This window comes from Scaptodrosophila lebanonensis, unplaced genomic scaffold, assembly GCF_003285725.1.
Source record: "Scaptodrosophila lebanonensis strain 11010-0011.00,11010-0021.00 unplaced genomic scaffold, SlebRS2 tig00000147-arrow-arrow-pilon, whole genome shotgun sequence".
Classification (NCBI taxonomy): Eukaryota; Metazoa; Arthropoda; class Insecta; order Diptera; family Drosophilidae; genus Scaptodrosophila; species Scaptodrosophila lebanonensis.
Window position 1 is genome coordinate 413,278 of NW_022060591.1, and position 144,179 is coordinate 557,456.

General features: G+C 40.9%; 1 protein-coding gene and 2 long non-coding RNA genes across 3 annotated transcripts; 2 read left to right on the forward strand and 1 right to left on the reverse strand.

Annotated features, from left to right (window-relative positions):
- Positions 1-5,237: 5,237 nt before the first annotated feature.
- On the forward strand, positions 5,238-5,724 carry LOC115629439. Its single transcript, XR_003995912.1, has 3 exons — positions 5,238-5,380; positions 5,439-5,516; positions 5,577-5,724. It is a non-coding gene; the product is annotated as an uncharacterized LOC115629439 (long non-coding RNA).
- Positions 5,725-7,105: 1,381 nt separating this feature from the next.
- LOC115629438 lies at positions 7,106-7,706 on the reverse strand. The gene is made up of 2 exons (XR_003995911.1): positions 7,575-7,706; positions 7,106-7,516 (listed from the first exon to the last, which is right to left on the reverse strand). It is a non-coding gene; the product is annotated as an uncharacterized LOC115629438 (long non-coding RNA).
- Positions 7,707-50,299: 42,593 nt separating this feature from the next.
- Positions 50,300-115,654, forward strand: LOC115629424 (cytochrome b5 reductase 4). Its single transcript, XM_030525879.1, has 3 exons — positions 50,300-51,263; positions 51,315-51,621; positions 115,195-115,654. The coding sequence occupies exons 1-3, from the start codon at positions 50,303-50,305 to the stop codon at positions 115,463-115,465; spliced, it is 1,539 nt and encodes a 512-aa protein (XP_030381739.1). The 5' UTR covers positions 50,300-50,302; the 3' UTR covers positions 115,466-115,654.
- Positions 115,655-144,179: the final 28,525 nt, after the last annotated feature.

Genomic DNA, 144,179 nt, shown 5'->3' on the forward strand with positions numbered 1-144,179 from the left:
CTTCGCGTTCACGTTGTCCTTAAAACGACTGAGGACAAAGTTTCGCCTGTAAATCTCTTGGCCAGGTACGTACGCTACCATCCTCGCACGCTTATCGTATTGCCGTTTCGCCTTTTCATACGCCAGATGGACGCTCTGCTGTACCTCATCCCGCACTGCCTTCTGCTGATCCGATCTGGGCAACATGCGCAATTCCGCATCCTCCAGCGCCCCCAACTTGCGTGCCAGCTTGTAATCCTTCCCGCTGGTGAACATGTGCTGCCCAAACAAAACGAAATACGGGGACGTGCCGATGCTGCCATGGATAGCACTGCGTGCTGCACACTGCACGTCAGAGAGCTTCTCGTCCCACTTCGTGTGGTCGCCCTGTACATATGTCCTGATGGCCGCTAACACTGTCTGGTTCACGCGTTCCGCCGCATTCGCCTGTGGGGCATAGTTCGCCGTGCGTATGTGGGTGATGCTCAGCCCCTGCAGGAACCCCGTAAATTGGTTGGCCACAAATTGCTTACCGTTGTCGGTATGGACGGTTTCTGGGACTCCAAATGCCGGAAACACCTCCTCCTGCAGAAACCGGACCACTGCCGCCGCGGTTGCTTTTGGCATCGCTCGCAACCACACGAATTTGGACAGATGGTCAAGAACAACCAGAATGGTGGTATTCCCTCTCCTGGACCTCGGATACGGCCCCAGAAAATCCAGATACAGCCTCTGCATTGGTCGGAGCGATACGGTTTCGGCGCCCATTACCGGCCTCGCTAATTGCGTGCTGTACTTTGTTGCTTTGCACGTTTCACAGCCGGCAACGTACCTCCTCACCTGTGCCACCATCCCGGGCCAGAAAAAAAACTGCCTGAGCCGTTCTATGGTCCTCTTCATGCCCCCATGCATAGCCGCGTCGCTCTCATGGGCCTGCTGTATAAGGGCTGCGGACACAGGACGCGGTACCCAAAGCTTCCAGGAAAATTCCTCTCGCTCGGGCCGCGTGAACTGCGCCCGCTTATACAACAGCCCATCCTCCACGCGTAAATCCGGAAATAGCTCCGCGTTCTCCCGCACTTGCTTCAGCCGCTCGGTATACTCCGCACCTTCGAACTCGGTTGTCTCGAAGTCAAAAAAATCAACTTCCTCCAGTTCGAAAGGCCGTGAGAGGGTATCGGCTACAATATTTTCCTTGCCTTTCCGATGCTCAATATTAAAGTCGAACCTCTGCAGGGCCAACGACCACCGCGCTAATCGACCGTCCAACTCCTTCAATGACATCAGCCACCGCAGGCTGGCGTGATCAGTCACCACCTTAAACGGCATCAACTCAACGTACGGCCGGAATCTTTCGACCGCTTTTACTGCAGCCAGGCATTCCTTCTCGGTGACACTGTAGTTCAGCTGAGCGCCCCGAAGCTTCGCTGAAAAAAACGCTATCGGCCTTTCGGCCCCGTCTGCATCGAGTTGGAACAAAACCGCTCCTATGCCCGCTTGGCTCACGAACGGCTTCCGAAAGTCTGGATGCACCAACACTGGCGCGCAGGTGAGTGCCCCTTTCAACTCCTGAAATGCCGCAACCGCTTCGCTCGATAATTGGAACTTTCCTTTCCCTTTCAGGCAGTCCGTTAACGGCGCGGAAATCGTGGAAAAATTCCGAATGAAACGCCTATACCAGCCAGCGGTCCCCAAGAATCGGCGGAGCTGCTTTGCGCTGGTCGGCAAGGAAATCGCCCGGATCGCCTCGACCTTCTCTGGATCCGTCCGCAACGCACCATCGCCAACCACAAACCCCAGATACTTCAAGTACTTGCAGCAGAACTTGGATTTTTTTAAGGAAATCGTCAAATTGGCTACTTTCAAAGCACTTGCCACGTTGAACAGCACCTTGCAATGATCCTCAAACGTTCTGGATATTATGAGAAGGTCGTCCAGGTAGACGAATACATGGCTTCTCAAACGCTGGGGAATCACCTTATCCATCACCCGGCAAAGGCGCTGCGCCGCATTGCACAACCCGAACGGCATGGCCTTAAATTGATACAGTGGCCTTCCTGGTATCGTAAACGCGGTGTACTGCCGGCTTTCCTGATCCAGTTCGATCTGCCAAAAAGCATGCTTTAGATCCAGGCTGCTGATGTAAATGGTATCCTCCACTCGGCTCAAGATCGACTCAATGCTCTGGAGTGGGTAAGCATCCTTCACCGTGAGCTGATTTAGCTTTCTCGCGTCTAAGCACAACCGGTTCTTTCCAGGCTTCCTCACCAAAGTCACTCGGTTGCTCCATGGACTCTCACTTGGCTCGATAACCCCTAGCCGAAGCATCTCGTCGACTTCCGCAAACAATAGCGCCTGCACTGCCGGCGACACGGGATAAAAACGCTCTTTCACTGGCAGTGCCCCCTCCGTCAACTGGATGTGGTGCTGCTCCACTGGCGTCCTACCCAGACCGTGCTCCTCGAAGGATCTGAATTGGGCCACGACTCGCTGTAACTTCTCCTGTTGCCACGCCTCTAAATCGTGTGGCTCCGTTGGTGTACCCTTTCCTAAGCGCTCCTCCTCCAACTCAGCCACGTGCTGTCCTTCGTCCACAGCCGGGATCCCATTCGGAGCCAAACCGAACCTGCGCCAAAAATCCACGCCCAGATAAAGCGGTTGGCACAACGACGGGCAAACGTGGAATACCATTTCCGACTCTGTTCCGTTATACCTAACGCGCGCCATCACGCTGCCAATAATGCAATGTGGCGCGCCGCCGGCTGTCCTTACCGCGGATTTGTTTTCGCGTACCACCAAACCTAGTTTTCGGACCGACTCTATGGCACCACTTCCCAGCAAGCTCACCGACGCCCCGGTATCCAACAGACCGGTAAATTCTCTGCCTTCAATCGCTACCGTAGCATATGGGCGGCTATCGGAACGACATGCAGAATTCACCGCGGCACACACCGCCTGGCGTTTCTGTCGGCGTTCGCGGTGTCTCCTACGCGCCCGCAAGGATGTCTTCGACGCCCCTCTCGCCTCCGGTTCGTGCTGGCTACCAAATATGCGGTTCCTGGCTACTTCATAGTCGCGCTGACGCTGCTCCAAGGGTTTCCGCTGCGACCATACTTTCTTCGGTGGGACTGCCTGGTTGACTTTATATATCTGTGAGTAGATATGACTAACGGTACTATCCTTATCGCTACTAATTCCTATCCTAACTACTGTATCATCGGAGGTACGCGTTTCACCGTCTATCGAGAGTGCGACTCCTCCGGCTGCGTCGGACTCCTCTCCGAGTTTCCCGGACGGCATTTCGGGCATCTTGGCAGCACCACGCCTGGTTGTCCGCATTTGAAGCAAAACATATTGCGCACCGCAGACTCGCAATCGAAATATGTATGCCCTGGTTGTGCACAATTCCAACACTTGAGATTCGAGCGGCTCCCACCAGTTTCATGTGGCCTATATACCGCCTCCAAATGCTCCAGTTGGCCGCCTTCTGTACCTTCTGCTACCACGTCCAGCTCGTGTACTCGATGCTGCTCTCGCTGCTGCCCGTAGTTGGTACTGGCTGAGGGCCGCGCCCAACGCGTTGCCAGCATCTTTTCGGCGTCTTGGCATCGGATAGATGACCCTAGACACGGTGTCTTTAATATTTGTCTTTATCACCTTAATAAGGTCATAATCCGAAAATGGACACACCAACCGAGAACGCAACACCAGCATCGCCTGAATATACTCTTCTATGCTCTCGCCATGCCGCTGCTTCCGCTCCCTCAGCTCCTGCTCTCGTTCAAACTCCGATCTTCGAGTCTGAAATTGCTGTTGCAGCCCATATCGGAGATTCGGCCAGTCCGGCACGCCCGAGGTACGTATGTACATCCAATACCAATCTTTCGCTCTTCCGTTCACCAGGCAGTGGAAGTCTCGCAACACGTCGGCCCAGGGCACCTGATACAAGGACTGCAAATGCTCCAATCGAAATATAAACTCTGCCACCGGCATTCCTTTGGTTTCGCCATCAAATACAAGGCCCCACTTTCTGATGTGGACGACGTCGGGCCGGGAGTCTCCCATCGTGGTTCGCCTTAATGGCCTGTGCACGTCAGGGCCCAAATCGCGCATCCACGGATCGGCTGAGAACTGCCGCTGCTCCACATGTGCCCGCTGTTCTGCCTCTAAAGTTCGGTTGTCGACGAACAGGTGAGTCGGTGCTGCAGCTGCTGGTCTACCACTTACAAAATCTCTTTCTTTCTCTGCCGGCTCGTACCCGCCTAAGGCTGGCCGCTGCATCTGCGCGTGAGCTCGCTCTGGCCTGCCCACCGGCGCCTGTGCTACAGACGGAGGCGCGCTATGCGTTTTCTCCTGCCTCAGCGCTGCCACTGCCTCATTAATCTCGCGCATGAACGACAGCATGCTGGCCTGCATCGTCTCTCGAATGGCCTCTACTTCTGACGACAACGATGCGCGATACGTCTCGTGGGCCTGTGCTAATGCCACGTTGATCGCTGACCGAATTTCGCTTGGCAGCGCAGACTCGGCTCTGCCACCCTGCTCTTCACCGCCATAGTCATGCGCGCGTGCGCCGGCTGTTGCTCCGGAACTGTTCGGAAATTCATCCCCGAATCCTCGGAACGCTGCCTCGTTTACACTCGGCGGCGATGCGTCATCATGGAGTGCTTCTGCTGGCTTGCCCGCCTCACTCAATTCTACGTGAGGAGGAGAGTCCAAGTGAACCAATGGCCTATTTCTACTAAACTCCTGACTCCGCCTGACCTTCCGGGTAACATTCGGGTCAAGATTCATTTCCCAGTACCTTGTTAATCCAAACCAAAAAAAAACCACTGCTAGTACTCGGATCCGTACCCGCCGATTATAATATCAAAAAAAACTATATCTATATTATAAACGAGCAAACTCCGAATAAATAAATAGATCGGTCCACTCGTATGTATGTGTTTTCTTAAATGATAAGCGGGGATAATATCCTTAGCTAAGTACCCGTTGGAATATTTAATCCAATCAAATGCTTATGTATATATATATAGGAATACCATCAAACACACAACCAAAAAAAGGAATAAATAAATAAATAATAAATAAATAAGAATAAATAAATAAGAATAAATAAATAAGAATAAATAAATGAGAATAAATAAATGTATACCAAAAGACTTAACAAAAAAAAATACTAAGTGAAAATACTACTCAAAAAAAAACAAACTAACGATAAGTTGAACTTCAAATTCCCGCCCTATGCACAGACCTGCTAAACTGTGCCAAAATACCCTGTCGATACTTATTAATATCGATGGTTCAGCCCAGGAACAGCTGTGCTTGACCGGGACCATTCACAATGGACTCCCTGTCTATTGATAATTTATTTGCTGCTACGCAAATAAATAAATAAAAGGTAATTAACACTAACAGACAATCGCATAAATCAAAACAATCTTTCTTTACTCTCACAGGCTCAACACTAGACATGTAAGGGTGAGATGAGGATCCTCAGTATGACGCTGCACCACGGCACGCAGTCACTGTAGAAGGTAAACAACCAAAACAAACACATATGTATCGCACGCTTTACACCACCCAATTTCTTCCAGGCGCCGACTAAAAACTCAAATCTTGCTCGGGCTATGGCGAATTGCTGCTCCTATGCTCTGCTACGTAGGGCAACGATGCTCCTTCCGCTTGGGACAGGACATGGACCTACTACGCAACCATACATAAGAACTACCAAACAACTACAAAAAAAACGGTAACTAACACAAAAAAAACATAAGGCAACTATACTATTCTTTACTTAACACCTAACAGACATTCCTCTCTATCTTCCCAGCCTCAGAACACCCTGTAGGGCAACAATGAGTGGGCACCAAGACCCCTCACGGACCTGCTACACTCGCTCCTTCGCTGCGCCTATTCTGCTGGTTACCAACCTACACCGCGCTGTAAGAAAGATGCAACTGCGGCAACGATGGGCTGAGCCCTAGTGAAGCTCACCCACGGACCTGGCAGTTGCACCGTTTCCCGCCGGCTCAGGGGCCGCCAGCAGCTATTGCTGTTGAAATTTACACGTAAACACTAAATAAAGAATACAAATCAACAAAAAAAACAAACAACAAGACTCTGGCTTTTAACTTCGCTTCGAACTGGGGCAACATTTGCTAAAATGTAGACCCAGGTGTATTTATGTTGGGCGCCATCTTGTTATGTCCGCCTTTGCCAGTGCATCCCCTGTCGTTACGCCGGCTAGCCATCGGCTCAGGGTCAGATTCGACCGCGACAGGGGTGCGGCAGACCAACAATGAATTTATATTTTTTTTCAAACACACCTACTCATATTGTCGGCTGAGGGACGCCTGTGGAATTTGGGTGGAGTTGTGGCTACTTTGGTGTCGTGTAGCCGCGTGGCCCTCCCTACCTTGAGCCGGTTTTGGCATTTCGTTGCCGGCTCCCTTCGACATGTTTGGTTTGGTTTTCCTTCTGCTCCGGGACTTTAGTCACCCCATCTCACCCCATAAATGGATTCTACTCCAGATTCATTTTCAAATTTTCAATTTTATTACAATAAAAATATATTCGTGTATTTAGGCCATTGAGTTTTGGGACGCTGCAGTTTGTTGGCTCTTTGTGCCTATTTATCTTATTCGATTTTCGAACCTCCTAACCTACCTATACTCGAGTATGTGGTTATGAGGGGTGTAATGATATGTAATGACAAGGAGATAAACAAAAAAAAAACTGCGCCGATCCAATACACATTCCAACCTCCTTTACTTATATTAGATTTTGTACATTTTTCTTTTACCCTTTTTTTTATGTTCTTTTTTCTTAAGTATACATTTGAATTTTTGTTTACAATATGGTTACTTGTTTGGTGTTGTGTTTCTGTTTAATGTTTTATATTATGTTGTGATTGTTTGGGCTATGTGTGTAACAGAAAATTGTTAATTGTTTTGTGTGTTGTATTGTTATGTGACTTGTATATGAATGGGTGTGTATTTTGAATTTTGTCTATGGCATACATGTGTATTTTCTTTTGGTGTTGTTTTTGTTTTGTATTTTATATTATGTGGCTATGGGCGTGTGTGTGTTACAATATGGTTAAATGTTTGGGTGTTGCTTTTGCTTTGTATTTTATATTATGTGGCTATGGGATGAATGTGAGTCTGAGTGCTATGGAAATTCGGTGTGTGTTTGAATACGGTGTATGTGAACATGTATGGAGTGTATATAAAGGAGTGTGTGGAGTATATAAAATTTTGTGTTCTATGTATGAGCGGAATATGTGTGTGGGCTGTATATAATTATTGTGTCTGTGCTTAAATTGTGCTTATATGTAGACGGTGCGTCAAAAAGGGGTACTTAGCCCGGATTCCACAGAAATGACAGATGGTCTGGCTCCCGCTATGGCCGAGGTCCTGCCCAAGATACAATATCGGCGGTTGGTGCCTTCCGCAGCAGGTATGAAAATTTGCACCGACGCTCGGCGCCGACCCGCGCACAGCACACTTTACAGGCCGCTCTTCTACTGCTACTCCTGTCACAAACGGTAAGAGATTAGCCATTGGCATACTGGCCTCTTCTAAAACTCTTACCTCAGCATACGAAATTCCGCTAGTGTACTCTCCAGTCCCCTTTTCGCCACTCTGTTATATGATTAGCGTTTTTAGTCACCTTCCTCTGCGTTCCCACTACCACGTGCACGTCTCTTTTTTCACTTGCCAAAACTGTCCTTTGGCCTTGCCGGAAACTACTTATTGCCATTCCCAAGGAACCGATAATTTCCCCACTTTGCAACCCTTCTAATTGGTAGCACTGGTCCTCACCCCTCACGCACGAGTACTTGTTATCGGCCCGCTCCAGCTGTCAATCGCGCGAGTTGCCACTCCTTTTGTCCGACGACATTTGTGGTTTTCCAATACTGCCGCGCCGCACATAACACCATTTGAATTAATAAAGTAATTTAGTTGTGTTAATATACACTTGGAGTGTTTCATTTGCAGCTAACTTACATATGTATGTACATTCGTCTTGCACTGACAGAGCAAGAAATGTTAATTAATTGAAAATTATATAACATTTTTAAAAGTAATTTTTTCTTTGTTTAGTGCATTTGGCATTAGGGTTTTCATTAATAACTTTATGTAGCAACAACAAATATCAAATAGTTGGGGACATCACATACACACACTCACACACAACAAGCAACAGTTCGTGTCTATGTGTGCGGTTCTCTACGTATGGTTGAAAAAGTAAAGAGAAACATACATATGTATGCCTGTGTATGAATATAGCATGTACATTCGTATTAATGTATACATTGGGCAATCGAACACAGTTGTTTGATTGTAAAAAAAATAATGCTCTAAAAACAACAACAACTGCAAGTCGCTCTTCGTCTTTCGTTGTGACCATTTAATGTTAATTGCAAAGGCAAAACGCCAAAAGTTTACAGTTACCGTCGCTAGGCAACGACTGCGTAAGCGATAGTAAAGCAGAAACCGAATAACGGAGCTACGCATATTCTGCTTCGCATTGCGGGCAGATGTATGTATGTATATGATTTATTCTTATTGATCTCAATAAATAATTAGATTTTATTATTTAAATATTCTGCTTATTGCATTCAAACTTCGATATTTTGATGGTATCGGTGGCTTCAACTATCGAAAGTTTACTCTAGCAAATTGAGATGAGAATTGTCAGTGCTTTTTGATCGTGGCTCATCGCTGCACGGCATTGACACGAGTGCCGTGTTTCATATTCCGAGTTTGTGCGTGACCGTATTGACTCAGTATGTCACGAAAAGACTCAAATGTGAATTTAAAATTAGGATATACCCTTATAATTATTCCCCTTTTTTTTCACATAGTCTATCTTAAAACGTTGCGTTATCTCTATATATAAAACAGTTTGTCCTGACTAATTGGTAAAAGATGAAATTTGGACTCAAGTATGCTTTCATAGTATCCATAGTGTAGGAGCACACTAAGAAAGGCTTTTGGAAAATTCTAGCTCCGAAGGGGGGAAAACGAGCTTTAAAAAATATTAGTTATAGTGGTCATGTTCGTTTAACGAAATAGTTTGGCAAGAACAAAAATGTAACGGACTACTGAACAATTTTTTGTCAAGAACAGAAAATGTTCATTTAAATACCTTAAATGCCTTCCTACTGGTAACTTATAAGGTGAAAACATATGGGTAGGTTATGCACACACAAAATAAATACAATTGGAAACATTATATTGAGCCGGGTTAAGACGGGCAATACCTGCTAGTTAAATATAAAATATTTAACACATGCATACAGACACAAGTGTTTATGTACAATTTTCAGGAGCATACATTTACATCAGAATTGTGTTTATGCGTGCTTGTATGCAGTAAAAAAATAAATCAAAGCAGAAACCCCTGCCGATAGAGCATGGGCAGAGATTATGTTTATGGTTATAATTTCATAATTAACCTATCATGATTTAACTTGGCACACAGACACATTATCACTATATGGATGTATTTGCCAAATTTGAGTACAAAATTCGAAGACTTACGAGAATCTGGATACCGAGTTTGGTTATTCTGCTCTTGTACTTCCTGCGTTCATGCAGACGGATAGACGGACATGGCTATATCGACTGGACTCATCCTGATCAAGAATATATATACTTTGTGGGGTCAGGAAAAACCTGAATACCAAGTTTGGTCATTCTAGCTCTTGTACCTTCCTTGTGCTAACACAGACGGACATGGCTATATCGACTGGGCTTGTGACCCTGACCAATAATATATATATTTTGTGGGGTCTGGCACACCTCCTTCTGTGTGTTACATACATTCGCACAAAACTAGTATAGCCTGTTACACTTTGGGTACAGGCTATAATTATATACATTCTTTAGCACAAACTCTAATAGCCACATAACACAGAATAAAAAACAAATCGCAAGAAAAGAAACCACAAAGAAATGAACAATTAACATCCACTTATGTAAACACACAACACAAGCAATATACATATATGTATGTAAAGTTAAGCACATTCAATGTAAAGTCCGCAAGTCTTGGGACGGCGCAGTTTTTTTTTTACCTAAATTCTATTTACCTTTTTATGCTTTTATGCTCGAGTATAGGTAGGCTGGGAGATCATGAACACTTGTTTATTCGCACACGTGCGGTAGTGCAAGTGGGCAGGACGATCGTTGTCCTGATGTGTTTAAGTTAAAGGGCGCTTGTGGTCCTACAGATGACCAAGGATACCGCCTGGTGATCCTTGGGAGCATGAAGTTCGGGTGACGTGGTAAAACAATCACCGGTTCCCACATTGCCCCAAAGTAACAGGTCGTTCGTTGATAACTTGCATACTGAATTTAATTTAACAATTCATGGCTTATATAGACATGCTTACCACCTTATGACTATTTACATATACCGTTACTATGTGTTGGCCATTGTCCAATCACTTCTTAATCGAATATAGGTTGACATCAGCTACGTTAGGTTATCTGCTGGCGGTTTCACAATAATGATGTGCAAGCTTAATTATGCTGGTGTCAGCTCAGTTTGACCTATAACTTTATATGTGCAGTGCACGGAACTATTTATTTATTTATTTAACTATGACGACCTATATCTGATTGTTGTTCGTATGCTGGATAAGTGCTTAGTAGAAGAATAATATATTATTATTATAAGTAATAATAACAATAATAATAAGTTATTGCTTATGTTGGCTGGCCAATATCAATGCACCTAAAAATCGTGTGCACATGTAGACTATGGTGCCATATTTTGTATGCTGAAACCAAATGGGTGGATAGGTTTATGTGTACTTCGATGTATATATTACTATTTTATTGAATGCCTATTTCCGTCGCGTGGATGAGATGTCATATACTCATTCGCGTCGCAACATCCCCCCCCAAATTGCGACCTTTCGCAATTTATGAACTTATTACGCATGGTGCGTAAATATGGCTTATCAATTGAATTTATTTATGCCTTCTCGCTTTGCAACATTCATTTTGTGTATTGGTGAAATTAAGCTATTCCAGAAGAGAATTCTTTGCAGCTTGCTCCTTTACTACTTATTAGTGTAGTTTTCTTCTGAGTACTTAAACTTGACGACCTTTCATATGATGAGTGTTTAAAGAAAGTGGAATGGTATGTATGTGTTGCATCTTTGCTTACTATATTAATTCTGGTAGCTGCTGTGGTTTGGTTGTCGGCTTTCGGTCTGGCATGTGCTGTATGCCAGCCATGCCGTGTATGCCAGCTTGGAGGCGATATTGGTATTGGTGTTGGGGCGGACGTCGGAGCCACAACATAATGTTGATCGAGATGATCAGGGTTACGTATATGCCAATGGTGGCAATCACTGCTGCGAAGTGGAACTGGCTTAATGTCTTCAAGTAGTGCATTTGGCAGAAGGATGAGTTGTGCTTGCTGCACCAACATGGTAACTTTGTCTGTACTTAGCGTTATTCGTTTTGACTGCTTACTAAACCTTGGTCGCCTTTCAGGTTCTGCTTGTCGATGGATACATGCCCGAATCTGCTTCCAACGCTTGTAACGTTAATGTAGGGTGCTCCGGTAGAAAGCAGGGTTCGTAAAATGCGGGCAAAACCCGTTCGGGCCCGCGAGAAATTCTGCTGCGGGTCGCCGCGGGTCGCTGCCGACTGGGAAAACTCGAACTGCCGTAACATTTCTTTAAATTCTTTTACACAAGAATTGTCGTGATGCTGTCTCCGCATGATCGTGGGCTTAGTAGCGCCAGAAGGGCATTGTTCAGTTGTGATGTGTGTTCATCCGCAGACAGCAATAATATGGTTAGCTGCAATGGCAGTGACTGTATGAAGAAATGCCACGTGCACTGCGCTCCAGATATGGAGCCTAGCAACGGATGGCGCTGCAAAAGATGTGAAAATTTGCCTAAGGGAATATCGCTTGAGGCGCAATATGGCGGCGAATTTGAGACATCAGCGCATAATGAGAGGACACATACGGTAGCAGAAACACAGGAGAATGATAAGTCGTCCATGAATAGCAACGGGGGTCATGCAGTGCTCGGCGTATGTATCAGTGAAACACGTTCACGATGCTCGTCCACTTCATCAGAGGCAGTGGAGCGCCTGCAGGCAGAGATATGAAGAGGAACATATCTTGCAACGACGGCAGATTGTGATCGAGAAGCGAAGGCAGCTTCTCGCTCAGCTGCCGAACCATTGTAGTACGCGAACGGAGCGTACCAACGTGAGTGAAGTGACTCGCGCACCGGTGGCTGTCGCCGCGCATCCGAGATCGTCAAGCACATATGCGGTCACAGAGAATGTAACACGCGGTTTTGCCTATGAATGTACAGTCAGTTTACGTAGAGGAAAGGTAAAGGAACAGATCGAATCACGCGACAAGCGTTGGGACACGAGGGCCACACAAATGGTGGCGTGAGTCCAAGCTTGCAAAAGGTGCATTATGAAAATGCAAGATTTCGCTTTGCGCCACAGCAGCTGGCAGCGCGAAAAGGAGTCATAGCAGAATGGCCAACGTTTACGGGAAAGCCAGAAGAGTGGTCGTTGTTTTTGCCAACATATGAGCAGACAACGGAACTGTGCGGATTCTCAGATGCGGAGAATCTTATGAGGCTGAGGCATGCTTTAGATGGCCCAGCGAGAAACGCAGTGAAAACTGTCATGCTAGATGCGCAATGTCTACCTCAAATAATCTCTACTTTGAAAATGAGATTTGGCCGTCCAGAGATTATCATTGAGGTGATGCGAACAAAGTTGAAAGAATTTGGGCATCTTCTGGATGACAGACTCGATGGAATTGTAGATACTTTTACACTTGAAATGAATACGCGTCGGTTCTTTGATTTGTACTCCTCGTGCTGTCGCACGATCTGTCCTTTTATTCAGAACTCAAGCTTTGTTGTAGGGCAGCAGTGTGTGGAATTTGATTTCTATTGGACAATATCTATAATAAGGATGGTCCGCATGCGGCGTTTGTAGGGCGCCGCATGAGGACGTCTAATTCTATTGGTTAGCCTATCTTAACTAAAACAGTGTTGTATGCAGCTGTGTAAACCTTAATCTATAAGTGTAATTCTAAACGATGCAGCTGCGCGATCCTTGTCACTTAACACTTCAACTACAGTGTGTGTGCAGGCGTGGGATCGCGTTTAGATAACACAGGCAGCAATGTAACGTCCGTTGGTCTTTAAGGCAGTCGTGGGACACTTGAGCTAGTCCTTCAACGATGCCGTATGTTCATGCCTGAACATTCTCTCAAACCATTGTTTCATCGTCCTCTTGACGGCATTTATAACGTTCCGCCTTTGACATTAAATGTTAAGAGTGAAGAGCAGTATTGTATATTACATAACTCGCTTTGACCACTGGTATCATTTTGTGTCCAGCTTTGACTACCGGCATGGGAATTATTTCAAAGATGTCCGAATGTTGGTTCAAGTACAGTGGTATAGTTGCTTCGATAATGAATATTCCTTGCGCTGTGAGAAGTTTGTAGATTGCTTGTAACCGGTGTTCCAAGTTTCTACCAGGTAGAATGTGATTTTGTGGTAGCGATTGATGAATCTTTTGGATCTCTTCCTGCATTTGGTCAGGCTTTATGAGAAGAGGGTTGATTTTTCCGTGGTTCACGTTTATAAGTATATTATCTTATCTTGAATTTTTTCAGCCTCGTAGTTTCCATAATGAGCTTGTTATTTTCGTCTATTGAGCTTAGTTGCGGTTCGATTTTGATAGTAGCCGCAATACATTGTTGCTCGAATTCCTGTAACTTTGAACATATTCCTTTTGACTTTTCAATTAAAACTTTTGATTGAGTCAAGTCATCAAAGTATGCTTGTAGATCTTATAACTGACGTCTGATTTCCAGCATATGCTTTCAACTCCTTCTGGTTATCGAAGTAGAATAACATTTTCCAATTAGACGACACTACCTCAACTTTTCCGATTTTCTCAAGGAAAATGGGAGAGTTCTTTCCAATTTCCTGAATGTGTTAGTCGCTTGTACTTTGATATGGAATTGCGGTAGTCATTTAAAGAAGCAACATAAGACACAATGATGAGGCAATAGTTGTATTTTGTCTAGTTCTCCGTTCCGGTAGGCTCTCCTTTCCTATCTTCTCCTCTTTTGAAATTGGTAGTGGACAGATTTTGTTCAGCGATCTCTGAATTTCGCCGCTGCTTGTCTTAATTTTGACAACTCTTACTGTTCGGCGCAGCGGCAGCGAAGTCATCAAAATAGATTTAACATTTGATAACTTGTAACGTAAATTCATAATATAACATCATGTAATTCGGCTGCTTATGCGGCGCTCTCTTGTTCTAATTAACATTATAATGTGGCAACGCTCTCGCTCTCATTTGCAGCGGCTGATCTGCAAAGGCAGCTGCAGTGGTAGGGCGTGCGTTCGTCAAAGTCTAGTCTAAAATTGCAGCCCGCCCGCGCAGTTTAGTCAATTCGTACACGATTAATTCGATCTCGCCCTTTGTTGTTGTTTTTGGCGAAGCAAAACAATTGGTCTAAGCCACAGCCATAATAGTAGTTGCCAGTGCATATTTACAATAAACATTATAACGTCGTTGTTGAAAGTCAACTTGTTTTCTTTGTTGGAAAGCAAGCTTGATTATAGTTGTCCATACAGCTACCAAAAAATATTGGTCGCTCAACATTTGGAGGCCCCGGCGAGATTGAATATCGTGGTTTCGTTTGTCGCGAGTTAAAAACAATTAATAGGCGAACATTAGTGCTATTCGTAAGCAAGTGCATTGTTAAAAGTGCTAAATTTGAACATTACATACATATGCACATGCATAGTGGACTCTGTAAGAACCGTTGCTTGCAGTTCGTCGCGCTAGCATACATACATACGTATATGATAACGGCCGCGCAAAAAACAATTGCTTTTGGTTTACCGTTCGTTGTCATCAGTGCCCACGCAAAGACATTGCGGTTTTATCAGACGATTGCGTGTTGTTGTAAAACCGCTTGCCTTGTGTCAAAATGGTAGATGAAGTGCAAGTTGGCGCGCCAGGGCCCAACAGGGTGCCTTTTTTGAAGCGCAAAGTCTCTGTAATGCTTGAGGAGATGAGAAATCTTAATCAGGCCTACACTGATGAGCGATTTAATCGTTGCACCATCCACGACCTAGAAGTGCTTCAACATCGAATAGACAAGTTCGAGATAGAGTTCAAGGACTTGCACAGCTCATTGGAAGAGCTGGATCATGGTGAGATTGGAAGTCCGTCGCGAACTGATTTTAATTTGTTGGTAGACGCATTAGATGTCCGCGTGCGTGAGAACAAACAACGCCGCCAATCTCATTTGCCTGCCCATTCTACGCTTGGCCGTCTAGAGGAATCAGTAAGCCAAACCTTGATCATGGCAAGTGGGCCACGTCTGCCAGAAATAAAATTGCCTACTTTTTCTGGTGGATATACGGAGTATGCGGACTTCATTGCAATGTTCAATTCGGTCATTGACAACGATGTCGACTTGACTGATATCGAAAAACTTCAGCATTTACGATCTTGCCTGCTAGGTCCAGCTCTAGAAGCAGTGAGATCGCTTGAATTCTCTAGTGTCAATTATCGTGTGGCACTGGATATCCTATCTAAACGTTTTAGTAACAAACGTCTTGTTTTCCAGGCACACAAAAAGGAGATTCTTGGGCTCAAGAGGGTAGATTCGTCGTCCGCTGCAAAACTTCGTGAGTTTTCGGACAAGGTGAACTCGCACATTCGCGCCTTGCAAATGCTGGGCAATTTGGAGGAAATTTCAGGCTGCATGATTGTGTGTATTCTGCTTCAAAAGCTTGACGCTGCAACTCAGGCCAGTTGGGAAGAGGCAACATCAGCGGACCAGATACCGTCTGCCTCGGAGTTTTATGACTACTTGGAAAAGCGATGCCGAAGATTGGGAAACGTGCAGCACGCTATGGCAACCAATACGCCGAGCATTCAGGTGGGAAAATGCAACCAAAGTATTAACAACTGTAGAAAGACTTTCGTTGCTGCCCGAACTAACCAAGATAACTGTCTGTTTTGCGAAGCGATTGGGCATGGAATTTACTCATGCAGTAGATTTGGAAATTTGTCTCCTTCTCTGCGCCACAAGGAGGTAAAAAAGCTCGCTCTTTGCTACAACTGCCAAAAAAAGGGGCATCAAACTCGGTCTTGTAGCAGTGGCCACTGTCGCGTTTGTGGTGGAAAGCATCACACCTTGCTGCACTTTGGCAGCTCGATGTCCACTTTGCAAAATGTTTCGGCAGCGCCTCAGGTCGCTGCATCGTTTTCGCCGGCTCATGTTGACAGTCCTACAATTCAGCCTCAAACGTCTACCTCTCTTGCTGCCCAGGTTCTCCAATTTAATGTTGTGCTCCTGGCTACAGCCATCGTTCTCGTTAAAAATTGCTCCGGCACACTCGTTCCTTGTCGAGCTTTATTGGATTCAGGTTCTCAATTGCATCTCGTCACTTCTCGCTTTGCGCAGCAATTGGGACTAAAGAAAACAAGATCTTCAGCTACCGTCTCAGGCCTTGGTGACACAAGCGTGTCAACTGATGGAAACGCTGTCCATATCTGCCTGAAATCTCGAACCTCGGAATACGTCACCAGGTTCTCAGCTCTCGTGGCGCCTACGATCACTGATAGTCAGCCTAGTTTCGCTATTGATACAGCAAATTGGAACATTCCGTCGAACATTGAATTAGCTGATCCTGCATTCAACAGACCACAGCGTGTAGATCTTCTTATTGGTGCGAGCCTCTTTTATGAGCTTCTTTGTGTCGGCCAAATCAAGTTGGTCACAGGATTGCCGCTCCTACAAAAAACTCGCCTTGGCTGGATCGTGTCAGGCGGTGGCGAACGGTTAAGCAACACTTCGCTATTGGGAGCTCGCTTCGTGGAAAAAGAGGATGATGTTCATGTTGATGTACGACTGGATGAACTAGTTCGCCGATTTTGGGAAATTGAAAGCTGTGAAGAAGCCGTTGTTAAGGCCAGCAAGGAAGAAATAGAATGCGAGGAGCACTTTGTTAGCAACTATTCTCGCTTAGCTTCCGGTGAATATTCCGTTCGATTGCCTTTAAAGCACAATGCTGATCAGCTGGGAGAATCTTATAACCGTGCCTATCGACGATTTCTCAGCCTCGAGCGCAAGTTTATGCGACATCCGCATCTTAAAGAGCAATATTCTGCATTCATCAACGAATATGCTGATTTGAAGCATATGTCTCGGGTCGGTCCTGAATCCGTTGGCTTGTGCAAGTACTTTCTCCCGCATCACTGCGTCGTTAAGGAGGACAGCACAACAACAAAACTTCGTGTCGTTTTCGATGGCTCGGCAGAAACGTCTACTGGATATTCCCTAAATGATGTGATGATGGCAGGACCAACTATACAGCCGAAGCTATTTCATATTTTGCTTAGATTTCGTTCGTATTTGGTGGCTCTCACAGGAGACATTTGCAAAATGTATCGCTGTGTTCGAGTAGACATTCCTGATAGCTTTCTTCAATGTATATTGTGGAGAGATTCCCCTCAGAAGGAGGTGGAAATTTACAAATTGGATACCGTCACATATGGCACGAAGGCGGCATCTTTCTTATCCGTTCGTGCGATGCACCAGCTGGCTCTCGATGAACAGAACTCATTCCCTATCGGCTCAGCTGCTCTGCAAAGAGACTTCTATGTGGATGTTTTTATTTCTGGAGGCAACTCAGTGGCTGAAGCTAGAGATAAAATGCATCAGACTGCCGGTATTCTGATTCTTGGCAACTTTAAGCTGCGAAAATGGTGCTCTAGTCATCCAGAGGTCCTCGAGGGAGTAGATTAAGAAGACAAGGAGAAATATCTCACATTTGATGACGGCAGCAACATAACCAAGGCTCTTGGCCTTGCTTGGGATCCTGCATCCGACCAGCTGCTGTTTTCTTTAGCGCCTTCAGAAGCAATTCTAAAGCCTTGCAGACGCTAAGTGTTGTCTACAATAGCCCGTTTCTACGACCCGCTTGGGCTTCTTGGGCCATTCATTACTAAATGCAAGATATTTCTTCAACAGCTCTGCAAGGACCAACTGACATGGGATGAGAGCTTGCCTTTTGAACGCAACACAACTTGGATTGAGCTAAGCAGCTGCTTTCAAAACGTTCTTCGACTGTCGTTTCCCAGATTTGCTCTCAAGGCTGACGCTGAAGTGGAGATACATGGCTTTTGCGATGCTAGTTTTGAGGCTTATGGCGCCTGCGTGTACGCTGTGTCCAGAGGGCAAGCTGCTGCAAGTAATCTTCTATGCTCAAAGTCCCGAGTTGCGCCGTTAAAGACGTTGTCGGTGCCAAAGCTCGAGTTGAGTGGTGCTAAGCTACTAGCTCAGCTTATGCATGAGATCCAGCACACAGGCATTTTCGTCGGCAAGTTCTACTGCTGGTGCGATTCCTCCGTGGCTCTTTCCTGGATCAGAGACGAACCTTACCGGTTCAACGTATTTGTGGCAAATCGAGTAGCAGCCATACAGGAGCTGACTACCAATATGGAGTGGCATTATGTTCCCACAACACTCAATCCAGCGGATATTCTGTCGAGAGGCGCTGTTCCTGAAGCCCTAGCCCAATCTGAGCTCTGGTTGCATGGTTCTTCATATTTGGTTGGTGATCACGCCGACTGGCCAGTTTCTTGTCTCCACGAACGGCAGACACTTGAATTGCGGAAAAATGCTCTGCTGGTTAAATCTCCGCATTTAGATGTCACTCTTGGATGCAAGCACACAAACTCTTTTAGTTCAATGCAGCGAACTTTTGGCTACATTCACAAGTTTATTAATCGGGTAAGGCACCCTGGCCTTACTGTGTCGGACGTGCATCATGGCACCCAGATTTTGCTTCGTATTGTGCAACTGGCTAATCTGTATGATGAAAAAAATCGAGTTCCATCGTTTCTCTCGCTCCGTTTATTGACAACAGTGGAGTTCTTCGCGTTGGTGGACGGCTTGGAAATTCGTCGCTTGGATATGATGCTCGGCATCCTATCATTTTGCCTCTCCGTCATCCAATCACAATGGCACTCATCGCTCATTCACATGAAATGAACTTGCATGCCGGTCCTCGTTCACTTCTTGCAAAAATTCGTCTTCAGGGCCCGCCCAAGACTTGTTGAGCATATTATGGCAGATCTACCAAGGGAGCGTCTTGAGGCCGTCCGGGCATTCACAGTCACTGGAGTCGATTACTTATTCATATCTACTCGTGGCAAGCCGAGCCAGATTTGGTCTGATAATGTTACCAATTTCGTCGGCGCGAAAAATGAACTACTGGAATTGAAGCAGCTCGTACTAAGCGATTCTCACATGGAAGCGGTTCATCAGTTTTGCTTGGCTGATAGCATCGATTGGCGTTTTATTCCCCCTCGCTCTCCTCACTTTGGTGGATTGTGGGAGTCGGCGGTGAAGATGGCGAAGTACCATTTTTATCGCTGTGCTGGAAGCGCAGTGCTCAGCTTTGATGAGCTTCGCACGCTTGTTTCCCAGATAGCTGCAGTTATAAACTCACGCCCAATTCTGTCAATTTCAGAGAACCCCGATGATATAGATGTCTTGACGCCTGCCCATTTCCTGCTATGTGGTCCTTCAGCAACCATCATCGAGCCCGATCTTACGAAGCTCAACTACAATCGTCTAGATGGCTGGCAGCGTGTATCCCAGTTGCAACAGGTGGGCCCGTTGGCGTGAGGAGTACCTTACTCTCCTCCAGCAACGTGCCAAGTGGCGCATGCCTGCGCATCCATTGTGTGTCAACGATGTTGTGCTCGTAAAGGACGATAACCTTCCTCCTATGCGATGGCCGCTGGCTCGATTGGTCAAACTCATTCCTGGAAAGGATGGCGTTTCTCGTGTTGCTGATCTGAAGACTGCATCTGGAGTTATCAGGAGGGCCGTCAACAAGTTGTGCCTGCTGCCCCTCAAGGATTCTGTTGAAAGACAAGCTTCCAACGGGGGGAGTATGTTCGGCGCAGCGGCAGCGAAGTCATCAAAATAGATTTAACATTTGATAACTTGTAAGGGCCGTCAACAAGTTGTGCCTGCTGCCCCTCAAGGATTCTGTTGAAAGACAAGCTTCCAACGGGGGGAGTATGTTCGGCGCAGCGGCAGCGAAGTCATCAAAATAGATTTAACATTTGATAACTTGTAAGGGCCGTCAACAAGTTGTGCCTGCTGCCCCTCAAGGATTCTGTTGAAAGACAAGCTTCCAACGGGGGGAGTATGTTCGGCGCAGCGGCAGCGAAGTCATCAAAATAGATTTAACATTTGATAACTTGTAACGTAAATTCATAATATAACATCATGTAATTCGGCTGCTTATGCGGCGCTCTCTTGTTCTAATTAACATTATAATGTGGCAACGCTCTCGCTCTCATTTGCAGCGGCTGATCTGCAAAGGCAGCTGCAGTGGTAGGGCGTGCGTTCGTCAAAGTCTAGTCTAAAATTGCAGCCCGCCCGCGCAGTTTAGTCAATTCGTACACGATTAATTCGATCTCGCCCTTTGTTGTTGTTTTTGGCGAAGCAAAACAATTGGTCTAAGCCACAGCCATAATGGTAGTTGCCAGTGCATATTTACAATAAACATTATAACGTCGTTGTTGAAAATCAACTTGTTTTATTTGTTGGAAAGAAAGCTTGATTATAGTTGTCCATACAGCTACCAAAAAATATTGGTCGCTCAACACTTACTTTGTTCTCTCGGCCTTTTGTAGTATGTACAATTTTACCGATTGGCCATCTCGCAGGATGTGTATTTGCCCTTCTTTTAAATTTGAGCTTTCCGTTTGCCATTTAGATCTTTTTTGGAGGGTTACCAAATAGTCTTCTAAACGTATTGTTGTTGTTGCGGCAGCGATTATTTTACTGCGCGGCTACCAGACATTATCCAACCAAACTTCGTTTTCTGACCTAATATTCCATCGACGGTTTTCACTTTTCCCATCATTATAAATGGAAACAGGTCTGCACCAATAATCATATCGATTCTACTTGGCTCATTGAAGTTTGGATCCGCTAGAGTGCACTTGTTCCAATATTTTAATATGTCCATATCAAAACTTTTGTCTGGTAGCGCTCTCTGTAACTTCGGCATAACCAATGCCTTAGTTCGAGTCTCGAATTTGCTTTCAAATCTTGGTGTAATCTTTAATTGGACGCTGTTTTTTGAAATTTCCGTGCCATCTGCGCAAATTTCTTGTATTTCTACTACGTGCTTTACTCTTGGAAGCTGTAGAATTTGTGCGGCTTCTTCGGATATGAGGGTTCTTTGCGATCCTCCATCCATTAATGCTCTAAGTAGCTCATAGTCTCCCCTGCGTTTTTGACTTTTATTAGAGCTGTGCCCAAAAGTGTGTCTTGGCCGTTGGTTTCGTTCATGTAGTACATACTTTCCTTTTTTGCTTCATGTAACAACGTATTGTGATTTTTGTTACACGACTTTCATTTCCACTCTTTTTTTACAGTTTTTATACTCTGTACATGAAATGTACAAGAGTATATTAGGTTTGCGCGAGCTGAAAAATGTAACAGGCAGAGGGAGGCGTGGCAGACCCCACAAAGTATATATATTCTTGATCAGCATGACAAGACGAGTCGATTTAGCCCTGTCTGTCTGTCTGTTCGTCCGACCTAGATCTCAGAGACTATAAGAGCTAGAGACACCAAATTTTGCACAAAGATGCCTTATGTGTGTACGCTATACGAGTTTTTTTTATTTTTTTGATTTTCCTTCCCACTTTCCCCCTATGGGGGTTTTTCCGTAACGCCGTTCGTATAATCGCCTATATTTCAGAGACTATAAGAGCTAGGGACCCCAAATGTTAGTCCCAGATGCCTTATGTACCGACCTTACTGTCGTCCATTTCTTTCCTAATATCGGCGGTAATTTTAATTAATGATGTAATACAACTTCTATTATTTCTGAAGCCCGATTGTTTGAGTTTTGATTGATTGAGTGAGTTTTCTACCATGTAATTGCTAATTTGTTTGGTCATCAAGTGTTCAAGTGCTTTTGATAGAAATGGTAGAATTTAATTAAAATTGTGCCTTTTGCAATGGTAGTTCTCTAGAAAAGCTACCTGTTTTTTAGGGTATTTTTCAACTTTGGTGGAAAATAAAAAAAATTACCCTTTAGTACCTCTTCCATATTTTCAAAATATGTTCCCGAAATATTCCTTTACCTAACCCTAAAAACTTTCATCCGCCCGGATCCGACGGTGTGCACCAGAGCAAAAAGAGTGCCGAAACTTTGGAAAAAAAGGTGCTGCCACGGGTATAAGAAGAACAAGTAAAAAGGCGGGTGTCCCGACTTTGAAATACTCTGTACATATGTTTACAATAATTATAGAAAATAAAAAAAATTAAGAAAATAAAAAAAAATTTGATCGATTTTACCTCCCTCGGTATTCGAACTCACGTAAAGGGTTTATAATTGCACATTTACATAGCAATTGCGTCTGTGTGAGTGTATGTATGCCTATGCGCATCTATTCGTGTCTGTGTAAGCATTTTCGCAGTCAACCAAACAGCAACATCAACAACAGCCGCGAGCAGCAATTTTAGTTCGAAATTCCAAGAATTACCGGAGTTACGATTTGCGGGGTAGAGGAGGGAGGGAGGGAAATTCCAAAATATACATTTTCTGCGTATTCACATAAGGCATCTGGGACCCCCATAGGGGTGAAGTGGGGGAAAATAAAAAAAAAAATAAAACAAACTTGTCTAGAATACACACATAACGCATCTTTGTGCAAAATTTGGTGTCTCTATCTCTTATAGTCTCTGAGATCCAGGTGTTCATACGGGCGGACAGGCTGACAGACGGACAGACAGACAGGGCTAGATCGATTCGTCTCGTCATGCTGATCAAGAATATATATACTTTGTGGGGTCTGCCACGCCTCCTTCTGCCTGTTACATTTTTCAGCTCCCGCAAACCTAATATACTTCTGTACATTTCATGTACAGAGTATAAAAATTCATAACAGGTAGAGTCGCTGTAACGTCTATTAGGAACACTTTAGTTTGCATCATGGTTACCAAAAATTTACCTAAAGCATTCTATTTGAACATCGTTTAATATTGTGCAACCCAATTTATGAGTAACATTAATCACAGATAGTGTCATTTAAAATATGAGGTGAAGGCCTTGCAATCGTTTTGACCCTTTCCTCAACTATGATTTCTTTGCTTTAGAGCATTTGAACAGACAAATATGTGTCTTAGGTTGTTATCCTAAGTATACGTACAGAAATTGTATATATTACCCATAGATTTGGTACATCGCAATAGTCTAATTTTGACTTAAAAAGCTGTGTATAATAAACAGTGAACAGTAATTTTAAATATAATTCAAGCTTATGATTTCAAAAACCTAAAAATGTGATTTTTATGAACATGGCTCTGCATAATGCACAATGTAATAATACAAAATTAACCTAAAATATGTTGCGTCGGGCTGGTCACAAAAAAGCAAAGTGGCAGCTCTACGGGAGGCGCCGAAATTTGAAGCTGGCACTGCAGCGCCATCTAGCGGTACCTAGCGAGGCAACTGCAGTCGCGCAGGCGCAGGGTTGTGTCCCGATGGCACCCCAAAGTGGGGAATGGTCAAGGCCCCGATGAACGGATGCGCAATGACGTAGAAATCTGCAGAGGTACGACATCCGGCGCACCTTTTGGACCCATGGGGCGGCGACCTTTTTCTTTGGTTAGTAAGCTGAGACCTAGAATTACAAAAAAAAAAAAAAAAAAAAAAAGCGTGTTACAAGCAGTTAGAAGGTGGGCAAACAGGGGCATAAATACCGCTGCCCATGTATACGTACCCATATACTATATATATCCACTTGAATGTGCTGACCGGTGCTTTAATGCCTTTCGTTCCTTGGCATATAGATTTTTCCGGCATATCGCCAAGTTTCGTGGACAACGGTGGAACTGTGCGCAGCAGCTGCAGCGGCCCTCGTAAACAGCAGTACAGGCTGCAGCGCAACAGGAGCAACAGCAACAGCCAACAGTAGCAGCAAATCCAACAACGGCAGCGACACCACCATCCGCAGCGCAACAGCAGCGCCATCAATAGCTGCATCGTAGCAGGAGCAGGAGTCTGCGCCATCCGCAGTGGAGGAAGAATCAGCCGGTGAGTCCGTTCCTTGGAAACGCGCCGTGCGTGTTGTTTGCGTCTGAGCTACAACAAGGCAGAGACCGCGCCTGTCGTCCAAGTGTTGTTTGATGTGAGCTGTACCTGCAGGGTCCCACGCGCCGCCCCATTTTAGTGCAAAAGAAAAAAGAAAATAATACAATAAAAAAAAAAATATATATATATATATCTCTATATATATAAAACAGTTTGTCCTGACTGACTGACTGACTGACTGACTGACTGACTGACTGACTGATTGGTGATCAACGCACAGCCCAAACGGTAAAGGCTAGGAAGCTGAAATTTGGACTCAAGTATCCTTTCATAGTCCAGGTGCCCACTAAGAAGGGATTTTGGAAAATTCGAGCTCCAAAGGGGGGAAAAGTAGCTCCAAAGTTTGTTTGAAAAATCCGCATTTTTCAACCGATCGACTTAAAACTTAGTTTCTAAAATCAATTAAAGAATACAAACAAAACTGCATACTCGGATTTTCGAAATTTGTGTTGGAGCTTGAATAATTGGGGTTTTAATAATTATTCACTATTTCAAATGAAAAGTTTGTGTTATAAATTTAGTCCGATCGATTTAAAATTTGGGTAATGTAATCTACGTAACTAAATCTACAACTTTGCATTCTAGGATTTTCAAAATATGCATTTTACAAAAGCAGGCAGAACAAACAATACAAAATATCAAACAGTTGGGGACAACTATGTATACATACACACACACATATCTTTTCGCTGCTCGTGCTTAAGACGTGCTGCAACTTCAGAGCCAACAACGAATACGTTCGAGAGACGACTTAAGCAATCAACATGCTTCATACGGTCTGCACTGCGATGTTCAACTACAAAGGAATAATCCTGAAGTACCAGAATCCATTGGGCAACTTCTCGTGGTATATCCTTTTTCCGCACGGTTTGGGTAAATGCAGCGCAATCGGTGACCAACGTAAAGGTATTGCTCTGCAGATAGTGCCTGAATTTCTCGATCGCCAAATAAGCAGCCTTCACCTCGAGTATGTAACTATGGCGCTTGGAATCACTAAATGTTGTCTTCTTACTCCAAAAAAATATTGGGTGAAGCTCTTCGCCAAATCTCTGTAGCAACGCTGCGCCAAAACCATCCTTAGATGCATCGGTATGCAATTCTGTTGGTGCATTCTACATAAAAATTCGAAGTACCGGCTCTCGACACAAAATGTCCTTTAGTTCATCAATTGCTTTTAGCTCAGCAGTACCAATTTTAAAGTCGACGTCTTTTTTTAATAGGTTTGTTAATGGGAGCGCTATATGTGAATATCCTTTAATAAATTTGCGAAAAAAGCCTGTCAGTCCCAAGAAAGACTGTACAGCCTTTACATTTGTTGGAACAGCAAAACGTTTGACGGCTTATGTTTTTTCCTTGCCAGGCCAGATTTTTCCGTTCTGCACGGTATGGCCAAGAAAATTGATTTTGCTCTCGAGGAAGCGGCATTTTTTCCACTTGATGAGCAAGGAGAACTGTTCAGCCACTGCCAGGACCCGCTTCAGCTTTCGGACGCATTCATCTATTGTCTTGCTGTAAATTATGATGTCGTCCATATAAATTTGCATCACATCCTGGGCGACAAGGTCTTGAAAGACGCAGTTTATGAACCTTATAAATGCTGCAGGAGAATTGGTGAATCCGAACGGAGCCTTATTAAATTCGTACAGCCCGTCTTTGGTGACAAAAGCTGTGTATTTGCGACTCTCTTCTTCAACAGGCACGTGGAAAAAACTATTTTCCAAATCCATCACCACGAAAACTTTTGCTGCCTGCAAGTTCTCCAGCACATCGTCGATAAGTGGGACAGGAAAACAGTCTTTCAGCACCATTGCGTTGAACTTACGAAAATCGACACAGATCCTGTTAGAACCATCCTTTTTCTTAACAATGACGACTCTGCTTTCGAAATTAGAAGTTGATTTTCGCACAATTCTGGTGTTCAGACATTCGTCAACTTGTTTTTTAATGGCGTCGCATTCAACTGGAGAGTATCGGGAAGGTTGGTGCTTAAATGGAGTTAACTTCTCATTTGCAACAATTTTCAGCTCCACAGGACTTTCTATAGGTAGCGCTATTGGTTGGTAGGCCTCAACCAATGGTCGGATAAGCGGTTCGAACTGTGAAGGTGTATGTATTTCAGTTTCGGTTTCGACTATATACTTAGCTCATTAGATGGGTCGTAGTCCTCCCGCGGCGATTTCGATGTAAAATGGAAGCCTTCCCCATCCAAAACAACGCAGAACTTTGAAACGAAATCATAGGCCAACAAGCCGTTGTATTCGACTTTGTCGTCAGGCACCACCACGAACTTTTGCTGAACGCAGACGTCATCAACTCGTACTGCAGCTACAAATTCTTCAACTGGTGTTGTGTTTAAGTTTCCAAGTCCTTGAAGCACAGAGGTAGACTTGATTAGTTCAACATTTGTAAACTTACGAAACACGCAGTCTTTGATAATGCACACATCAGCGCCTGTGTCAACCAAACAGTCAACTTCGACATTGTTAATATAAACTGGCTTAAAGCGATTATTGTCTTGGATCACTTTTACGCTTTTTTCGGCTTGAGAACAATTTCGACATGTGACCACTTGTACCGCACTTAAAGCATTTGGTTTCAGTTCGGCAATCTTTTCTCAAGTGTGTATTGGACCCACAGTTAAAACAATGAGATTTTTTAGAACCACTCGCATGCCTTTTTCCAACTATGATTGACGATTTGCTCACTGCTTCGCGTTCTTCAAGCTGTTCGTATATAGAATACTTTTCTTGGAGTTTGCCAAACGACTTGCTACTGTACATATTATATTTGTATTCGTTTTTCATGTTCAAGCCGTCAACTATATACCGCAATACTGAATTAATGTCTACATCAATACCAAGTGCAGCTGTTTCCCTCATATTCAAAACATACTCATGGAACGATTCTCTGTCGTGTTTCTTTCTCTCACGAAGTTTCTTATGAACGTCTGCACTGGCGTACGTACGCTTGAATTCGCCGATCAGCATATTTTTCAACTCTGCATACGAACTAACAAACACAGAATTCAAAAACAACGCTGCTGCTTTCGTCATTTTGCCACGAGCTTGTACATATCGCTGCTTTTCATCAAGTTCGTAGGCATCGCCGTTTTTATCAAAATTGAAAAACCAACGCCCGACAGGTATATTCAGGCCATCAAACTCCGGCACTATTTTAGCAAAATTCTCGGGCGTTATTTTATTTCCAAGTAGTTTTTATACTCTGTACATGAAATGCACAAAAGTATATTAGGTTTGCGGGAGCTGAAAAATGTAACAGGCAGAAGGAGGCGTGGCAGACCCCACAAAGTATATATATTCTTGATCAGCATGACGAGACGAGTCGATCTAGCCCTGTCTGTCTGTCTGTCCGTCTGTCCGTCCGTATGAACACCTGGATCTCAGAGACTATAAGAGATAGAGACACCAAATTTTCCACAAAGATGCCTTATGTTTGTATTCTATACGAGTTTGTTTTATTTTTTTGATTTTCCCCCCCACTTCCCCCCTATGGGGGTTTTCCCGATTTTCCATTCGTATAATCGCCTATATCTCGGAGACTATAAGACCTAGGAACACCAAATTTTAGTCCCAGATGCCTTATATGAATACGCAGAAAATGTATATTTTGGAATTTCCCTCCCTCCCCCCTCTCCCATGCAAATGGCGATTTTTTCTAACTCCCGTAATTCTTGCAATTTCGAACTAAAATTGGAAATACTCCCAGCTGGTTATTATGTGTCCGTATGCCAAGTTTCACTATAATAGACCGATTTAACAAGAAGTTATAGCCATAAATATATTTGCTGCTGCAGCGCTGGCCAAGCGCTGCCCAAGCGCTGCCCGCGGCTGTTGTTGATGCTGGTGCTTTAGTTGACTGCGAACATGCTTACACAGGCACGAATAGATGCGCATAGGCATACATACACTCACACAGACGCAATTGCTATGTAAATGTGCAATTATAAACCCTTTACGTGAGTTCGAATACCGAGAGAGGTAAAATCGATCAAATTTTTTTTTTATTTTCTTAATTTTTTTTATTTTCTATAATTATTGTAAACATATGTACAGAGTATTTCAAAGTCAGGACACCCGACTTTAGCTTTTTTACTTGTTGATATTGTGGTTGCCCAAGCAGCGAAAACATAAATGCTGGTTTGATGTAAACTCCCTCCTTTTATTAACTGGTGTAGCCTTGAATTTTTGACATCTTCCTATGTCGTGTCCAGTAAAGTTACAGTAGACACATTTCTTTTGCTTCTGGATTGCTGTAGCTTTTTTGACGTCCTTTTGTAATGAACTTACTGAGTTGTAAATTTGCTCATTAAATTCAAAAACGTCTTGCTGTTTCTGGATCTGTCTTGCCTTTTTCACGTGTTGCTCATACAATTGCAACGACTCTTGTGAAAATCGGCCTAGCAATATTTGGGCAAAAATTTCATCTGCGTCCTGCCCAATGTTGCCATTTTCTTTAATGATATGGGTACTCTCCATTTCTGTATCTAAAAACATGCGTATGCTTTCCTCTGACTCATGATTCAGTGGCTCCAGCTCTAAAATCGTGCGCAGACGATCAGCGAATATCTTGCGATTATTTTCATATCGCTTGCAAATTAGCTCCCATGCTGAATCATAATTTGCTGCTGATCCGTTCAGCAGGTGGCCAACTACCAGCTTGGCCTCTCCCTTGAGGCAAGTCTTGAGGTAATTGAGTTTCCTTGCGTTGTGGAGATCTTTCCTTTCGTGTTTGACCTCCTTGAACAGCTCGAAAAATATTGGCCAGTCTTTCGAGTTCCCGTTGAAATTGGGAAGCTCTATTTTGGGCAGTTCTAGAATCTCTTCTTTCTGCATCTTGAGGTTACTTGCCTATCTGTCAATTTTCCGGGAAACAAGGCTAACTTCCTCTCTTAGCAAATCGATTTCGTCTATATTAAAGGCGAAACTTTCATATTTGCTTTCCAATTTGTCGAGCGTGCTTTGGACAGTTGACCATAAGATTTGCATCCGGTCCTTGGCATCTAGAAGCTCATCCATGGCATTACCCATTAGGCATTTGTGCACCTGTGTAAGGTATTGCCTGAGGCGCTCTGCCCGCTTATCTGCTATCTCAACCAGTTGATCAACTGGGCTTGAATTACGAGATGCAAATTCAAACTGCACTTCAATTTCTCTGACGGAGGTTTTGGGCTGACTCATCTCTTCGACCTTCATTAATGACTCCCTATATTGTTTGATACGAGTCATGGTGGTGAAATACTGGTGGTCGATCCCTCCACCTTTGACGAGGGCTGAGTTGTTTGAAACGAACTCCGTCGTTTTCGGCTCAATCCTAGACAGGTCTCCTTTTAGAGATACTATTTCTAATATTTCTCTATGGAGATCTGCCTGCCTTTGGAAAAACTGAACCACTTCATCGGACAGCATTGCGATTATTATTTGTTTTTAAAGCTTTTGGTGTACATTTTGGTAGAATCTTTAGAGGAAATTTAGTTTAGTCGTCTGGTTGACCTTGCTGTGCCTCGACTCACAGCTGACTCTACCAATTCACACTTAAACTCTTTATTTAACAAATTTGCTTTCGCTAATCAAGCATCCTAAATCACTTATTAAGGCACTACCTTATGTTGTTAAAGCCACAGAAACGCTTATAATATTCACGTAACACTTTAATCTCTTAAAAAACATTGATTACTTTTAATTATCACCTTATATTCACAAGAATAAGGCGATCCGGCTCGAAGGACCAAAAAATGTAGATACTTTTACACTTGAAATGAATACGCGTCGGTTCTTTGATTTGTACTACTCGTGTTGTAGCACGATCTGTCCTTTTATTCAAAACTCACGCTGTGTTGTAGGGCAGCAGCGTGTGGAACTTGAGATCTATTGGACATGAGGACGTCTAATTCTATTGGTTAGCCTATCTTAACTAAAACAGTGTTGTATGCAGCTGTGTAAACCTTAATCTATAAGTGTAATTCTAAACGATGCAGCTACGCGATCCTTGTCACTTAACACTTAAACCACAATGTGTGTGCAGGCGTGGGATCGCGTTTAGATAACACAGGCAGCAATGTAACGTCCGTTGGTCTTTAAGGCAGTCGTGGGACACTTGAACTAGTCCTTCAACGATGCCGTATGTTCATGCCTGAACAGAATTGTTGATTTCTCGATTGAGGTGCTGAACATATGCAGTACGATGAGAGCTACAGGATTGGTACGTCATTTGAGTAATCCCGACTTAGAACAGGAACTGGTGTCTAAGTTACCGTGCATGCTGCAGACGATGTGGGGAATGCATAAGATGACGCTCAGCGATTCTACATTGGCCAATTTCAGCGATTGGTTGTTTCAAGTAGCCCAGGGAGCAAGTTGTGTGATGACTCCAAGCTTGCAAAACAAAGGCCGTAGACGTGGAGTTGTGTACACGCATCATGAAGACAATGAAGGAGGGGACTGCAGGGCCTGCAATGGCAAATGTGCATCGGTAGCAGACTGTGTAGCCTTCAGCGAAATATCTGAAAGAGTGCGCTAGAATACCATGAAGGCATTAAGACTCTGCTGGAGGTGTCTTGGGACTCATAGGCGGCTGGATTGCAATGGGTGCCAGGAGATGCATCATCAGTCGCTGCATAGAACGGTTACCGTACCGGTGAGTGGCAACGGCAATGCTTATAATCAGAGTCTTCTTCAAAGTTCTGCCAGCGTCCTCTATGCAAATGACAACGAGGTCAATGTATATTGACGACGGGTCCTCAATCACTTTAATGGAAGAAAGATTACTTCAGGAACTTGGGGTGAGAGGTCAGCCACAGCCATTACGCATGCGATGGGCAGCCGGCATGCATCGTTACGAGAACGAATCAGTATTGGTAAATTTACGAGTGTCCGGAATTGTCGGTACCAAAAAACACATTTTACGAGATGTGCATACAGTAAAGAAGTTGGGTCTTCCGACGCAGTCGTTTAATGCAAAGGAGATGCAGAAGAAGTATAAGCATCTGAAGAAATTACCACTAGCGAGCTACAACAACGCGGAGCCTCGCTTGCTGATCGGTCTGAATAATTGCACACTAGGCCATGCAATAAAAACGTATGAAGGCGCTACGACAGCGCCCATAGCAGAGAAGACACGATTGGGCTGGACATTCAAAGGAGGCAGCCCAAAACTGCAGATGACGGAAATGGCGCACACATACCACACTTTCCATGTATGTGAATTTCCTGAGCATTCTAATGTGCATGTATGATCCTCTGGGGCTCATATCCTTCTATGTGATGTACGCCAGAATAACATTTCAAGAAGTCTGGCGATCAGGTTGCGACTGGGATGCAACAATAGAAGAAGCAGAATGGAAGAAATGGCGGCGTTGGGTCCAACAAATACCAGGCGTTGAGAAGATCAAAATACCGAGGTGCTACAAAACGTCCTGTACACTGAAAGAATCAGAAGTGGAAATGCATATGTTTGTAGATGCGAGCAAAAATGGTTACGCTGCGGTATGCTACATGTTGCAGAGAGCACGTTCTGTTGTTTGGTGGGCAGCAAGGCAAAAGTGGCGCCACTAAACGAGATGTCAGTGCCAAGGCTTGGTTTGCAGGCTGCAACAATCGTAGCACGTTACGCGCAGGTAATCGCATCAACAAACAACACGAAGTTTACCAGACGAGTATTTTGGGTAGACTCTAGCACGGTGCTATCGTGGCTACGATCGGATCAAAGGCGGTGCCGCCAGTTCGTTGGATTTCGGGTAAGTAAGATATTAGATCTAACCGAAATATCCGAATGGCGCTGGTTCCCGAGCAATGAAAACGTACCCTTTGAAGCCACTAAGTGGCAGAAGACACCCGATTTTTCGAGCCAATGGCTGAATGAGACGGTGTCCACAGGAATGGACTACGGAACCAGCCATAAAACGAGAATCCACAAGTAAAAACTCCGCGCACAATTTGTTGGACTGTGCGAGGATGTCGATTTATCGAGTGGCAATGGCCTGATCGACATTACTCGGTTCTCAAGGTGGCGGAACGAAAATGGAGAAATGCGGCTCTGATAAAAGGCAAACGTACAGAGTCGCTGACATAAGAAGACCAAGAAGCCGCAGAATGTTTATTGTGGGTCTTTGCACAAGATGAATACTACAGCAGTGAAAAGGCAGCACTCACGGAGGGTCACCGTATAGATAGATCTAGTCCACTATAGAAGATGTGTGCGTATATGGACGACGGAGGAGTATTACGGCTGAAAGCACGAGTAAAACTGTATGGAGGAACTGATCCTGTAGTAATGCCAAAAGAAAGCCGTATCACATTGCTGATTGTGTACGATTTACATGCGAGGTTCCATCACGCTTATCACGAGACGGTTGTGAATGAGATGAGACAGCAGTTCTGCGTACAACGCATCAGGGCAGTGGTGCGAAGAGTTCCAAATTCATGCCAGAAATGTAAAAATCAACGTGCCAAGCCCTGGCGACCGCAAATGGAGTGTTTACGAAGTCCGAGGCTGGCGGCTTATCAACCACCATTCACATGCACTGGCGTGGATTATTTTGGACCGCTTCTCGTGACGGTCAAGAGAAGCACCGAGAAATGATACGGCGTTCTATTTACATGTCTGACTACGAGAGCAATCCATCTTGAAGTAACGTATTCACTAACTCCAGATTCTTGTATTCTAGCTATTCGCAACTTCATCATGGTCCGTGGACAGCCAAGGGAGCTTTGGAGTGACAATGCTACGAATTTTCAAGGCGCTAATACCGAACTCCAACAGGCAATGGAGACGCTTGACGCAGGCAAGATAGCAGAAAATTGCACTGGGCCAAGATCGAAATGGAAGTTCATACCGCCTGCTTCGCCACATATGGGTTGCACATGGGAGCGATTGGTGCGTTCCGTGAAACGCACGCTATATTCTATACTGTCCAGTAGACGCCCTTCCGATGAACTATTGCGGGCAGCACTTATGGAAGTGCAGATGATAATAAACTCACGGCCACTGACATACATACCAGTGGATGAGGAAAACGAGGAGGCGCTTACGCCTTCCCACTTCCTGCTAGAAAGTTCCAATGGGCAATGGCAGATGAATTTTGGCGAAGATGACTGCGCGAGTATCTACCTGACCTGACTAGACGAAGCAAATGGTACGAGAAGGTCAAGCCAATAGAGGTGGATGATATTGTGTATATTTGCAATCTCGACAGCCCAAGGGCCCACTGGCCGAAAGGAAAAGTAATTGCAGTAAAGCGCAGCAGAGACGGCCTTACTCGATTCCGGTTCCCAAGTCAATTTTATAACGGAAGAGTTGGCCAAATTGTTGGATTTGAAAGGGGAAAGGAAATACATAAGCTTGCTTGGTATAGGCTAATAAAAATCTGCTTTGAGATATGTTGTGCACACGTCAATAGCTTCACCCATTGGCAATTATACTCTTGATTCTGAATTCGGAATATTCGGCGCTATTTCATCGTACCATCTTGGAAAGGCTGTGGTAAGCGTTGATGTGCCTGAGGGTCTTCAGTTGGCAGATCCTCAATTTCATAGGCCAAAATGTATTGATATGCTTCTTGGAGCAGATACAATTTTCGAACTTTCGGGGGCACGTAAAGTGGAGAAAAAGCCCCACAGAGCCACTTCAAATATATCGATTAAATACGGTCACATATGGTACCGCTTCGGCACCGTTTTCGGCAATTCGGTGCCTAAAATATTTGAGTGAGTTGCATGCCAAGTCACATCCACTGGCTTCTAAGTCATTAGCTTTTGACTTTTATGTGGATGATTTACTATCTGGCGCAGAAACTGTGGAAGAATTGCAGCTGTTACATTGCGAACTTAATGCAGTTTTAAAACCATTTGAGTTTATTCTTGCAAAATGGTCATCAAAATGTAAGGATTTTTAAGTCCGGCCTTCTGACGTACTCGTCATTGGACATCAAGAGGAGACAAAAGCTTTAGGCACTGTGTGGAATCCTCGTGATGACGCATTTAAATATTCTACAGCAAACATATCGCCAGACGTACCTACAAAACGGGCAATTCTATCTTTTATATCGCGTCTATATGACCCACTTAGTTTGCTGTGCCCAGTTATTACTAGGGCAAAAATATTAATGCAAGAACTTTGGCGTCTTAAATTTGCATGGGATGACCAAATACCTAGTCACCTTCTGAAGGATTTGCAGTCCACAACGAACTCATTTGTTGACTTGGAGTCGTTGCGCATACCCCGTTACGTTGGTGTCTCAAAAACAGCAAAGTGCCAAGTGCATGGTTTTGCTGATGCCTCGACAAGAGCGTACGGTTGCTGTCTCTACATTCGAGTAGAGCATGAGCAGAACGTGACAGTGCACTTATTGACTGCTAAGTCCAAAGTTGCACCATTGAAGACCAAATCGTGCAGCCCAATTATTGTCCAATTTATGGGACAAAGTCAGGCAGCCTCTGGACATTCCAGTGGAGCAAGTAATTTTCTGGTCAGCTTCAGAAGTGGTGTTACATTGGTTGCAAACGCACCCGTCTCATATTAATACATTCGTTGCCAATAGAGTAGCAAACATTCAGGAACTAACGTCAAATGTGTTGTGGCGTCACGTTCCCACAAAAGAAAATCCAGCAGGTTTAGCTTCGCGTGGTTGTACCACAACTGAACTGACTGATTCACATTGGTTCAATGGTCCAAAACTTTTACTTCTGGATCGTTCCCTTTGGCCTCAGAATTCACATCTTCAACTTGCCAAAGAGAAGTCAGAGATGAAGCTGCAAAAGAGTCCTACGGCTCTCATCGTGGCCGATGTGCCTTCTAACCCACTTATTGATACATATAGTGGAAAGGTTCTCATCGTATCAAAAAATTATTCGCATTGTTCGCTACATTTTTCGTTTTAGAAACGGAAAGCGAATTAATCACTCGTCTCTAGTGCCAACTGCAGCGTAATTGGTCAATTACTTTGCAGCCCTCGTACCAAAGGATATATCCTTTTCTGTGCCCGCATCGAAACGGTGCACATGGTCGCTTACTAAAAGCACCAACTCCCCATAATGCAAAGTTTCCGTTACTTATACCAACATGATGCCGGTTTATTACCTTGTACATACAGTATTTGCATTTGACAAATTGCCACGCTGGTCCTCAGGCATTCTTCGTCAGAAAGAATCGTGCTCGGCCCTTTTTAACCCTGGCTGTCACCAACCTCATGCCGCCTAGCTGGTTTTGGCCAAAATCCCATTTCGCGCCTCCAGATACGCCCGCATCTTCTCTTCGTGTGGTACGAATCAAAGCTTACCTCTAACAATGGTATTATTATTAAACTTTTTGTCTAGGACTGCTCCGCTGCAATCCTGGTGGGCAGCGTGCGCGATTCACCCACTTGCTCCGCACTCCGACAGCCGTTTCCTGCAAAATCGGGGCATGTTGGACTATAGGTGTCTGGTCGGCCACATCCATAACAGAAGACGCGCCTTTCCGGTGACATGCAGTCGCGGAAACTATGGCCAGCTTGTCTGCGGTTCCAGCAAACTAACGCCTGCTACCTTGCCAAACGTGCCTCCTCGCTGGACCATGGTCTACCGTGTACACGCGCAGCGCATACGCATACCGAGCTAATTCTGTTTTCAATCCCTTTTTATATATTTCATCAACTCGTTTTCAGATGGTGCTGTTTGGAGAGGCGATGCTAGCTTCCTCATGGCATGGAAGTACTCCTCAACGCTCTCGCTTGCCTTCTGCCGTCTTTCGCCGCCTTTGCAACGGGACAACATGCTTCGCTTGAGTTCTGGCCAGCTATCCGCCCGATGGTCCCTGACGTACTGCCAGTACCACTCAGGAGTGTGACCCGTCACCAGCAGGTGAAAGCTATTTAAAACTTCCGCCCATGCGCAGCGATACTGCCTCTGAAGGATCTCAACCTGGAATACGAAACGTTCGACAGCCATTTTCTCCTTGTCGCCGCTGAATACGATGCCCCATTTTTCATCGCGACACCACCCTGATCTGCTATTTGCCGCCACGTACGGAGAAGGTGGGTCCAATCATGGCGCCTGTTGCCTCTTCGCCGGGCCGACTGTGTGGCGGGATTTCACAAATTTCACGCTGTGTTGCTGCTATGGCCACCTCCACTTGAGGAATTAGCGGCCGCTGGCCTTACCACCGGACGCGAAGCTGCTCTCGCTGGTGTTAGTGGCCCAACATGGTGTTGATGCGGCCGTTTTGGAACTGCGCCACGATTCTGGCTGACTGGCGGTTCGCACGCGGTTGCACGACTTCCTTGAGCGTGCCCATCAACTCGGGATCCCATTCGTATTTCCTCCTGCGTCCCAGCGTACTGCTGGTGCTATGGACGGTCTCTGAGGAGTGTGAATCAGGCCACCGGTGGAAAAACAAACGGCTCCTTCAAGGTGTTCTTCCGTCGCATCATCATTTCTGGCAGTTCGCGACCTGGTGTCCCTTCATTTCCAATTAAAACACGGTTTGTTTGTATAATATTTATTTACATGTTCGTTTATGAATTATTCCAACATTCAAGCAAGCCCCGAAGTCAAAATTCGTGTATCAATTTAATATTTGTATATATGAATAAGTATTCAAAAAAATGAAAATGTTTGCAAACTCCAAAACAACAAGAAAATATGGGAAATAAAATACAAGTATATGTCCATTATGTGTGCTGCATAAATAAAAAAGTAAATAAATACTAAAATAAAAAGATAATTATGTGAATACGGATAAAGTAATAAATTTAATAAAAAACTGTATATTGTACTGCGTTGACGCAAGAAGTACAACAAAAATAAAAAAAACCAAATAGATAAATAACGAAAAGCAGTATAAACTCACCAAATGGCAGTAGCATACGGAGGCTTATATGTGTTTTTGTGTTTTTTTTTCTATCCAAATTCGACGCCTGCGTGGTACAGGGCCCTAAACAACTACACCTACATCTTGGCTTCTAAAATTCTATGCCCTTTCCCTTTGGGAAACGCCGGGTGGCTCTCCTTGTGTGTGGGTCCCAATCCCTTGAGTCGCACAATAACCAATAACTCGGTTCATCCATCGACTACGAACATACACAGTACGCCATCACTACAACTAATTCGACGCGCAATAACACAATGAAGCTCAAGCGTAAACACAAACCAAAATAACTACCATCAAACAAAACAAACGTAATGCGGGAAAAACTAAACGGATCAACACGGATACGAACATAAAAAAAAAGGAACTACATATGTGCAGACGGACAGGAATGGTGGCATCGGACAACTGCATGTGATTTAACATAGGGCCATGTTTGGGCTATTCCATGACTCAGGTGAGTGCCCCGCCCCTACTGATGCTGCTTTAATGTATCATTATCAAAAGCCGATATATATATATATATATATATATATATATATATATATATGGACGTTTAATCTAGGATTGTGTTCAAGTAACATATAAACAATACAATAACAAATGTAATGAATGCTGTTCCGCATGGGATACGTTTGTATATACATATATACCCTTTTCCTTTTTTTTTTTTTGGTTTATCATTTTCTTTATCGAATTTAATTCGGCGGTTATGGACGATGTGCCTTCACATGTGGCTATCAATTTAGTACCACTGTACTACTATTGCATTATTTTATTACAGCCTATTGCATACCTTTCATATCTAAATATGCGTGGCAAACGAGGCAAGCAAAACCGAAGAAGGGTAAGACTCTGTCTTAAATAAATTTGATGTCGTTCGCGATATCGAACGAAGAAAATGTTCCATTCAGGCAACTTCTGGCAGTATCGAGCCTTTTGAAGTTGAGTGCCTATTGGAAATTTTATCCCGGTACATTGATAAAGCCTTTAACGTGCAGGAAGTATTAAACCAAATTGATTCGTCCTCTGCGTCTCGACTAAGGCGCTTTTGATGAGCAAAGGCGGATTGCCAAAGCTCCATAGGGACATTAGGCTGTTTGAAAATATAGCGGATAATGACGCATCACTTTCAAACATTGAAAATGTTAACCATTTGCTGTCGTGCTTAGAGAAGAGGCGCTAGGAACGGTTAAGTCTTACCAAGTTACCGAGGAAAATTATCCAAAGGCACTGGCAGCTATGAAGCGCGTTTACGATATTTGACCTTCCAAAAATGCAAAGCTCGTCTGCTAGTTCTTTCCTACGAATCACTGCTATCCTTAGGCAATGCCAAACAAATTTCTAACGTCATGCTCATAAACTTGGTCATGAGTAAATTTGATCCCAATACTCGTTCAAAGAGAGAAGAGAGCCTCGACTATAGCCAACTTCCGTCTTAGGAAGATTGCGAAGCATCTCTCAACAGACACTACCAGCACTTATCTGCTGAGGTATCATTTTCTTGTCGCTCCTGGACTCATACACAAAATTTTGATGCTTCAAAAAATGTGGCAAAATAGCACTAGCAGTTGCACAAGCCAATCCGCCACCGAGTCCGAAGTGTTTGTTCTGCTAAGCAGCACTTAGCCGCGACGAACGATTAAGGTCGTAAAAATGTGCCCTTTATGCGTAAACTGTCTAAGGAAAGGTCATACAACAAAGGCATGCAAGTCGACTACTTGCAAAGTATGTTCCAAACTACATCGCAAATTAATTTTATCACAATGGAGCTAGCCAAATATATTAATTTTCTTGGCATTGGCAAGCGCAAGTCTTCAGTGCGTCACATTGTGTAGACGTCAATTGCGTCCCTTAGTAGCAATTTCGATTTGATGACTGAATTTGGTGTACTGAGCACTATTTCGTTATACCAGCCTGAAAGGGTAGTTGTCAACGTTGACGTACCAAAAGGTCTGGAACTAGCAGATCGCCAATTTCATAGGCTGCAACGCATTGATCTGCCGCTTGGCGCATATGTATTCTTTGACTTATTAAGAAAAGGTCAAATTAAAGGAACTTTGCAAGCTACAACACTAGGTTGGATTATAGTTGGGCGTTGTCGGTCTGCTGACTCATCTGCACTTTGTTCTACTTCACTCATTAGTTTTGATACGTCGATGCTGGCTGATCGGATCCTCTCCTTGGGTGATGGTTCCAACTTGGCTTTGGCGCGTCAATTGGCCACCATGTCATTGGCCGGACGGCTCCCAACCAACCAAAAAGAAAAAAACGTCGTGCTTCTACTCCCTTTTTATAGGCCGGATGCCATGTGTCTGCTGATTTTTTTCCTCTTTCTTTTTCATCCGTTTGTTGCGGCCATGGCTTTTCCTTATTTTTCGAGTGCCATCGGACCGCAACTCTACGCCTGTGCGACTGCAGTGGCCACACCGGCTCCTCACTCGGTACCGCTAGATGGCGCTCCTGCGAAAATTTAAATATTTGGCGCCCTTATCCGATGATGCCACTTCGAGTTGTTGTACACGACCGGCCCGATGCAACAGTTTGAATCAGAGTTCCTTAGATGGCTAGTTCGTAAGTTCTGCGTGTTGGAAGCAGTTCCAAATTTTTTGACTGAATATATATCTTTGGGACATATGAAGGCAATCGACTACACGAGTGAGCCGCCCTATTTTATTCCGTATGAGTGCGTGCTAAGACCGCAAAGCACCTCAACCAAGTTGCGAGTTGTATTCGACGCGTCGAGCAAGACGTCGTCCCAAGTGTCGTTAAATGACATACTCATGGTTGGGCCGACTATCCAGCCATGCTTATATTCAACTTTGTTGCGGTTCCGACTTCGACCGTTTGCTTTGTCCGCTGACATTGCCAAAATGTATCGGCAAGCCGAAGTCATGGAATTAAAACGCAACTTCCAATTGATTATTTGGAGAAAAGATACCACAGAACCACTAAACACGCTAAAATATGGTACTGCATCGGCACCGTTGCTGGTTATTCGATGAATTAAATATATAAATGAGCTGCACACGATGACATGTGGATGTCCTGCTTTCTGGTGCAGAGACTGTGGAGGAGTTGCAGTTTCTATATGTCGAACTAAACTCAGTTTTAAAGCCATTTGGCGACCTTCTTATAGGCCATCGACTTGGTCTGCTGTGCCCAATAATTACGCGAGAAAAATTTTAATGCAGGAGCTTTGGCTTCAAATATTTTCTTGGGACGACCAAATTCCTAAACATCTATTAAAAGACTTGAATGCTATTACTACTTCTTTTGATGCACTGGAGTCGATTCGATACCACGATACGTCAGCGTCACTAAAAATAAAAAATTCCAAATCCATGGCTTTGCTGACTTCGGAATTAGTTTTGCTGGCTGCAAACACACCCGGCTCATTTGAATACTTTCGTGGCTAATAGAGTGGCAAATATTCAAGAGCTTACTTCCGCCGCATTTTGGCATCATGTTCCAACAGCAGATAACCCAGCAGCTCTGGCGTCACTTGGTTGCACCACAGCCAAATTAAGGGCCCACGATTCTTTAAACTATATTATTCCCTTCTCATATCGAGCTGACTAAAGAGCAGTCAACGCTGGAGAAGCGGAAGAATGCGACGGCCCTCATCGTGGCCGATGAGTTCTCAAATCCCTTTATGGATATAATTGAAAAATCGTCGCGGTATCTTAAGATTCTCCACAATATATGTTACGTACGGTTCATTACTCACTCGTCACATCAGCTGAACTAGAGTTTGCATTTTTGGCAGTTGTCCACATAGTACAAAACACAGCTTTTGCACACGAGATCTCAAAGCTAAACAATTGCTCGCTTGCAAATTAAATCGATTTATTTGTACATTTCGATCACAAAAATTCAATTAAATTTGGTACGAGTTGGCGGTCGCTTGCTTAAGGCATCATTGCCTCACAATGCCAAATTCCCATTGCTTATGCCAAAGGGATGCCGATTCATGATGCTGTACTTGCAATATTTATATCGCACTAATTGCCACGATTGTCCACGTGCGCTAGTAAGCATTCGCCGCCAACAAGCTTGGCTTGTCAATGCGCGACAGTGTGTGCATTGCTTTAGACATAAAGCAATCCTAGCAAGCCAAATTATGGAAAATTTTCCCACTGACCGATTACATGGCTGTAGGCCATTTGATGTGAGCAGAGTGGCCTTTTGTGATCCAATACCTGTCTCAATGGGAATTCGTGGCAGAGCCCCGGTCAAGATGTATGTTGTTGATTTCGTATGTTTTGCCTCCAAAGCTGTGACAGTTGTGACAGACCTGACTGCTAACTCGTTTATAATGTGTCTGTCTAGGTTTGTCAGCCGCCGTGGTCCTGTGAAGCGGATATATTCGGAGAATACCACCAATTTTGTGTATGCTGCTTTGGAGGAGCTCCGCATCAGCTTCAGCATCAACAACGATGTCATTGCCACATATGCTGCCACAAAGAGAATAACGTTCAAGTTTATCCCACCCCGCGCGCCGCATTACATCGGTCAATGGGAGGCTGTCGTAAAGTCCGCCAAGACTTTGCTGCTAAAGGCCATCGGAAGCGCGACGCTGCGGCAGGACGAGCTGGTAACCGTGCTGGTGGAAGTGAAGGTGATCCTCAACTCGCGGCCGATTGTGGCGGATAACGCCAGCCCAAACGTGTAGCGCTGCCTACAGGGTTAACGCAGCCCGTACCAGACGCCAAACTAACGTACTTAAAACCCTGGCAGCTGATCTTATGCATCAAGCAGCTGTTTTGACCCGATTGGTCCAAAGAGCCAGAGCCTGAAGCAGCGCCAGAAGTTGTCAGTGGAGCGTCCAAGTCTGCAGAAAGGAGCCGTCGTAGTCGTTCACGAGGACAACGCTCCTTCTCAGCAGTGGATGCTGGGAGTTATCGAGAAGACAACAAATGGCACCGATGGCAAAGTGCGCGTGGCGACCGGTAGGACGAAGGTGGGGCTATTTAATCGAGCGATACACCGTCTTGCGCCATTGCCTTCTGGTATTTTTTGAAGCAATGCGTGCCTTCAACGTGGCCGATGTAAAGGCATTTCACTTAGTGTAAATAGTCATAAGTATTTAAGAGAACAAATGAAGTCAATAGTAAAGAGAAGAATGAGTATACACTGCAGCTGTTTGCGAACATGTTTGTGCTTGCGGCCGTAAGCCTTTGTATGCAGCTTCGTTACAATTAAAGAGCCCTTGTACTATTGAAATTGAACTGTGCGAACATGTGATTATTATTCTTTGAGCCAATAAATCGCGTCGAAAAACGCAAGTCTTTCTTTTACATATGTATATACATAACTTGTGAACCTTTTGTTTTTGCCATACCGGCAAGTTACCGGGTTAAATCCGTACAAAAGTTATAGCTATAAATATACTCTCTGCTGAAGCTCTTCCCGCAACTCTCTGCCGAAGCTCTGCCCGCAGCTGTTGTTGTTGTTGCTGCTTCGACTTATTCCTGCACTGCATGAATACATACATACACGATGATGTAAATGTATGCTGTTGAAACTGTACATGTGTAATGTTATTACTCTGCCGCGGGTATGCTCGCCGGCCAGAGTTATGCTGAAATAAATATTAGGCGCCCCAAAGTGCCGAGGTGTCCGCTATATAAAAGAGGGCGATATGCCGAAATATGTTTACACGTGTTTAATTTTAAAAGTTACAAGTTACAGGCTGCGCTTCAGTGCGCGTTCGACTTAACTCAAAAAGGAACCAAAAAAGAACTAAAAAACCTACTCAACATTCATGAACTTAAAACTACTTTGCCTTCATGGCTTACAACTACTTACAAATACTTATTACTACTTAAACTACTCAACGTGACGACGCGTTGTACAGCAGTCAGCCGCGCGTCGTTACACGTCCCCCCCCCCCCCCCCCCCCCCCCCCCCTAGTCGAACACGAGCCGGTTGTGGGGGATGGCCGCCAGCGCCACCATCGGGAGTTTACCCGCCGCCGTCATCTGCCGCAAGCCCTGGCCGAGGCCGCGCTACATGAGGCGCCGGACGCCGCACATGCAGCTCGTGCAGGCACCTGGCGTACAACAAGCGCGCCTCCATGCCCAGCGCTGCTCATTTCAGCAGTCGTCGCCGCTCCCGTTCGCGCTGCTGGCGCTCGTGTTGCCACTGCTCCAGCTGCCGCTGCCTCTCGTGCTGTCGCTGTTCCCGCTGCTCCTGCTGCTCGCGTTCGCGCTGTCGCTGCTCCTCCACCTGCTCCCGCTGCGCCCGCTGCTGCCTCTCGCGGACTCGACGTCCCCCGCGGCGTCCACGGTGGCGGCGTCGATTGCCCGCCGGCGTCGGCGACTTTGTTTGGGCAGGTGCCCGAATGCGGCAATTGCGGGAGTCGCAATCGTAGTGGATTTGCGCCCGGCGCCACTCCGCATGGTCAACGTAGCTCACACCAAACTCCATGCTGCTAATTTTTCCCTCTTGAAAATATTCGTGCGACGCGTGTCGTTTCCCGCCAAGTGTGATATTGTTGTGCCAGCTGTTTTGGTAGCGCTGCCACATCTCCTTTTCGCGGTCCGCCAGTGCTACCCATGCCTGGCGGTCTGTCGTGGGTGTTACCATTTGCATATTTATTCGATAGTGGCCGGTGTTGCCATTTATCGTATCTCCTCGATAACATCGGCGGCCGCCCGCCGCTCTGGCAACTCGTCATCACCGCCCCATATGTTTATGTTGTAATTGGCTTCCGGTCTTCTGCTATTATTCAGCGTTGTGCCCAACCTCCTTTTTTGTTGTGCTCGTCCAGCTGCCCGCCCGGCACTTGGCCATCTGCTGCGCCTCTGGTATATTTGGCGCTGTGTGTGCATCTCAGGTGGTGTGCCAATCTAAATCGCTTTATGGGCATCTTCTTCGGCTGGAACGGCAGCTCTGCTGCTCCCGCTATGGTGGACGCCGGTTGGATTGCTGTTGTTGCTGTCGGTGTGGCCGTTAGGGCCCTGGTTGCTGTTGCTGCTGTCGTGGCTGTCGTGCGGCTGCTGTGAAAGTGGCTGCTGAGATTGATGCTGCGGCTGTTGTTGTGGTCGCTGAGAAATGGGCTGCTGTGGCTGCTGTGCAGTTGTCGGTGGCATGGCCCTGGTGACCCTGCCCGCACCGTGAATGGTCCATCGAAGCAAGGCGCCAGTTTGGCCGCCTTGGTTCTCTCCCAAATAGGACGAAAGCAGGTGAGCCTGTTGCGTTTGACCGTTTAACGTTTAATGGCCAATTGTGCTTCCCGCAGCTGCTCGTCCCACGTGTTGTGTTGCCCGTTTGCCAGCTACGCGATCAGAGTTTTGACGGTTCTATTGGTCCGCTCCGTGGGATTCTCCTGCGGTGTATATGGTGCCGTCAGCTGTTGCTGTATGCCTGCTTCGGCGAGGAACTGCTTCAGCGCGCGACTCGTAAACTGGGCTCCGTTGTCCGTAATGGTGTACCAAAACGCGCTAGAATCCGTTCTCGTAAGGCCAGCTTCACTGCCGCAGCCGTCGCCTTGTGGATGGCGACGCACAGCCTCCACGGCGACACCTCGTCTTCTCCCAGCACGTGGGCGATGCGTCGGTATAGCCTTCCGTTCTGCATGGCGTAATCGGGATACTTGTTGGGGCTCTCCACCACCGCAGTCGAGAGCCGCTGTAACCACTTGCAGGTTGGCGTCGCTTCTGGCACCACGCGTGCGCGGCCTGCCACCTCGCGTGGCTGTCTGGACAGCGCGTCGGCCACCACGTTCAAGGTACCTTCCCGGTACTGGACATCGAAGGTGTACTGCTGTAGCTCCAAGGCCCAGCGTGCGAGTTGAGCCAACGCAACGCCAAGTGATCGGTCACGACAGTGAAATGGTAGCCTTCCAGATAGTGTCGCAGCTTTCGGATTCCCCAAACAAATGCGAGGCACTCCTTCTCCGTGGCGCTGTAGTTGACCTCCGCTTTCTGCAGCTTCCTACTGGCGTAGGAAATCACGTGTTCGTGGACGTCTATGTCTTGCGTCAGAACCGCGCCCAGCCCACACTCGCTGGCGTCCGTCTGTAGGCAGAAGCGTTGAGTGAAATCGGGGCACGCCAACACCGGAGCTTCCATCAGCTGCCTCTGGATAAACTCAAATGCCTCCTGCTGCTGCATTCCCCAACTTCACTTGTGGCCTTTCTTCAACAGTTCGGTGAGGGGCCCAACCAAGTGAAGGCCAAACGTCCTGGCACCGTGAACGCTGTATATCGCTGGCTTTCGCGCTCCATCGGAATCTGCTAGTAGGCGGCTATAGTGAGCCCCGCCTGCTCGCTTGTCACCAAGGCTGCATGTCGGGCTCTGCGATTCCGCCTCCGCCGCCTGCGTGGCCGTTGATCGTCCGTTCGTAGTTCTACAGTTTGGCCGTCCACAGTCACCGCCCAGTTGGCCATATGGACGTAATCTAATCCCAGTGTGAGCTCGTCTACGCATCCGGGGAGTGTGAGCAGCGGCAGTACCACGCGACTGTCGCCCACCGTGATCGTCGCCTTCGTCTCTTCACGGACCGTCTTCTGTGTTCCGTCAGCCATGGACACAGTCGCGCTCACGGACCGTACGTTTTCTCAGTCTGGCGCCCGCAGGCGCTGCGCTAGCCTCGGACTCACAAAGCTGTGTGTCGCTCCGGTGTCCACGACCGCCTCTACTAGTAAACCGTCACAGTCTACTGGTAGCGCGGTCGCCAGCCTGCGTCTTGTCTTTAGTTGGAGTTTGCCTGCGTGGGCTCGCCGGCTGCTGGTGTGGGGCGAGCCACCCTGGCGTTTCCTGGAGTGTGCCGGCAGCATTCGTTCGCGCGTACACCCAACTTACCACAGTCCCAGCAATAGAGCCGCTGAGTATTAGGGCAAGTATCCACGTTATGCCCCCCCATTCCGCAGCGCCAGCACTCCATCACTTCTCGTCTCTGCGCGTCCGCTGGGGCTGCTGCCACCGGCTGAGGGGTCGGCGCAGGGTGTGCGGCATTTGTCTCATCATTGCCGGCCGCCTGCGCCTGCGCCAAGACTGCTTGGTGCACGCCATGTGCCGCCTGTACGTACCCATCGAGTGAGCTCACTTCTTCGCCTGCCAGGCGGAGGTTGGCGCGTATTTCTGGTAGCCTGTTGGCGTGGACAAGTCTCAGCTGCTCCTCTGCAGTCATCTCCACGCCGCGCATCAGCCGTCGCATCGCTCGGACATACTCGATAGGTGTCTCTGATGCACCCTGGACCCGGCTGTATGCTTCCCGCCGGCGCTCTTCTATATGGGGGCCTGCTGGATACTCTTTTAGTAGGTCTTGGCGGAACTCGACCCACCGTTGTGCCAAATTGCGCCTTGACCACTCCCATTCCTTTGCCTCGCCGACCAGGACTTCCGGTAATACTGTCACCAAATCGTCTAGTCGCACGTTGCTCATATCTGCCTTATCTTCCAGATCCCGAAGGAACGTTCTTGGGTCCCCGCTGCCGTCAAATCGGACGCCCCACTGTGCTACCTGTGTCTGCCACGCGGCTCGATCTCGTTTGGCTGATGTTGGCGCATGTTGCTCTGCCACCGCCAGCGCACTCGCGAGTGGTGGCGCTGGAGTCGGTGCTGTTGGGTCATCTTCGTCAGGCGCATTACCAGCAGGCGCAGCAGACGCTGTGGAAGCGCAGATCTGGCTTGACAGTTTCTGGAAACCATCCTCCATAGCTTGGGCCAACCGGTGGGTGTACTGCGCTAACACAACTGCCATCGAATCGGCGATTGCTTGTGCCAGGTTTACCGTTGAGGGCACTGGAGCCGCTGTTGGCGTCGCTGAGGCTGCCGTGGGCTTGGCTGCGGACGCTTCAGGTGAGGCCGCGACCGCGACCGCTACAGATATGGTCGGTACTGACGCTGGAGTTGGCGATGTCGCCCGCGCTGTAGTCGGCGATGCGGCTCGCACCGGGACCACGGCTGGTGTCGTGTTTGCCTCTGTCGCGACGAGTAGACCTTCCGGTACATCCTCTTGTTTCGGGACTCCCAGCCGTCCGCCGGGCACCGGGCTCAACTGGCCTGCCGCCACGGTACGCGATGACATGTTTTCGTGATATGCCGCTAGTTCTTCCAGGCGGGGTCGGTACTCTTCTTTGGCCGACTTCACGAACGTGGACAGCCGCGACCGCAACGTCTCCACGTTGCCGGTCTCTTCGATTTCGAACTCGCGTATCCAGCTCGTTCGTAGCATCGTAGGTCCACGCTCTCTTCTCTCTACTTGGTCGGATATAACCTCAATCTTCTTTGGGGTCCCTGCTCGGGCGCCACTTGTAATGTTATTACTCTGCCGCGTAATAAAGTAATAAATTTTTGTGGAACATTGCCAAATTTTGGTTTGCTTTTGGATGATTCTGTAAGAATCCAACAAAAAATATCAATAAATATTTAAGTATATACATACATATAGGTTTAAAATGCACTTACTTTGGCATAATTTTAAGTGCGAAATCAAACAAGCTTCACGAAGTACATCTCTATAAATATAAAACAGTTTGTCCTGACTGACTGACTGATTGGCAATCAACGCACAGCCCAAACGGTAAAAGCTAGGAAGCTGAAATTTGGACCTAAGATCTCCCTTATAGTGAAAGTGAGCACTAAGAAGGGGTTTCGGAAAATTCGAGCTCCAAGGGGGAGAAAACGAGCTCCAACATTTGTATGAAAAATCTAAAATTTTTATCCGATTAACTTCAAACTTAGGTTGTATACTCTCACAAAGAATACAAAAAAAACTGTATAATTGATTTTTCAGTATTTTTCCTGCGGCCTCAACAATAATGATTTTCCGGTGGAAAATTTGGCAAACGAAAAGCTATTTGCAATCAACGCACAGCCCAAACGGTAAGAGCTAGGAGGCTGAAAATTGGACACATGTTGTCTACAGTGGTGTAGGTGAGCACTAAGAAAATTTTGGAAAATTCGAACGCCAAAGGGGGGAAAACGGGCTCCAACGTTTGTATGAAAAATCCACAATTTTCATCCAATTAACTTCAAACTCAGTTTGTATACTCTCAAAAAGAATACAAGAAAAACTGTATACTTGGTTTTTCACTATTTTTCCTGAGGCATGAAAAAGGGGGGGTTTTCCGTGGAAAAATTGAAACACAATCAACACCCCACAGCCCAAACGGTAAAAGTAAGGAAACTGAAATTTAGGCTCAAGTATCCTGTTATAATGTAGGTGCTCACTAAGAAGGGATTTTGGAAAATTCGAGCTTCAAAGGGGGGAAAAGTAGCTCCAAAGTTGGTTTTAAAAATCCGCATTTTTCAACCGATCGACTTAAAACTTAGTTTCTAAAATCAATTAAAGAATACAAACAAAACTGCATACTTAGATTTTCGAAATTTGTGTTGGAGCTTGAATTATTGGGGTTATAATATTTATTCATTTTTTCAAATGAAAAGTTTGTTTTATAAATTTAGTCCGATCGATTTAAAATTTGGGTAACGTAATCTACGTAACTAAATCTACAACTTTGCATTAAAGGATTTTCAAAATATGCATTTTACAAAAGCACGAAGAACAAACAATACAAAATATCAAACAGTTGGGGACAACTAAGTATACATACACACACACACACACACATACAAACAGCTGTTCGTGTAGTTGCGTGCAAACGATTGAAATAGCCAAAGCAAAATGTGAGAACTAATGTGTGAATGTCCATACATATGTGCACATCTATGTATGTACATATGTATCTACATATGTATGTATGTATATTCGTCTTGCACTGACAGAGCAAGAAATGTTAATTTATTGAAAATTATATAACATTTTTAAAAGTAATTTTTTCTTTCTTTAGTGCATTTGGCATTAGGGTTTTCAATAATAACTTTATGCAGCAACAACAAATATCAAATAGTTGGGGACATCACATACACACACTCACACACAACAAGCAACAGTTCGTGTCTATGTGTGCGGTTCTCTACGTACGGTTGAAAAAGTAAAGAGAAACATACATACATATGTATATATGCCTGTGTATTAATATAGCATGTATGTTCATTCGTATTAATGTATACATTGGGCAATCGAACACAGTTGTTTGATTGTAATAAAAATAATGCTCTAAAAACAACAACAACTGCAAGTCATTGGCTCGCTCTTCTTCTTTCGTTGTGACCATTTAATGTTAATTGCAAAGGCAAAACGCCAAAAGTTTACAGTTACCGTCGCTAGGCAACGACTGCGTAAGCGATAGTAAAGCAGAAACCGAATAACGGAGCTACGCATATTCTGCTTCGCATTGCGGGCAGATGTATGTATATATATGATTTGTTCTTATTGATCTCAATAAATAATTAGATTTTATTATTTAAATATTCTGCTTATTGCATTCAAACTTCGATATTTTGATGGTATCGGTGGCTTCAACTATCGAAAATTTTACTCTAGCAAATTGAGATGAGAACTGTCAGTGCTTTTTGATCGTGGCTCATCGCTGCACGGCATTGACACGAGTGCCGTGTTTCATATTCCGAGTTTGTGCGTGGCCGTATTGACTTAATATGGCACGAAAAGGCTCAAATGTGAATTAAATATTAGGATAAACCCTTATATTTATTCCCCCTTTTTTGCAAATCGTCTATCCTAAAACGTTGCGTTATCTCTATATATAAAACAGTTTGTCCTGACTAATTGGTGATCAACGCACAGCCCAAACGGTAAAAGATGAAATTTGGACTCAAGTATCCTTTCATAGTATCCATCATAGAGTAGGAGCACACTAAGAAAGGCTTTTGGAAAATTCTAGCTCCAAAGGGGGGAAAACGAGCTTTAAAAAATATTAGTTATAGTGGTCATGTTCGTTTAACGAAATAGTTTGTCAAGAACAAAAATGTAACGGACTAATGAACAAATTTTTGTCAAGAACAGAAAATGTTCATTTAAATACCTTAAATGCCTTCCTACTGGTAACCTTTAAGGTGAAAACATATGGGTAGGTTATGCACACACAAAATAAATACAATTGAACACATTATATTGAGCCGGGTTAAGACGGGAAATACCTGCTAGTATGTACATAAAAAGCGTGGAAAATAATGTAAGAGATGTAAAAATATATCGTAGTAAAAAGCGATGCATTGAAGTATATCGCATTGAATATCAAATCTGATTTTACTGAAATGTTGCATCGTAATATCGATATTTGCATATCGATGCCCAACCCTGGTAGGTATAGATAAAGCCTATCGATGTTTTTTATTTTGTTTTATGGACTTTCTATTTGTTGTAGATATGTCAGATCTCAAAAGTAAAGCCCTCATTACATCGGCAGACAATTTACAAATACCTAGGACGACGAGTATTAGTCCCTCCAATGGCTCGGCAACGGGTAATCCACGAAACAAGTGCGCTCTTAAGCCCGGGTACTCACTGATGAGTTGGATACGACTGTGTAAATCTGGTACTGACCTTTCTGGAACTGCTGGAAAAATTTTGCCGGTAACCAACGAAGAGTTGGCTCGCCATAATAATGTAAATGATGCTTGGCTAGCGATACGTGGAAAAGTATTTAACGTTACCCGGTATATGGAATTTCATCCAGGAGGTGTTAATGAGCTGCTACGAGGAACAGGGAAAGATGCAACAAAACTTTTTGATGAGGTGCACGCCTGGGTAAACTATCCTCAGTTGCTTGAAAAGTGCTACGTAGGACCGCTGAAAAACGATTGTCACAAAATGCCTTTGAAACTAAGTGACCCACCAAGTTTTCCACGTTTTGATTGGATGCAGCAGCGCAGTGAAGTAATACTGTGTATACATACTTATTGCTTCGCAAATCCAGGGATATTGCTAAAGCACAAAACCACAGAAGTTAAAACTGGCTTAGATCTGCTTGTTTACGTGGATAAGAACTGGCATCAATTTTATATCGAACTAACCGGCGCGGTATATTGGCCACCAAAAACAGTTTACTCAAATGTAGAAACTGGAAAATTAGAAATAGTTCTACGCAAACAGATGCCCGTTTCTTGGTCTTCCTATGGAACGATTAAGAGTATTAAAGTGGAGCAAGCACTTAAATCAGAGGAGGAAATGTACAACTTTCAAGTTCTACGGAAGGTGGACTTAAATCACAATTCGTTTGAGTTCAATCTGCAGAGCGTAGGACAAGAAGCAATGCTTATTGTGCCGATTGGTTACCATGTAACATTTCAATTGAACTTTGAAGGTTAGTTTCCAGAATCATTTTTCAAATACTGATACTAATATCATCCTACAGGTGTTGTTCTAGAACGTAGTTATACGCCCGTTCCACACAAATATATGTCTGCCAATGGCTTATCATCTGCATCAGAGGCAAGCACATCACTGGATTTTCTCATTAAGCGTAACGCATTTGGAAAAATTTCACCCCGACTATACAAACTCCAGGAGAAAGATATTGTACGGGTCAGTCTGCCGTATGGAAAGTTTTTATTAAATGCATTGGCTTTACATCGAAATATATTGTTAGTGGCAGCCGGTAGCGGAATCACTCCTATGCTCGGACTATTTGAACCTCTTTTAAAACGTAATATAAACCGCATGTAAGTATATTAATGCAATACATGTATTGGGATATTAATCGTAAATATTTAATGAAATTGCTAACGTTAAATTTTCCAAAACTTAAATATTTTAAATTATTTAGTATAATTTGTATAGCCTGTACCCAAAAGGTAATCGGCTATACTAGTTTTGTGCGAATGTATGTAACACACAGAAGGCGACATGGGAGACCCCACAAAGTATATACCATACTAGCAGGTATTGCCCGTCTTAACCCGGCTCAATATAATGTTTCCAATTGTATTTATTTTGTGTGTGCATAACCTACCCATATGTTTTCACCTTATAAGTTACCAGTAGGAAGGAATTTAAGGTATTTAAATGAACATTTTCTGTTCTTGACAAAAAATTGTTCAGTAGTCCGTTACATTTTTGTTCTTGCCAAACTATTTCTTTAAACGAACATGACCACTATAACTAATATTTTTTTAAACCTCCCCCCTTTGGAGTTAGAATTTTCCAAAAGCCTTTCTTAGTGTGCTCCTACACTATGATGGATACTATGAAAGGATACTTGAGTCAAAATTTCATCTTTTACCGTTTGGGCTGTGCGTTGATCACCAATTAGTCAGGACAAACTGTTTTATATATATAGATAACGCAACGTTTTAAGATAGACTATGTGCAAAAAAGGGGAATAATTATAAGGGTATATCCTAATTTTAAATTCACATTTGAGTCAATACGGTCACGCACAAACTCGGAATATGAAACACGGCACTCGTGTCAATGCCGTGCAGCGATGAGCCACGATCAAAAAGCACTGACAATTCTCATCTCAATTTGCTAGAGTAAAACTTTCGATAGTTGAAGCCACCGATACCATCAAAATATCGAAGTTTGAATGCAATAAGCAGAATATTTAAATAATAAAATCTAATTATTTATTGAGATCGATAAGAACAAATCATATACATACATACATCTGCCCGCAATGCGAAGCAGAATATGCGTAGCTCCGTTATTCGGTTTCTGCTTTACTATCGCATACGCAGTCGTTGCTTAGCGACGGTAACTGTAAACTTTTGGCGTTTTGCCTTTGCAATTAACATTAAATGGTCAAAACGAAAGAAGATGAGCGAGCCAACAACTTGAAGTTGTTGTTGTTGTTTTGTATTTACATGCTTCATACATATACAGGCATAGATACATATGCTTGTACATATGTATGTATGCATGGGCACACATAGACACGAACTGTTCCCAACTATTTGATATTTGATATATGGCAAGTAAAAAACATATTGCTATATTTTAATCGTTGAATGCCAATTTGTTGATATAGTTATGTTGATTACATTACCCAAATTTGAAATCGATCGGACAAAATTTATAACACAAACTATTCATTTGAAAAAGTGAATAAATATTAAAACCCCAATAATAAAATTAAATGCGATATATCGAAAATATCGATACTTGTGTTGATATATCGTAATACATGTCGAATACAAATACATCGAAAAACATCGTTTGAGAGTTATTGATTATAATACTGTATTCGATTGTACACTGTACACATACATACATACAAATTTATTTGTATGTGTACTGTAACTGTAAACTTTTGGCATTTTGCGTATGTAATGAAAAGGCGTAAATGATCAAAACGAAAGAAGATTTGCGAGCCAATAACTTGAAGTTGTTGTTTTAAAAATTTTGATTTGAAACCATAGAAAACTATTTTTTACAATTAAACAACAGTGTTCGATAGCCCACTGCATACTTGTACATACAAACCTATATACATATGTATATAGGAATGTATGAACGTACATACATACTTATTGATGTACATACATACATATGTACATGCTATACATACAGACGTATGTACGTATGTAATACATATGGTGCTGGCGTAATTCATAATGCGAAATTCTTTCTAAGGGGAGAAATGTCCCCCCTGCCCAACCTGCGTACGCCCTTGTAGTCCGTTGTCCTAAAAACTCCTTATGCCAAATGTACTAAACAAAGAAAAAATAGCATAAAAATGTTTATGTTATAATGTTAATAATTTTTAATTAATTAACATTTCTTGCCCTGTCAGTGCAAGACGAATGTACTTTTGTACATACATATGTATGTATGTATGTACATACATGTGTACAAATGAACATTCACACATTAGTGTCTCACATTTTGCTTTGGCTACTTCAACCGTTTACACGCAACTACACGAACAGCTGCTTGTATGTATGTATGTGTGTGTGTGTGTATGTATACTTAGTTGTCCCCAACTGTTTGATATTTTGTATTGTTTGTTCTACTTGCATTTGTAAAATGCATATTTTAAAAATCGTTAAATGCAAAGTTGTAATTTTAGTTACGTAGATTATATTACCCAAATTTGAAATCGATCGGACAAAATTTATAACACAAACTATTCATTTGAAAAAATGAATAAATATTAAAACCCCAATAATTCAAGCTCCAACACAAATTTTGAAAAACCGAGTATGCAGTTTTATTTGTATTCTTTTATAGATTATAAAACCTAAATTTAAAGTTGATCGATTCAAAAATGCAGAATTTTCAAACAAACTTTGGAGCTACTTTTCCCCCCTTTGGAGCTCGAATTTTCCAAAATCCCTTCTTAGTGCGCATCTACACCATGATAGGATACTTGAGCCAAAATTTCAGTTTCCTAGCTTTTACCGTTTGGGCTGTGGGGTGTTGATTGTGTTTCAATTTTTCCACGGAAAACCCCCCTTTTTTCATGCCCCAGGAAAAATGGTGAAAAACCAAGTATACAGTTTTTCTTGTATTCTATTCTATTTGAGAGTATACAAACTAAGTTTGAAGTTAATTGGATGAAAATTGTAGATTTTTCATACAAACGTTGGAGCCCGTTTTCCCCCCTTTGGCGTTCGAAATTTCCAAAACCGCTTCTTAGTGCTCACCTACACCACTGAAGACAACATGTGTCCAATTTTCAACCTCTTAGCTCTTACCGTTTGGGCTGTGCGTTGATTGCACATAGCTTTTCGTTTACCGAATTTTCCACCGGAAAATCATTATTATTCAGGCCGCAGGAAAAATATTGAAAATCCAAGTATACAGTTTTTTTTGTATTCTTTTTGAGAATATACAAACTAAAAACTAAATATACGGATAAAAATTGTAGATTTTTCATACAAACGTTGGAGCTCGTTTTCCCCCCTTTGGAGCTCGAATTTTTCGAAACCCCTTCTTAGTGCTCACTTTCACTATAAGAGGGATCTTGTGTCCAAATTTCAGCTTCCTAGCTCTTACCGTTTGGGCTGTGCGTTGATTGCCAATCAGTCAGTCAGGACAAACTGTTTTATATATATAGAGACTAGCAGGTCTTGCCCGTCTTTGTTGGGCTAAGTAAAATGTGCTTATAATTATAAGTTTATTTACTATATGATATTCTTTCGACAATAAGTACTATGTATGGTTATACGTGCATACATACATATGTACTTATCTTCGTTACGCACCGGGCGGAATGCCAGTCCTGACTTAACTGTGTGCTTCCTCAGCACGTTGTACGCACGGTCGAGTTATCCCCGAAAAGTCCGACGCGGGACATTTAATTTTGATTTATTAATCGGGACGTCCCGCCAAAATTGGAGCGTTCGGCAACGCTGATATGTACATATGTATTTAATTTTTTAATTCAACACTAATTTGTGTCTTCAATTCCAATATGATTGTTGTGAATGTAAAAGGTGTGTTTCTGCTTTTGTAAATCGCATGCATTCACTCACAAAATAGGCTTAACGGTAAATGACTCTTAGATTTGTTCAGAATACATTTGTATCGTTGTTAGCTAACACTAAAACGGTAAGTGGCTGTAAATATGCGATCAGCTGAGATGCTAGAGATGGACATGTGTCGGATGCTCTATGTGCTAGAGCATCAAAACTATCGATACTTGAATCCGTCGGTACAATCAATAATTCCATCGAAGTTTGAATGCAATTAACAGAAAATTTAAATAATATCATCTTATAATTTATTGAGATCAATTAGAACAAATCCTATACAAACATACATATGTACATCCTTTGAAATTAACAGGCGTAAATGATCAAAACAAAAGAAGAAACGCGAGCCAATGACTTGCAGTTGTTGTTGTTTTTCGTTTTAAAAATTTGATTTAAAACCATAGAACATTATTTATTACAATCAAAGAACAGTGCTCGATTGTCCAATGTATACATACATACGAATGTACATACATGCTATATATGTACGTACACAGGCATACATACATACAGTTGAGCTCAAAATAATAGTAGTGATATTTTTCACAACGTTCTACCGTTCGTATTTTTGTGTTTCCTTTCAATTTTAATCCTTTCTTTCTACCTATGTGATCTACAACAAGAGCACAATAAAATGACGCGTTACTTTAACTTTTTGTGCACTTGTTGTTGTTGTTATTTGCATTTTCCACAGCTAGTCCCTATTCTACGCGCTCAAAATAATAGTAGTGCTTGCACAAACATTCCAAAAATATTAAGTGTGTCGCTCCTTAAGCTCACGAAAAGTTGCTAATAGTAAGTTCTATTATTTTTATACCCCGTACCCAAAGGGTGAAAGGGTATACTAGTTTTGTGCGAATGTATGTAAGAGGCAGAAAGAGGCGTGGCAGACCCCACAAAGTATATATATTTTTGATCAGGATGACAAGACGAGTCGATATAGCCATGTCCGTCTGTCTGTATGAGCGCAGGGATCTCAGTAAGTACAAGACCTAGGATAACCAAAATTGGTATCAAGGTTCCTATAAGCCCTAGGCAGATCGAATTTGTTTATTTTTTCTGATACACCCCCCCTCCCCCGCAATTCGTGTTTTTTCTTATAACTTCCGAAATTTTGAAATCAATTTTGGTAGGTACATCCAGTTAGTACCCGCAGCTGTTGTTGTTGTTGCTGCTTTGGTTCAACTTTGTGCTGCATACATACACGCATATAAACACGCATAGGCACGTGATGTAAATGTATGCTGTTAAAACTAAACATAAACATGTATTCTAATTTAATTTAATTAATTAATTCATTCATTTTTTTTAATAATTTAATTTAAAATTTTTTTAATTTTTCCTTTTTGTGGAGAGTACAGGGTATTTTACTGTCGGGCTTGCTCGACTGTACCGTTATCTCTTGTTTAATAGTTTACAATAGTTTCCAATACACATTTTAGTTTGTTTTTCTGATATGGGTAGAGCCAAGCACTGCACTCCTGAACGACGTGGACTCATTCAAAAAATGATATCTGGGGGAAAAACTTACAATGAAGTCCAAAATATAGTAGGTTGTCCTCCTACAACGGTGTGTAATGGTATAAAATTTATCCCAGGCCCCTAAGCACGTGGAAGACCTTGCGCTATGTCAGATAAATTGGCGACCCTTGTAGTGAGATACTTTAGGCAGAACCCATTTGCGAGCTCTACCGATATAAGAGATGAATTAAATCTCCATACTAGTACACAAATAATACGGAGATGCCTACTGCAAAATAATTTGCAGCTCGGAGTCCAAAGAAAGTCCCCTTCTCACAAAAAAACATCTGGCAAAACGAATTAAATTTGCACAAGACCACATTGGCCAGTGCAGTAATGGAGAAACATTTTATGATCAGATGAATCGAAAAATCACGCTTTATGTTGGAACCGGGTCTCGTCAGTATTTTAAGCAGCCACCAAACACTGAATGCACCCTCGATTCACAACGAAAACCGTAAAACACGGAGGAGCTCGTATTATGATCTGGGCCAGTTTTTCATATTACGGCGCGGGGCTTATATATTGGATCCGGAATGCCATGAATCGCCACCTTTATGTGCATATAATGCAGAATATTATGCTGCCATATGCCAGTGATGAAATGCCACTAATTTGGGCATTCCAGCAGGATAATGATCCGAAGCACACAAGTAATATTGCCCAACAATGGTTTCAAACTAACAGGATCAATGTACTAGAATGGCCGGCAAAGTCTCCAGATCTCAACCCGATTGAGAATTTATGGTACGATGTGAAGAAGGAAGTTGCCAAGCGTAAACCAACTAATTTTGAACAGCTTTGGGAACCAGTTAGACATGCTTGGAGCTCCATTCCTCCTCAAAGATGTCACAATCCCGTGGACTCCATGCCAAAGCGATGTGCTGCAGGTCTTGCACACGAAGACTATGCTACAAAATACTAATATTATTTAGAAAGTCCTAATAGGAGTAATTAAAATAAAAACCGTATTATTTGGATCAGTTGGGACAAGTAAGAGGCCAACAAATGAAACACTACTATTATTTTGAGCGACCAAATTAATGAAGTTTTGGAAAAAAAATTATTAAAATTGTTTTATGAACAGAATTTGTTGTTATTTCTTTATGATTTACTTGTTAATATACTATACTTAATAATACAAATTATTTTAAGTTTATTAAAACACATTAAAACACATTTTTTGAACGAACTAAATTTTTATGAAAGCACTACTATTATTTTGAGCACAGCTGTACATATGTATGTACATATGCATGCATGTTTCTCTTTACATTTTTATACATAGACCCGAACTGTTACTTGTTCTGTGTGTTAGTGTGTGTATATGATGTCCCCAACTATTTGATATTTGCGTTCTTTGTAATTTGTTGTTGCTGCATAAAGTTAGTAGTGAAAACCCCAATGCCAAATGTACTAAACAAAGAAAAAATTACTTTTAAAAATGTTTAATAATTTTTAATTAATTAACATTTCTTGCTCTGTCAGTGTACATACATAGATGTGTACATATGTATGTGTGTACATTCACACATTAGTGTCTCACATTTTGCTTTGGCTATTTCAATCGTTTGCACGCAACTACACGAACAGCTGCTTGTATGTGTGTGTGTGTGTATGTATACTTACAACTGTTTGATTTTTTTTATTGTTTGTTCTGCCTGCATTTGTAAAATGCATATTCTGAAAATCCTTGAACGCAAAGTTGTAGTTTTAGTTACGTAGATTACAGTCTCCAAATTTGAAATCGATCGAAGAAAATTTATAACACAAACTTTTCATTTGAAAAGGTAAATAAATATTAAAACCCCAATAATTCAAGCTCCACCACAAATTTCGAAAATCCGGGTATGCAGTTTTGTTTGTATTCTTTTGTAGATTATCAAAATTAAATTTAAAGTTAATCGGTGCAGAAATGCAGGACTTTCAAACAAACTTTTTAGCTCGTTTCCCCCTTTTGGAGCTCGAATTTTCCAAAATCCCTTCTTAGTGGGCACCTTCACTATGATAGGATCCTTGAGCCCAAATTTCAGCTTCTTAGCTTTTGCCGTTTGGGCTGTGGGCTGTTGACGCGGTTTCCTTTTGTGCCCCATTTTTTTTACAGGAAAACTCCCATATTTCAGTCCCCAAAAAAAAAAACAATGTATACAGTTTTTCTTGGAATTTTTCTGAGAGCATACGAACTAAGTTTGAAGTTAATCAGATGAAAATTGTAGATTTTTCATACAAACGTTGGAGCCTGCTTTCCCCCCTTTGGAGCTCGAATTTTCCAAAATCCCTTCTTAGTGGGCACCTAGACTATGAAAGGATACTTAAGTCCAAATTTCAACTTCCTAGCTATTACCGCTTGGGCTGTACGTTGATCACCAATCAGTCAGTCAGGACAAACTGTTTTATATATATAGAGATTTTTGATCAGGATGACGAGTCGATATAGCCATGTCCGCCCGTATGAACTCAAGGATCTCAGAAAGTATAAGGACTAGAATAACCGAACTTGGTATCCAGATTCTCCTAAATTCGAGAAAGTACGAGTTTTTTTTCGATGCACCCTCCCACTCCCCCGCTATAAGTGATTTTCCATAACTCCCGTAGTTCTTAGAATTTCAAATTAAACTCAAAAAAGAAAAATTAAAAAAAAAATTAAATTATTAAAAAAAATTAATGAATTAATTAATTAATTTAATTAAATTAGAATACATGTTTATGTTCAGTTTTAACAGCAAACATTTACATCACGTACCTATGCGTCTTTATATGCGTGTATGTATGCAGCACAAAGTTGAACCAAAGCAGCAACAACAACAACAGCTGCGGGCAGCGCTGCCGACAGAGCTGCAGGCAGCGCATGAGCAGCGATTTTACTTATGGCTATAACTTTCTTCAGAATTGACCTATCATGATGAACACACGGACACATTAGTACTAACTGGATGTACCTACCAAAATTTATTTCAAAATTCCGAGAATTACAGAAGTTATAAGAAAAAACACGAATTGCGGGGGAGTGGAGGGGTGCATCGAAAAAAAACTCAAACTCGTACTTTCTCGGTCTTAGGAGAATATGGAAACCAAGTTTGGTTATTCTAGCTCTTATACTTTCTGAGATCCTTGCGTTCATACGGACAGACGGACGGACGGACAAGGCTATATCCACTCGGCTTCTCATCCTGATCAAGAATATATATACTTTGTGGGGTCTGCCACGCCTCCTTCTGTGTGTTACATACATGCGCACAAAACTAGTATAGCCTTTCACCCTTTGGGTACAGGCTATAATTATATGCTCAAGTTCTGCCCGCAGCTGTTATTGTTGCCGCTTTGACTTATTTCTGCACACAGACACGCATATAAACACGCATGAAACGATTCTGATGTAAATGTCTGCTATTGAAATTGTACATAAACACTTATGTATCCATGCATGTGGTAAATATTTTATAGTTAATTAGTTAAATTTTTTAAATTAATTTTTGTTAGCCCACTTGAGTGTAGCATGCCTTTCTTGTTCAACATTCAAATTGTCGGCGGAGATATTTCGCTTCTTTGTCGTTTCAGAATGAAATATGTATCTCCGCGCGGTAATATGACGCTCGAAAACGATATAGACATCTCCGTATGTCCGTCTGTCTGTATAAACGCAAAAATAATATAAGGCTTAAAATAACCAAACTTGGTATCCAGATTATTCTAAGTCCGAGAAAGTACGAGTTTGACATTTTTTCCAATCCACCCCCCACTCTCCCGCAATTCTTGTTTTTTCCATAACTCCCGTAATTTTTGGAATTTTGAACTCAAATTTGGTAACTACATCCTGTTAGTGATGTGTCCGTATGCCAAATTTCATCAATAGGTCAATTATTAAGAAAGTTACATGGATATAATCTCTGCCCGAGCTCTGCCCGCAGATGTTGTTGCGCCATTAGTTGAACTTTGTGCTGCATACATACATACACGCATATACGCGACTAGCAGATCTTACCCTTCTTTGCTGGGCTAAGTATTTTTTCTTGCAATTATAAGTTACTAGCGTCCTGCCTCTGCTTCGCACGGGTATTTTTACAGGGTGCGCCATCTTTTATGTCGGTGTGTAAACGTTGAATATCTCTGAAAACCGCTTTTCAAGTATGAGATATTTTTATAGCCTGTACCCAAAGGGTGAAAGGCTATACTAGTTTTGTGCGCATGTATGTAACACACAGAAGGAGGCGTGGCAGACCCCACAAAGTATATATATTATTGATCAGGATGAGAAGCCGAGTGGATATAGCCTTGTCCGTCCGTCCGTCTGTCCGTATGAACGCAAGGATCTCAGAAAGTATAAGAGCTAGAATAACCAAACTTGGTTTCCATATTCTCCTCAGACCGAGAAAGTACGAGTTTGAGTTTTTTTTTCGATGCACCCCCCCACTCCCCCGCAATTCATGTTTTTTCTTATAACTTCCGTAATTCTCGGAATTTTGGTAGGTACATCCAGTTGGTACTAATGTGTCCGTGTGCCAAATTTCAACATGATAGGTCAATTCTGAAGAAAGTTATAGCCATAAGTAAAATCGCTGCTCATGCGATGCCTGCAGCTCTGTCGGCAGCGCTGCCCGCAGCTGTTGTTGTTGTTGCTGCTTTGGTTCAACTTTGTGCTGCATACATACACGCATATAAACACGCATAGGTACGTGATGTAAATGTATGCTGTTAAAACTGAACATAAACATGTATTCTAATCTAATTTAATTAATTTATTAATTCATTCATTTTTTTTTAAATTTATTTATTTTTTTTTAATTTTTCTTTTTTGTGGAGAGTACAGGCTATTTTACTGTCGGGCTTGCTCGACTGTAGCGTTCTATCTTGTTATTATTTAATTTGGTTCTGTACAATTTCTTCAGACTAATTTTTCAACACTGGTCTACTCAAGTCAATCGGTTCACTAATGACAAAGTCATTCAATGTCTACGTACCGACATAAAAGATAGCGCACCCTGTACAAAAATTTTAAAAATTATAAATTTTATAATACACACACTTAACACACATACACCCTTATTTTTGCTATGAATTACTAAGAAAGAATAAAATTTATGTTGGATATTGTTATTTTTTTGTTATTATTTGTTAGGTCAGATGTTCTCTGTAAAAAGATATTTGATGGTTATATTCTGTACATAAAATGTATATTAGGTTTGCGGGAGCTGAAAATGTAACAGGCAGAAGGAGGCGTGGCAGACCCCACAAAGTGTATATATTCTTTGTCAATTTGTGCGGAACAAACCGAGCACACACCTTTCGTTAGCCCAAATGTTCGGTAAAAATGCGATAAATCGATGTTTTGGAGATGTTCAATTCCATTTCCATCAATTTCAATGATGAATTCACGAACAGTTTCGATGAAATTTTCGGTGATCACGAATTTTGGTTGACCCACATGTTGATTGTCATTTATGTCCTCACGACCATTTTGAAATCGTTGAAACCACTCGTGCACTCTGCTACGCGATAGGCAATCATCGCCATAAACTTGTTCCATAATTGAAACATTTCGGTAAAAGTTTTACCAATTTTAAAACAAAATTTAATGTTGGCTCTTTGTTCGAAGCTCATTTTTGCACCGATAACACAAACATACTGACACTTAAAACGCAATAACTTCACTTCCAATCGATGAAATGTCATGTCACTGGACAATCGATAAAGATAGCAGATTCTAATGCACCAGTCAACATATAGATAGCGCTACCAGGGGGCGTCAGATTCAAAAAGTCCTGTTTACTTTGGAACGCACCTTGTACAGTAAAATATTGCTTTCTTTTTTCGATTCCTACTAATTGGAAGGCTTGGCCTTGGGACTACCGGAAATTGAAGCCATATAAATGATCAAATGGGGTCATCGGTATCCTCCTATCCAACTAGCTCATAAGCCAGTTGACCAGTTGCTGGGCCGTTGATAATAGTTTCTAATTTTGAATTTGACTGGGGGCTTTTGAATAATATTGCATTAATATTTAAAGTGACAATGTTTCGAGGATGATTATGAACTAACAGCATACTATTCAGGAGTTTTTGAAGGTACTTTTTTTACACCTTTGGTTACATTATTTGCGTTTTAGTAAGGATTCCATTCTTTTTTTATTATAATATAGCCCATGTTAACCGTCAACAGTGTAACAGTGAAAGAATCCATTAAATCGGTCCAGTAGATTCGGAACCTTTTCAATTCAAACAAAAAATCAAATCTTTCCTCTTTATAATCTATATATATAAAACAGTTTGTCCTGACTGACTGACTGACTGATTGGTGATCAACGCACAGCCCAAACGGTAAAGGCTAGGAAGCTGAAATTTGGACTCAAGTATCCTTTCATAGTCTAGGTCCCCACTAAGAAGGGATTTTGGAAAATTCGAGCTCCAAAGGGGGGAAAAGTAGCTCCAAAGTTTGTTTGAAAAATCCGCATTTTTTAGCCGATCGACAAAAAATTTGGTTTCTGAAATCAATTAAAGAATACAAACAAAACTGCATACTTAGATTTTCGAAATTTGTGTTGGAGCTTGAATTATTGGGGTTTTAATATTTATTCACTATTTCAAATGAAAAGTTTGTGTTATAAATTTAGTCCGATCGATTTAAAATTTGGATAATGTAATCTACGTAACTAAATCTACAACTTTGCATTCAAGGATTTTCAAAATATGCATTTTACAAAAGCAGGCAGAACAAACAATACAAAATATCAAACAGTTGGGGACAACTAAGTATACATACACACAGACACACACGCAAACAGCTGTTCGTGTAGTTGCGTGCAAACGATTGAAATAGCCAAAGCAACATGTGAGACACTGTGTGAATGTCCATACATACATACATATGTGCACATCTATGTATGTACATATGTATCTACATGTGTATGTTTGTACATTCGTCTTGCACTGGCAGAGCAAGAAATGTTAATTAATTGAAAATTATATAACATTTTTTAAAGTAATTTTTTCTTTGTTTAGTGCATTTGGCATTAGTGTTTTCATTAATAACTTTATGCAGCAACAACAAATATCAAATAGTTGGGGACATCACATACACACACTCACACACAACAAGCAACAGTTCGTGTCTATGTGTGCGGTTCTCTACGTATGGTTGAAAAAGTAAAGAGAAACATACATATGTATGCCTGTGTATGAATATAGCATGTATGTACATTCGTATTAATGTATACATTGGGCAATCGAACACAGTTGTTTGATTGTAAAAAAAATAATGCTCTAAAAACAACAACAACTGCAAGTCATTGGCTCGCTCTTCTTCTTTCGTTTTGACCATTTAATGTTAATTGCAAAGGCAAAACGCCAAAAGTTTACAGTTACCGTCGCTAGACAACGACTGCGTAAGCGATAGTAAAGCAGAAATCGAATAACGGAGCTACGCATATTCTGCTTCGTATTGCGGGCAGATGTATGTATGTATATGATTTGTTCTTATTGATCTCAATAAATAATTAGATTTTATTATTTAAATATTCAGCTTATTCCATTCAAACTTCGATATTTTGATGCTATCGGTGGCTTCAACTATCGAAAGTCTTACTCTAGCAAATTGAGATGAGAATTGTCAGTGCTTTGATCGTGGCTCATCGCTGCACGGCATTGACACGTGTGCCGTGTTTCATATTCCGAGTTTGTGCGTGACCGTATTGATTCAATATGGCACGAAAAGACTCAAATGTGAATTTAAAATTATGATATACCCTTATAATTATTCCCCTTTTTTTGCACATAGTCTATCGTAAAACGTTGCGGTTTCTCTATATATAAAACAGTTTGTCCTGACTAATTGGTGATCAACGCACAGCCCAAACGGTAAAAGATGAAATTTTGACTCAAGTATCCTTTCATAGTATCCATCATAGTGTAGGAGCACACTAAGAAAGGCTTTTGGAAAATTCTAGCTCCAAAGGGGGCAAAACGAGCTTTAAAAAATATTAGTTATAGTGGTCATGTTCGTTTAACGAAATAGTTTGTCAAGAACAAAAATGTAACGGACTACTGAACAATTTTTTGTCAAGAACAGAAAATGTTCATTTAAATACCTTAAATGCCTTCCTACTGGTAACTTAAATGGTGAAAGCATATGGGAAGGTTATGCACACACAAAATAAATACAATTGGAAACATTATATTGAGCCGGGTTAAGACGGGCAATACCTGCTAGTATTAGTATAGATGTACAATATGCTTTTTCTCTTCCGACACTCAAAAGTTTCTAAAGGAACTAACGCAAGAGCAAATTTCTTTGGCCGTTCCGTGAGCTATGGTATACATAAAATGCAATTATACTATGTATGGTCATACGTACATATATACATACATAACGCATACGAAACATAACAATGTTGCCAGAGTTTTTTTTCCAGTTCAGGATTTTTAAACTTTTGAAGTGAAAAACGTGGAATTGTTCGCCGAAAAAAGGATACGTACATATACAGCTGTTAACAACTAATTTCAAACAAATGCATTGGTTGTAATTTTCTTAATTTTTTTTTATAAAATTCGTAATGCGCACTGAAATATTTACACAAAATATAAAATGTAATCACAAAAAAAATTTTTTAGTTCAAGTGAGTAGCTTAAATATTTAATTTTTGAGTGTTTTTATACTCTGTACATGAAATGTACAAGAGTATACTTATTAGGTATACACATATATACACCCCACAAAGTATATACATATATTCTTGATCAGCATGACAAGACGAGTCGATCTACGTCTGTCTGTCCGTCCGTATAAACATCTGACACGAATAGATACGCGTAGAAATGCATACACTCACAAAGACGCAATTGCTATGTAAGTTTTGACTGAGACAACGAATTGGAAACATCGAAAATGCACATAACACAAAAGACAAAATTAAAACATTATTACCAAAAAACAAAATCTATAAATGCAAATATCTTTAATATCTAATACCTTTCTGTTTTAAAACCAGCGCTGCATCGACAATTAATTGACTTTATTAGGTGCACCCTTGTCGACTGCGTTCTTGATTTCTTCAAATAATGTATCTAAATTTCATCTAAAAATTGTGTCATTAGACACGCCGGATGTTTTGGGCCATTATCTTGTTTACAGGCCCAAACAGTCGTAATTTTTTTATTCGCCTATGCTATCAAGACATACCTCAATACATCCACTTACTTCTCCCTTGTCAGAATTCTCTCGATGCGGAATATGAGATCCACTCCATTCTATGAGAAACGCTTTCAAATATTTATTTTGCCTGGACCATACTTGACGACAGTTGACACACGTTTTGAATTAAGTTTTACTAATTTTTGGTTCGCTTTTATTTTCTACCATAAAAACCAAGTCGGTTAATCATTATTTCATCAGTCCGGACTATATTTTTCCATTTGTTGAGCATTCAATAAACATGGGTTTCATCGTTGTAGCCTTTTCGTAGTTGTCATCGTATGTTTGATGCGTAAGTTTCGTTGATGGACCCCAGCCTCAAGCAAACGACCAGCGAAAGTTCCTTCAGATATTGTTGTATCGTTTTGATACCAGAGTTTAAGCTGGATGTCTACTGTTACCAAATTACCCATTCGTGCAATCTTGCTATCCGAACGTTTCGAAGTTTGACAAGATCTTTCTTTGTGTAGAACATTTGCTGTGGTGCATTTAGGTGGCACGCAAAATCCGCACAACTCGGCTAAAAAATTAATTTTATAAAGTGTACGACTCTAAGAAATATGAAATTCACTGCTAACTTTCAAAAGGGATATTGGAAGAATTTAAAACATATGATAACATACCCTTAGGCACTAACCATACAGCATACCTCAGTAAAATTGATATATGTGCAAAATTTGTTTTTGATATTACCGTTATTTTAATAGATATTTTAATGTTTTATTTTATTATATTTTACTTTGTGTTGCTTTCTCGTTTCTTATCAGCTCTTAATCTCAAGTACAGTTAACATTTAAAAGAATCCCAGGTCATTTCATAGCAAATTGATAAATGTGCATTTTATCCTTTTACATTTTAAGTCACTTATTATCTCCAGAAAAAAAATTGAATTGTTAAGAAGGTTTATTGGAGGCTTATTAAAAGCCGTATCGTTGTATTTTGGCGAACTTAAAATGAATAATTATTTAAAATGACCCGCAAAAACGAGTTAAGCACAGAAAATAAAATAATTACTAAAACTATGGCTGATTATGGCATAAAAGTATGTGTTATTGCTAAAGTAATAAACAAGCATCGGGATACCATGTCAAACTTTTTAAAATATCTGAAAAAATATGCTCAAAACAACCGGTAAAGGGCAGTTCCCAAAGTTGGTGGCCACACTTAACGGCATATTCGATCTTTGGCAACCACCAAAGTAATGAGCTGAGCCCAAATTAAGGCAGGATTAAAGATGCAAATAACTGGGCTACAGTTGTAAAAAATGTGGAAAAATGAAAATATGACGCCAAAGTGCATAAACCAAAGCTATTACACCGACATTAAATGGCCCGTCTTGCATTTTACGAAAAATACAAATTTTGGGCCAGGAAAATCAAAAGTGTCATCTTCAGTTATGAAAAAAAAAGTAATTTAGACGGCTCAAATGGAAACCAAAAGTATTGGCGCGATTTAAGCCACCCCGGGCAGATTTGCCACAGATGCAACCATGGCGGTATGGTACTCATGGTATGGGCGGCTTTAAGCTCCCTTGAGAAGCTACCAATATGTTTTATACCAGATCGGCTGAATGCGCAAATGTATGCGGATCTCCTGGACAGTGAACTTATACCACTTCCAGAAGAGTTCCATGGAGAGGATTGGAAATTTCAGCAGGATAACGCCCCAATACACGTTGCACGGTATAGCATGTTCTTAGGTGTGGAAAACAATTTGACCCTTTAAAAATGTAAGAGAGGCCATTGTCCAGGAATGGCGACAAATTGTCATAATCGTCGTTCAAAAGTTTGTTAATCCATGTCCTGACGGTTGTAATAGGCAGTATAATAAAAGGGAAACACTATATCCTACTAAAACTATAAGTAAACTGTATTCAAAATGTAAATAATAATAAAAATTTGAATTTCTTTTCATTTTCACATATATCAACTTTCTATGAAAAATTTCTTTGCGTTAACTTATTATTGATCAAATAATTAAATACTATATATATTTATTTATTGTTTTTTAATTACCAATATCTATTACCTATATATAAAAAAAATAAAAGTAAAAATCTAACATTCAAAAGTTCCTAAGAAACTTAAAAAAACATGTTGCATATACTTACATATATCAATTTTACTGAGGTACATATGTTGTGTGGTTATTGCCTTAGGTCAGCCATAGTGTTGGTAAATATCACAAATGCAAGAGTTGAATTTTTATACCCTGTACCCAAAGGGTAAAAGGGTATATTAGTTTTGTGCGAGTGTACATGGAACACATAAAAGGAGGCGTGGCAGACCCCACAAAGTATATATATTCTTGATCAGGATGACAAGCCGAGCCGATATAGTCATGTCCGTCTGTCCGTATCAAGGATCTCAGAAAGTATAAGAGCTTGAATAACCAAACTTGGTATCTGGATTCTCCTGAACTCTCCTGAACAGCTGCGGTCAGAGCTGCAGGCAGCGCATGGGCAGCGATTTTATTTATGGCTATAACTATCGTTTGAGTCGTCGAAGAGAGCAGACGTGTGCATAGACAAAAGCACAGCATTGCGGAAGTTCTTATTTTAAGTTCTTTTATATATATTGTTTGATTAATAACTTGTATGTAAATAAACTGACATTTCTTCAGAATTTACCAATCATGATGAAACTTAACATACGGACACATAATCACTAACTGGAAGTATTTGCCAAATTTAAGTTAAAAATTCCAGGAGTTATGAAAAATATTAATTGCGGGGGAGTGGGGAGGTGTTTCAGAAAAAAAAACACAAACTCGTCCTTACTCGGACTTAGGAGAATCTGGATACCAAGTTTGGTTATACTTGCTCTTGTACTTGAGGTACTTCCAAAAATTACGGAAGTTATGGAAAAAAAAAAAACGAATTGCGGGGGAGTGGGCGTTGCATCGAAAAAATCTTAAGCTCGTACTTTCTCGGTCCTAGGAGAATTTGAATACCAAGTTTGGTTGTTCTAGCTCTTATACTTTCTGAGATCCTTGCGTTCATACAGACGGACGGACAGACGGTCAGACGGACGGACTGACGGACATGGCTATACGACTCGCCTTGTCATCCTGATCAAGAATATATATACTTTGAGGGGGTATGCCATATGTTTTATTTTTTGATTGATTGTTGTTGATGTTGCTGTTTGGTTGACTGCTAACATGTTTACACAGACACGAATAGATGCGCATAGGCATTTTTTTAAAATTTTTTTTATTTTCTGTAATTATTGTAAACATATGTACAGAGTATTTCAAAGTCGGGACACCCGACTTTAGCTTTTTTGCTTGTTTTGTAAACTCCTGTTTACTTTGGAACACTCCTTGTATGCATGTGAATATATTTATTGTGGATGCAAAGTATATCTGAGCGTATGCAGAAGTATGGTTATCATGGATTCGGGTTTATATACAAATTAAGAAGTTCCTGACGTTGGTGATTATTATGTTCGACCGACTAAGGATTTATTATTCAATTAACACAGTGCATTGTTGCACTAATAAAAGACAAGAGCTCGTGTATTCCGAACGGTTTAATATCCAAAAGTCAACTAACTGCTAAGAACATTATTTCTTATAACTAAAGCTGGCCCTGTACCTCAAACATGCTGACACTGCGCCTCGTGCATGGTGTCGCATATCAGCTGCTTATATCGCGGAGCGTTGCACTTTGCAATGACGGTTTTCGTTGTGCAATATCCGCGGACGTTGCTGATCTTGCACTATTATCACACCAGCACTTCTATGTCGATTTGGCAACTTCTTTGTCGCTGAGTGGTCGTGTTAACTCCTCCCCCACTTAAGTGAAGGACGTCCTCGGACTTCTTAAAACCATCGATGACAGCCAGAATGTCTTGTTGACTTCGAAACGCTTCTTGTAGAATTTGAAAGAGGCGTAGCAACAAACCAAAAAGGTAGTCACAGTCAATCCAGATATTATGGGCTGCTTCATCAGTTCCTTCTCGATTTCGCCAATGTAATGCGTGTTTTCGAGACTCAGTCGTTGTAAGTATGGTAGGCTTAATATCTCCTGGTGGGCTGTTATGTTGACCAACGTTGACGCTGCTGGGCCAACAGACTTGTTCACATAACTCTTCAGGTTAATCTTGTTTCTCATTATACCTAAAGCCTGGTAGTGTGTTGAACTACCGTTATATTTCTCGTAAGTTTTATAGGCGGTGTGTGCCGCTTTCCTCCATGAGACATACGTCTCATGTTTGCTATACGTACTTTTATATTAGAATTTAAAACATTATCTGGTTAATTTAGTCAGGATTGGTGGAATAGAATAAACAATGCTTTTCTGTTACTAAATTTCTAGCGTTGTGCGTTCCGAAGCCGCGCTACTCGCTGGAATGCAATATATTTTTTTGCAGCTTGTTTTGTGCAACAGAGGAACTCCCCCCTTCATATAATGAATTGTATAGGACAAATACGACGCTTTTAAATAATTATCTGTCCATATATCACTGGTGATGGCATATCCAAAGGCTTTGTATTCCTCAATTTCGGCCTTTATCGGACCAAAGTTAGCAGATTTTACAATAACTAGAGTAGAGTAACTCGAATAACTCGAATGTTTTCCGAGATGACAATTATTTCATTCCGTTTTACGTTTCATTTATTCGAACTCATTTCAATGAATGTCGTATGCTATGAGACACAAGACGCATTCATATTCATACAAATTCATTTCATTTTCAATGTTCCACTTACTCAACTCAATTCAATTCGATTCCATTCTTTTCAACGTACCTTATGAATGAAACCATGCAGCTGTCTAGTATGTATGCATGTATGGAATATTTTATATTTGTTGTTGTTTCTTGTTTCCAATTAGTTGTCAACAACTGTATGTACAAGTAGCGTTCAAAAGTAAACAGGACTTTTTGAATCTAGCGCCCCCTGGTGCCGCTATCTATATGTCGTCTGGTGCGTTAGAATCTGCTATCTTTATCGATTGTCCAGTGAGAATTTCATGACATTTCATCGATTGGAAGTGAAGTTATTGCGTTTTAAGTGTCAGTATGTTTGTGTTATCGGTGCAAAAATGAGCTTCGAACAAAGAGCCAACATTAAATTTTGTTTTAAAATTGGTAAAACTTTTACCGAAATGTTTCAATTATGGAACAAGTTTATGGCGATGATTGCCTATCGCGTAGGAGAGTGCACGAGTGGTTTCAACGATTTCAAAATGGTCGTGAGGACATAAATGACAATCAACATGTGGGTCAACCAAAATTCGTGGTCACCGAAAATTCCAACGAAACTGTTCGTGAATTCATCAAAAATCACCCGAAATCATCATTGAAATTGATGGCAATGGAATTGAACATCTCCAAAACATCGATTTATCGCATTTTGACCGAACATTTGGGCTAACGAAAGGTGTGTGCACGGTTGGTTCCGCACAAATTGACTGACGACCAAAAATTGCTCAGAATCGATCGACGCTTGTGACCGATTATTTGACCAAAAATCACATTTTAACCATTAACCACTCACCGTATTCACCTGATATGGCACCGTCCGACTTCTACCTTTTCGGAAAAATGCATTTGCCCATGAAAGGAAAGCGTTATGCAGACGTAGAGGCCATTCAAAAGGCTTGTACCGCCCAACGAGCTAAAACACTCGTTGGACATGCTTTTGGATCGTGCAAAAAGCTGTATTTGAATAAAATAAATTGATTTTGCCGAAAAACCATTTGTTATGTTTTTTTAAAAAAGTCCTGTTTACTTTGGAACACACCTTGTATATATATTGAGTTCAAATTACGTGAAAAAAATTACTAAAAATAGCCATGTATTTTAATAAAAACAAGTAGAGAAGCTAAAGTCCAGTGTCCCGACTTTGAAATACTCTGTACATTTGTGTAGAATATTTATACGTGTATTTGTGTGTCTGTGTATGCCTCGTGTGCCTGTGCAAAGCAGTAACAACAACAACAGCTGCGGGCACTGCTTGGTCATACATACATAACTTCCTGTTAGATCGGCCATATGAACACATGGATCTCAGAGACTATAAGAGGTAGAGACACTAAATTTTGCAAGATCAAGAATCAAGAATATACCTTGTGGGGTCTTCCACGCCTCCTTCTGCCTGTTACTTTTTTCAGTTCGCGCAATATACTCTTGTACTTGTACATTTTATGTATTTTATTCGTCTACTGACTAAAAAATATTGAAGTAGAACAGAAATTAAAATAAAAACAAGAGAGAACGCTACAGTCGAGCAAGCCCGACAGTAAAATAGCCTGAACACTCCACAAAAAAGTTAAAAACAAATTTTTTTTTTTAATTGAATTAATTAATTAATTAATTAAATTAAATTAGAAGACATGTTTATGTTCAGTTTTAACAGCATACATTTACGTGTATGTATGCAGCAAAAAGTTGAACCAAAGCAACAACAGGCATGAGCATCGATTTTATTTATAGCTATAACTTTCTTCAGAATTGACCGTCATGATGAAACTTGGCATACGGACACATAAGCACTAACTGGATGTAACTACCAAAATTGATTTCAAAATTCCAAGAATTACTGATTGCGAGGGAGTGGGGAGGGGGGGTGTATCAGAATAAAAAAAAAAAAACTTGACCTGCCTAGGACTTAGGGGAACCTCGATACCAAGTTTGGTTATTCTAGCTCTTGTACTTCCTGAGATCCTTGCGCTCATACAGACAGACGGACGGATGGACAGACGGACATGACTATATCGACTTGTCTTGTCACCCTGATCAATAATATATATACTTTGTGGGGTCTGCCACGCCGCCTTCTGTGTGTTACATATATGCGCACAAAACTATTACAGCCTTTCAACCTTTGGGTACAGGCTATACAAAGTTTTTTCATTAGAAATATATTGTGTTTTAAATAATAGGCTGAGGAGTGTTACATATTGCATCTTACAATAAGAGATTAATTACTTATAAGAGTGACTTATTCATGATATTTCTTTGAAGATTTAACATTTAACGAAATATACATTTATAAACAAATAGGAATATGAAAAGAGTGAAAGAAAAAGAGATACATATGTACATACAATAGTTTTCGTTTTCCCAATATGTATATGATGAAGGAAGAATATATGTAGTACCGATGTCGTTGATATTAGTTATTCCATATACGTTACCAATAATAGTATCACGCATACTCCTCAGCTAGAATCATACATATCAACGATACATTGATTAACGATGATAGCGGCATCGGATCATATAATTGTCTTCATTGGCACGAATCATCAACCGATATGCGTAGAAGTTCATCCCGCTCTCTTTCTTGTTGGTTTCTGCACCTGCAAACAAAAATATAGTATAATTAAGACAAAATTAAATTAATGGTGCTTAAAAATAAAATATTAGGTATAGATGTGTAGACTTTACCTGTTGCTGAATTTCTTTATTTGAATGTTTGTTTAAATGATATCCATCTTTTCCTTCCCAAATTATCAATGGATATTGCAAAGCGTCGTAAGAGCGATGACTGTCTTCAATCGTATGAACTGTGTTATCTCTGCGTTTGGTTCCTATATCGCGACTATAAAAACGGATCCACTATTTCTCGCTCCTCTATTTTGTTGAAATTTTGAATCGGTATCAGGCATCGGCAAGAACCAATTTGATGATACACTTGGCCCCGAATTTTAAACGTTGATTGAAAATTGCGACCATCCTCATTCTGTCGATTTTTGTTGCTCCAATTGATGTCATATGAAAGCACTAATTAAATCGGCAAATTGTTTGTTCATAGCACCGATTACAATTTGTGAATGTGACGAATAGTCGATGTCAGATTCATATGCAAACACAAGGCGAAGAAGTGATGCACTTGCAAACGCTGTTGTTCACGTGCTCTGAATGTGTCGGTGACTCGTTGACGGGCCAGTCTTTGTCTCAATGGATTAGCTAGCTTATAATGTGGTATTATTTCATATTGATTCTTTATTTTCGGCTATAAAACTAGTCTGAGATTCAGACTTTCATCCCCTCAGCTTGCACATTTTATAACTGGCCTATTGACAGATCACTGCCTAGTAGCGGCCCATGGAATACTAACAACAATCCCCTACCGATCTCTAACTATCCGGCATCGCTAAGGACCACTAAGGTCTATGTGGGGCTGCCATCGGCAGTCCGCCGGGTCAACCTAACCTAACATACATACATACATACATACATACAAAAGTGAAGACATGCTTATGTACAGTTTCAACAGCATACATTTACATCATCGTGTCTATGTGTGTTTTTATGCGTGTATGTATGCAGTACAGGAAGAAGTTGAAGCAGCAACAACAAAAACAGATGCGGGCAGAGCTTCGGCAGAGAGTATATTTGTGGCTATAACTTTCTTCATAACAAACCTGGGATGTTACCCTGCCGTGGGTATGCTCGCCGGTCAGAGTGTGCTGAAATTCATTTGATGGGCACCCCAAAGTGCAAATAGTGAAAGGCGCGGTTGCCATTTTCCAAAATATATGTATGTACTTTAATTAAACAACATGACCTTTTACTCTACGTCCCCTCTTGACCGCCTTCATACATACATATGAACTTATATACTAAACTTACAACTACATCCACGCCTTATGCGCCCACAGCCATCTCGCTCGCTAGAGCGTCGTTACAAACCTATTGTAATGGAACCTGGCATATAAAATCATACAGGGGTGCCACAGAAATCTCTTTTGAGAGAGATTAAAAACGCTAACAAAGTTATTTTTCCTCATAATAAATTTAATCCAATAAATATAATAATAAATTGTCTTTTTAATCATTTTGAATTTAGTGTTAATCCTGTAAATAGGGGGTATCAATGAATGAATCCAGCTATAATGGCAAATACTGCTCATATTAATAAAAAATAATGAAAATTAGCTACTACATAATATGTATCGTGCAGAATAATATCACTGATGAGTTTGCTAATACAACCCCAGTTACTCATTCGATAGTAAATAGGAATAATGTAATGTAAAGTAATGTTGCTAATCAACTAAAAATTTTAATTCCTGTTGGCACAGCAATAATTATAGTGGCGGATGTAAAGTAGGCTCGAGTATCAACGCCTATACCTACTGTAAATATATGATGAGCTCAAACAATAAATCCTAATAGTCCTTATATCCTCATTGGGATATAAATTTGCAATAAAATTTCTGAGCAATCTGCATTAAAAATATTTTGCATATCCTATCCTAAATACTTTAAATTAGCAAATTACTAAATGTATACTTAAAACACAAGTATTCACACACAGCATCTAAAACTACCGCACAATAGAGATTCTCAATTGGCCCAAATAGAAAATTAAATTTTTCCAACATCACAATTTGTTGAGTTAAACGAAATTAAAAAATATATATATATATTTTTATTTCGCTCCGCCGTGTGTTAAAAATATAGTGCAATTAACGCAAAATTAACCAAATTAATTCGCGAAAATACGCTTGTGATTAGAACTAAGAAAAACGAGCTACATTTTGCAAAAAAATAAAGTAATGCGAACGAGTAAGAGCAACTTTTCTATATGCGCACCCGATGTAACGGCACCAACAAGAGAACGGTCTCTCTCCCCTGCGATAATATGCTCATCCAGCACATTGCAAAGTGGATCATGGAGTGCCCAGTGCCCGTCTCCAGACCCTTACTGTCTTACCAATAAATTTCTGATAACATCGACCAGTACAATGCCCTCGCTTACAACTGTGTCTTCGACAACTGCAACAACAACAACAGCAGTCTCTCATCGCCCAGCCAATAAGTACGCAATGCGCTAAGGGAGCGTTAATACAGACTGGGCTCGATCGCTATGTGCAAATTCAACGAACACTAAGCCCACAAGCGGCTAAGAAAAAGAACGCATCCAAAATAACAAAAACAAATAAAAACACTGTGCGCTGAAAAACAATAGATCCGCGAATCTCAGTTTATTTCAGTTTATTTCTATTTTACGTCTATAAAAAGGGGTAGCATAAATGAAACTAAAATAAAAGGCAATGACGAAAATACTATCGATCAGTAGCCAAATACCTCGACGATGAAAATATGAACTACTACACCTACCAACTTAAAAGTAGCAAGGGATTACAAGTGGTTATCAAAGGAATCGAGCCAACAGTTCCAGTCAATGAGATTAAAGATGGACTTAAAGATACTTAAAGATACTTAAAGAACCAATGTTCAAGGTAGAACTGACACCTGACTGTATGCCTATAAGTAAAAATGAACTTCAGCCAATTTACAAGCTGCAATATCTACTGCACCGTAAAATACCGGTTGAGGAACCTCATAAACGAAATTGTCCTGTTCAATGCACAAACTGCCAGGAATATGGGTACACAAAAACCTATTGTACCCTACGCGCAGTCTATGTTGCCTGCGGGGATGTACATCTCAATGAGCCCTGCCCTGTAAATAAGGAGGACCCCTCTGCTAAAAATTGTAGCAACTGTGGGGGAAACCAAACTGCCACATATAGAGGTTGCCCTGTATACAAAGAGTTAAAAAGTCGCATTAGCCAACAAAAATCCGCAGCTCGAAATCCAATCATCCGACAACATTTGCCGTACATATCATCAACTACGATTCCAGGAGAATCTTTTTCTAAGGCGTTAAGTTATACCAACGATTCGTACGCCTCAGTCTCTAAACAAACCACTGCAGGAATAATAAATATTCAGACATCGCAACAGGGGCCAGAAACTACAACCCAACATACCATTGCAAATCCATCCCAATTGCCTAGTGGAATTAAATCAATTCTGGCAACTCTAACAAATACAATGGTAGCAATACAACAAACGATGCAGGAAATTATGCGCAATCAAAATCTCCTTCTGGAATTACTAATCAAACAGAAATCTACTTAAATGGCTTCACTAAAAATATGTTGCTGGAATGCGAATGGCATTTCACAGCATAAATGCGAGCTCTTGCAGTTCCTCAATCAACATGAAATTGACGCCATGCTCATATCAGAGACTCACCTAACAAACAAAAATTATTTTCATCTCAATGGCTACAACTTCTATGAGACCAATCATCCCCTTGGTAAGGCTCATGGAGGTACTGGTATCCTAATAAAGTGTCGCATCAGGTACTATCCATTGCCATCATTTGCTACAATTTATCTACAGGCCACAACAATTCAAATCGAAATACAAAGCGGCTATTTAAGCCTAGCCGCAGTATACTGCCCACCGTGCTTCTCCGTTTCTGAGGCAGAATTTGTACATTTCTTCGACTTTCTAGGTGATAGCAGCTGGTGACTACAATGCCAAACACACACATTGGGGATCCCGACTCATCAACCCGAACGGAAGACAACACAGATCCAAAGAAGCAACAAGACTTGATTGATTTTGCAGTTACAAGAAGAGTGCCACAGGCTCAGATTTGTGTGGAGCACCTAACAGATCTATAATCGGATCACTGGCCAATCCTTCTTCACCTTTATGACAATCCACAGTACTCGGAGCTGCCCAAACATTAACTGCAAAGATGACATAGATACCTAAGTTGAAGCATTAGTGTCTGTAATGTCACTGGCGGCAAAACATTCCACTCTAGAAATCACAGTTTATAGACTTTACAAAAGCAGTCGAGTTCCCAGGCGTATTGAAGAGCTGCTACGAAATAAGAGAAGGCTTCTGCGGGAGTGGCAAGTGCACAGATTAACTGACTACGCAAAGCCCTATAAGATGAGAAACACCAAGCTTATGGAGCAACTCTCCCCAAACAGCAAACGATTCCCATTGGGGAAAGCTAAATCAGGCGTATGTCAACCAATCGAGAGTGAATCACCATTACGTACACAAAGAGGAAAATGGTCTCGCAGCAACGAAGAGAAGGCAAATTTGCCACCCATTTAGAAAAAGTCAGCAGAAGTTACAAGTGTCCTTAAGCTGAATTGCTGAGCTGTGCTGTGATGGTGAGAAAATACCATCTTGATGAAAGGGGGCTGTTATCCTCAACAATGGAGAAAATATGTCATCACAATGATCCATAAAGCCGGAAAGGACAAGTCTCAGCCCTCATCATATAGACTTATCAATCTCTTACCGTGCCTATCGAAATCACCAAATTCGCGAAAAATATGGAACCATTGAACAAGTCAACTGAATATCCTCTGAGATACGAAATGCATTTGAAAAACGAGAGCATTGCTCCACTGTTTTTCTGGATGTCGCCCAAGCCTTCGACCGCGTTTGGAGGGATGACTTAGTTCACAACATCAAAAAATTATGAAAATTAAAAAAACAAAAGTTGATCGATTTTACCTCCCTCGGTATTCGAACTCATATAAAGGGTGTATAATTGCACATATACAAAGCAATTGCCTCTATGTGAGTGTATGTATGTTTATGCGCGTCTGTTCGTGTCTGTGTAAGCATGGTTGCAGTCAACCAAAGCATCAGCATCAACAACAGCCGCGGGCAGCGCTTGAACAGCGCTGCAGCAGCAAATATATTTATGGCTATAACTTCTTGTTAAATCTGTCTATCATAGTGAAACTTGGCATACGGACACATAATGACCAACTGGGTGTATTTCCCAAATTTGAAATTCCAAGAATTACGGGAGTTACGATTTGCTTGGGAGAGGGGGGAGGGAGGGAAATTCCAAAAAACACATTTTCTGCGTATTCACAAAAGGCATCTTGGACTAAAATTTTGTGTTCCTAGGTCTTATAGTCTCTGAGATCCAGGTGTTCATACGGACAGACAGACAGATATAGATCGACTCGTCTTGTCGAATTTTTTGCTTAACCATGGCCCCTGGGTCACCCAATTTAGGGGATAACCGCTTTGCTAGGCTTAGCGATAGCCCCAAAGCGAGAAAAAGACAGTCATATAAAAATTTGCCTGAGGAATTTCCTGAACCACCCACGCAACAAAACCCGAGATGCATAATCATTGCCTCCAAAAACACCGATAAGCCCATTTTTGATTTCTCGTGCTTTGCAGAACATTGCGATATCAAGTGCAAGCTGAAAGACACCCTTATCTTTGTTAACGCACCCTACCTGGTCAATATCCCCGACGAAGAATTAATCGAAGAGCTTAAATCCCAGAATGTGCATTCTATTTTCAAGTTCTCCAGAATAATCGATGGCAACGCAAAACCAACTGGTGTAATTTTGATCACCTTCGACCTTTACAGTTTACCAAGCAAACTGGACATCTCCAGGCATACCGTCAAGGTAAGGGAATATATCCCCAACTCGATGAGGTGCAAGACATACCAGCTGTTAGGCCACACAGCAAAGCATTGCAAAAATCCACCCACATGCGTAGCATGTAATCTGGTTCCCTACTTCCCCGAGCACTACACCCGCACATTTTGTGCCAATTGTAGCGGCGATCATCCCGCCTCCTCTTCATCATGCCCAAAATACCAACAACAGAGGGAACTTCTCAAAATAAAAACTACTAAAAAGTGCAGTTTGCGAGAAGCACGAATAATTATGAAACAACAACAAACAAGCACTTCAGTTAACTCATCAACCACCTACGCTGCTGTTGCAGTTAATCAACCAACTCCGCCGTCTACGGCTACCAAAACAAATTACGATAAGAATGAAACTCTCCGAGAGCCAATCATTGCAGACTCCCTGAGTCAGGCAGCTCCCTCTGCCTCCCACATCTCTTTAATAATCTAAAAGCCCAAAGCTTCAAGCTACGAAAGCTCCCAAAACTCAAATATAAAGCCCCTTGTAAAATCTCTTGCTCTTAATTTAGAAGCCCAAGAAATTTTACAACAAAATCAAAACAACACAACTATATTAAATGTAAACATTTTTTCTTATAAATCTAATTCCTTGACAGAAAACAAAACCGATGATTCGGATACATCAATGGAAGATCTCGTCTCATAGTCAAATGTCTCTCCGTTGATATATCCCTATACTGTACACATAAAACATCTGCCGTAAAATTGTACAATAAAATATTACAATGGAACATAAATGGTATATTTAATAATTATAATGAACTTACACTTTTGATAAAAGACCACTCTCCAGAAGTTCTATGTTTGCAAGAAACGCACTTGCCACAGAACTTTAAAAATTGTACTTGCCTCAAGCAATATATTGGCTACTTTTACAACCTCCCACAAAACACATCGGCCGAGCAAGGTATCGGTGTGCTTATTAAAAGACACATTCCCCACACGCACAACTTTTTGAACTCCAACATTCTCTGCTCCCTCCTACAGCTTAACTCATAAATATTTTAAATACATATATCCCGTCCAGCCAGCCAAGGTTTTACCAGAAGCCTAATTACCAACATATTGAACCAAGCCATTGGACCACTTATTCTTTTAGGCGCCCGAGCAGGGACATCGGTTTTCAGAAGATTTTTTCCTTGTTTGTTTGCGGTCTTTGTGGCTTGGTTTTTGTGCGCGGTCGTGTGATTACCTCGTTTGATTTTGATTTGGATCTGGATACCATATACATACATTCGTTTGGATTGTGGAGCTGCTGTCTGCCCTACTTGTGGTACTGTCGTTTCGCTTGGCTAATGGGTGATCGTCGCTCGGAATCCAGGGAAGTTTCGGTGGACTCTTTTGAGAGCTTGCAGGTATTCTGTGCCAACAATTGAGCATAAAGCATTAACAAGTTTAATTGCTGCAATTCGTGCAAGTGCAAAGTGGAGAAAAATCTATTTACATACATACATACGTATGTACATATAGTACGTGTGTGCTGCCGACTCAATTTTTGGCACTTGATTTATTTTGTGCAACAACATTACATACACAAATTATATATATATTATATATAATACATATATAATTATATTATATACATACATATACACACATACACCACACCTTGCATAAATTAACATAATTATACACCCTCATAAACATAACTACTAACAAAACCTCGAGGCAAAACAAACCACAACAATTAAAAAAGGGCTACTAAGCTGATTTTTAACATAAACAAATATTTTAAAGTTATTTTGTTTCTATTGTGTTTGTTTTTTGGTGAAGATTTGTTGCATCAGCTGCACACATACAACCATAGCTTTGTTGTTGCTTGCGCCGCTAGCGTAGCAAAAGAATTTTGTCGCTCTCTCCTTTGTGCGCGCCTTTTTTCGGCTACACTTGTCGCTGGGCCAACGAACTACCCGTTCGGATTAGCGTTGCCTACAAGCGTGCTTGCGGTAATCGACGCCTATTTTCTGAGTACAGCTGAGACTGCTTGCAGATTTCGTTGTTGTTTGTGCGGTCGCTTGGACTGCTACTTTGCTTGCGTGCATACTGTATTGAGTGCGTGTGTACGTAATCTGTGTGCATCTCAGTTGGTCTCTTGCTGTTAGCGCGTTGTTATTTGCGAGGGCTGTTAGGAAAGTTCGGCTTTCAATTTCTTTGATTTGCAACTTGTTTAGAGTTTATCTGGTTATAGTAGTAGTAGCTAAATCTAGTTCTAAACTAGCACAATGCTATGATGGCCAGTCAACGGTCCCAGTTACCCAAAATGCGGCTGCCTACATTCAGTGGAAAGCATGCCGAATTTAAGAATTTTATGTGCTTATTTGAAAGTCTAGTTCATGACGATCCTTCGTTGACCAACGTCGAGAAGTTTAATCATTTGGTGTCGTGCTTGTCAGGTGAGGCTCTAGGAGTTGTGAAACCGTTTCAGTTAACGGACTGCAATTACTCAAAAGCAATTGCTAGCCTCAAGTCTGTGTACGACAACAAATGTTTGATATTTTTCGACACTATCTCGCAATTGTTTGACATCCCAAGTATGACCAAACCTAATGCGTCTAGTTTGCGGTCCATCATTGACACTGTTTCTGCCATTTATGCGTCTTTAACTTCGTTGGGAAGTGAAAAGGACATCTCAAACGCAATGATCATACATATGGTTATGGCCAAGGTTGATCATGTAACCAAATCTCGTTTTGAGGAACAGCTCGACTATGACAAGTTGCCTTCTTGGGATGACTGCGCTAAGCAGTTAAATAGACGTTACCAATATTTAGCGGCTGAAGAGACAACTCGGGTTAAAAATAAACCGCGAGCCGAACCTGCAAGAAACAGTAAAGCTTCGTTTTCTTGCACAAAGGGTCCTTCAAAGCCTGCAAAACCGATCTCGAAGTGCACATACTGTAGTTCTGCGGAACACAATATCTATACTTGCCCTTCTTTCGGATCTATTCCCGTTATGCAGCGATTTGAGTTCGCCAAGACTCAAAAAATGTGCCTCAATTGCTTGAATGTGGGTCATGTAGTTTCCAGTTGCAAAGCTTCCAAGTGTCGGGTGTGTTCAAAACCACACCACTCGTTGTTGCACAGATACTCTGTAGCTGTGCCAAATTCACCCGTTCTACAAGCGGTCGCACCTCCAGAACCATATTTAGGTCACGTTTTAAGTGCCGACCAAGTCATTCTTGCCACAGCATTGGTGAATATTAGAGATAGATTCGGCCACTACCATCCTGCACGTCTGGAGCTGGCTGACCCAGAGTTTTACAAACCAGCCAAGGTTGACATTCTTCTAGGCGCTGAATTCTTTTACGGCTTGTTGTGTGTTGGGCAAATCGAGCTCAATTCTGGTCTTCCGTTGTTGCAGAAGACCTTGCTGGGATGGGTTGTTGCTGGTAGGTACACAGGACAAATACCTCGTCAACAACTTAGTGTTAATGTTGCCGCTCAAGTTAGTGATTGTTCTCTCGACACATTAGTTCAACGCTTTTGGGAACTCGATCGGAGCCCAAATGAGTCGAAGGCTGTCGCCAGACAGCTGAACAAAAGGCCTGTGAAGCTCACTTCACCAAATCAGTACAGCGCCTGTCTACAGGACGTTTTCAAGTCGAACTTCCGTTCAAATCCGATCCCACTGTACTAGGGCTTTCCTTTCAAACTGCTGAAAGACGATTTCTGCAACTTGAGCGCAAACTCGCAAGAGACAAAACTCTCCATGACATGTACCATGACTTCATGAGAGAGTATCGTAATCTTGGGCATATGTCTGCTCTTGAATCTCCTCCTCCAGGACAGCACTACTATATTCCTCATCAGTGTGTCCTGAGACCTGAAAGCACCACAACCAAATTGCGTGTGGTGTTTGACGCTTCTAGTAAAACGTCAACGGCCCTATCATTAAATGACACTTTAATGATTGGGCCGACTATTCAGAGGGAGCTTTATTCAACACTTGTAAATTTTCGGTTGAATAAATATGCAATTACTGCCGACATCTCAAAGATGTACAGGCAAATAAACGTGTCTGAAAAAGACAGAAATTACCAGCTCGTTCTTTGGCGAGAAAGCGCCTCTCATGAGCTGCAGTCCTTTAAGTTGAACACTGTCACATACGGGACTGCGTCAGCGCCATTTTTAGCTGTGCGCTCGTTGTTTGAATTGGCAAATATTTATGCTCGATCTCACCCTGTAGCTTCAAATGTCATTAAAAATTGTTTTTATGTTGACGACATGTTGGCAGGAGCAGATTCTGTAGGTGAGCTTAAAGAAATCTGTAATCAAGTACGGGAGGTACTAGATTCCGGAGGGTTCCCTTTGGCAAAGTGGGCATCAAATTGTCAGGCCTTGTTCGGTGATGATGGCAACATCATCGAAAAGGCAATTAAGTTTGACGACTCCACCTCAGTCAAAACGCTTGGAATGCGCTGGGCCCCTCAAGATGATGTATTTCGGTACCATCTAGATGTGGATAGCTTTATTTCGTTAAAGCCAACAAAACGAAACATCTTGTCGGTAGCGTCTCGTCTGTTTGACCCACTTGGGCTGTTGTGCCCCATCGTCACAAAATCGAAAATTCTGTTGCAAGAGTTGTGGCGGTTAAAACTAGAGTGGGATGAAACTATTCCAACGAGTATGCATACTTCGTGGAATAAGTTCATTGAGACTCTGCGTGATCTACACAAAATTCATATTCCACGATACGTTTGCTTAAACGTTTATGAGACAGTGAAAATTCATGGTTTCGCAGACGCCTCAAGTCAGGCATACGGTTGTTGCATATACATTAGGGCTTGCAACAATGATAGCGTAGGCGTTTCGTTGCTTACAGCCAAATCCAGAGTGGCACCACTCAACGTAAAGACGATTCCTCGACTCGAGATGTGTGCGGCACTCTTACTAGCGAAACTCTGGCAGCATGTTTGCGCCACGCTGAGTAAGTTTGTTATAGAAAGTGTAAACTTCTGGTCAGATTCTCAGATAGTGTTGTATTGGTTGGAGAGAGACTCATCCACGTTGTCCACATTCGTGGCAAATAGAGTGGCTGAGATCCAAGAGGCTTCTGAGAATACTGTTTGGCGTCATGTGCCTACAGACTGCAACCCTGCTGACCTAGTTTCTCGTGGAACTGATATAGACGAAATTGTATCGTCACTGTGGTTTAAGGGCCCTAATTTTCTAAAGCTCGGTGAAAATGATTGGCCCAATCTTGTTCCCGCGAAGTTCGTCACGTTGTCGCTGAAGACCATTTCCGGCAGGCCGCGCTTCCCGATGAACCTTGTAAAGACGTTAAGGACAGTATCAGTGGATAAATTAGCTACCAGTTCGAGGTGAACGGCCTTCGAGGCAAAACAAACGAATACCGCTACGTAATTTGTAACGGGCGGTCTTCCGCGTATGCGATAGCTACCATGGAATGGGCCGCAAAGTTCGAGTCCACAAACCCTGAAAGGTCGACCTTCTCAAAGGCGATCACCTGGCAAATTTCTCATTATTTGCTCAACTAACTTGGGCTTGCATCGAAGATGTGTCGTAGACAGATGACGCTATTATTTTTACCAAAATAAAAAATTTAGCCCATGTAAAGATAAAATTTACCGACATCTTGCAAGACGTAGAATCGTGGGAAGTCTTAACGGGTGCCTCACTGGCTATAGAAAAATGTAAACTAATACACATCTGCCGCAAACACCAATGTAACCTATCTGACATAGATTTTAAGAACAAATATATCAAAAGTACAGACCAAATAAAAATCCTAGGTATATCCTTCGACTCCAAGCTTCTCTTTAAAATACACTGTATTAACCTTAGAAAACAACTCAAAAACAACTTGCCGCGCAATCAATGCATTTCCCACCTCTCCCGTGGCTTGCACTCTGGGAGAATCAGAACTACCAGCACTCCGTACCGTTTCGAAGAATTAACCATGCAGCTTATTCCAAAACTTTACACTACATCTAACCTCCTGTTAAAAAAGACTTCTCTGCTATCTTCAAACATAACCGAAAGTACAAATGTGTGTCCACTCTCAGGCGTTGTGCCAACTACAGCACACAGCTCGGCTTACCACCACCTAATTTAAATCGCCTCATAAATTCGCCTACATACTGGTCCAACCAAACATCAACCTACGCAACGCAAACGAAAGCAACACCTGCAGTTCGGAGTTTCTAGCTACATTTTTATGCGAAAAAGACAAGCTCGGTCCAAGAATCTGGCTCTACACAGACGGCTCAAAAACAGATGATGCCACCACCTTCGCCGTTGTTGCAAACACAATTAACTTCATTTTCACCGCCGAAGCATTTGACATACTAAAAGCCAGTAACAAAGGTCTATACGTAATATGCTCCGATAGTCTCTCGACAATATCTGCTTTACAGAACTGGGATCATAGTGACTCCACTGTTCGTGAAATAAGGAACATCACCACCACTCATAAAAAAAAAATGACCATTCTCTGAGCCACCAAGGGATTCCTGAAAACGAAGCTGCCGATAAGGCCGCTACTGACATGAGGTCCGCCTTTCTTTTTACACCCACCAATGCCAAGGATATAAGGAATATAAATGGACCTGTTCACACACACATACACACAGATTAACCCAAACTGCTCAAGAATCCTTCTTCCCGCTAACCTTTAGAGACGAGCATGCGGAACTTTCATCTGCCTGCGCATCGGACACGCACAATGTACACATCAACACGTACTGACTGGTACTAACGGCCTCCCTGTCCACTATGCGGGGAAAATCTTACAATAGCTCACATTTTGAATTCCTGCCAAAAACTAAAGAGCATTAGGGTTCACCATTTTGGTTCTCATTCTAAAAATATTCTACTTCATGAAAGAAGCAAATCTCAATATATAAACGCATTATAGCCCAAACTTGCGAGTGGAAGGCCTTAGCAGCTAGTGCTCGTTAAACTATTTATTAAGTTTAGTATTGTATACTAGACTAGCAGGTCTTGCCTTGCGTGCTCTCTAAACTTTTTTTAAAGAGTTCATTTCCCAAATAGCAAATATAGTACAATAAGTACTATGTATGGTTATACGTACATACATCCATATGTACATATCTTCGTTACGCACCGGGCGGACTGCCAGTCCTAACTTAACTGTGTGCTTCCTCAGCACGTTGTACGTACGGTCGAGTTATCCCCGAAAAGTCCGACGCGGGACATTTAATTTTGATTTATAAATCGGGACGTCCCGCCAAAATTGGAGCGTTCGGCAACGCTGGTATGTACATACATTTAAATTTTTCATGCAGGCGTTATCCGCCTATATACATACATATGTGCTATGCATCATACATATGTGCTAGAGCATCAAAACTATCGATAGTTGAATCCGTCGATACAATCAATAATTCCATCGAAGTTTGAATGCAATTAACAGAAAATTTAAATAATAACATCTTATAATTTATTGAGATCAATTAGAACAAATCATATACAAACATACATATGTACATCTGCCCGCAAAGCGAAATATGCGTAGGTCCGCTTTCGGTTTCTGCTTTACTATCGCTTACGCAGTCGTTGAATAGCGACGGTAACTGTAAACTTTTGGCACTTTGCCTTTGAAATTAACAGGCGTAAATAATCAAAACGAAAGAAGAAGCGCGAGCCAATGACTTGCTGTTCTTGTTGTTTTTCGCTTTAAAAATTTGACTTAAAACCATAGAACATTATTTATTGCAATCAACCAACAGTGCTCGATTGTCCAATTTATACATACATAAATACGAATGTACATACATGCTATATATGTACGTACACAGGCATATATACATACATATGTAGATGTTTCTCTTTACTTTTTCAACCGTACGTAGAGAACCGCACACATAGACACGAACTGTTACATGTTCTGTGTGTGAGTGTGTGTATATGATGTCCCCAACTATTTGATATTTGCGTTCTTTGTAATTTGTTGTTGCTGCATAAAGTTACTAATGAAAACCCTAATGCCAAATGTACTAAACAAAGAAAAAATTTTTTAAAAAAATGTTAAATAATTTTTAATTAATTAACATTTCAGGCTCTGTCAGTGCAAGACGAATGAACATACATACATACATAGATGTTTGTTTTTATATAGCTATATGAGCTAAAGGCTGGGTAATCTTCGAAAGATATTGGTAGCCCGAGCTACCAATATGCACGATTCGCATGTGAGAGAAGACTTATTCTTTGGCTTGCTCGCGCCTACGTACTAAAACCCCATCCTTTTCCGTATCCTCCAAACCATGTGCCCCCCGGTACCGCCGTCTAACCTAAGTATGCCGTAATACATAATGTTCCATAGCATTGGACCTAGCACTGATACCTGTGGTACACCCGCTGTCACCGCATATTACTTCCTGCCTTCGTCTGTGTCATACAGGAGCACTCTGTCTTTAAGGTAATCCCTAATAATTTGTACTATGTACTTTGGGACGTTTTTCTCGCCGAGTGCTGCTAGGATGGCGTCCCAGTCGACTGAGTTAAAGGCATTTTTAACATCCTGTCTGTCTTTCTCTGCTTCAAGCCACCGCACTCCTTTAGTGGCGTCCTTCGCTGTGTTTATGACTGCTGATATCGCGTCTACTGTGGACCGGGCTTTTCGGAAGCCATACTGAACCGAGAGGTCACCTCCCTCTAGCGATGCTTCCAATTTTCTGCTGATTATCTTCTCTAGTAGTTTGCTGGCTGTGTCAATTATACAGAGTGACCGGTAGCCATAGGCGTCCTGGGCGTTGTTTCCTTTTGGGATCAGCACAAGTTTTTGTTTCTTCCAGATCTGGGGGAATTTTCTCTCCTTAAAGCATGCGTCAAATGTATTTCTAAATAATTCGGCGTCATGATCGGTGGCCGTCTATAGGGCAATGTTTGTTACTCCATCAACCCCTGGTGCTTTCTTTAGTTTCAGTCCTATGCTCGCCTTCTCTACTTCTTCAAGGGTGGGATATAATCTGTCGATTCACAGCTTTGTACTGAGTAGGCAATTTCCGCCCACTGGGGGAAGAGACCCTCCACAATTGCCCTTAGCTTCATTGCGCATGTTGTGACTGGTGAGCGGAAGCTACTTAACTTCTTCATTACCAGTTTGTATCCCATGGATTATTCTGGGCGTCGTCACACATTCCCTGTAGCAGTTCCTTTTGGTTTGGGTAATTTCTTTTTTTAGGGCGGTCCTCGCGGCCTTAAACTCTTCTTGGAGATGAAGATTGTAGATTTTCCATACAAAAGTTGGAGCCTATTTTCCCCCTTTGGAGCTCGAATTTTCCAAAATCCCTTCTTAGTGGGCACCTACACTATGAAAGGATACTTGCTATATATATAGCTAGCTATATATATATATAGTTAAACTAGCAGGTATTGCCCGTCTTAACCCGGCTCAATATAATGTTTCCAATTGTATTTATTTTGTGTGTGCATAACCTACCCATATGTTTTCACCTTATAAGTTACCAGTAGGATGGCATTTAAGGTATTTAAAAGAACATTTTCTGTTCTTGACAAAAAATTGTTCAGTAGTCCGTTACATTTTTGTTCTTGCCAAACTATTTCGTTAAACGAACATGACCACTATAACTAATATTTTGTAAAGCTCGTTTTCCCCCCTTTGGAGCTAGAATTTTCCAAAAGCCTTTCTTAGTGGATACTTGAGTCCAAATTTCATCTTTTACCGTTTGGGCTGTGCGTTGATCACCAATTAGTCAGGACAAACTGTTTTATATATAGAGATAACGCAACGTTTTAAGATAGACTATGTGCAAAAAAGGGGAATAATTATAAGGGTATATCATAATTTTAAATTCACATTTGAGTCTTTTCGTGCCATATTGAATCAATACGGTTACGCACAAACTCGGAATATAAAGCACGGCACTCGTGTCAATGCCGTGCAGCGATGAGCCACGATCAAAAAGCACTGACAATTCTCATCTCAATTTGCTAGAGTAAAACTTTCGATAGTTGAAGCCAGCGATACCATGAAAATATCGAAGTTTGAATGCAATAAGCAGAATATTTAAATAATAAAATCTAATTATTTATTGAGATCAATAAGAATAAATCATATACATTCATACATCTTCCCGCAATGCGAAGCAGAATATGCGTAGCTCCGTTATTCGGTTTCTGCTTTACTATCGCTTACGCAGTCGTTGCCTAGCGACGGTAACTGTAAAGTTTTGGCGTTTTGCCTTTGCAATTAACATTAAATGGTCAAAACGAAAGAAGAAGAGCGAGCCAATGACTTGCAGTTGTTGTTGTTTTTAGAGCACTATTTTTTTACAATCAAACAACTGTGTTCGATTGCCCAATGTATACATTAATACGAATGTACATACATGCTATATTCATACACAGGCATACACACATACATACATATGTACTCTGTATACTCATGTATACTCTTTACTTTTTCAACCGTACGTAGAGAACCGCACACATAGACACGAACTGTTGCTTGTTGTGTGTGAGTGTGTGTATGTGATGTCCCCAACTATTTGATATTTGTTGTTGCTGCATAAAGTTATTAATGAAAACACTAATGCCAAATGCACTAAACAAAGAAAAAATTACTTTTAAAAATGTTATATAATTTTCAATTAATTAACATTTCTTGCTCTGTCAGTGCAAGATGAATGTACATACATACATATGTAGATACATATGTACATACATAGATGTGCACATATGTATGGACATTCACACATTAGTGTCTCACACGCTATTTCAACCGTTTGCACGCAACTACACGAACAGCTGCTTGTATGTATGTATGTATGTATGTGTGTGTGTGTGTGTGTGTGTGTGTGTGTGTGTATGTATACTTAGTTGTCCCCAACTGTTTAATATTTTGTATGTTTGTTCTGCCTGCATTTGTAAAATGCATATTTTAAAAATCATTAAATGCAAAGTTGTAATTTTAGTTACGTAGATTATATTACCCAAATTTGAAATCGATCGGACAAAATTTATAACACAAACTATTCATTTGAAAAAATGAATAAATATTAAAACCCCAATAATTCAAGCTCCAACACAAATTTCGAAAAACCGAGTATGCAGTTTTGTTTGTATTCTTTTATAGATTATAAAAACCAAATTTAAAGTTGATCGATTCAGAAATGCAGAATTTTCAAACCAACTTTGGACCTGGACTTCCCCCCTTTGGAGCTCGAATTTTCCAAAAACCCTTCTTGGTGAGCACCTACATTATGACAGGATACTTGAGCCTAAATTTCACTTTTACCGTTTGGGCTGTGGGGTGTTGATTGTGTTTCAATTTTTCCACGGAAAACCCCCCCTTTTTCAGGCCGCAGGAAAAAATATTGAAAATCCAAGTATACAGTTTTTTTTGTATTCTTTGTGAGAGTATACAAACTAAGTTTGAAATTAATCGGATAAAAATTGTAGATTTTTCATACAAACGTTTGTGGCCGAGACAATTATTAAAGGCGCGTTGTTTCTCGTTTTCAATCTAATTTTATTGTGCCGCTGTTTCTTTCAGTGTGACCTTACAACCTTATCTCGATTACACCAGAGCCTTTGACACTTAACTATACTAGACATTTCACTAATACTTAATTCTAAAACACCCATGTCACTTATACTATTTATATACTTAATACTACAACTCAACCATCCTGACCAGGATGCTCCTGCATCCATTGTTTAACTTAAACTATACATTGCAATTTTTCCAATTTGTATTTAAAAATTTTTTTTTTTTTCTAAAATATCAATTTTTTTTTTTTCTCCTTTTATACTCTGTACATGAAATGTACAAGAGTATATTAGGTTTGCGGGAGCTGAAAAATGTAACAGGCAGAAGGAGGCGTGGCAGACCCCACAAAGTATATATATTCTTGATCAGCATGACGAGACGAGTCGATCTAGCCCTGTCTGTCTGTCTGTCCGTCTGTCCGTCCGTATGAACACCTGGATCTCAGAGACTATAAGAGATAGAGACACCAAATTTTGCACGAAGATGCGTTATGTGTGTATTCTATACGAGTTTGTTTTATTTTTTTGATTTTCCCCCCCACTTCCCCCCTATGGGGGTTTTCCCGATTTTTCATTCGTATAATCGCCTATATCTCGGAGACTATAAGACCTAGGAACATCAAATTTTAGTCCCAGATGCCTTATGTGAATACGCAGAAAATGTATATTTTGGAATTCCCCTCCCTCCCCCCTCTACCCCGCAAATCGTAACTCCCGTAATTCTTGGAATTTCGAACTAAAATTTTGGAAATACCCCCAGTTGGTTATTATGTGTCCGTATGCCAAATTTCATTATGATAGACCGATTTAACAAGAAGTTATAGCCATAAATATATTTGCTGATGCAGCGCTGCTGCAGCGCTGCTCAAGCGCTGCCCGCGGCTGTTGTTGATGTTGCTGTTTGGTTGACTGCGAAAATGCTTACACAGACACGAATAGATGCGCATAGGCATACATACACTCACACAGACGCAATTGCTATGTAAATGTTCAATTATACACCCTTTACGTGAGTTCGAATACCGAGAGAGGTAAAATCGATCAAATTTTTTTTGTTTATTTTCTTAATTTTTTTTAATTTCTATATTTATTCTAAACATATGTACAGAGTATTTCAAAGTCGGGACACCCGACTTTAGCTTTTTTACTTGTTTATTTTCTATAATTATTGTAAACATATGTACAGAGTATTTCAAAGTCGGGATACCCGACTTTAGCTTTTTTACTTGTTTATTCATTAATTTCATCTTGCCATTGACACAATTTTTGACTGTCTTGCTTCTTGAGGTCCAACCACGGGCGCATATTTGCCACTGCCCAAACCCCTTTATATGGAATTCTTGACTACTGAAACCCTTCAGTATCTTCTAGCACATATCTGTCATTACGTAGTACTCTAGTTACTCTGTATGGCCCTTTAAATTTAGGAATTAACTTCTTTGAGACCCCAACGTGCGTGTCAAAGTTTTTTATCATAACTAAATCGCCTTCTTTATAATGATGCGGTTCTCGTCTCTTTTTATCCACTGCTTCTTTATTATATTCTTGTACCTTCTTCTGATGACTGTTAGCCTCTTCTCGAGTTCTCTCTAACTCTCTTTTTGGTCGCGTATCGTTCAACTCCTCTAACTTATCCTTCAACACGTCTGATACTTCCCCTTTCTGTGAAATGCCAAACAGCATTCTGCTCGGGTGTTGATTAATTGTTCTTTGAATAGTATTGTTGAGTGTAAACTCAACTGTTTGTAGGACTGTATCCCAATGTAGGTTTTTATCAGGATTCATCAACTTGGCAATCATCGGTCCCAACCCTCTGTTAACTCTCTCAACTTGTCCATTTGCCTGTGGTGAACCTGTAGCTACCTTCACATCTTTAACGCCGTTCTGCTCTAAGAAGTTTTCAAAATCATTTGACGTAAAGGCGCTACCCCGATCGGAGACTATACAGCTTGGCTTGCTATAAGCTCTGAAATAATCCTGCAGTGATTTAACCACTTCTTTAGTATTCGTCGTTTTTGTGGCATAAAGTCTAACAAACTTCGTGAAAGCGTCTATTATTATCAGTATGTACTTATTTGCTCTACCTTTATCAACTGGTCCAAAGTGATCAATATGTATTACTTCTTCCTTGCCCGACTTCCCCGAAAACGCGATGCATTTAAGGCAATTTTGTACGTGAATATGTGCTTTTGTTCTCATGTTCGGAAACCAGTAACTTTTTGTGATCGCATCTGTCATTTTATCAATCCCTACATGGCCAAGCTCATTGTGATATTTATAGAAAACATTCCATTTCCTCCGGAACATAAAATAATAGGGTTTGTCCCTCTTTTTTTCTATATATTACGCCATTTCGCATCTCATAAAACTTATGTTCTATCTTTTGTAACATCTCTCGCAACTTATTTTAACTTCTCGTCCCTATTTTGACAAATTATCAAATTCTCTTCAAACGTGTTCGCGTCAATTGTTAAAATATTTGCGTTTCTACTCAATGCGTCAACGTGCTGCATTCTTTTTCCCGCCCTGTGCTCTAACTTGTACTCATAGTTTTCTAATTCAAGTGCCCACCTAGCTATTCTTGGATTCAGGTTCTTCTTGTTTAAAGTCATTGTCAAAGCATTGCAATCAGTTACTATTTTAAAACATATACCCTGCAAGTAAATTCTAAAACGTTGAAGTGCATATATTATTGCCAGTGTTTCTAGTTCGAAACTATGATACTTTGCTTCCGTTTCTGTTGTCCGCTTTGAAAAATAAAACACCGGGTGCATTCCTCCGTCACTTTTCTTCTGCATTAGTATTGCCCCGAAACCTAATGCACTTGCATCCCAATGTAACTCCGTTTGATCACCTGGGTTGTATAGGGCTAATATTGGTGCTTAGCCAGACTCTGCTAAAGCATTTCAAAACACTCAAATTCTTTTGCCTCAAACTTAAATGATTTATCTTTCCTTAGAAGGTCATACAAAGGTTTGGCTTTTGTGGAAAAATCCTTTACAAATCTCCTGAAGTACGAACATAATCCTAAAAAGCTCTGCACATCATGTATTTTTTTTGGTACAGGAAAATCTTTTACTGCCTTTACCCCTTTGTCGTCTGGCTTTATTCCCACTCCTGATATCGTATATCCTAAGTATTTTACTTCCGTCTGCAAAAATTCACATTTGTCTAATCGGAGACTTAGTTTGTTTTACCAGCCTTCTAAATACTTCCTCTAGTACCTCCAAGTGGCTATCGCTATCACTTGTCGCTATCATTATATCATCCATGTAAACTATGACTTTATCTGTCCTGATTAAATCTGCAAACACTTTGTTTACAAACCTTTGAAACACAGCCGGTGCATTGCGAAGTCCAAACGGCATTCGCAACCACTCATACTGTCCCATCGGTCTAGTGAATGATGTATATTTAATTGACTCTTCATGCATAAACACGTGAAAGTATCCATTCTTAAGATCTAACTTTGTAAACAAATTTTTGCCCGCCAACTTGTCTATTAGATCATCAATAAGTGGCGTGGCGTTATCTTTAAGCATTCCCTTGTTAAGGGTTCTATAGTCCACACACATCCTTAATTCTCCCGTTTTTTTCTTCACCAACACAATGGGTGACGCATATTCCGATTCGCTTTCCCTAATAAAACCTTTCTGTATATACTCATCCAACAATTGTTGAACTTGCGTCTTTTCAGTATATGACAACCGCCTGGGGGGGAAATGGAACGGTTTCTCTTTTTCAAAGTTAAGTTTCATTTCACATTTTACATTTGGTAACATTGGCCTTTCTGCGTTTTTATATTCTTTCTTGAACATGACTTCCAGTTTTCCCTTAAGTTTATGACAACATTGCGTCCCCACTATCAAATTATCGTCTTCATCTAAAGACGGGTATTGCACTAGTAATAAATTAAAATTATCTTCGTTTGCTTTTTCTGCAACTTTGTTGCTATTTTCATTTTTGCACTGACCGTTTTCCTGTAGCTTCCCAGATACTCTATTTACATTAAAATTTTCGGACATAAAATTTGTCAGTTTCAATCAGTACAATCTTTGTCAAAGCTTTCCATTTCTAGCCCTTTCCTTTTTATATTCTGGTTTTTCAAACTATCATTGCTTTCACTCGTATTTTCCCCACCTGAATTTATTAACCTGCCCTCCCCATCTATGCTATTCAACTCTCTTTTTTGTAAACTTTCACTTTCCAACCATTTCATTTCTACATACTCGTTTTCATTGTGAACACATTCTTTTTTAGAACAATCATTTATACTCCACTCATTCTTAAATCTGTCATTTTCAACACTCATTTTTTGTAGCTTCACATTTCTTATCTTGCCTTTTTGTACATCCACTTTAGAACTTTTGCTTCCTAAATTTACAGTTTCTAAATTTATATATTCCAAGCCGTTAGATGTCAGGACCTCACCTACGCCATCCTCACTATCTGGGGTACTTTCATCCACGTGGCTGCTGTTCACTGGTTGACCTTTTGTGTCAAATTCACTAAATTCATTTTCACTACTTTTACCAAGCATACTTTCCATTTGGTCAACGTTTAAATTATCTGTAGCAATATTGCTTACTATTTTGAATTTACATTTTTTCATGAAATTTCTTCCCAGTACTGCCTCATATCCCATCGATTCGTTTGGCACAACATACATTTCAAAATCATACTTTTCATTGCTGAACACAACATAGCACTTAATTTTTGCAATAACATTTAATCTACTTTTATTTAAACCAAAATAAACATGTCGTTCATCTATTTGTGGACCAAAACAACGTTTTAACAATTTTTCAAAATTACATTTATAAACTTCATTGTCAATACTCCTTTCCAGCCACGAAATTTTCACAAAGCTTATTGGGCTCCCCGAATCGATGAGACATTCTACAAACAGGGACTGGTCATTAAAATGTTTAATATAAATGCTAAAATATGTTACATATTCATGACTTGCACGTTTATTTTCTGTGCAATGGGAGATCTGGTGGTCCATACTTCCACATCCATAGCAGGCTCCGCGCTCCCGCTTTGTCTTCAGGCACTCCGAAGCAAAATGGCCCAGTGAATTGCATTTGAAGCAGCGCACCGCCATTGTACCAGATTTCTGTTCTGCAGTCTTGATCCAACGTTCCGGCTTGTTTCCCGACAGCTTTATGGTCTTAAATGCATGTAGGACTTGTGATGCCTGTGCAAAACCCTGCATTTGGGCTTGGCGCCGTAGTTGTTCATCCGGTATCCCTTCTATTATAGTCTCTGTTAATTCATCCTCATCGATGCTGATAAGCGAAGCTAGCAGCATTTTTTCGTTGAAATACTCAAGAAATTCTTCACCTGTCTTCCACTTGCGCGTTTCGAACTACCGACGCAGGGCCATCTTGTTTTCCTTTACCGAGAAAGTCGTCAACATTAGTTCCAGCAGCTCTTTCATGGGCATGGTCAGGTGTTTTGTGTTACCATGCAGCCACATTTGAGCGCCATCTCTCAGCTTCGCCATTAGCAGCATTCGCAACATGTTGTCGTCGAGTTCATAAACAGCGGCCACAGACTTCAGTTGCGCAACCCAAATGTTTACAGGGCTCTTCCCATCAAACGCTGGCAACATGTCTTTAACAACATTTATCAACATGTTGCCTGATTTGATGCTTAAGCCAGCGCCTTCGAATGTTTCATTACTCTTTTCTCTCTCTTTCTCGTTCTTTTTTAATATTTATTTATTTATTTATTTATTCCTAGTGCTACAAGAATGATTCTTATAAATTAATGCACTAGTCACATTAATTAAATTTCCTTAGATATTATTAAAATTCAAGTGATTTCATTAGCGTACTTAACCTATTTATATTAGATACATTTTAATTATACATAAATTTAAAGTGTATTTGGTTCTTATTATTAATATTATTATTATTTTATAATCTGAACAAAAATGTTGCCTACTGAGTGTAAATGTATTAATATTGTGCTTTTACTTTATTTCATTTAGGTATTTTCTTGATAGTGCGCATGAATTCTATTTCTAAAATGCGTTTCATTGCTGATTGTTTTTAAGCCATGCGGTAACTCGTTCCACAGACGAACAGCAAATATAAAAAAGTGTTTTTCGGAACAAGATAATCTATATCTTATGCAGACTATATTATTTGTTCTTCTTGAAGAGGTAAATGAAATTTTGTCATACAAATAATTCGGCTCTTTTCGAGTAATGGTTCTGTGGTTCTGTGTCATTGCATTTTCGAGTTTCAGCATATCTAACTGTAGTTTTAGCATGTTCAGTTCGTTCTCTGCTCTACCCTGGCCGTTATCGCCGTCTGCATTATGCTCATCGTCACGTGTTTCAATTGCCCTGCACGGATCTTCGGCGCCACCACCGCCGTCGCCAGCACCCACTTCTTGCTCGTCCGTACCATCTAGCGACCCTCCTTGCATTTTTCCGAAACCCCTTCTTAGTGCTCACTTTCACTATAAGAGGCATCTTGTGTCCAAATTTCAGCTTCTTAGCTCTTACCGTTTGGGCTGTGCGTTGATTGCCAATCAGTCAGTCAGTCAGGACAAACTGTTTTATATATATAGAGATGTTAATAATTTTTAATTAATTAACATTTCTTGCCCTGTCAGTGCAAGACGAATGTACTTTTGTACATACATATGTATGTATGTATGTACATACATGTGTACAAATGAACATTCACACATTAGTGTCTAACATTTTGCTTTGGCTACTTCAACCGTTTGCACGCAACTACACGAACAGCTGCTTGTATGTGTGTGTGTGTGTATGTATACTTAGTTGTCCCCAACTGTTTGATATTTTGTATTGTTTGTTCTGCCTGCATTTGTAAAATGCATATTTTAAGAATCGTTAAATGCAAAGTTGTAATTTTAGTTACGTAGATTATATTACCCAAATATGAAATCGATCGGACAAAATTTATAACACAAACTTTTCATTTGAAAAAATGAATAAATATTAAAACCCCAATAATTCAAGCTCCAACACAAATTTCGAAAAACCGAGTATGCAGTTTTGCTTGTATTCTTTTATAGATTATATAAACCAAATTTAGAGTTGATCAATTCAGAAATGCAGAATTTTCAAACAAACTTTGGAGCTACTTTTCCCCCTTTACAGCTCGAATTTTCCAAAATCCCTTCTTAGTGCGCATCTACACCATGATAGGATACTTGAGCCCAAATTTCAGTTTCCTAGCTTTTACCGTTTGGGCTGTGGGGTGTTGATTGTATTTCAATTTTTCTACGGAAAATGCTCCAAGAAAAATGGTGAAAAACCAAGTATACAGTTTTTCCTGTATTCTTTTTGAGAGTATACAAACTAAGTTTGAAGTTAATTGGATGAAAATTGTAGATTTTTCATACAAACGTTGGAGCCCGTTTTCCCCCCTTTGGCATCCGAATTTTCCAAAACCGCTTCTTAGTGCTCACTTTCACTATAAGAGGGATCTTGTGTCCAAATTTCAACTTCCTTCGAAACAATTTGAATCGGGTTGCATCATCCACTGTATTAATTTAATTTTTTTATAGCCTGTACCCAAAGGGTGAAAGGATATACTAGTTTTGTGCGCATGTATGTAACACACAGAAGGAGGCGTGGCAGACCCCACAAAGTATATATATTCTTGATCAGGATGAGAAGACGAGTCGATATAGCCATGTCCGTCTGTCCGTCTGTCTGTATGAGCGCAAGGATTTCAGTAAGTGCAAGAGCTAGGATAACCAAAATTGGTATCAAGGTTCCTATAAGCCCTAGGCAGAACGAGTTTGTTTATTTTTTCTGATACACCCCCCCACTCCCCCGCAATTCGTATTTTTTCTTATAACTTCCGTAATTCTCGGAATTTTAAAATCAATTTTGGTAGGTACATCCAGTTAGTACTAATGTGTCCGTGTGCCAAATTTCATCATGATAGGTCAATTCTGAAGAAAGTTATAGCCATAAGTAAAGTCGCTGCTCATGCGCTGCCTGCAGCTCTGTCGGCAGCGCTGCCCGCAGCTGTTGTTGTTGTTGCTGTTTTTGTTCAACTTTGTGCTGCATACATACACGCATATAAACACGCATAGGTACGTGATGTAAATGTATGCTGTTTAAACTGAACATAAACATGTATTCTAATTTAATTTAATTAATTATTTTAATTAATTCATTCATTCACGGCAATGCACTCATCGTCCTATTCGAAATAGGGTGTGTTGCTTGTGTAATGTAGTTGGTAACCGCAGCGATATGGGTATGGTTTTATTTTTACTGTGTCGACAGTTCAGAAATTAAATAAAATAAGCATTATCTGAGCTGTATTGATGTTTACTCCAAATTCGCCACTCTAGAACAGATAAAGACTAAGGATTGGATAGAATGCAAAAACGCGCTCATGCGCATATTTAATCAATTGGGTAAACCAAAAATACTAAAAGCCGATAGAGACGGCGCATTCTTCAGTCTGGCTCTAAAACGATGGCTTGACAGCGAGTATAACAAAATCATCCGACAACAATGAGACAAAATTTAGTATGGTGGAGACAATACTCTATGTCTATAACCATAAAACTAGACACGATACCACGGGACAAATACCAGCAGACATTTTCCTTTACAACGGACAGCCTACCCTAGATACCCAACAAGAAAAAAAAATACGAATTAATAAAATTAATAGTGACCGACAAGACTATGAAATAGACACAAGATACAGAAAGGGACCATTGCAAGGGGGGAAGTTGGAAAACCCATTCAAGCTTAATAAAAATGTAGTACAAACAACACCTGACCATTACAAGATAACTAACAAAAACAGGGTAACACATTATTACAAATCACAATTCAAAAAAAAAAAAGAAGAAAATTAACCAAGTTCATAATATCAATAATGTCTTTACCCGCCATGATAATTATGTGCCATGCGCAAAATATTCAAATTAATACAATGAATAATGACAGAACTATTACAGTTTAGATACTAAACACATTTTACTAATAACCATAAATGGGGTATGCATTTAATTTCTGAACTGTCGACACAGTAAAAATAAAACCATACCCATATCGCTGCGGTTACCAACTACATTACACAAGCACCACACCCTATTTCGAATAGGACGATGAGTGCATTGCCGTAATATATTGCATACAACATCAGTTTGTAAAATGTATCTTTAACGAAGATGCTTAAATACATTCAGCCAAACAATATTGTAACTTAGAATTTGTCCACCACTCTTTTGAAAACATTTCCAATAAAAAAAATTAAATAAATAAATAAATGTATTAAAAGATAATATTGTTAAAATAGCATAAGACAATAATGCACTACTGTATCTTATAATTTTAGTCTTTATCGTTGTAATCATAATGATAATATTTAAAACAATAGCCAATAATGCTACTCTACATTAAATTTAAGAAACAATCTTAGAAAAAATTAAATTAATACAGTGGACAACCCGAATTGCTTGAAATATACCCATTGAGTCTCGCCTAAGCATAGGCTTCTCTTTAAGGGAAGGGAAGTGACGTATTCACGTCTACATTGCACCTTTATTTCATTTTTATACTCAATTATTTAAACATTAATTTGCTGCGGCCTCAATGAAAACAAACAACATCATCCAAATGCGCCATGCATCTTCGTTTGTAATGCTTGCGCTTTTAATGTAATTATTGCATCATCCAAAAGCTCTAGGCATCCTCATTCATATGCTTTCGCTTTTAATGTAATCATTGCATCATCCAAAAGCTCTAGGCATCCTCATTCATATGCTTTCACTTTTAACGCAATTATTGCATCATCCACAAACTTTAAGCTTTAAGCTCCGATCGTGTCCCACCGAGGTTTCTTTTTAAGTTCTTTCGCTCTTTGTAATCAGTCTTAAGCTGCAGATCTAATAAATAACCACAATAATAAATAACTTTGTGTGTTTAATTAAAAACAGCGTTGGTCTTAGTTTTTACGGGCCATTAGTAAGACTCAAATCAAATTGTTACAAATTATGTTTACAACATAATTTAACTATATATATATATATATATAAATAAAATAAATAAATAAATTCGTACTTTTTCGGACGTAGGAGAATCCGGATACTTAGTTTGGTTACTCTAACTCTAACAGACAGACGGACATGGCTATATCGACCTTTTACCCTTTAGGTACAGGGTATAAAAAATATTTGAAGCATTCAAAAGGCATTTAAATAGTTTAGTTTAAGCTCTACCGACATATCCTATTGGCCTTTAAACACGATCCCATACGCATGGAGACGCAAAAGGTTTTTTTCCCAAATAATTAAATTTTAAAATGGGGGAACTATTTGCATATTTAGTTATTGCCGAAAAAACCGTAGGACCAGCAGGTCAACAATCCTCTGATTCTAGCTCAGTAAACTCGTGGACACTCGTGGTCCGTTTAATTAAAGGCACTTGTGGCCCTGCTGCTTCAAGGAACCCTCGTGGTTCAGTAGGTGCGAGTAACACCGGTTGTCCTGGTTGCGCTTGAGTGAAACGGCGCAGGACGTTTGTAGTGACCAAGGATACCGGATGGCGATCCTTGGCAGCATGTAGTCAACGTGGTAGTCGGCTTGATAAAGATCAGCGGTTCCTGACCCAAAGTAACAGGTCGTTCGTTGATAATTTGCATACTGATTTTATTCTTACTTAAACTAGCTTATGACTATTTACATTTACTATTTGTGTTGGCGGTTTCGTAATAATGATGCCCAATCATATATTATGAGGTTAAGTATGCTGGTGTCAGCTCAATTTGGTTCAGAAACTATGACCTGATTGTTGGTCTTATGCTGAGGTAGCAGAATAATATGTATCTTGCTATATGTATTCTTGATTATTATTGCTTATATTGGCTGACCAGTGTCAATGCACCTGTAATTCGTGTGCGCGTGCAGACTATGGTGCCAATATTATCTATGCTAAAACAATATGGGTGTACATGTTTGTGTGTGTCTTGTATGCCTGTGCAAAGCAGTAACAACATCAACAGCTGCGGGCATTGCTTGGCCTGAGATTATATATATATGGCTATAACTTCCTGTTAAATCGGCCTATCATAATAAAACTTGGCATGCGAACTCATGATCACTAACTGGAGGTATTTCCGAATATCAATTCTCAGAAATACGGGAGGTATGGAAAATCACATATATACTGCGCGTCATCAGGTTAAAACACCTACATCAGCCAAAAATAATTGATTCTGATTGTGTTGTTGTTAACTATAAGGAACTTTTTTGTTTTCTATTTTTCTTCTCGTCATCAGGTTAGCACGTGCAATTTTTCATTTATCTTCGTAATTTGAACAGTTATTGAAACGAAATTTTTTTTTACTGCTCAAGTGATCTATTTTCTTTAATATGGGTAAAAAAACATTATCGGTGGAACGCAGCCTAAGAAGAGTTAAAGTTTTCAATAACTGAAATAGCAAAATAAGTCTGCAGAAGTGAAAAAGTTATATACAATTTCTTACTTAAAATGTCGGGATATGGTATAAATAATAAATGCGGTAATAATAAAGTGATTTCCCATGCTGTCATGAATCGACCGCAAAGATCAAGGCAAATGTTGGTGTTGAAGACAGCTTATCTACTGTTTAAAGGGTGTTAAGGAATGCTCCACATTTAAAAAGATTAAAACTAAAGAAAATAGCACCACTTAACTATGCTCGGAAGGAAATACGATTAAATCAAACTCTGCTTAAATTTTGAATGGAGCTTTGTTTTCTTTTCGGGTGAAGAGAAATGTGAGTTGGAATGATTCAATGGATATTATTTTTATTTCCACGATTTTCTTAAGAAGGAGCATCAGTTGATTTGACTTCATAGCCGTGTGGGCGGTGTAATGGTGCGGGGAGCCAGCTCATGTTATGTTACGTGCGAGTTGCAATTTTTAAACACGAATATGAATACAAACACTTATAGAAACGTATTGAAAACTGCTTTTCCCCATTTTAAAAATTGCTTGGTGATTTCCTTGGATGTTTTCAACACGACAATGCGTCGATTCATACTGCCCGGGTGATCAAATCTTGGACTGAAGCACAAAACGTCGATTTATTGAAGCGGCCGCCTTAATCACCGGCCATCAATATACTAGAAAACCTGTGGGGATGGCTGGTTCGCAAAGTTTACGAATCTGACAGACAGTATTCTACCAAAAAGGAATTAAGTGAAGGCATGAAAAGTGCTTGGCCAGCCATTTCTTTAAGTTATATTGGAAAGTTGTACGAACTGCTTCCAAATTGGATATATGAGATCATTCTCAAGAAGGAATGATCACCTCATTTTTAAAATTATAAAGAAATGTTTTATAAGTTGAAAAATTATTTCCTATTAGAAACGGTTTTAAAAATTAAAAACAAATGATGTGCGCTAACTTGATGACCAAATTTAAAATGTGAATTTTTCGGTTGACTGCGAAAAAAAAATCATAAAAAAATATTGAAAAATAAAGGAACATTAATTTTTATTATTTAGTTAAAAATTAAATGTTTTATAAGAGTATATTAGGTTTGCGGGAGTTGAAAATGTAACAGGCAGAAGGAGGCGTGGCAGACCCCACAAAGTATATACATTCTTGTAGCGGTTACAGAAGGAATTTGGGACTAGGTGGTCGACATGAGTAGGAGCGGCACGCTTAGAGTTCCGGCTCTGGCTCGTCGGCAATTGGGTGGTGTTCTTTACCTCCTACGTCATGTATGTCCCATGCTTATTATTTATTTTAAATAAGCGTGCATAAGACGAGAAAACAAAACCGGAAGAGAAACACTTAAACTGACTTCGGACGGACTTGCACCTACACTAAACTGCACACACATGATCAGAACTCAGATGTTGGCGAGTCTGAATACGCCCTCCCTACCTTGGTCATTACTAAAAGCCACACACAGAACAAAAAAAAAAGAATATTAACAATGACCCCTTTGCTGGAAATAAAAAAACTTACGAAGGCATTGGGTTTGGCGTGAAATCAAAAAAATGATAAATTAGTAACACATTATAATTTATTTAAATGGGAATAAAAATGAGAGTGTTAAAGGAAAACATAAAACAAATTGTTCATCGATACTATTACTAACAAATTCAATAAATCGAAAAATAATAAAAGAGAAAAAAAAAAATTACAATATCTAAAAATTGAACCTTTTAAAATATAAATAAATATTGCTCGAAGAAAAAAAATCATTAAATAGCCGTTCAGTGGCGTAAAGAAAAAAAATAAACTTTCTTTAGTGAGTATTGGCTTCCAATGACCCATTTTTTGAAATAAAATGCAAATAAAAGAATAAATAAACAGCTGTCTACTTACGGCTGGGCTGCTGATCCCACGCAGAAAGCGCTTTCCGTCTGGAACGAGCGTAGCTGTAAAAAAAGACACCGCGCTGGAATAAGAGCGCGCAAACAAAAAAAAAACCCGCGGGAAGCAAAGTAAAGCGCACAAGCGCGAGAGAGAACCAATAATCGCTCTCACGTTCTCACTAAAAAAAATTTGTGCCTTCCGAATTACGGAATAAGGCAACAAGAAAAAAAATGCAAAAATAAAACAGTGGCTTAACAATTAAAAATTAAGAGCACATCAAATAAAATTTTGCCACCGAGTTGCACAAATTAACATATAAAAACAAGTAAAAAAGCTAAAGTCGGGTGTCCCGACTTTGAAATACTCTGTACATATGTTTACAATAATTATAGAAAATAAAAAAAATTAAGAAAATAAAAAAAAAATTTGATCGATTTTACCTCTCTCGGTATTCGAACTCACGTAAAGGGTGTATAATTGCACATTTACATAGCAATTGCGTCTGTGTGAGTGTATGTATGCCTATGCGCATCAATTCGTGTCTGTGTAAGCATTTTCGCAGTCAACCAAACAGCAACATCAACAACAGCCGCGGGCAGCGCTTGAGCAGCGCTTGAGCAGCGCTGCAGCAGCAAATATATTTATGGCTATAACTTCTTGGTAAATCGGTCTATCATAGTGAAACTTGGCATACGGACACATAATTGGGGGTATTTACAAAATTTTAGTTCAAAACTTCAAGAATTACGGGAGTTAGAGAAAATCGCATTTGCGGGGGAGAGGGGGGAGGGAGGGAAATTCCAAAATATACATTTTCTGCGTATTCACACAAGCCATCTTGGACTAAAATTTGGTATTCCTAGGTCTTATGGTCTCCGAGATATAGGCGATTATACGAATGGAAAATCGGGAAAACCCCCATAGGGGGGAAGTGGGGGGGAAAATCAAAAAAATAAAACAAACTCGTATAGAATACACACATAACGCATCTTCGTGCAAAATTTGGTGTCTCTATCTCTTATAGTCTCTGAGATCCAGGTGTTCATACGGACGGACAGACGGACAGACGGACAGACAGACAGACAGGGCTAGATCGACTCGTCTTGTCACGCTGATCAATAATATATATACTTTGTGGGGTCTGCCACGCCTCCTTCTGCCTGTTACATTTTTCAGCTCCCGCAAACCTAATATACTCTTGTACATTTCATGTACAGAGTATAAAAACTAGCCTAACCTTATAAATACTAATACGCCGGCATACGGCTTCTTCCAACAACAAAAAAAATTAAGAAAAAAAAATGGGTAACACCTCCGGGCGAGTTCCGATACTTATTTAAACGATTGGTCGCCGATTTAAAAAAAGGTCGCGCCCCCGCCGACGTTTGGTCGCTATAGCCGCCTTTTCTACACTCCCAAATTAATGTAGAAGCTGCCGGGTGTTGAGTGGACGGGAAAGCTAGCCTGGAAGTTGCTCTCTTCTTTTTTTTCTGCTGTTTATTCTCCCTCTAGGCACTGCGGCCGACCGAGTGGAAGTCCCAGGCAAGGTTTGTTGTTGCAGACAGCTGATCAAGGCCCGTGGTCTGATACTTCTTCCGCAAATATTTTAGCGGCTTTGATGGTTGTACCCTTCAAAGCGGTTAAACAGAACAATTACACTCTTTTGAATTTAATTTGTGAACTTTATCTTTTTTCCCACAAAAGGCACAAGCATTTGCTTTTTTGCCAGCGGAAGAAAATTTGACTTATTTTTTTATTATACTCTGTACATGAAATGTACAAGAGTATATTAGGTTTGCGGGAGCTGAAAAATGTAACAGGCAGAAGGAGGCGTGGCAGACCCCACAAAGTATATATATTATTGATCAGCGTGACAAGACGAGTCGATCTAGCCCTGTCTGTCTGTCTGTCCGTCTGTCCGTCTGTCCGTCCGTATGAACACCTGGATCTCAGAGACTATAAGAGATAGAGACACCAAATTTTGCACGAAGATGCGTTATGTGTGTATTCTATACGAGTTTGTTTTATTTTTTTGATTTTCCCCCCCACTTCCCCCCTATGGGGGTTTTCCCGATTTTCCATTCGTATAATCGCCTATATCTCGGAGACTATAAGACCTAGGAACACCAAATTTTAGTCCCAGATGCCTTATGTGAATACGCAGAAAATGTATATTTTGGAATTCTTCTCCCTCCCCCCTCTACCCCGCAAATGCGATTTTCTCTAACTCCCGTAATTCTTGGAATTTTGAACTAAAATTTTGGAAATACCCCCAGTTGGTTGCTATGTGTCCGTATGCCAAGTTTCACTATGATAGACCGATTTAACGAGAAGTTTTAGCCATAAATATATTTGCTGCTGCAGCGCTGCTCAAGCGCTGCTCAAGCGCTGCCCGCGGCTGTTGTTGATGTTGCTGTTTGGTTGACTGCGAAAATGCTTACACAGACACGAATAGATGCGCATAGGCATACATACACTCACACAGACGCAATTGCTATGTAAATGTGCAATTATACACCCTTTACGTGAGTTCGAATACCGAGAGAGGTAAAATCGATCCAATTTTTTTTTATTTTCTTAATTTTTTTATTTTCTATAATTATTGTAAACATATGTACAGAGTATTTCAAAGTCGGGACACCCGACTTTAGCTTTTTTACTTGTTTTTTTTTTATTTTTTATTTCGACCAGTTAAACTAAACACTTCATACACTTCTGGCTTGATTGACGTTCGGAATAAAAAAAGCGAACGTACTACCGCTGCCGCGAACGAAAGCTTTTAACATAGCGTCAGTGAAAGGCGCCAATTTCTTCCTTTTGTTGACGTTTGCTGCTGCTATTCCACTTTCACCTTGTACCTGTTAAAGGCTACTGTTTAGCTTGACCAACAGATGGCGAGTCGTTAAATTTTAAAAATAATTAAATTTGACGTACAGGCTACAAGTCACGCTACAAACACCCCCTCACCAAAATCAGACTTGGGGAATAAAGCGGGCTTAATGCACACAAGGCTGATCTTATTGTAGCTTTTTGTCCTGTAAATCGCGTATGCTTATTGGCGCAAATCTTTGGCATGATAACGCCCTATCAGTCGCCCTTGCAAGTCTTCTACATCATAATATGAGTTTCCGAGTTTGCTTCGAATTCTCGCTTTAATAAAAGTTGGACCAAGTTTTGCACTATAATCGGTTTGAAAAGAGCTCTGCTTGAAATTGCGATGATAAATTTCTTGCCCTACCTGGTAGCTGACTTCGCGTGACCTCAGGTTATATTTTCGTTCATTTTTATCATTTTGCCTTTTCGAGACTTCAGCTGCCTTACTTTTAACAATGTCAAAAGAATCCGTTTTTAAAAATGCAATGGCTCTATCTTCTAATAGATCTAGCGATTTCAACAGCTTATAAGTGGCTCCAGAAGTCACCATATTCCAAATACCATATAATAAGGACTCGTATTTAATGCAGCATGTACTGCAGAACGCAAAGCACAAGAAATTCTGCTTAAATTTTCGTCCCAATCTCGCTGATCAGGCCGTATGTATGAACGAATTGCTGCAATCACTGACCGATTAACTCGTTCCGAAGCATTTGCTTGCGGTGAATGTACGGCTGTGAACATCTGGAAAATTTTGTGTTCTTGCAACAAATTCCTAAAGGCAATAGATTTAAATTGGGACCCATTAGCTCCAATGTTTTACGAATTCCCCCCGTGGGATGCTAAAGGATGGTCGTGAGCATTTTTTAAAACCGTTTCTACCAAGGATTTGGGCACCCATAGCTTCCAAGTATACGTATCATGCAACCTGTCAACGGCAGCAATCTCATCCTCGTTTGTTCTCGACAAGGCATCTGGGACTACATTAAGCTTTCCCTTGCGGTGCTCAATTCTAAATTTAAAACTTTGTAGTTTTAGTGCCCATCTTGCCAACCGCGAATGCAAATCACTTTGCGACATGAGCCACTTTAGAGAGGCATGGTCTGTAATTATGGTAAATTCCAAGCCTTCTATATAAGCCCTAAAGCGTTTCAGACAAATTATAGCTGCCAGGCATTCTTGTTCCGTGACGGAATAATTCCTTTGTGCTGGATTTAGTTTTTTTGATACAAAAGCTATAGGATATTCATCTCCTGTCTCTGTTTTCTGAACGAGGACTCCACCTACTCCAGTTTTACTGGCATCGCAATGAATATAAAAAGGCTTAGTAAAATCTGGACTACGTAATAGTGGTGCGGTGCATAACATTTCTTTCAAGTTTTCAAAGGCCCTCTTTCCCTCTTCGGACATGGCAAATTTTTTTCTGGTTTTTAGCAAGTCAGTCAATGGCGCAGTCACAGAAGCAAAGTTGTGGATAAATTTCCTGTACCAGCCGGCCATTTCCAAAAAGCTTCGTAGGGCTTTTATATTTTTGGGAAGCGGAAAGTTGGTGATGGCGGACACTTTTTCGGGATCGGTACGTATGACGCCTTCCCCCACAATATGACCAAGATATTTTACAGAGCGCATACAGAAATGGCTCTTCTCTACGTTAATGGTCAAACCGGCTGCTCGTATATGTGATGCTACCGTTTGCAGAACTTCTAGATGTGACTCAAAGCTATCTGAAACAATAATCTAATCGTCCAAATAAACAAAAACCTCATTTCTCAACGCTGGTGGTATGACTTTATCCATCAGCCGCGACATAGTCTGAGGAGCATTGCACAAACCAAAAGGCATAACTCTATATTGATACAATGGCCTACCAGGAATTGTAAACGCAGTTTTGTCTCGCGAGGCTGGGTCAAGCGGTATCTGCCAAAAAGCATCTTTCAGATCTAAACTAGAAATAAGCATGGCTTTTGGCAAACGACTCAAGATACCATCAATTTGTGGGAGAGGATAGGCATCTTTTTGTGTCACTGCATTTACCTTACGGCTGTCTAAGCATAATCTTATCTTTCCTGGTTTTTGAACTAGTACAACTGGCGAAGACCAAGCGCTGTCTGATTCCTCTATCACCCCCAGCTTAAGCATGCGATCTACTTCCGCATAAAGCAATTTTTCCACGGCGGGAGAGACGGGAAAATGACGCTGTTTTATAGGTGCTGCGTCCCCCACATTAATAATGTGCGTAATAAAATTTGTTTTACCTAGCCCAACCAAAGCAAATGAGGGAAACTGATCGATCACTTTTTGTAACCTTTCATTTTGTGCCATTAATAATTTATGCTGACTGCTATCTATTTTTAATTCGGACACTTGTAATTTAGGTGGCAAGAGATCATATAAATTCCAAAAATCTATTCCTAAATATAGTTCTTGGGACAAGGTGGGAATGATGTAAAAGTCCATGTCGCGCGTTTTGTGTTCGTACTCAACTTCAGTCGTGATACGACCTACAATTTGTTGAGGGCTAACATCTGCAGTGCTCACATTAGATGATACACGCTTTATTGGAATCCTACTTTTAATAATTTCTTCAGCCAAATGTCCTCCTATACAGCTAACTGCAGCACCGGTATCTAAAAGACCACACACTTCACGGTTTAATAATTTAATTAAAGCATAAGGTCTTTTGTCGCTTTTCTTTTTACGAATAGCATTTATGGTTTTGATTGCCCGCCAATATGATTTGTGCCTATTGCTATTTCTGGACTGCGATAGGAATGTATCGGGCTTTAAGTTTTTACATAGTGATTGAAAGTAATTTATTTTCTGTGGCCAGTGTAAAAAGTCGTTAATGTTATTTTCATTGGCAACGTCTAGCTTTTTGCCGACGTTATTGGTTAAAATTGGCTTATTTAATCTGTGTTCGTCGCCTGATTTATCTGAACACACGAAGGACGACGAGTGCCTTGAGTGCTCACCTTCAAGTTTTTTTGACATTTGGGGCAAGCAGGCTTGTAAGTGTTTTTAGTGCCACAACCGTAGCAAAATACTTTACGTTTGGCTACACAATCTTGATAACGATGCCCTTCTCTGCGACAATTCCAGCAGATAAGAGACATTGCCCCTATTTCTTCGTTGCCATCAGAATCGGACTCTGAGAAAATATCAGAATTATTCTCTTCAAATACCTCAGCCACATTTCTTTTAAATGGAGTGGATTTTTGATACCCATGTACACGTCTGGCTTCGTCCAAGAAACATTCTCGCTTTCGACAAACTTCCCTCAACTTAGAAACTGACCTGGTTTCTATATTAAGGATTTCGTGTTGTACCTCTGGCCGTAGATTGCGCCTTAAAATTTCAACTAATGTGGTTTCGTCCAAAGCCTGTTCCAAACGGTCAACTAACTGGACTACTGCGTCATAAAAACCATCAAAGTTCTCTTTTTCTTTTTGCTTTCTATTGCGAATGAGTTCTCTAATGCCCACATCAGAGCGCGTGTCTCGAAATTGCTTTCTGAGGGCCATGCATACCTGGGGCCAATCTCAATAACTGATCAGGCGAACGTGAACTATTTTGCGAGCGTGATTGCTGAGTAACACTGTTGTGTCGACTCAAATGTGTGGAAACACTAGTTTCAACTGCCGCTGCCAACCTTTCGGTCAATTGAAGAAGCAAGTCATTTTGCATAACTTGTAGGGAATTGCTAATAAAAGAACTTAGTTCCATATTAATGCCAGATGGATAACCTTCTCGATTTGTATCAGAATTTGAAGCTACACTAGATGGTCTGGGGATTTCCGGTTGGATTGCAGTAATTTCAGTTGCTTTAGTTTGATTTCGAGTTTGTTGACGTGTTGAGGGGCCTGGAGGATCTAGACAAATGGCTTTGCAAGCCGGACATGTATTGTCGCTACGAAAATGTGTCTTTATGCAAAGTTTATGAAATGTATGTCCACATTTAGTTTTACAACCGTCGCTTGGTAAAATTTCCGCATTACACAAAACACAATTTAAATTCTGTGCGGTTTGCTCTTCTGATCGATTTAGCCCCATTTTGTTTGTACTTTTTTTTAACTTTAGATTAATAGCAGAGAATGTTTACGTTGACACAAAAAAAATTTACGCTCAATCCCTCCCAATAATAAGGCAGCTGAATTGAAAACGCAAAACAACAAAATGTGCAGAAGATTAAACAAAAGTAATAATACGAATGTATAAATAATTTTAGAAATAAAAATAAGTATATTAATTAGCTTTTCGTAAATGTTTATAAGCGGTTGGTTTTAGCTATTAGTAATTGAATAAATTGTACCAAACCGCAACAATTTTAGACAAAAAAATATCAATAAAGTTTATGCGATTTGACCTACTGTTTCGGTCGACAAGAAATTTAAAACACCCCTTTTTATTAATTCAGTAACTTTCAAAAGTGTAAGCATTGAACACTTTATAAGAACAGTAAATAATTAAATTAATTTCAAATAATTTCTTCGCAATTTTTAAACAAGGTACATAAATATATAATTTGATTTCACGCTTCACCCTAGCCTTAACAAGGTTTATTTCCTAGTGTGTGCCATATGTAAGTATGTATAGATGAAAGAATGTAGACATTACACAGCCGTAAGTGAACAGCCGTAACTGCTTATGGTTTTGAACGATTTATATTAGCTTATTACACGTGGTCAGTAGGAGATAAAAAAAAATCTGCCCTATCTGCAGTCCTATGCGCCTCATAAGCTAATTACATCTAATCATGGAGAGGAAAATTAAGATTTCAACTTTGCAAACCACCGTGGACAGCTGATTACTTCTAAAAGCTATTCATACTGTAATCCTATGCGTTTGTTTGCCAGGTTGGTAATTAAAAGACAAGTTTAAGTCACATCAAAACGCATCAGCCGTGGTCAGACGACAATTTCTAAAAATTCATCGCTGCAATCCTATGCGCCTGGATTCGATTTGCTGGGACTAAAGTTTGAAAAAATATAAGTAAGCCTCTTAGATTTTGTTTTACTAAACAAGAAGACAAAAACTAAAAATTAGAAAAAAAAAATTGAACTGAGAAAAAAAAGTTAAGTCAGGTTTAAAGTTAAGACGAGTTTAAGCCACAATGAGCCGTGGTCAGATGACAATTTCTAAAAATTCGTCGCTGCATCCTATGTCTTAATTCATTTTAGTATGACTAAATTGTAGAAAGAAAATACATAGTATATGTTGTTTTACTAAACAGTAAAACGAAGATTAAAAAAAAGAAATTAGGATTGAGAAAAGAAGTGAAGTCATGTTTTAAGTTTTGTGAGTCACACTAAGTTAGATGGAAAAATTAATAAACGAATTTTACTAATAGCTCCAAACTAAGTGAGGCCATCACCAGCCATCATAATAATAATAATAATAATAATAATATCTGTAACGGTTACAGAAGGAATTTGGGACTAGGTGGTCGACATGAGTAGGAGCGGCACGCTTAGAGTTCCGGCTCTGGCTCGTCGGCAATTGGGTGGTGTTCTTTACCTCCTACGTCATGTATGTCTCATGCTTATTATTTATTTTAAATAAGCGTGCATAAGACGAGAAAACAAAACCGGAAGAGAAACACTTAAACTGACTTCGGACGGACTTGCACCTACACTAAACTGCACACACATGATCAGAACTCAGATGTTGGCGAGTCTGAATACGCCCTCCCTACCTTGGTCATTACTAAAAGCCACACACAGAACAAAAAAAAAGAATATTAACAATGACCCCTTTGCTGGAAATAAAAAAACTTACGAAGGCATTGGGTTTGGCGTGAAATCAAAAAAATGATAAATTAGTAACACATTATAATTTATTTAAATGGGAATAAAAATGAGAGTGTTAAAGGAAAACATAAAACAAATTGTTCATCGATACTATTACTAACAAATTCAATAAATCGAAAAATAATAAAAGAGAAAAAAAAAATTACAATATCTAAAAATTGAACCTTTTAAAATATAAATAAATATTGCTAAAAGAAAAAAAATCATTAAATAGCCGTTCAGTGGCGTAAAGAAAAAAAATAAACTTTCTTTAGTGAGTATTGCGCTTCCAATGACCCATTTTTTGAAATAAAATGCAAATAAAAGAATAAATAAACAGCTGTCTACTTACGGCTGGGCTGCTGATCCCACGCAGAAAGCGCTTTCCGTCTGGAACGAGCGTAGCTGTAAAAAAAGACACCGCGCTGGAATAAGAGCGCGCAAACAAAAAAAAAAACCCGCGGGAAGCAAAGTAAAGCGCACAAGCGCGAGAGAGAACCAATAATCGCTCTCACTAAAAAAAATTGGTGCCTTCCGAATTACGGAATAAGGCAACAAGAAAAAAATGCAAAAATAAAACAGTGTCTTAACAATTAAAAATTAAGAGCACATCAAATAAAATTTTGCCACCGAGTTGCACAAATTAACATATAAAAAAAACTAGCCTAACCTTATAAATACTAATACGCCGGCATACGGCTTCTTCGGCGCTTGCGCGCCACTGCAATCTAACCCGAATTTACTCGGGATTTTTACTTTTTTTTTCGGGCACTAAACCGACACCAACAACAAAAAAATTAAGAAAAAAAAATGGGTAACACCTCCGGGCGAGTTCCGATACTTATTTAAATGATTGGTCGCCGATTTAAAAAAAGGTCGCGCCCCCGCCGACGGTTGGTCGCTATAGCCGCCTTTTCTACACTCCCAAATTAATGTAGAAGATGCCGGGTGTTGAGTGGACGGGAAAGCTAGCCTGGAAGTTGCTCTCTTCTTTTTTTCTGCCGTTTATTCTCCCTCTAGGCACTGCGGCCGACCGAGTGGAAGCCCCAGGCAAGGTTTGTTGTTGCAGACAGCTGATCAAGGCCCGTGGTCTGATACTTCTTCCGCAAATATTTTAGCGGCTTTGATGGTTGTACCCTTCAAAGCGGTTAAACAGAACAATTACACTCTTTTGAATTTAATTTGTGAACTTTATCTTTTTTCCCACAAAAGGCACAAGCATTTGCTTTCTTGCCAGCGGAAGAAAATTTGACTTTTTTTTTTTATTTTTTATTTCGACTAGTTAAACTAAACACTTCATACACTTCTGGCTTGATTGACGTTCGGAATAAAAAAAGCGAACGTACTACCGCTGGCGCGAACGAAAGCTTTTAACATAGCGTCAGTGAAAGGCGCCAATTTGTTGACGTTTGCTGCTGCTATTCCACTTTCACCTTGTACCTGTTAAAGGCTACTGTTTAGCTTGACCAACAGATGGCGAGTCATTAAATTTTAAAAATAATTAAATTTAACGTACAGGCTACAAGTCACGCTACATTCTTGATCAGCATGACGAGACGAGTCGATCTAACCCTGTCTGTCTGTCTGTCCGCATGATCTCCTAGATCTCAGAGATTTTAAGAGATAGTGACACCAAATTTTGCACATAGATGCCTTATGTGTGTACGCTGTGCAAGTTTGTTTTATTGTTTTTGTTGAGGGTAAGTAATATTTTCCGGTTGGTCATAAAGTTGATTTATTGTGTGATTTTTCGGGCTTATACCCTCTACCCAATAGCTAAAAGGGTATACTAGCTTAGCGCGCGCAATTAACTAAATAAAATGGGAAATATTCAATTTATACATACATATGTACATACATTTACATCGTTATCGTGTCTAATTAGGCTCACTCGTTTCCTTAATCCAGGTGTTCATCTAAACGGACATTTCCTTCTGACATGCTGAAAAGAATATACATTTTTTGTAGGCTCTGCTACGCCTCCTTCTGCCTGTTTCGTTCTTACCCAAACAGAGATTTTTAGATCACTTCAAAAACATATTAAAAAACTTCATTCCCAATATACACAAAACCAACCTAACAATGCCCATCCTTAAGACAAATTCGCGTGCACGGTTCTGGATAAAATAATAATAAAAAGAATGTGTGGGTACGTCAACACCGAAAACTAATTCACTGAAATAAAGATATTTACTTCTGTGTACAAACAGGGAAATTTGGGTGCATATATTTAAATTGGGGTTTAAAAGGGGAAGTGCATGTTCAAGCTTATATGTATAATCTTTCGCTCCGAAGCAAGCGCAATCATTTTCTTATTTTTCTTATATCATCACAATATCTTTACTTATTTATTTATTATTACATTTACAGCGAACGCCTGCTTTTAATGTATTTTAATAAAACGCCGTTGGATATTTGGGTACACGACAAATTAAGGATGGTGGAAGTCGACGATGAACGCTTTTGTCTCTTAAATATACATTCTTATGCCAATATGGAACAATTTAAACCTTTGATTAAAAATACGACTACATCAACTTTTACCTACGTTGCTATATGTGGGCCTGATGGATTTAATTCTACTGTCCTGGAAATTTTAAAAGAGCTCAACTTCAATATGAACCAATTGCAAGTATTCTAATGCCGAAAAACCTTAATTTTAATTATGTTGTTATGGTTTGTGAGTTTCTTCCTGAAAGGAAAATGCCAAGACAACAAAGGAACGCGATGTAGATGCAAATACCATGTATAAATATGTAATATTTTTAGAAATTTGTAAATGGAATTTAAAAAAAAATATATAAAAAACTTTAAAGTTTGTTGAGTGTGATCCACGTGCTTTTTTTGCGCAAATTTAATTTATTTGTCTGATTTCATTTCATTTGTGCCGAACACTTTAACAAAAGTTATTGTAATAATAACACCAAAATTAATATAGAAAATAAAATATTTCACGTAACCGCTGAAAAAAAAGCAAAGAAACTAAAGTCGGTGTCCCGACTTTGAAATACTCTGTACATATGTATGTGTATAATAATTTAAGTGTGCAGTAAAAACAAGAGAGAACGCTACAGTTTAGCAGGCCCAACACTAAAAAATATTCTCTACACTCCACAAAAACAGACAACTAAAAAAAAATTATTAAAAAAATTTAATTAATTAATTAAATTAAATACAATTTATTTACATACATACAAAAGTGAAGACATGTTTATGTAAAGTTTCAACAGCATACAAGTATCGTGTCATGCGTGTTTATATGAATGTATGCACGCAGTACACAATTATGTCAAAGCAGCAACAACAACAACAGCTGCGAGCAGAGCCTCTGCATAGAATATATTTATAGATATAATTTAATCAACCTATCGTAGTGAATCTTGGCATACGGACTCATTACGGGAGTTATGGAAAAACATGAATGGCGGGGGAGTGTATCAGAAAGAAAACACAAACTCGATCTGTCTAGGGATTAGGGAAAACCTGAAATCCAAGTTTGGTTATCCTAGCTATTGTACTTGCTGAGATCGTTGCGCTCAAACAGACAGACGGACGGACGGTCGGACATAGCTATATGGACTCGACTTGTCATCCTAATCAATAATACATATACTTTGTGGGGTCTGCCACGCCTCCTTCTGTGTGTTACATACATTCGCACAAAACTAGTATAGCCTTTTACCCTTTGGGTACTTTGGGCTATAAAAATCAATACACTATAGATCTTAAACTAAATAGAACTAAATAAATGATTTAACCCTCGCAACTGCAAATATCACTTCTCTCTTTGTTATTTTATACTTCATACATTCTTATATTTGAATTCACCACACTGTAACTTGAACTCATATGCATCTGTACGAAAATACCAATAAACAGTTTGTAATCAACTCTTGAAGAAGAACGACTGCCTCGCGTATCATTTGGTTATGTGTCAATTGCATTTTGATTTATTTTAAAACTAATTCGCACACCGCCCAGACCTGAAGTTTCATGTTGGCAAGGAAAACGCTCCTTGACACAACATTTTGGCGCCCAACGTGGGGCTTGTGTGTGAATTTTGCTGCGGAAAAATTGAAATTTTGTAGTGTACATTGTCAAATAAAGATTTTCTTGCCTTCAGCTTCGCATTGACTAGACGCGTTTTTCGCATTTTACGTCGCTTCGATCTCGCTGCAGTTGCTGTACACACGCACACAGCTAATTGCCGGCATATACATACATACATCACTCATCGTTGTTGGAAGTACGCCGTTACTTCGCTCCTATTCCCCTTGCTGTGGACTTCGCCCGCCGTCATTTCGATCATTTTTGCTGACTGTAGTCCGAGTTGTTGGAAGTACGACTTCGCCTTGATTCGCCTTGCTGCTGCTTTCGTCCACAAGCATACACATTAGTTCTCGGACTGCATTACTCGCTGTTGGAAGTACACCGTTACTTCATTCTTGTTCTCTTCGCAGCTGCCTTCGCTCATTGTCACTCGGACTGTTTGGTTACTGCATTGGTTGTTGTTAGAAGTACGAAACTACTTCGCTCTCGTTCGGTTTTCTGCTGCCTTCGTTTGACAGCAGACGCAGCGGACTTTGCATCAACTGTAGCCATCAACCACCATTATGCTTGGCCACAGTTGAGGACTCGATTGATAAACACTTGCAACACTTATGGAAAATTGAGTCGATCGAACGCCCGATTTAAGAGCTTCACCCAAACCACCGTCGCTGCTCAAAGTCGTATTTGATGCATCATATCGCAAAACGTCTCAAAAATCGCTTAATGACTTGCTTTTGATCGTCCCTACCATTCAAGATGAGCTCTACAATCGCAATCACAGCTGATGTTACACAAATGTACATGCAAGTACTCGTTAACAAAAATGATGATGATGAAAATTTCAGTATATCCTCTCCAGATGAGGATTTACAAACTCAACACAGTTACGTATGGGACGGCGTCAGCGCCATATCTCGCAACACGTAGTTTGCAGTATCTGGCGGACGAATGTAAAAAGGAGTTACTTGTCGGAGCTGCTGCTGTCAAGTAGTCTTTTTACGTGGATGATCTGCAATGTGGAGCAGATGATATCGATGCCGTGCAAACACTGAAACGGGAGATTACTGAAATACTCAGTCGTGTTCATTTTCCCCTATGCCAATGGCACTCAAGTCTTCGAGAACTTGTGCGAGACCAAACTACTAAAGAGATAACCATCTCCGAAAACTTCGTGAGTAGTACACTTGGAGTAACCTGGCATCAGCAAAATGATGCGTTCAGTTTTACATTCACGCCCAAGGAAATGTACACCACTGCCAAAAAACGGATAATTTTAGCTACCGCATCATCGCTTTTCGTTCCGATCGGCTTATTGTCCCCACTCGTCGTAATATCAAACATCATCCTGCAGGAGTTATGGCTTGTGAAACTCGACTGGGACAGTAAAAAATCCATCCATTTACAGGTCCCGCATTATTACGCGAGCAGCTCATCAACGAAGCTCCGTCACAATGGCCAACCAAAAGGAAATCATTTTATCTCGACATAGATATTGTCAACTTGGAGAAGCGCAAAACTGTGTTTACCGCGATAAGGGACACAAACTACATACTGGAGATCAGCACTATTAGTCTCAACGCTTGGATGATCAGATTCCCAAAGAAATGCAGAAAGCAATCAATAGCATCGACAATTGTACTCTCCCCGGAAGAACTTGATTCGCTTCGAACTGCATGATTTGGAACGTTCAACAAACTCTGTACATTTCATGTACAGAGTATAAAAAGGAGTGAGAAATTTCAAGTTGTTTTTTGCGGGAGCTGAAAAATGTAACATGCAGAAGGAGGCGTGGCAGACCCCACAAAGTATATATATTCTTGATCAGCATGACGAGACCGTCCGTATGAACACCTGGATCTCAGAGACTATAAGAGATAGAGACACCAAATTTTGCACAAGCGCTGCCCGCAGCTGTTGTTGATGTTGCTGTTTGGTTAGCAGTCAAGCAGTCAACATGTTTACACAGACACGAATAGATGCGCATAGGCATACATACACTCACACAGACGCAATTGCTATGTAAATATGCAATTATATACCCTTTACGTGAGTTCAAATACCGAGAAAGGTAAAATCGATAAAATTTTTTGTTTTTTAATGTTCTCATTTTTTTTTCTATAATTATTGTAAACTGTACATATCAGAGTATTTCAAAGTCGGGACGCCCGACTTTAGCTATTTTACTTGTTTAGATTCGTCGAGTAGCTTTGAGCTGATCAAGGTTGGTGGGCGACTGGACTATTCGGAGCTACCAGACAGACAAAAGCATCCATTGCTGCTGCCCAGTAGTTCGCCTTTCGTTCGGAACTATGTTCGTCATCTGCATCTTCAGAATTTTCATGCTGGCCCTAAGGCATTAGTCGCTCTAATTCGCTTGGAGTACTGTATTGTCAACGCTAGAGACTTGGCTCGGCGCATCGTCCGTTCCTGCCTCCATTGCGTTCGCTATAGGCCCAAATTATTACAGCAAATTATGGGATCGCTGCCACCGACACGTCTCACGCTTAGTTTCCCATTTGAACGATGTGGGATCAATTTTTGTGGACCTGTCATATGTTTGAATTCGAGGAAAGGGTCCTACCAAATCATATATAGCGATGTTCGGCTGCCTCCTCATAAAGGCTGTGCACATCGAAGTAGTCTCCGAATTGTCAACTAAGCCGTTTTTGAATGCCCTGAAACGAATGGGAGGACGACGCAAATTGCCAATAGATATATTTTGCGACAACGCTACTAATTTTGTCGGAGCTTCTAACCAGTTACATGAATTTAAGAAATTCATGTTTAAGAAGGAGACTCAAACGGAAATTCAACAACTTTGTTCATCAGACTTTATTAACTTCCACTTTATTCCACCCAGGGCACCCAATTTTGGCGGGCTTTGGGAAGCTGCGCACATTGGCACATATGAGGTTCACATTCGAAGAGCTAAGTACTGTCGTTGTGGAAATCGAAGCCATCTTCAACTCGCGCCCTCTGTCGCCGCTGTCATCAGATCCAAACGATTACAGCGCGCTGACTGCCCGACATTTCTTGGTCGGTGACTCACTCTCAATATTACTTCTCTCTTTGTTATTTTATACTTCATACATTCTTATATTTGAGTTCACTACACTTGAACTCTAATGCATCAATACGAAAATACCAATAAACAGTTTGTAATCAACTCTTGAAGAAGAACGACAGTCTCTCCCGTATCATTTGGTTATGTGTCAATTGCATTTTGATTTATTTTCAAACTAATTCGCACACCGCCCGGACCCGAAGTTTCATGTTGGCAAGGAAAACGTTCCTTGACACAATATCTAATAACGAATATGCATCGATTCACAGCAGAGAGTACTCAGATTCGTTATTAGACCTAACAAAACAGAAGTGGAGATGAAGTAATAGCAATAAAAGAAAACATATTAAAATTTAATAATACGAGATAAATTATAATTAAAAGCTAAAGGTAAAGAAGCACTAACACGTTGGGGGAAAATTGATTAGCCAGACCGGCAAGCTAAGCCCCTACTGACAGCAAAGAATTTGCCGGAGGTAGCTGAAAATAGAAGATTTTAGTGAGGGGAGAGAGAGCTCTTATGAGATCAGAAAGTAACAAGTATTATAATTAGAGCATAATACTCGAAAAGGATTGTGCATGGCCGAATTGGTAGTGCATCTGATAAGGAGAAGAGGCAGAAAGTTCCTTGTTGGCCTGGTAGGAACAGAAAAATGAAAACTACCTAAAAGCATAGAGGAATCAACATCTCCGACAGTCAATTTGTGGAGGAACAGAACACCAAGAACTATCCTACGGTGAGCTAACAATGGCAGGTATAATAGAGTATGGTGGTAATCGCATATTAGGATCCCAGTTAAGACCACGAAGAGCAAAAAAATTTGTTTTTGGACCGACTCAATGCGATCCTGATGCAATTTATACTGAGGACACCAAACACATCAGCAGTATTGGCCGTACTAGAGAACTGCAAAGTAGCTTGGTGGTGTAGGGGTCGTTAAGTTCTCTGGACCAGGAACACCCTTAGCTTTGTTAACGATAGCGGAGATGTGAAGATTCAAATACACTTTGGGATCAAATAGAACTCCAAGATCTTCAATTGTAAAAAAAAATCCAAAATCCAAAAATAAAAATACAATGATGCTGTAAAGAGGAAGTAAATATTTTTTCAAATGTAAAAGGTGCACACTATACAGCGCGCGACCTACTTACGACCAGAGGTTGCCGACTATATTTTAGTTGCAGATCGCTCTGGGAGAACAAAAAAGGAATCAAACTACTGCTTAAATTTCCAAATTCATTCCAATTTATTTTATGAAATTACTTACTATTTATACAATTTTTGACTTATGTACTAGTTTTTTCTTATGTACTAATAATTTAATATTTGACTCTTTTTTATTCTCTAAACATTCTACTTACTCTAATTTACAGAATTTGTCTTATTCTATCCTAATCGTGTCAAGTGGATTTCCCCTCCATATGTACTTAAAGCCTTTCTTATCTAGTGCATTGCGCACCCACCCTAAACCGCTGTCGGTCCATATGCATATGCATTCTATCTATCTATCTATCTTGCTATCTACAATGCGTTGTCCTGAAGCGCTGATGCATGCGGCTATTTTTAAACTGAGATTTTGCTTAGCCTACCTACTACTTGTATTCCCTATGCTAGCTCCTGAGCTCTTGTTCACTTTTGTGAACATCTTGCGCAGGGCAAAAACTAAAACTAATAGTGGCTGGCGACTAAGAGTATTTTCACTTTTGTGAACATCAAATAACATAGGAATGGCAGAAAGTTTAGCAATGCCTCTATATTCTGACTTACAGCCCTTTTTGTGGAGTGGTAATAAACGATTCTTTCCAAGAAGCACGAAAGATTCCGTTCTCAAGGGACAGATTAAAAAGCCTAAGTAACGGTTTGCCGAGGGAAGTACTACACTCTTTGAGCACACAACTAGGAATCTTATCTGGCCCAGGAGCGAATAAAGCTTTTAAAGATTGTACAAGTATAATAGATAAAATACAAAAATCTTTAATAATTGGAACAAAAATAGAATTTTAAGGCAATAATGCGGAAGGGGAAAGAATTACTGTTAATAGACCCGGCGGAGTACGTCGACTGGGAAAAATTTGCAAATAATTCAGCACTTACAGAATCATTACAAGAATTGTTAATCGCAGAGAAGATTTCGTCTTAGAATTTACGAAGCAATAGAACTTTTTATTGTCATTGGAGCTTGCAACGCTTAAGATAGGGAGTTTAAAAAAAGAAAATTAGATTTTGCAATACAATATTTAGAAAAGTCAACACCTAAGCCCGACTGCTTGACCTTTTTGAAACATCTGGATTTTATGTTTTTTAGGTTAGAAAGTCTACGCGTAAACCACGGAGAGAAGAAAATTATGCGATGCGATGGTGTCATAAAAAAATTTTGAACATCTATATCAACGGAACTATACAAGAAAGACCAATTATTATTAGAAGATCACATTTGCGAGGCATGTTACACTCAGAAGACCATGCACTAGATCTAGAAAATAGAAGACAAATTTGTAGAGTAGGATGATAAATATCTTCAGGCAATGTTAAAGGAGAAGATCTAGAAACAACAACATTAGTGATATCATTAACAAACACCAAATCGACATATCTACAAGTATGAAGGTGATTGTATATTGGATTAGTTTGAACTAAGGAGAGTTCAAGAAGGCAATCTAAAAAGTCATACTGTGACGAAGGAATAAGGTGAGAGAGCATATCAACTTGAATATCATAAGAAGGAGGAATATAGGAGCAAGTGATATATAGCGCTCGAGAAGGAGATGTTGCCTTAACGCAAATAAATTCAAGTTCTTCCGGCATATTAAGGTGAACAATTTCCGACTGGATGGTGGTTTTAACTGCAATCAGTACACCACCCCCACGGCGAACAGGTCTATCACGTCTATAGATTATAAAGCTTTTCGACAAAATTTCAAAGTCAGATATGGCAGGATTTAGCCACGTCTCTGACAATGCAATTATGTCAAATTCAAACGAAAAGCTATCCTTATATAAATCAGTAAATTTTGATGCAATACTTCTAACGTTTTGATAATGTAAACTAAGAGATTTAGGAAAAATTTCTATTTTTTTGAACAATTGTTAGTAGGCCGTGTTGAAGAACTAACTGGCAGGGACACCGGAATTGGAGTAGTGCGTTTTTTTGTTTGAACTCATGACCTATGATATGCGGGGGCCAATCACAAATAGTTTCAAAAACTTCAAACGGAACATTAATCTTAAAAGAAGCTATTTCTCGGGGGACGCCAAAATTCTATTTCGAGATGGAAACGCTAGCAGAAGATTTACTATCGATGTAATATGAATATATGAAGTACCGATGTCGTTGATATCAGTTATTCCATATACGTTACCAACTCCTCAGCTCGAAGCATACATATCAACGATATATTGATTAAAGATGATGGCATCGGATCATATAATTGATTGAAAATTGCGACCATCCTCATTCTGTCGATTTTTGTTGCTCCAATTGATGTCATATGAAAGCACGAATTAAATCGAAAAATTTTACGCAAAAATAATTGGATTGAGATGTAGCTCCAACCAATAGTGTTTTCAATGGTTCTAGCGGCAAATTCAATGGTTGAAATCCAACTTCACCTTTGTATTTGACTGCATGACAACACGGTATTGTTTGTTCATAGCACCGATTACAATTTGTGAATGTGACGAATAGTCGATGTCAGACTCATATTCAAACACAAGGCGAAGAAGTGATGCACTTGGAAACGCTGTTGTTCATGTGCTTTGAATGTGTCGGTGACTCGTTGACGGGCCAGTTTTTGTCTCAATGCATTATCTAGCTTAAACTGTGGTATTATTTCATAAAAACAACTTTTGCACTTGAATTACATAACTTAATATTACATTTTGTTACAATTTCAATTTTCTTACAGCAAAATATCTGACTTGAATAGCCTGAAACGTCATGAAGTTTAAGGATTGATTTGCTCATGAGTGGGGTAAAATTTTTGGCATTACCCATGATTGATTTAATAATCAAATTGAATTAAAATGTCTTCTAACAAGCAAAAACAACAAAAACTTACTTTAGTTTTGGAAAAATAGTTTTCTAAAATCGAAACTTACCCGAAAATCGAAATTGTTGCCAATTAGGTGGCACGCAAAATTCGCACAACTCAGCTAAAAAATTAATTTTATAAAGTGTACGACGCTAAGAAATGTGGAATTCACTGCTAACTTTCAAAAAGGATATTGGAAAAATTTAAAACATGTGATAATATACCCTTAGGTTGGTAAATATCACAAATGCAAGAGTTGAATTTTTGTTTACAATTAGTTGTCAACAACTGTATGTATATATATTGAGTTCAAATTACGTGACAAAAATTACTAAATATAGCCATGTATTTTAATAAAAACAAGTAGAGAAGCTAAAGTCGAGTGTCCCGACTTTGAAATACTCTGTACATTTTTGTAGAATATTTATGCGTGTGTGTGTGTATGCCTGTGTATGCCTCGTGTGCCTGTGCAAAGCAGTAACAACAACAACAGCTGCGGGCACTGTTGTAACGTTGTTACTCTGCCGCGGGTGTGCTCGCCGGCCAGAGTATGCTGAAATAAATTAGGCACCCCAAAGTGCCGAGGTGTCCAACCAATAAAAGAGGGCGGTGTGCCAAAACTTCTCCACGTGTTTTATTCCAAAAGAATCAAAAATGCAGCCAGCGCTTCAGTGCGTGTTGGGCATGAGCCAGAAGAGAACTAACTTAAAACGAATTTACAATTACTTGCCTTCATGGCTTACTCTTCTTATAATTACTTGTACTTATAACTACTCGTAATGACGCGCGGCTGGTTGCTGCGCAACGCGTCGTTACACCTCCCCCTTTCCCCAAGGGGTCGAACGGCCCGATCGGTGGTTTTTTTTCGAATTTTCCTTCACCGCGCCATAATCGAACGGCAGATGCGTAGCAGCTGGGTGGCAGCGCTGCCACCCCTCGCGTTTGGCCACCTGTCAACGCCACCTGTACCTTCACCGTCAGCTGTTCGCTCTGTCATTCGGTCGCATTGTTGTTTTCTGCATTTCCGCCGCGTGGTGCTGACGTGTCGTCATCCTCTGGATTCTGTACTGGGTGCTGTAGTGGCGGCTGTGGGACTGGCTGCTGTTGCCGTAGCTGTTTAGGGATCGCCAATGGAATTATCATACCGCCCATCTGCTGCGTCTCTGGTATATTCGGCGCTGAGTGTGTATCTCAGGCGGTGCGGCAATCTACATCGCTTCACATGGCCTGAAACGTAACAACAAACTGCGTTTAATTATGTTTGTAGGCTTACATGGGCATCTTCTTCGGCTAGAACGGCAGCTTTGCTGTTCCCGCTTTGGTGGACGCCGGTGGTGTTGCCGTTGCTGTTGTCGGTGTGGCTGCTACGAAGCCCTGGTTGCTGTTGCTGCTGTCGTGGCTGTCGTGACCGTGGCTGCTGTCGTCGTGCTCGTTGATGTGGCCGATGTTGTGGCCCGGACTGACGTTGTGGCTGCGGAGATTGGTGTTGCGGCTGCTGTTGTGGTCGCTGAGCAATGGACTGCTGTGGCTGCTGTGAAGCTGTCGGTGGCGTGGCCCTGGTGACCATACTAATGCTGCCTCTGTCGTCGCTGCCTTCGTCGGCTTCGCTGTCTTCTGCGTTCACCGCTTTTAGATCTCGCACATGTGCCGTTCTACCTCTGCCGCCCGCTACTGGTCGCACACGCACTATAACTGGGGATATGAATGCTCGCACTGTGAATGGTCCATCGAAGCGAGGCGCCAGCTTGGCCGCAAACTGCTCGGCTGCGTTGGACAAGTGATGTTGTCGCACGAGCACCTCGTCGCCCAGTTTGGGTCGCCACTCGCGTCTCCGCAGATTGTACTGGCGTGCCTGATCCTCGCTGGCCACCCCTTGGTTTCTTCTTGCTATGCGGGCAACAAACTGTAGCAACGTCGCGTGTGTTTCTGGGCTACCTGATGCTGCCTCAGGGGCATCAGGATCCCTGCCGTACAGTGTGTGTGGATGCCGTGGTTCTCTCCCAAATAGGATGAAAGCCGGTGAGTAGCCCGTTGCGTCTGAAATTGCTGTATTAATGGCCAATTGTGCTTCCGGCAGTTGTTCGTCCCACGTGTTGTGCTGCCCGTTCGCCAGCTGAGCAATCAATGTTTTGACCGTTCTATTGGTCCGCTCAGTGGGATTCTCCTGAGGTGTGTATGGTGCCGTCAGTTGTTGCCGTATGCCTGCCTCGGCGAGGAACTGCTTCAGCGCGCGGCTCGTAAACTGGGCTCCATTGTCTGTAATGAGTTTCCTTGGTGTGCCAAACCGTGCCAGAATCCGCTCCCGCAAGGCCAGCTTCACTGCCGCTGCCGTCGCCTTGCGGATGGGGACCAGTTCTGCCCATTTACTGAACTTATCGACCAGGACCAGTAGATATGCGTTGCCTCGTTTGGACCGCGGCAGCGGCCCCACAAAATCGGCGCAGACGACGTCCCACGCTGCCTCCGCTGGTTTGAAGTGCATCTTGCCTGCCGTCAGCTGTTGCTGGGCCTTATAGCGTTGGCACAACAGGCACTGGTGCACATACTTCGCTACGTCGCGATACAGACCAGGCCAGTGGTATCGGTCTGCAACGCGTGCACAGGTTCGGCGTACTCCCATATGGCCCGCTGTTGCATCGTCGTGGCATTCTCTCAATACCTCCAGTCGTAGAAGCGCGGCCACGCATAGCCTCCATGGTGACACCTCATCTTCTCCTAGCACGTGAGGGATGCGGCGGTACAGCCTGTCGTTCTGTATGGCGTAATCTGGGTACTTGCTGGGACTCTCCAACACCGCTGCCGTCAGCCGCTGTAACCATTTACAAGTTGGTGCTGCCTCTGACTCCACGTGTGCACGGCCGATCACCTCGCGTGGTTGTCGTGACAGTGCGTCGGCCACCACATTCAAGGCTCCTTTCCGGTACTGAACATCGAAGGTGTACTGCTGCAGCTCCAAAGCCCAGCGTGCGATGCGGCCGGTGGGGCTCTCAATTGAGTTAAGCCATCGCAACGCTAAGTGGTCGGTCACGACGGTAAAGCGATAGCCCTCCAGATAGTGTCGCAGCTTTCGGATTCCCCAAACAATGGCCAGGCACTCCTTCTCCGTGGCGCTGTAGTTGACCTCTGCTTTCTGCAGTTTCCTACTGGCGTAGGAAATCACGTGCTCCTGGCCGTCTACGTTCTGTGTCAAAACCGCGCCCAGCCCATACTCGCTGGCGTCAGTCTGTAGGCAGAAGCGTTGTGTGAAATCGGGGCACGCTAACACCGGTGCTTCCATGAGCTGTCTTTGGATACAATCAAATGCCTCCTGCTGCGGTGTTTCCCAACTCCACTTGTGGCCTTTCTTTAACAGCTCGGTGAGTGGACCTACCGTTGTGGCGAAATTGGGTACAAAGCGTCGGTACCACGAGGCCATCCCGATGTACTGCCGCAGCTGTTTTAGGTTGGCCGGGGGCTTCAGTTCACGTATGGCTGCCACCTTTTCTGGATCCGTCTGTATCCCGTCTTCTGTCACCAGGTGCCCCAGGTAGCGTATGGACCTGCGAAAAAACTCACACTTATCTTGATTTACCCGCAGGTTTGCCGCTCTCAGTCTTCGAAACACCTCCCTCAGGTTACATAGGTGTTCTTCGAATGTCTTCCCAACCACAACTATGTCGTCCAGGTAGGCAAACGCGTGTGGAGCCATATCCGGGCCGATGACGCTATCTAGCGCCCGCTGGAAGGTGGCTGGGGCGGAGTGCAGGCCAAAGGGCATCACTCGCCATTGGAAAAGGCCCCGTCCGGGCACTGTGAAGGCGGTGTATTTACGGCTGTCGGGCTCCATGGGGATCTGCCAATAACCGTTTCGCAAGTCGATGCTGCTGATGTACTTCGCCTGTCGTAGCTGTTCGAGAATATGTTGGATCCTCGGAATGGGGTATGCGTCTGGCTCCGAGCGCTCGTTCAGCTGGCGGTAGTCGATGCACATTCGCCACGCCCCATTCTTCTTGCGCACCAGGACTATGGGCGCGCTGTACGCGCTATCGGACCGCTCAATGCAGCCCTTCGCCAGCAACTCGTCAACCTCGTTGTCAATTACCGCTTGCATCGCCGGATTCCTCGGATAGTAGCGCTGTTTAATGGGCCTGTCGTCTTTCACGCGGATCGTGTGTGTCGCCACCGACGATACGCCCACAATGTTCTCAAAGCGTGGTAATTCCTCCTGAAGGAACGTGGCAGCCTGAGCAGCCTGTTCATCTGTCAGCGTAGCCGCCGATGGAGCAATTGGCTCTGTGGTCACCAATGCCGCACATCGTACTCTGCGGCGCGCCTGACGCCTTCTCCGCCGTCGCCGCTCACGCACATCTCGCATCTCCAGCTTGTGGCTGCCGGCGGTGAGCGTACCATAGGCCTTCCTGATGAAATCCAGCCCTAGTGAGAGCTCGTCCTCGCAGCCCGGCAGTGTTAACAGTGGTATCGAGATGCATTTGTCGTCCACTGTTATCGCCGTCATCGTCTCCTCGCCAACAGTTTGTCGCGAGCCGTTGGCCATCGACATCGACACCTCTACACTCCGTACATTCTCCCCACCTGGCTTTCTCAAGCGTCGTGCTAGCGCCGGGCTCACGAAGCTGCGAGTGGCTCCCGTATCCACCACCGCGTCGAGGGCAAGACCACCGCAATCCACCCTCAACACCATCACTCGCGAGCGTTCTGCCACTAGTTTTCCTGCGTGGGCTCGCCTATTGGCGGTATGTGGCGAGCCCCCCTGGCGTTTCCCGCTCTGCGGCGACAGCATTCGTTCACTCGCACGCCCAGCCTACCGCAATCCCAGCAGTATAGTTGTTGTTGGTTTGGGCAGCATTCGTTGTCGGGCCCCGCCATACCACAGCGTTTGCAAGACCGCCCCTGGTGTACCGACGAGCTCTGCATCTCGGGCCCGGTTGCTGTTGTTCGCGCGGGTGTAGTCTGTAAAGGGACAAAGTCTCGCCTGCTTAACTCACCACCAGATGTGGGCTGCATATCCGTTGGCTCCGGACGTTGGATCGGGAGCCCCCGTGGGCCCATGAACGCTGGCTGGGATGGCCCTGCCCCAATGGTACAGGCCGGAACCAGGCCCAACTCCTCCAGCTCTGCTGCTTGCCGTTTGAATTCGGCCACAGTATGGACATCCTGATGCCGTATCCTGATGTTGATCGCTGGTCGGCTGTTGCGGTAGATGAGACTCAGCTGCTCCTCTCCGGGCATGTCTGCATCGAGCATCAGTTCTAGCATCGCCTGGACGTAGGTCGCAGTGGACTCCGACTCGCCCTGAAAGCGTCGTTGCGCATTCTGTCGCCACCGCTCAATGTGAGGAGCGGCCGGGTACGCTTCTAGCAGTTCCGCGCGGAACTCTGCCCACGACTGCGTCGAGCTTCGCCTTGTGCGGTCCCACGTCAGTGCCGCGCCCTCCAGAATGTTTGGTAACATCGGCACCAAATTATCTACCGGCTCCCCACTCACTTCCGCTTTCTCTTCTAGCCTGCGCAAGAATGCCCGTGGGTCCCCGCTGCCGTCGAAACGTACTCCCCACTGTGCCACCTCCGTGCTCAGGGCTCTCCGCTCCGCTCGTGACATTGTCGAGTGGGCCGAACCAGCCGCGGATGCGGTTGACACGGCTGATGTTGGCGCCTGTGGTTCTGCCACCGCCTGCGCGCTTGCGAGCGGTGACGCTGGAGTCGGTGCTGTTGGGTCATCTTCGTCAGGCGCATTACCAGCAGGCGCGGTGGAAGCGCAGACCTGGCTCGACAGTTTCTGGAACCCATCCTCCATAGCCTGGGCCAACCGGTGGGTGTACTGAGCCAACGCAACTGTTACCGAATCGGCAATCGCTTGTGTCAGGTCCGCCGTTGAGAGCACTGGAGCCACTATTGGCGTCGCTGAAGCTGCCGTGGGCTCCGTTGTGGTAGCTCCCGGCGAGGCCGCGACCGCTACCGAAATGGTCGGCACTGTCGCAGGAGTTCGCGGTGTCGTGTTTGCCTCTGTCACGACGAGCAGCCCCTCCGGTACGTCCTCTTGTTTCGGGACTCCCAGCCGTCCGCCGGGCACCGGGCTCAACTGACCTGTCGCCGCGGTACGCGACGACATGTTCTCGTAATACGCCGCTAGTTCTTCCAGGCGGGGTCGGTACTCTTCTTGGGCCGACTTCACGAACGTTGCCAGCCGCACCCGCAAAGCCTCCACGGTGCCGGTCTCCTCGATGTCGAACTCGCGCAGCACCGTGCTGAGCTAGTCCTTCCGCAGCACACGTATCCAGCTCGTTCGTAGCATCGTGGGTCCACGCTCTCTTCCCTACTTGGTCGGATCTAACCTCAAACTTCTTTAGGGTCCCTGCTCGGGCGCCACTTGTAACGTTGTTACTCTGCCGCGGGTGTGCTCGCCGGCCAGAGTATGCTGAAATAAATTAGGCACCCCAAAGTGCCGAGGTGTCCAACCAATAAAAGAGGGCGGTGTGCCAAAACTTCTCCACGTGTTTTATTCCAAAAGAATCAAAAATGCAGCCAGCGCTTCAGTGCGTGTTGGGCATGAGCCAGAAGAGAACTAACTTAAAACGAATTTACAATTACTTGCCTTCATGGCTTACTCTTCTTATAATTACTTGTACTTATAACTACTCGTAATGACGCGCGGCTGGTTGCTGCGCAACGCGTCGTTACACTGTTAGGTCGGCCGTATGAAGGTAGAGACACTAAATTTTGCACAAAGATGCCTTATGTGTGTACTCTGTGCACTTTGCCCCTAAGGGGGTTTTCCCAATTTTCCATTCGTATAATCGCCTATATAAATTAAAAAAAAATTTCATCGACTTTACCTCTATCAGTATTCGAACTATACAAAGCAACTGCGTCTATGTGAGTGTATGTATGTCTATGTGCGTCTATTCGTATCTGTATGAACATGTTTGCAGTCAACCAAAGCACCAACATCAAGAACAGCTGCAGCCAGCGCTTGGGCAGTAATTATATTTATGGCTATAACTTCCTGCTAAATCGGTCTATCATTATGTAACTTGGCATACGGACATATAATCACTAACTGGGGGTATTTGATTTGAGTTCAAAATTCCAAGAATTACGGGAGCTATGATTTGACAGGGAGAGGGGGGAGGTAGGGAAATTCCAAAATACAAATTTTTTGCGTCTCTACATAAGGAATCTGGGACTAAAATTTGGTGTTCCTAGGTCCTTATAGTCTCCGAGATATAGGCGATTATACGAATAGAAAATCGGAAAAACTTGGGAAGCGGGGGGGGGGGGGGGAATATAAAAAAAAAAATAAAACAAACTTGCACAGCGTACACACATAAGACATCTTTGTGCAAAATTTGGTGTCTTTAGCTCTTATAGTCTCTGAGATTCAGGTGTTCATACGGACAGGCAGACAGACATAGATCGACTCGTCTTGTCATGCTGATCAATATATATATATATATATATATATATACTTTGTGGGGTCTGCCACGCTTCCTTCTGCCTCTTACATTTTTCAGCTCGCGCAAACCTAATATACTCTTGTACATTTCATATACAGAGTATAACTATACAATAACGTATATTAATGCTTCCGACCCGTTGGGGGAATTTTATTTGCCATTTGGAAAGCACAGCCATATGTGGTCAGAGACATTAAGATCTAACAGGTTAAAAAATTAATAATTACAGAAGGAAAAGTAATTCTACTTAACAGCTAATTAAGCATAAAGAGATAGAATAAAAGGGAAATCACCAACCCGGTGGGAGAAAATTTGAAAGCCAGTCCGCAGTAGGTGGTCAGAGATTTCTTCGGAGATACCTATAAAGGATAAATTTATATAGAATAGAGAGAAAGTTTTGTCAAAATCAAATGTGAGAGATCATTGCAATTAGATCAAGATATCCGAAATCGATTGTGCACAGCGTAATCAGTTGTGCATCTAGACAATATGAATGGCAAATAGATCCTTGTTGGTCTACAAGGAACTGAAAAGTTGAGGCGACCTAAAAGGGCAGAGGAGTCTACCTCACCGACAGCCAGTCCTGTGCCTTGTTAATTAAAGAACATTTATAAGCAACAATCTAATTGAATAAGAGGGGAGGTTATTAATAAATAATGTTAAAACTAAAGGGCCAATATTACTACCTTGAGGCACACCTGATGATGAAAAACGGGCTTAGAGATATGTGATCTGAACGAAATTCGTTGGGTCCTGTTTTTTAAATAGGACGAAATCCAACACAATAAAGCGGCGGGAAATTCTATACGACTAAGCTTAAAGAGCAGAAGATCATGGTTTACACAGTCAAATGCTTTACTGAAGTCAGTCTAAATGACATCAGTCTGCATTTTTGAAATGAATGCTTCATTTACCAAGGAAGTAAATTCCAGCAAATTGGCCGTAGTAGACCTTCTCTTAATAAAATCATGTTGAGCAGGAGATATGATAGATTTGCAGAGGTGCTGCAAAGAGCCACAAACTATTTTTATAGCCTGTACCCAAAGGGTGAAAGGCTATACTAGTTTTGTGCGCATGTATGTAACACACAGAAGGAGGCATGGCAGACCCCACAAAGTATATATATTCTTGATCAGGATGAGAAGACGAGTCGATATAGCGATGTCCGTCTGTCCGTCTGTCTGTATGAGCGCAAGGATCTCAGTAAGTACAAGAGCTAGGATAACCAAAATTGGTATCAAGGTTCCTATAAGCCCTAGGCAGAACGAGTTTGTTTATTTTTTCTGATACACCCCCCCACTCCCCCGCAATTCGTGTTTTTTCTTATAACTTCCGTAATTCTCGGAATTCTGAAATCAATTTTGGTAGGTACATCCAGTTAGTACTAATGTGTCCGTGTGCCAAATTTCATCATGATAGGTCAATTCTGAAGAAAGTTATAGCCATAAGTAAAATCGTTGCTCATGCGCTCCCTGCAGCTCTGTCGGCAGCGCTGCCCGCAGCTATTGTTGTTGTTGCTGCTTTGGTTCAACTTTGTGCTGCATACATACACGCATATAAACACGAATTATATTTTGAGTATCGCGTACAAGAAAAAATAAAAACAAGTAAAAAAGCTAAGGTCGGGTGTCCCGACTTTGAAATACTCTGTACATATGTTTACAATAATTATAGAAAATAAAAAAAAATTAAGAAACAAAAAAATTGGATCGATTTTACCTCTCTCGGTATTCGAACTCATGTAAAGGGTGTATAATTGCACATTTACAAAGCAATTGCGTCTGTGTGAGTGTATGTATGCCTATTCGCATCTATTCGTGTCTGTGTAAACATGTGTGCAGTCAACCAAAGCACCAGCATCAACAGCCGCGGGCAGCGCTGCAGCAGCAAATATATTTATGGCTATAACTTCTTGTTAAATCGGTCTATCATAGTGAAACTTGGCATACGGACACATAATAACTAACTGGGGGCATTTGCATTGTAGTTCGAAATTGCAAGAATTACGGGAGTTAGAGAAAATCGCATTTGCGGGGGAGAGGGGGGAGGGAGGGAAATTCCAAAATATACATTTTCTGCGTATTCACATAAGGGATGTGGGACTAAAATTTGGTGTTCCTAGGTCTTATAGTCTCCGAGATATAGGCGATTATACGAATGGAAAATCGGGAAAACCCCCATAGGGGGGAAGTGGGGGGGAAAATCAAAAAAATAAAACAAACTCGTATAGAATACACACATAACGCATCTTTGTGCAAAATTTGGTGTCTCTATCTCTTATAGTCTCTGAGATCCAGGTGTTCATACGGACGGACAGACGGACAGACTGACAGACGGACAGACAGACAGACAGGGCTAGATCGACTCGTCTCGTCATGCTGATCAAGAATATATATACTTTGTGGGGTCTGCCACGCCTCCTTCTGCCTGTTACATTTTTCAGCTCCCGCAAACCTAATATACTTCTGTACATTTCATGTACAGAGTATAAAGATTAATTTTCTTTTTAACTCTTTATTTGGACTAATCTCCGAAGTGTACAAAAGCGAACTGAAGCTAAAAGGCTAAATGCTAACAATATATATTCTTTACATGTTTCCATAAGTCGTTGACTTATGGGAATATGTTTACATATGCATTTTGGAATTCTTCCGAATTCTGTCTGGGCTGTTGCATGTGCATTTTCCCATAGAGCTTTTCTGCTTAGCTCGCTGTTTTGTAAATTTCGTGTGGCTGACTTCCCGTCTTTATCGAGTCCAACAATTGTGCAATATATTCATTAGTACTTGGTAATGATGAACAAGATTCATTACCTTTTGGGAGTATAGTATTACTATACGTAACTACTCTCCCCTTTAAATTAGAATTCTCCTGAATTCTGTTCATGAATTTGATTTTTATATATTTTTGCTTTATGCATAAAATTGAAAATACAATTGTTGTCACAATTATTAGAACACTCATGCCGCCATACGAAATTTTGTTATATGTAGTCAAGTTTCTTATATCATGTTTATTAATTTGGATTAGTTCTTCAAATGTAAGTTTTTGTATAAAATTGTTGGTTACATTTGACATCAATATTTGTTTTTCTTGACTTATTTCTATTGAATTTGAAAAATAGTAGTTCTTAATTTGTATGGAACAGTTATTAAATTGGATTATTGCATTGTTATTGATTGTTATTTTTTCTTCATTACAATTTTGATTTATTAGTAAATTGTTTCCATTTTTTACAATTACGGTGTTTATATCTACTTCTATTATTTCCAATTCATCATTTTTTACTAATAGACATTTTGATTTTGTAATGCAATTTATTGATTCTTTAAGTTCTTTCAGGTATTTATATTCTTCAAATGAAAATGTTTTATTTTTATAACAAAATATTTTTTCTATTTTTGAATCGATTTCAAAATTATTTTTGTTTGTAATTGGAATGATTTGTCTTAATTTGACTGTAATAAAATTTTTAGGTATCTTAATTCCGAATATTAAATTTGTTTCATTTAGTATTGTAGTCCCTACTTGTATGTACTTTAATTTCATAAAATCTATTTTATATTTTTTTATTTCGTTACTTGTGAGAATATTTGGATGAATAATTTTATATTTTGTAGATAATATATTATCTTGTAATTGTTCTATTTTATTTTTCAACATTTGAATTTTAATTAGTTGGTCTAAGTACAGATTCTGATTGTTTTCAGAATTTATGTACGTTTTTATTCTATAATTTTCTTTTATTATTTGTTTTCTGTCATTCTCAATTACTTCTTTAAGTTGTTCTATCGATTTCATGAAATCTTGATTAATAAGTATTTGCTGATTGTTATTTTCTGCTGTTTCTTTTATGTGACTCTGAATATTTAATCTGTCCTCTTCGTCCATTGTCCCAAATAGCCATTTCGAAGTGCCCCCTATTACATTAATCAGTCCTCGTTTTTGTCTATCATGGGTTTTAGGTAAAATTGTATTCAATTTGTTTTTCGTATCAATAATTTCATTCTCTAATAAGTTTTTATATTTAAAGTTTATTTGCTGTACGTTATTTTCAAATATATTAATTGTGTCTTCTATTTCTGTTAAGTTAATAATATGTATTATTATGTCTGCATCTACAACTATTTCTTGATTTTTTAGGAAAATGTCCGTGTATCCTACTTCGTCTGTTATAGCTTTAATTGTTATTTCTCCGTTTGTCAGTGTCCATGTCGATGCCAGTAACGTCATTGTCAATATCGTCCACACCTGAAAATTTACACGGTCTTTTAATATTAGATGCGTGAATTTTTTCCAGTTTGGCTCTTTTATATTTTGGTTGTTCTTTATGTCTTACTGCCTTATAATTCTTTATAAATCCTTCCTTTCGTATCTCTTCATATTCTTCCCTATTTTCGTTAAGTTTTTCATTTTCCATATTCATTTTTATTGTTTCTATGTTTGCTTTTCCTTGTTGAACATTAATCGGAATTTCTTTAATGGTAGAGTGGTATCTGTTATTGTAACTTCTTACTGCTTTCTGTATGATTTGTTTTATTGTATATTTATTTGTTTATTTTGTATAATATTCTAAATTTTTCTGCTAATGTGTTGTGGAATCTTTCTACATCTGCATTTCCTGTATGGCTGTTAGGTTTTGTTAAATGAAGTTCAATATTTTCTTGTTCTAAAAATTCCTGTATTCTAAGTGTTTTAAATTCATTGTCTGCTATAATTTTTTTTGGTAAGCCTATTTTTGTAAAATGATCTTCCATTGTTTCTATAAGTGTTAAATGATTTCTGTCATTAATTGGATATGCTGCTGCGAATTTAGAAAATTTGTCAATAGCTGTTAAGAAAGTGAATCCTTTGATGGTGTATGTGTCTAAATGTATGACTAGGTTTGTTTCGGATGGTGTTTCTGTGTAACAAAATTTTTGCTTTACTGGTTTTCTATCATATTTGATTTCCTGACATACTTCACATTGATTTATTATTATTTGTATTAATTTCATTAGCTTTGGATAATAAATTTTTATTTTAAGTCTGTTATAAGTTTCCTGTATACCTGAATGTGTGCTTTCTTGTACATAGTAAAAAGAAATTTGTTTCACTGCTTCTACTTCTGTTTCTAAATCTTGTGCTCTCATAGTACACTTTATAAATTCTATATTTTTATTATTTGAGTACATTTCTATTAATTTCTGTTGCACTTTATTATATTTGTGGTCTTCTAATTCTGAAAAAATGCCTACTTTTCCTTTTGCTAAAACCTTTTTAAAGATTTCTCCCATATTTTGAAAATCGTGTTCTGCTATAAAAATAATCGTTTTTCCATGCAATATTTTAACCTCTTCTATTTTATTGTTTGTTATTATTTGTGTTTTATATTTGTTTACTATTTCTTCCTTTATACTGAAATGGTCTTGTAAATTCTCGTAACGAGAGTGGATTGTGTCTATAGAGGCATTATCGTCTTCTAAATTATCTATGCTAATTTTGCTCGATGCTTCATCACTATCTGTTTCATAATTTTTTTCTGTCTCTTTAGGGATTCTACTTAGAAAATCTGCAACTTTATTTTCTTTTCCTTTGAGGTATTCTATGTTGAAGTCATACTCTCCTAACTTTAAAAGCCACCTTTGGTGTTTTGGTGATATGTCTTTTCCTTTATATTTAGTGTGTAGAAATTTTATTGGTTGATGATCTGTTAAAATCTGAAATTTTCTTCCATATAAGTATGGTCTGAAATAGCTGGTACTCCATATAATGGCTAAAAATTCTTTATCTGTTGCTGAGTAATTCCTTTCATGATTATTAAGTGTTCTTGATGCGTAGCATACTGGGTGTCCTTCTTGTGAAAGTACTGCTCCTAGTGCATAATTTGATGCGTCTGTGGTTAATTTGAATTGTTTTTCGAATTGTGGGTACCTAAGTATTGGATGTGAACTAATTAGAGTTTTTAATTTCTCAAATGCTTCAACATATGTTGGATCTTTTGTATTGATTTTTACACCTTTCTTTAAATATTTTGTTATGGGTTGAGCTACTTTTGCATAATCTTTAATAAATTTTCTATAAAATCCTGTTATTCCTAAAAAGCTTTTTATTTGTTTTTCAGTTTTTGGAAGTACTAGCGTTTGAATTACTTTAATTTTATCTGGGTTTGGCTTCATCCCTTCTTTAGTGAGAATGTGGCCCAAAAACTCTGTTTCTTTTTTTAAAAAATTACATTTGTCTACTTGAATCTTTAAATTTTTCGTTTGTAACACATTAAAGATTTCGTTTATTGCTTTTATATGTTCTTGTAAAGAGGTGCTAAATATCAATATATCATCCATATAGACTACACATGTTTTATTTATAAAATCTCTCAATATATCGTTCATGAGCCTTTGGAATGTTGCTGGTGCATTTTTAAGTCCATAGGGCATTCTTATAAACTCATATAGACCATGTGGAATAACGAAAGCTGTCTTTTCTCTGTTTTCTTCTTTGACTGTGATTTGATGATACCCTTTTGCTAGATCTAAAGTTGTAAAATATTGTGCTCTACCTAATTTATCCAATATAGATTCGATATTTGGTAGTGGTAACTTGTCATCTACTGTGATCTCATTCAGCTTTCTATAATCCACTACAAGTCTATATTTTTGTTTCCCTGAGTTATCTATTTTCTTCGCTACTACTATCAGTGGGCTTGTATATTTTGATTTGCTCTTTCTAATAATCCCTTGTTCTTCCATTTCTTTGATCTGTTTTCTTACTTCTGTTTCATGTTGAGGTGGGTACCTGTATAATTTTGAGTTTATTTGTTCATTTGTAGAAGTTTTAATTTCATGTTGTGTTTCTGTGGTACTCGTAAGTTTATCCCCTTCTTTAAACATTAAGCTTTCGAATTTTGTTAGTAGTTTTTTAATTTCATTACATTCTTCCTCATTTAAATGATCTAGTTGAATGGTGCTGAATTTGTTATCTACTGGTTCTAATGTACATATTTCATGTAATGGATACGGGCTAGTTGAAAAGTTTGACTCTTTTTTATTAAATGAAATATATTTTGTTGATAGGTTTATTATTGTATTCAATTGATTTAATATATCGCATCCTATTATAAATTGGTAATTTCTGCCTGTAAGTGGAGTAATTTTCCACCTAATTCTGGCGTTCTTTGGTAAATTAAACTCTGTTGGTGCTTTTGTATGGACTTCAAATTTTATAGTGTCTTTTCCTATTAGTGTACTAAATGAAATAGGCTTTCTTAATGGTACAAGTTTAAATATATTTGTCTTTGTATCTATAAGACTAAGACTCGCACCTGTATCTATCAGAGCTCTATATTTTTTATTTTCAATGGTTATTTCTATTTTTGGTAATCCTTCCGAGGCATTTCTATAAAAAACAAGTAAAAAAGCTAAAGTCGGGTGTCCCGACTTTGAAATACTCTGTACATATGTTTACAATAATTATAGAAAATAAAAAAAATTAAGAAAATAAAAAAAAAATTTGATCGATTTTACCTCTCTCGGTATTCGAACTCACGTAAAGGGTGTATAATTGCACATTTACATAGCAATTGCGTCTGTGTGAGTGTATGTATGCCTATGCGCATCAATTCGTGTCTGTGTAAGCATTTTCGCAGTCAACCAAACAGCAACATCAACAACAGCCGCGGGCAGCGCTTGAGCAGCGCTGCAGCAGCGCTGCATCAGCAAATATATTTATGGCTATAACTTCTTGTTAAATCGGTCTATCATAATGAAATTTGGCATACGGACACATAATAACCAACTGGGGGTATTTCCAAAATTTTAGTTCGAAATTCCAAGAATTACGGGAGTTACGATTTGCGGGGTAGAGGGGGGAGGGAGGGGAATTCCAAAATATACATTTTCTGCGTATTCATATAAGGCATCTGGGACTAAAATTTGGTGTTCCTAGGTCTTATAGTCTCCGAGATATAGGCGATTATACGAATGGAAAATCGGGAAAACCCCCATAGGGGGGAAGTGGGGGGGAAAATCAAAAAAATAAAACAAACTCGTATAGAATACACACATAACGCATCTTCGTGCAAAATTTGGTGTCTCTATCTCTTATAGTCTCTGAGATCCAGGTGTTCATACGGACGGACAGACGGACAGACGGACAGACAGACAGACAGGGCTAGATCGACTCGTCTTGTCACGCTGATCAAGAATATATATACTTTGTGGGGTCTGCCACGCCTCCTTCTGCCTGTTACATTTTTCAGCTCCCGCAAACCTAAAATACTCTTGTACATTTCATGTACAGAGTATAAAAACTGCATTATTCATTTCAGTTGCTATTTCGTCTTGTTGTTCGTGTTCTAGGTCATGGTCTTGTTCATATTCGTCTTCGTATACGTTTTGTCCGTTATGTCCCCATTCGTTCTGCCTGTCATGCTGTAGGGTGTCAATTTCCATTGGTTCCCCCCGTCTTGTTCATCTTGTCTGTCCAGACGTTTGTTTTGGTTGCAAGAAATTGGCATAATTTGGCTGGGTTTGATTATGTTGGTGTTATGTTTGTTTGTTTATTTGGTTATCTCTTTTATATTGCCCTGAGCCTATGAACTTATTAGGTTGCGTATATACTGGTTGTTTAATCTGATCGGGTGTTTTTTCGATAGCCCTATATTGGTTTCTATTCATTTTAAATTTTTTAAATTCTGGTCTTAATTCTCTGAATTCATATATTTTGTCTAACAGTGTACCCTGTGTCATTTCTTTAATCGTATTTATTAATATATTGTCAATGTTTGATAAATCTATAGTATACTGTTAGTTCATCAGATTTGTATTTTATATTCTGTACTTCTATAGCGAGTTCACTCACCGTATTAACTCTAAGGTTGCATATTTGCCTGTATATCTGGTGAGGTTCCACATCTGGTCTGTATCGTAGTTTTAACGCCGCCTTGATGCGCTCCCAGTTGTTTGGTTGTTGAATATTGATGATGACATCCTTCGCTTGACCCTGGATGATCCTGTAGTATATTGAACTAACTGCTTCACTCTTTATATTTTCGTCTGATATTGTTGCTAACAGGTGTTCCACTCCGCTTAGGAAAGAGTTGATTTTCACTTCTCCTGTGCCTGTGAAGATCGGCATGTACCCGATGCTCTTCAGTACAGCTTCTCTTGTTGGGTTGTTTATGTTGTTTTGCGCTTGTAACTGCATATATACATCCCTTAATTGTTGCAATTGCTGCTCTCTTATAGCAAGCTGCTCAATTAGGTCTGCTTGTGGCATTTGTTCGTTCGCCATTCTGTTTTTGTCGAATTGTTTTTGTCTTTTTGACAAAATGTTGATTTTTTTTTCAACCTTGCTTTGTTTAATGCAGAATGTTTATAAGTATTAGCTCTCTCTTTTTTTTCAGCTAACTCACTATCACTCGTTTTTATTTCTTGTAGTTGTCGATTTGATATTTGGATATTATATATTATATTATATCTAAATCGATTCACTGCTATTATGGTGTTTCACTTTTTGTGTGTGTAGGTGTCGACTTGACGTAATGTCTAAATCGATGCACTGCTACCACTATGTTAGACTTTTTGTGTGTTTATATTTGTAGGTGTCGATTTGGCGTAATGTCTAAATCGATGCACTGCTACCACTATGTTAGACTTTTTGTGTATTTTTATGTTTGTAGGTGTTGATTTCGCGTAATGTCTAAATCAATGCACTGCTACTACGGTTCGTTTCGTACAAGAAAAAATAAAAACAAGTAAAAAAGCTAAAGTCGGGTGTCCCGACTTTGAAATACTCTGTACATATGTTTACAATAATTATAGAAAATAAAAAAAATTAAGAAAATTAAAAAAAAACAAAATTTGATCGATTTTACCTCTCTCGGTATTCGAACTCACGTAAAGGGTTTATAATTGCACATTTACATAGCAATTGCGTCTGTGTGAGTGTATGTATGCCTATGCGCATCTATTCGTGTCTGTGTAAGCATTTTCGCAGTCAATCAAACAGCAACATCAACAACAGCCGCGGGCAGCGCTTGAGCAGCGCTGCAGCAGAAAATATATTTATGGCTATAACTTCTTGTTAAATCGGTCTATCATAGTATATTTCCAAAATTTTAGTTCGAAATTCCAAGAATTACGGGAGCTACGATTTGGGGGTAGAGGGGGGAGGGAGGGAAATTCCAAAATATACATTTTCTGCGTATTCACATAAGGCATCTGGGACTAAAATTTTGTGTTCCTAGGTCTTATAGTCTCCGAGATATAGGCGATTATACGAATGGAAAATCGGGAAAACCCCCATACGGGGGAAGTGGGGGGGAAAATCAAAAAAATAAAACAAACTCGTATAGAATACACACATGACGCATCTTTGTGCAAAATTTGGTGTCTCTATCTCTTATAGTCTCTGAGATCCAGGTGTTCATACGGACGGACAGACGGACAGACTGACAGACTGACAGACGGACAGACGGACAGACAGACAGACAGGGCTAGATCGACTCGTCTCGTCATGCTGATCAAGAATTGTGCCTGTTACATTTTTCAGCTCCCGCAAACCTAATATACTTCTGTACATTTCATGTACAGAGTATAAAGATTAATTTTCTTTTTAACTCTTTATTTGGACTAATCTCCAAAGTGTACAAAAGCGAACTGAAGCTAAAAGGCTAAATGCTAACAATATATATTCTTTACATGTTTCCATAAGTCGTTGACTTATGGGAATATGTTTACATATGCATTTTGGAATTCTTCCGAATTCTGTCTGGGCTGTTGCATGTGCATTTTCCCATAGAGCTTTTCTGCTTAGCTCGCTGTTTTGTAAATTTCGTGTGGCTGACTTCCCGTTTTTATCGAGTCCAACAATTGTGCAATATATTCATTAGTTCTTGGTAATGATGAACAAGGTTCATTACCTTTTGGGAGTATAGTATTACTATACGCATAGGTACGTGATGTAAATGTATTTTGTAAATGTAAATTTAATTAATTAATTAATTCATTTTTTTTAATAATTTAATTTTAAAAAAATTTTTTTTTTGGGTGGAGAGTACAGGCTATTTTACTGTCGGGCTTGCTCGACTGTAGCGTTCTATCTTGTTTCAAATAGTTTCGGTATAGCGGACAACTTTGCAATTCCTCTGTAAATCGAAATATCAGACTTACCACCCCTTTTATATGAAGGAATTGTAAAAGATTCTTCCATATAGCTGGAAAGATTAAAGAATCAAGCGACAGATTAAAGAGTTTCACAACTAGGAATATTGTCTACACCAGGAGACTACAAGGTAATAAACCGGCATCCTTTTGGCATAAGCAACGGAAACTTTGCATTATGAGGAATTGGTGTCTTTAATAAGCGACTGCCCACTCGTACCAATGAAAGCTCATGTGGACCGTTTCGATGCGGGCACAGAAAAGGATTTAGCTTTTGGTACGAGGGCTGCAAAGTTAATGACTTGTCCAGCTTCGAGATTTCATCTGCAAAGGCTGTGTGCTGTACCGCACGCACAACTGCCGAGAACGCGAATTCCAATTCGGCTGCAGTTGGCACAAGAGAGGAGTGAGTAAATCGCTTTCCGTGTCTAAAACGAAAAATGTAGCAAACAATGCGAATAATTTTTTGATACGATGAGAACCTTTCCACTATATGTATCAATAAGTGGGTTAGAAGGCACATCGGCCGCGATGAGAGCCGTAGCACTCTTTCGCAGCTCCAGCTCTGACTACTCTTTGGTCAGTTCAAGATGTGAATTCTGAGGCCAAAGGGAACAACCAGAAGTAAAAATTTCGGACCATTGAACCAATGTGAATCAGTCAGTTCAGTTGTGGTACAACCACGCGAAGCTAAACCTGCTGGATTTTCTTTTGTGGGAACGTGACGCCACAACACATTTGACGTTAGTTCCTGAATGTTTGCTACTCTATTGGCAACGAATGTATTAATATGAGACGGGTGCGTTTGCAACCAATGTAACACCACTTCTGAAGCTGACCAGAAAATTACTTGCTCCACTGGAATGTCCAGAGGCTGCCTGACTTTGTCCCATAAATTGGACAATAATTGGGCTGCACGATTTGGTCTTCAATGGTGCAACTTTGGACTTAGCAGTCAATAAGTGCACTGTCACGTTCTGCTCATGCTCTACTCGAATGTAGAGACAGCAACCGTACGCTCTTGTCGAGGCATCAGCAAAACCATGCACTTGGCACTTTGCTGTTTTTGAGACACCAACGTAACGGGGTATGCGCAACGACTCCAAGTCAACAAATGAGTTCGTTGTGGACTGCAAATCCTTCAGAAGGTGACTAGGTATTTGGTCATCCCATGCAAATTTAAGACGCCAAAGTTCTTGCATTAATATTTTTGCCCTAGTAATAACTGGGCACAGCAAACTAAGTGGGTCATATAGACGCGATATAAAAGATAGAATTGCCCGTTTTGTAGGTACGTCTGGCGATATGTTTGCTGTAGAATATTTAAATGCGTCATCACGAGGATTCCACACAATGCCTAAAGCTTTTGTGTCCTCTTGATGTCCAATGACGAGTTCGTCAGAAGGCTGGACTTCAAAATCCTTACAATTTGATGACCATTTTGCAAGAACAAACCCAAATGGTTTTAAAACTGCATTAAGTTCCCAATATAACAGCCGCAATTCTTCCACAGTATCTGCGCCAGATAGCAAATCATCCACATAAAAGTCAGACGCTAATGACTTAGAAGCCAGTGGATGTGACTGGGCAGCTCACTCATATATTTCAGGCATCG

What these genes read in the sequence shown, in the direction of transcription:
- LOC115629424 (XM_030525879.1), top strand. Translation starts at nt 50,303, where the DNA reads ATGGACTTTCTATTTGTTGTAGATATGTCAGATCTCAAAAGTAAAGCC. An exon ending in ATTTCAATTGAACTTTGAAG is followed by an intron (nt 51,264 to 51,314) that starts GTTAGTTTCCAG and finishes ATCATCCTACAG; the next exon opens with GTGTTGTTCTAGAACGTAGT. An exon ending in AAACGTAATATAAACCGCAT is followed by an intron (nt 51,622 to 115,194) that starts GTAAGTATATTA and finishes TTACATTTACAG; the next exon opens with CGAACGCCTGCTTTTAATGT.